The sequence below is a fragment of the Ciconia boyciana genome, chromosome 3 (genome assembly GCF_034638445.1).
Source record: "Ciconia boyciana chromosome 3, ASM3463844v1, whole genome shotgun sequence".
NCBI classification, from domain to species: Eukaryota; Metazoa; Chordata; class Aves; order Ciconiiformes; family Ciconiidae; genus Ciconia; species Ciconia boyciana.
The window spans coordinates 54323047-54467225 of NC_132936.1; the positions used below are offsets into that span (position 1 = coordinate 54323047).

Genomic DNA, 144179 nt, shown 5'->3' on the forward strand with positions numbered 1-144179 from the left:
CATTTGATTAATAATGAATACACGAGATGTTTATTTTACATATATTTTCAATAGAGATCTGAAAGGGTTGCAAAACATAAGGAGGAGTAGCGGTGTGTATAAAATATGTCACAGTCTCTCTGCCACAGCATACACTGTGACTGCAGTATTTCTCTCACAACTGGAATCGCAGTATTGTATATGCTTCATCCCAGTGACGGCCAATAAGCCTTCACAAACTGTTTAAATTATTGGCTGTATGAGAGAGTCCTTCAGACCATTCAAGCTGTGGCATACAGTTTAGGATTTCTGCTTTGGAGAAACCTGTCTTGGTTTCCCAGAGTTGAAGACTTGCTGCACCATGAAAATTGAGACAAATGATCAAGCCTTATGCGCCTGAGCCAATTCAGCATCAACTCACTCCTTTTCTGGCTTCAGATAATAGCAGAAGTGACAACGTAAGGCTGCATGCATGACTCTGGAACTGGAGAGGGGTTTGTATTACAGTGGCTTCATTTGATTTTGCTTTAGCTTAGGCAAAAGGAGTCATGTTTCCAGTTAAAACATGCATTACCTTCTTGTTGATGTTGTTTTCTCTCTTAACCACAGATGACTCATTAAAGGTAAGTAATGTTTCACAAATCAAGCTTTAATTATTTACTTGACACAAGAGGAGTACCATTCATTGTTGCCCAGCCGACATAAAGAAAGTTCAACTACATTAGCCTTTCCTTTAGAGTGGATGGGGCTTCATCAGAATTCAGTTTATTTAGGGCATGCAAAGAAACAATTCCAAAAGCTAAGGAAGAAAGATTTATGACAAAGTACCTAGTAAGAATGCTTTATAAAAATAAATTTTGTATGGACCTAGATTTTTAACATCACTATATCTCGTGGGTCATTAGGAGAGATTAAGCCCTTGAACTTCCTCAAAGGTCTTCTGTCATCTGGAGGGAGACCACAGTGGGATTCATTTAATCTTAGCTGTCAAACAGGTAGGTGCCTTGGTTGAGCTAGCCATCCAGAGACCCTCCTCACTAGCCTGTGACAAGAGACAGGCTCCTCAAAAGGGCTTGTCGTCAGCTCCCTCTGTCTCAGATACCCATTTTAGGATGGTATGAGCTGCCTTCTGGAGGGGCTCGCCCCCTTCCCTGGCTACACACAGGCTCTGCAGTTTAGACAGGACAACTCACATTGTCAGCTGAGTCAAATGTGATGGATGCCATCCTGTTTTCTGGGATCCATTTCATCCTGTATATGGATCAGCTACCAGAAAGCACAGAACTTATTTAATTGCTATTAAGGAATGTCCATAACACTAAACAGATTATCTATATGAATCATTGTCTTTATCCACCTGTCCACCACAGTATTTATACAGGTACCAGAGTACCTCATCTGCCCTGTGGCACTTGCTCTCACCAGACTTTTTTGGTAGGGAAGGACATCTACTTACATTTTGAAAGCAGCAGACATTAAGGAACAGAGAGATTGAGATTCAAGTCTACAAAATGTGCTTGAGCACTGCAACAGCTCCATGGCACAGCACCTCACTTTTAGGTGCCTGGCTCTTGTGCAAAATCTACATCTTCAGGTCTGAATGTGCTTTGCCTACAATCACACAGGGAGTTTCTGGTGGAAGACAGAATTGAGGTCTTCCAAATCTTAGCCTCTAAAAACATCCCAATACCTAAATTCTCAGTGTCTTCTTTCTCAAAGTGGGCGTGCTAGTATGCAGTGGTACTGAGTGACTTCATCCCTAAATTCATCCCTTAGCTATGTGCAGACAAATGGCTAAGTCCTGCCACCCCAGAACAAGTCCATCCATACACAAAGTAGCTATACATCATTTGGCAGTTCTTTTCTTCATCACAGCTGGAGCTCTTATTCTAGTAATCTTTCCTTTCTCACCTTTAACCATAGCCCATCCACAATTTAAACTTCTTCCATCAGTGATAAAAAAATGCAGATTGACCCATCTTCTCACTAGCAATGTAGAAATACAAATAAAGCTGTAATGCACCATAACGGAAATGTCAGATGTGCAGTCACCTTCAGCAGTCACTACAGAAACAGCAATTTCTGTGTAATGATGAAAGAAAATATGTGAACGTCACTAACATTTTTCTCAAGTTCAGTGTTGCTAACTCCCATGTCCTGGCCAAATGCCAGCCTGGGTAATTATATTCTGAATTACTTAAAATCATTCCCTCCATACTTCGAACTAGATAAGTTATTCTAATGAGGTAAGCAAAGAAAATTATGTACAGTAGCTAGGGCTGCTGTCAGAGAACAACTTTCATGCAGAAGACTCCCAATGCATTTTGTCAACCACAAGATCAGTTCTGTTCTGGGTAATGCCAGCCCTTACAGGCACAGCAGAAGATGCGATATGTAACAGACAAGTCTGCGGTAGTCTGTGGTGGAACAAGTACCTCTGAAACCCCTTCTCTGCTGGGAAGCCACAATGAGTTAAGGTACGTCAAGAGTCGATTAAGGAGGAGAGGTGCTTAATGGAGTCATTCAAGAAGCAAAATTCCTCTTCAGTCCTGACTAGTCCTGACACCAGGCATCTCCGCAACTGGTGAGAAGACTTCATCAGTGTCTGAAAGACTTCCATGAAGTCTAATTGTCATTATGAGCACAGAGGGTACAGTCATTACAGCAGTAGAAAATGTAGCCAGAGGACAGACAATATATTCAAGAAAATCGAAGCTAGGTTAAGAAAAGCATTTTCTTTTTATTTAATGTCAGCACTAGGACCAAGAAAGTTTTCTTTGATGGAAAGTATCCCAGATGTTTCAGCAGATTTTGGATGAGACCCTATAGGTTCTTCTCCTACACAAGTCTTGAGTTATGTAGAAAAAACAGAAGTTCTCTATTGCTTATAACTCATACTTGTTTAATGCTACAGAAAACTGACATCTAGAGCTAAATTAGCAAGACATTTTTTTACTTTTATGTTTGTGAGCTGCATTATGATACAGAGAAAAGGTTCATGAAATTCCTCTGGAGAATGGCCTGTAGATGGCTAAAGTGACTCACATACTGTTTCTAATGCAAGTGTGAAAGTTGATTATAAAAGTTGATTAAGAAAAACACCTTCATATATGCATGGAACTATCCATGTTTGTGAAATTTCTAAAGAGCCGTATCTTCCACAGAAAATGTTTACAGCTTCACAGACTGACAAAGGTCAAAAAACACTGGTTAAATAATACATAGACCTAATTGTACATCTTCCTTCAATGGAAGCCATCATGTGGCTAAATTCCCATCCACCTCTTTGAAGAGTTGTCCAGAGATGAAAAGGCTCTCTCTTTTGTTATCAGACTGGTCTCCAGTAATTCATGCAAAAAAGGAAAACTTCAGAAAAACAAACAGCCTCTTAGAAATATTTTACAACACTAAATAGTCTTGTTTCTAAAGATGCTGCTCCGCAGACATAGTTACAGACATTACCTCTGGGCAGCTGTCTGATGCCCACTCTAGCATTGTACTGCTGGGAAAATGAGGCAGCTCTTTTCTGAGCAATTAGGTGGGATGAAGAGCTTTGGTAGGACAGTAGGGAAGCAACAGAAATATCAGATCTTTGCAGAGCAAATCAGCACTCCATGTCTTAATAGAGGTATACTCTATCATCCTTTTATAACAATTTGCACCTATGTGGGATCATTCAGAGGAAGAGATCAAAATCATTTATATATACACACAAAGAAATGGATAAACAGAAAAAAAAAAAAAGAAACCCTGGGAAACTCTGTGACTTGTACTAATTTACTCAGTGAACTTAAGGCAATAAAAAAAGAAAAACCTGAATACTTGTCTCTGAACACACATCCTAATTACTGCACTAGTTAAAACAATCTGACTAGGAGCAGTTTTGAACTAATATACTGGAAAAAAAAGTCTCTCCAAGAACATATTTTACGTGCAAATGAGTCAACAAACAAAACATAAATTACAACAAAGAGTCATGCCTTAAGTGTTTATGTTGGAAGAATAGCCTAAAAACTGACTGAGACCAAAGTACAGTGTGTTTGCAGGCAAAGCAAATACTTGGTGACAATACAGGCAACCAAAACAAATCATGGGGTAGGAATAAAAACTTGCTTATTTTCCTAGGAGAGAGGAAGGACAGCAGATACAAAAATTATATAAGTTAAATGGTGCTCCCTTACAACATAAAGAAGTAACATAAATTTTTTTCCTCCTTTGTTACAATCTCTGTGTGACTTAAAGCGAGCTTTTAGAATACTATAGACTTTAAACATCTAAGAGCACATCTGAGGATATGAATGCAACCAAATAATCAGGTGCCTTTTCACATCACACTGTTAGAACAATATAATCAGTGTCAGTTAACATCTGCTTTGAATTACTCTTCCTCTGGTTAGTACCCAGTAAACTCATTAGACTCAGGTGCTGTGTATGTCCCCACAATCATACAGTACTAGACTGGAGAGTAAGAAAGCTTTATTTGCTACTGGAAGACAGATAATGATGGTTCGTCCTGTTTTCTTATCTCATATATATATATATATATATATATATATATATATATATATATATACACATATACATATATACATGTATATATGTATGTTGCAGCAATGTCCAGGCTGGTGGAAGATATTGATGAGACAAACTCAGAAAAAAATATTTTTAATAAATAAGGCCCATTTTTGGGAGGGAGCAGCCATTGATTTCAGTGCTATTTCAATGCTGACAATGGGATGGGGGAAAATGATTAATCGCTATAGCTACCATAACTGCTCACTATTATGTACTCTTTTACAAAGTTATATCTGTGAGCATTTTTGTTTATTTGTCCTAGGCACTTGCCTTCTTTCTTTTAATACAGTGTGGCCAGATCTTGAGATTTTGTCACAAACCTCACAATAATTTGAAAACTGGGTGCTAGAACTATGTGAATATATAAGCATTTTACATTTTCTTCTTCTTCTTAATTGTCTATTTTTTGAGTTTAACATACATCAAGAGTAATGAAAAGGAGAGTCAAAATCCAACTAAAAAATAAGGTTTTTAATTTCACAATCTGTAAATTTAGCATTATTGTTTCAGATGGCCTAACTCATAACTTTGCTGAACTTTTGTGTGGGCCATGTAGTGATAGCTTCCTGCTACTCTAGAAACCTTCACATCTTTGGGATTTTGGAGCCAACCTGTGCTGGGCAGGTATTAATACTGGAGTGTTACATGCTTTGGCACAAAGCAAGGAACCACAAGAGTGCCAGGCAACCTGGATGCCTGTAATGACAGACCCCTTCCAAGACCACTGATCTATTCCTGCCTAATGTCACAATGAAGTGCCTTATTTGTATGCTAAGGTAAGAGTAAGTATCTAAGTCAGGGGTTCTGTTTTGAGATAATGAAATTACTGGCTCTTGATATGGGATAGTTCTTTCTTAGAGCACTGATCCATTCCAGAAGGCTGATGACTGAAACCAGAAATAAAAATCTTACAGTCCACTCCAAGTTTACCCTCTCTCCAAAGAGTGAAGCTGTGTCTGCACTGGTAGTACACGACACAGCACAACAGGAGCAGACCTGCAAAGCCAACGAGTTGGCACTGGAGAACTGATGTCCATGGCATGCAGTTGTTGCTGGTTTTGTTTGGTGGGAGGATTTCAGACTAGGTCTAGTCCACTTATGTGGGCTGACTGTCCTTCCATGGTTGCAGTGCATTAGAATTGTAGCTATCACTTAATTTCATCTAAACTGAATACGGCTTGGGCATGGACACTTCTCTGTAATGCAAATCAAAGCATAGTAAATGGCGCCAAGGCAAATGAAATCCTGGTCCAAACTACTGTGTTAACTGTGGGCACATCCTGAGCTGTAAGAGGTGAAGGATGCAGCTTCCTGGCAACGTAAACCAATCTAAGCCAGAGCTGTTGTAGTCCTACCCCACAATGATTTTCCCCATTACCCAATTTTATTTCTCCTCCATTATGTTGGGAAGGTGCTTGCCTGGCAAAGCACCGTGGTTTCAGGGTATTCAAAAAGATAAAAAAAACCCCAAACACCCTGTTTTTCTGTTCACTTCAGTGCTTTTCCCCTTTTCCTCCCAAACCCAGCACAACATGGAGTCAGATGTCGAGGTGGGAACACTCAGCTGGTGATAGAGTTGGAGATCAGCTGAAAGAGTTCGAGGACAGGACCATGGCAGACCTGACTGGCCTACTTTCAACACAGAGGACTGTATCTTTAGATTGGAAACCAAATTCACTGAAGAAGCAGCAACAGGATGCACTCTGAAAACATCTGTGCTTGGTACCTCTGTGGTGCGACACAGCAATAGAAATATCAGTCCAGGCCCAAAAGCAGACTTTATAACTGAGGTGCTCACTAGCGTCACCTTCTCTGCGATCTCTCCACCGCATGATTTAACTGAATCCTCAGTTTCTCCTTCTGTACTCAAGTTTTCTCCTTCCTGGGTTATTGCCCTAAACTCCATCCTGTGGCCTGGCAAAAAGGTTTCTATGAGAAAGTCAGCAGCTTTCACCATCACCTGACAGCATGACTTTTAATTCCTCCCCCCCTCCAAAGTAATGGGGCAGTGAAACAAATTCCTCCTTAGTTTACACTTGTATATAATAATACTCTTATGCATTCCCCATTCTGTAACCACACAAAGACTCTGAAGATTGCAAGAGTCCCCCTAGGTGGTACTTTCGCTCTTGCTAAGGTTTTCCTATGTCTCACTGATGGACTTTTATAAATTTCACACTGAATCATACAAAAATAATGGTAAGAGCTTTGCAAATAAATAACAGAAATAGCAGAATGTTATGTCTGTTTCTGTCAGAGATGTGTTAAAGATCAATGGTAATTCGTGGTACCAAGTATAACAGGTCTGTATAGAATATGTGCAAATATGATGGCACCTGCCTTTTATCCCAAAAATAAGATTCCAGTCCACTACTTTTACAGTTCATCAGACAGGACATCAGCATTTCAGTGAAGAGATTTAAATCCTTCAATAAGAAGCTGAATAACTATTGCAATAAGTCTGATGGGTATTTTATCAGTGGTGTTAAATATTTTGTTCCTTCTTCTTTTTTTATTAGTTTTGTGAGATGTAGTTTCCTCTGCCCGCACATTGCCTACTATGCAAGATTTCCCAGTGTGCTTTATATTAATGACAATTTAACATATGGTAGGAAAACCTTGCTAACTCTTTCTTCACTAATCCACAAAGTCCAATTGCTCACACCAAAAATAACTCCAAAGTTTTCAAATAATCCAGTATGTGACTCCGGATCACAGTTATAAAATATACCAACTTTCAGGCCAAATCTTGTCCAGAATTATTTGCATCAGCAATATTCTACACTTGAAGAATTTTAATTTTTTTATTAAACAGTGGATTGTCCTTACAATTATTTGAACACACAACGTCTCTCTACATAAACAACATAGTCATTTTGGCTTCTATAGCTCGTTATGAGTGTTCCCAAGAAAGAAGATGTGTTTTGAAATTATGGTGATTCTCACTCTTAAATTGCATTGCCCTCATTAAATGTTTAATGGGGGAGTGGTTTGCTTGTTTACTTCTCAGTATGACTCTTTCTCAAATCAGTATGAACCTTCACTCATTTGTGTGAATGAGCAAAACCAAGATTTTAACTCTTGTGATTCTTCTCCTGAATGTCACGAGTTGTTTACAAATGTCAGCGGCTGAAGACAAATGAGATTTCTGAAGAATGTCAGGTGGCCGGGAGGGTGTGGGAGTCCTTGTGGTCGGCTGCTGCTTTCCCTCTTGCGGTCCTGTTCAGAGCCCAGATAGATTCAAACAGCAGTGTAGTGGTATTCCCTCTTCTGCTGTCCCCACTTTCCCAATTACCTTGTAATGTTCAATTCAGCTTTTTGACCAGGACCAGGTCTTGAGCTGATTTTCTTATGAAGTTTCCTGTTTTAGCCCTAAGATTTAATTTTTTAATAACAGTCAGCTCAGAGCCCATCACTTTGCAACAGAACAGGGTTTTTTTCCCATGAGCATTCCTTTACATTTAGGTGCATTGAATATAATCTGCTATTGTCAATCAATAGTCAATCAATACCAGGACGTGCTTGTGAAATATTCTGAAGTTAAATTTTGGTTTTATTGTCCTGAATAACTCAGTATCATCAGAGAACTTTGCCTCTTCACCAGTCACCCACCCCCTTTTTCTAATCATTTATTGCTTTCTTGAACAACACAGGCCCAAGCAGATATCTGTGTGGGACTTCAGTGGTGATCTCATTCCACTTAAAGCTGACCATATATTTCTGCTCTCAGTTTCCTTTGTTTTAACCAGTTTTATCCATATCAAAAACTTCCCTATTTTCCTATTACCAGTTTTTTAAGGGACTTTGGTGAGCAACTTTTTAGAAATTCATCTAAACTGACATGTAACTCGTTTACAAGGCAATTTTAGATTTTCTTCACCCTAATTCAAGATACAGACACACTTGGAAATGCTATAATTCTCATAGGATTTGGGGGAATTTTGATCAGCTCTTGTTTCTTTCTCCTGTTTCCTATAATTTATGGCACCCATCACTGGAAAGATGGTGATCTGGATAACACAGTGTCATTTACTGTTACAGTCTCCTTCCTTTAGACAAGTCAAAATATGTAAGACACCCAGCAATAAGCCAGATGATTGATTACACTGTTTGTTAATTGCAGTACATTAATAGCCTTGTAGAACAAACTTACGTTATCTTGGTGTGCTAAGACTGCTTGAAGGTATATTCAGAAAGCTAAATAAATAGTCAAACTCACAGTAGTCAATCTAATTTCAGGATTCCATTTGAAAATGGGGACGAAGAAGGAACGGAGATGAACTATGTTCATTCATCTTTATTATATATTACATCTGCTGCTTGTAAAGATACATTAAAGATCATGTATGCCTCCTTTAATAGTGTTCAGTTTACATACCTATTGGTAGAGTAAATTCAGATAAGTGCACTTTACTTGAAGTTACAGATTTAGCCTTGCCCTTCATCTCCCAGCTCTTCTCAAATTGTTGGCTTTTCATAGGTGGACGGGATTAAAGCTCAGTGAAAACACCAAGAAGAATTCCGCATATGAAAAAAAAAGGCAACAGTCCTTATGCTCATTTCTCTATGTTCTCCCCTGAAATCTCAGTTAAATGGTTTTGCAGCTGGACTTTCTAAGTGACAAGTCCTTTTCAGAAAATATTTGCAAAACTGCTCCTGAAGATGGTCTTAAAAGATAAGGCTGAAAATTTTTAGTGCTTACTGAACAAATGGAGAGGATACCACCAGAGAGATAAGAGGAAGAATAGGCATTCAGAATGACCAGAGCTAAGGTAAACAACCAGCCTACCCACCCCCCGGGCTTAAAAGAACCAAAAGCAGGGGTGGAAAAAAAAATTTTAAAAAATGCAATAGCCCCTTTATACAGTATAACAATGTCAAAAAGAAAATCAATCTTCCTGCTGAAGATCTCCCTAAACACTGGCTGCAAAAAAACATCAATAGTTGCTCAGACCATGATTTGTTTTAAACATGTCAATTCTGTCTACATTGATATTAACCAAGCATAAGTAATAACCAATTCACTGAGGCTTCACAAACATTCAAGCGCAGTATTAGAGCATGTCAAGCCATCTGAGACTGATTTGAGGTCTGCAGGGTGTAGGACTTGGAAGACTTAAACTTTATATCATTGGACCGGAAAAACTTCTGACAGTGTTATGGCTCCATGTGTTTATTACAATGTGCATAAAAATATATACATACTAAAGATGGAAAAGCTGTAACGTTGAGATTTCAGTGTTAGGTGAAGTGGTAGAATAAAACATGATGATAGACTTTTTTTTTTCCAGCACAGGTCTTGTGGAAAGTTGTTAGGGTTGGGTTTTTTTAACTTTTTGCAAAGTAAATCTATAATTTGGGGCAACTTGGAGAAATTTGTAGAATTATACAGAGGAACGCTGCAAGAAGACATTTTTCTTGAAGTAGTCTCTCATTATCACTTCTATAGGAGTTGATACTCTGAGTCAGGTAAGGACATGTTCCTAGAGCACATCTGGTAATTAAGAGAGTGATTCTCACTGTATGACTCCACCTAAGATACACTCTGAAAATTAACATCGCAAGCCTATGGGTTGGCTTAAATCCTGAAACTGTTCCTCAGGTGGAAGGAAAGAACAGGCCCACCCTTTTCAAGGATGACAGACAACTAGGCTGGAAAAGTCCAGTAATATAGGGGACTGCCTCAGAGACAGTCTGTAGGATGCCGTGTGGTGGCTCTTTCAATCACCAACAGCATGGCACCTTGAGAAGTTGTATTCTGCAAGTCTTGCATCTTGAGATACAACCTTGGTCAGGGAAGCAGGAAATGAGGATCTTGAACTCTTATCTTCCTTCCCATCTCCTGCACTGAGTTACAAGATCCACTGAGGGGTGAGAAAAAATACTAGAATATCCTATGTCAGATACTCCAGAGTTGAAAACATGTCCCAGGCCATCAGCACAAGAGGTAAATGTGCCATACAGGATTGCACTTGTGCTGGCTCCTGCAACTGGATGCTGAAAACGTCCTTTTAGGCTACCTTATAAACTCCCAGATATATGCTTTACTCTGTAAAGTAATGTATATTATGTTTAAGAGAGAACAATGGAATTAAGAGTTTGTGCATATGTTGCTGATTAAAACCGCAAATTGCCATGTTCAAGGAAAAAGCTGTTAATGCTAAAGATGACTAGGTTAATTTAACATATTGCTAGCCGTAGCATATTGCTAGCTAACCACCTTTTGTAGAGGATTAAATTAAGAGTGCAAATGGATATGGCCCACTCTGTGGCTGCTCAATTGCTCTGTCTGATGGCAGGAAAGCAGCAGGAACATATAGCCCGAGAAGGATAGAGCAAGTCTCCCCTGGAAGGGGCTGTCTGCATTTAGGCTGAACTAAGTGTACCCTACCTCACTTTATCCATTTGCCAGCTCACCTTTGGGCTATGCCTTGGCCTGGGGACAACAATCAGTTACCATCCTGAACAGACACTGCTTTTCTGTACAGCCTTTGAGTGTCCCATAGCAGTTTTAGTTTAACTCACAAACGAGGCAGGCTAAAATTCATACAGAGAGGTAGATATCATGAACTTGAAGCCCAACTGCTCACTTTCGGAGCTAAGTGCTAACCAATCAGGAACAACTCCATGGGCACTGTGTAAAATCTGGGTGTGGAAAGAGCAATTGTAGATTTAATGCAAGTTAGCAGTTATAAAATTATAGAATAATTTAGTTTGTAAGGGACAGCTGGAGATCAAAAAGTCCAACCCCTTTTTCAAAGCAGGGCCAACTTCAAAGTGAGATCATGTTGCTCTGTGCCTTGTCCAGCTGAGTTTTGAGTCTCTCCAATGACATTCAAAGAGACTCAAAGTCACTACTGTGAATGGCTCTGTTTACATCAAGAAGTTACAATGCTAGTTAATACTTGTTTGCTAATACATGATTAAGGGAAGATTGTTGTTGTTGTTACCAACATGGACTTACTCTAAAGGATTATGAATTCCAGAGTTTAAAAGAGGCAAATCTTACCCTCTTTAAATTCCAGCATGATTTCAGATTTCCCTTCATTCACTTATGAACATTTATCTTAATCTTAAAGAGTTGACTCAGTTCTGCGAGTTCTGGTGTGAGATAGGAATGGACTTCAGCATATATTAACATTAAAGAGAAATTTAAGACTATTTGAATGTGTGTTTTTCTTTCCTTCAAAATGAAATTTAAAAAAACAGTATTCAGCACCCTATGTCCTGGAAGTGAGGTACCTCTATGGGAGGTTGGAGCTTGATCTCATTAGCTAAAAGAAGAAATTCAACTCACACTAGAATAAGGATGCTAACTGCTGAGCACTAGGCAAACAAGGCCACCGCCATGATCACTCCTCCTGCAATCTCGGTCTGAAGGGAAAAGGCCACCATTCCTGCATTGTGCTCTGCAGGAAAAGCCCATTTGCCACATCAGGCATAGCAGAACCCGATGAGCTTGGGCTGAGGAAGACAGTGAGCTGAAAAATTTGACTTTACAAACCTAAAGTGTTTCTCGGCATTCTACAGAGCAAAATTTTAACTTTTCAAGGAGCTACTGTAGAAAAAAATACCAGTGTTACTGGATGTTTCTACCATTCAGTAGCAGCTGAGGTGGACAGTGGAAGATCTAAAATGTTATGCATTTATATACCCACTTAGCATATTTTAATGCTTTTTTAATGCATTTTCTACTTTTTTTTTACATGTTTTTAATCTTAACAATCATGCTAGCCAAAATTCTGCCAGATGCATATATTTAGCACTGTGTACACTCATTTTCAGATAGGCTTACATGAGATGGTGATAGAAAGGTCAAATTATGTTTGCACAATGTTTTAACCAAGGTAAAATACAGGAGGCTTAACAAGGTAGGGAAAAAAAAAAAGGCAGCTGGACAGGACTTGATTAAATGAATGTTTACATACTTCCATCTTTGTTTTCACTGCAGGATTGGAACAATAGGGAGGTTCCTTAAGCATTACACTGGGAGGGCTGGATTAAAGAAAATAGGTGGCAACAATGCACTCCTTGAATGTAATTTAAAGTTGTAAATTATTTATTATGGTCTACATTCAAAGTCAAAGCAAAATTGCTCTGAATTTCAAATGTCAGATCCAGAATAAGATTCTAATTCTTCAAAAGATTAAAGGGTTAGTTCAAAGCTGTTAAAGCGGGTTATTGTTTCAGTGGGCAAAACTGAAATGAGGTTAAGGTATGAACTGGATATGGTATCTGTGCATTTATAGTGTATTACAAACAGCAGTTTTCTTATGTCTAAAATGCATTTTTCCTATCTCATCATATCCCTGATACAGTTCCAGCAATGAACTGAAATTTGATCATAGTAACATTACAGAAAGATTTTAAACTGTGTTCTGAACTTGTTTTTGTTTGTGGATTTTTATGGCTACAGTTAGTATGGACTTCCGGTCTACATTTTTTCAGATATTCTAATGCCCACATATCTGAGAACTGATTCCAAAAATTTGGGGGCAATTCTCACTATTTATCAGTGAGAACAATTCACTCAGTATAACTCCTTCACAGTTAAAAATTTTCTTCAAATAAGAATAGTGATATGAAATGTGTGACGTTCATGACCTTAGATTTCAAAATAGTTCATAGCAGATGCATTTTTATGATGGAGAAACAGGCACATAAATGTGTTGTAATGTAATGAAGATCACTAAGCAAGTCCAGGACAGAATTTGAAACTGGGGAATAAGATTCTTCATTCCTAGAACAGTTTATGAATGGATGATGCTGATTGTCTACCGTAATGTCATTATTACTTATAAGAGTATTTCATCTGTTCAAGAGGAAGAGGCCATATTATTTTTACTTTTGTGGATTACAATGAATTAAAGAGCCCAAATGTTCTAAGATATAGCTTGGATTTGAAGCAAGACGAATCAAAGCAGTACAATTCATTTATACATTTTAAAGGCTTCTTCAATTACTTTGATGTTACAGGAGGAAAACTTCAATTATGACTTATTTTTTTCTAAAAAGCCTGACTGACAGCTCATGGAAACTATGTGCTCCATTAATCAACAGAATAAACATAGCAAGGATCTTGTCATTTCTGCCAACACAGTTAAGAGCAGTAATTGATAATAGCTTAATTGGTGGCTTTAATTATTTATATATTTGTCCACCGTAAATACAATTGGAACTTAAAATTTATTATGGAGAAAAAAAGCACTAACAAGATCTCCCCCAGTTGTTAGTAATCCAGAGCAGCTCTGAAACATGATTTGAGAACAGCAATCTCCCTGTCTCATTGACAGGCACCAGGGACATCCTGAAAAAGTTTTAAGTTATGCAAAACTGAAAATGGATGACTGTCCAAAATAGTATCTCATAATTTGGTTTGTAAACTGAAATAAGAAAAATATCTGAGAAAGCACTTTTCTGGTACTGAAACATCAAGGATGGTAGATCTAAACATAGCCCGAGATGGCAGATACTTAGGAACTGTGATATAATCATATAAAATGCAACTGTTTGAATTAAGATTTTTGTTGAACCCTATAACCAAGACTATGTGTTCAGTCATTGATCTTGTCTAGTCCCCTTCTGGAAAAGTTCAGCTCAAGGAGTAGTAGACTGGATTAAATTAGAAAGTAATGAGGTCCTGATAGAGGAATCAAAGAGTAGGCTGGCCAGGGCATGAGGGAGTCAATAGGACAGCTGAGTAAGCAAGGAGATTTGCTCTCTCTCTTGTAGCATTGCTAGGAATATTTTAATTTAGGTTTGGTCCCTGAAAGAGTTTTGTTATTGAAAGTGGTCTTGAAAAGGCACTGAGTCAATTTATCCCCATTGCAAGGCCCTTTTCACTGGCAGTCCCTCATTGTTGCCGAGATAAGGAGAACAAAGGAAATATTTTACAGGTACCTCCAAATTAATTGTGGGTGGAATAGAAGTTAGATTAGAGACTTCTCCAATTAGAGATGATTACTGCTGCAGAGAAACAGTCTTTTCTAGGGCAGAAGTCCTCATACCTCTGACTTTCTCCTATTTCCCTTCTGAAAAAAGTTTTCATTTCACTGTTCCTTCCTTCCTAGGTCTAACAGTTGCCCACCTCTGCAGACTCTGCCCCAGAATCACCCTTTGCGTACTCTTCATCTCTTCAAAATGTCCCCTCATTTTCCCAAACTCATTCCTGCTTAATCCTTCCCTCCCACCTCAGTAACTCCCTCCCTCCCTCCCTCTCTTTCACCCCAGAGCTGGACTTATTCATGGAAGCTAATTAAAATTAAAAGTGATCACAATCTCTTTATATTAAAGGAAAGACCTAACATCCTCGAAAGCACACTGCTATGAGTAATGTGCTCTCACTTAACTGGTAGATAAATACCTATCTAATCCAGATCCTCCCAGTTCACCCAGTCCTCTCTCTTACTACTGCTCCACAGCCAAAAACTCCCCAGGACAGACTCCTCTTGCAGATCCCCTCTCCCCTCCAAACAGCACCCAGTATTGAGCTTGGAGCTGTCTGAATTATCTGTGCAAGCTGACAGCCCCTCAGTCCCAGCGGCCACCAGCACCCCCTGCCCTTCTTTCCCAGACTGCTGTTGCTAAGTCAGCCTGCCCACCTGCCTGCCTCCTCCTGCAGAAGCCAAGCTTCAGCTTCTGCGTCTGGCTGGGCCCCTGGCACCCCAGGCACATTCAATAACAATCTATCCAAACAGGGCTCTGACAGCAGAAACAAGAGAGCATGTTAAAAAAAAAAAAAAGAAAGAGAAAAAGAAAAAGAAAAGGTATTGTAATCCTATATCCTCAGCTTGCCACTCTTTATCCAACACCAAATAAGCTTATTACAACAGGACTATGCATCTTGTGCTCTCCTGGCAACACTGAATTAAATCCAGACAATTCAAGGAGACCATTCAGGAGAGAATTTAAAAGGGGGTTTGCATTAGCTGAGTGGAGAACTGAGTAAGGTATAAACAAGTATTTCATCAAAGACAGGGTCAGGGTGAGGGCAAACTCTGGCAAGGGTCCAACCGTAGTGATAAACCAGAGGGAGATGCTGGTGGAAGAAAAAGTTCAGGGTCAGCAATGACAATGAGATTTCTCGCCTGGGGAGAAAAGTAAAGGTCTAGAGACACGAGAAAACTTTAGCCTAATTAACGGCTCTCCTTGTGGAAAAATTGGTACCAAAATAACACATCTTAATTATTATCTCCATCATTACAGGAAAACCATGTATCTTTAACTTCCTATCTAGTTAGTAACACGGCACAGCCCCGCAGCGTTTCCATTGGACTGCCTCCCTTCATCCAGGCTGCACAGCAAAGCACTTCGTGGTGCACAGCCCAGGCAGTGGCTCCCCTCTCCTCTGGAAAAGGCAGTGGTGTGGGTAGGACGCAGTCCTTTGCCTCTGAGATGCTGTCTGGACATCACTGAACCAAGTCATGAAACGCTAAAGTGAACACGTGGGGCAGGTTTGTTTGTTTAAGGTCATGCTTGAAATGCTGTAAAACAATGCATTTTCAGCTTGTTTTCAGCTCCCTGCATGCTGTGTGACAGATTCATAGTGTCTCTGTACTTCATAATTCCTTTTAGAGAGGGAAAAGCAGTGAATAACAAAATGTCTTGAGCCTAAAGGGCTCTGCATTCAAATAGGGAGTTAAGTCAAGTAGGGCCTGATTTCACTGCCTTTACCTAACTGTTAAATGAGCATTTGCAACTCAAAAGAGAAATATGTCATGATTGCTGGATTCCAGTTAGGTTACCCAAGGAGTAGGTACCACTCACTTTCAGTAAAAATATGGAAATCTGACCCAAAGACTGCTTTAGTAGAGATTGGGTTATGGAGGAGTGCAGCTCAAAAAGTAGAGGAGTGCAGGCATACAGTGTAATTTATTGAAAATGTGTGCCCTCCCCTCCTTTCTCCCATGACATTTTAATTTTTCAGCATTTTGGCAGTATTGATATGGACTGCTACTGTACCTTTAACTCCCATTAAAGGAGACTAAGGAGAATGAAAACCAGAAAGTTTTGGGTAATAGTTCTTCTGGTGGAACCAAGACCTGAATCCGGCCACATATAACAGCCTGGTGATGTCTGATACAACCCATTAAAAGTACCCCGTGTAGTCTATAAATTACAGCTGTGAAAATGGAACCAAATCCTTTTAATGTGCTTTTCTCAAGAACATATTTTTATGTACATCTGGGTGTTTGACTAAGCCCATATGTTATTACTTAACCTCTGAATCTATCAGGTATATGGACAATAAAATCTACAAAAGTTAAAGCCTAATTTAGTAAAGATTGGTCTGGTTTCCCTGAATTTCCTGTACTTTTTAAAGCAAGCATTAGCTTTGTTACCTGGAGCGCCTGCAATTGCTAGCATTCCCAAGCAGCTTACAGTGTAGGAAATAAAAGGTGTTATTGAGTTTGAGTATAAAAATTCATTTCAGATGAAGATCTATTTTTTGTTATTTATTTATGTTCTGTGTGAGACAACAAAGTGTGCAGATCAATGGCAATCAGGTACGCAGCACAGTACATTTACTACCTTACTCTGTTAGCCTTGTTACTCTTGGACAGAACACGGTCAGCTGAGACGGGTCTGGAGAGGCCAGGCCCTGTGTAGGGGTGCTGAGCAAGGGGTGGCAGAGGGGGATTGTGGATTATCATAAAAAATCTTCTTGCATTTCTTGAAATTTAAGAAATGTCTTGCATTTCTTCATTAATCTTCATTAACAAATGTGAAAAAAGGAATGCTTGGACAAACTTCCCTAATGGTATGTTAAATTCTGCAATTCTTAGCGCTGCTTAATATATAGTGTACTTTAAAGGTTGAATATTTTACCTTTAAAACCATCAGTGGCACAGCGAGTGCCCAGAAAATTATTATAGCTACTGATGGAGAAAGTTGCAGGGAACTGAAAAGAGAATAGGATGAACATCAACTCTTCTTTTCTTATAATGAAGACTTTTAAAATTATTTTTGAAAACAAATTACTGCTGTACACAGTATTGCCTGATGTTTTAAGCAGATGAAATAATGGGAGAAATATCTGATGGTATAATTGTTTTAATTGTGCATATTCAAGTAGGGTGTTTAGCTGGCAATTTTAACAAGTAAAAAAAGTGAAATGACTACCATAACCATTTCTCCTCATTCAGGGAGCTTCAATGAGGGTTGGAATTTTTAGAAGTGAAAAGAAGAAAACAGGACTTCCTCCTTATATTTGTTTTGTTTTCAATCTTTTTGCTGCATTATAGCTTTCAATATTGCTGAAAAATTGCATGAGGTCAAATTCAGAAGTGAAGCAAAGTTTTATATAAGGTGCCTGACACCAAAACTTCATCTAGCTGTCATAGAAGTCATTAGGAACTACATAAGCTTCTTAAACTCCCAGAAAGGACTGATATTTTCATACACATGCATAGGAACAATCTGCTGCTGGCACACAGCCAGCATATTTAAAGATGATTTAAGATTTACATTCTAAGAAGCCAAAGAGGAGATATAAAGTCTGAACTCTTGTCACTTCTCAAATGCAGACCTACCCATGACTTACGTAGCTAGAAGGTAATATTAGGGAATTTATTTGTGCCTAAGAAAAAATCAGTTTACAGAATACCACCTTACATAGTATTAAAGTAAGGCATTGCTCGCACAATAATTTCCCAAAATTTTGGCTCACTAGTGCCTATCTCTAATTTCTTACCTATCTTTGGGAAATAGGCAGGTAAGAGTAACTTAGGAGTTACCTGCTTAGGTATGTAATGAATGGCAGATGCTACCACCATTGTATATCCAAGGAGGGTTTTATTTAACTCTTGTAAATAGAGTTCATCTGGAGAAGAAAGTTCAAGGACAGTCTAAAAGCCAGCACAAGCTCTAATAACTGCTTGTTTTTCAAGTTTTATTCATTTCACCCACCGTAACACTCATTTCCATCACTGTCTGTTGTTCCAACACGATTGCTTTTTATTAGATTATTTTAGATTTTTTTATTAGATTCAAACTCTTTCAGAAACATTTTTCTCTCTTTTCTCTGCCATGACCAATGTCGAAGAAGAATGGGATAACTTCCTTCATATCAGTAATTTAAAAATACATTGTGAGAAGTACGTGGAAGAATAATCTGCAAAAACCGTTCCTTGGAAGTGGACTAAAAAACAGTTCTGCAGGTAAATGGGGAAAATCAGAGCTATAGGTTCTATGCATTTTGTTCCTATGTAAATAAGGTTGAAATCTCCTTACTGTAAATTGAGGAAGTTCTGTCATTATAAACAAGATCAAGAAAATTGCCTCTTAGAGTGATCAAATTTTAAACTACACAGTCAAGTATGTAAGTACCACATTAGTTTGGTTATTTAGGATGTAAAATTATACAAAATTTCCCAGGAAAAGTTGACCTTTTATTAAAGTACCCAGCATCAACATTTGCCACCTGGGAGGCAGAACTTTTCAGATTCTGGATGTTCCTGTCAGTTAGCCCCTGTCTCAGGAGAACTCACTCCCTTTTTGATATTTCCATTTTCAACTCTGAAAAACAAGGAATCTCTTAAAAGTCTAGGATGTTGCATGGTATGGAGAGCATCAGTAAGAAATGAGAAATAACCCTTTACTTGATTATTTATTGCCAAAATTGCATATATTTTTTAAAAGATGGCCAAAAGTGTTTTAGATGTATAATACAATAAACAAAGCTGCATTGGCAATAGGATACATGATATGACCTAAAAAGTTTCCTTTTTCTAATTCCTGTGATTTACAGAGATATTTATATGCAACCTGCAATTTACACTTTAATTATCATCTAGAGAACTTATTTATTCCAAAGTGACTACCATGACTGAATGGGTACATGGGTAGAGGATACATTGTTTAAGTTCTCAATGGCTTTATAAGATCACGTTCATCCTCAGTTTAAGGATACATTAGAACTCCTCTTCTAATTAAAGCATTCACGTCAACCCAAGTTGCTGTGCTCTGCGAACAGCTTTATAATAGACCAGCCACAAACTATAGAACTGTTATAAAATCCTTTAAAAATTTCTTATGTCTTTTACTCCTATTGCAGGCCCATGCCAGGAAGGGGGACCAGAATTGTTCCACTCAGTGTTGGTCCTGCACCATCAGGAGGTATGCCCTTTTGTGCATAACAACTGTATGAGAAAAATACTGCACATCAAAAATTACCAGGGGATAACAGGAAGCAATCAGTATAATATAAACTTGTGCCTTTATATTTCTGTGTTGTGTCAATACATAAAATCCTTAAAATGCTAGTCTAAAATAGTTTAAAAGTACCTTATAAAATTAACAGTGCTACCAAGTGTTTATGACATCAAACCCCAGATTTAATAACACTGTGGTTAAAGGAGTCTGTATACTTAGGATATTTACAGAAAGAAAAGACCAGTTCTATTTTTATGAGAAAGGTGTTTTTCTTGTTCAGGACAGCAGCTGATTATCTTCCCACAAGTTTTGGGTTGTGTCAGACAATGAAAGAGGCCTGATGCTAGACTTTGTAAAGCCCTGATATCATTTGCATTTGTTTTGTAACTACATTTCTATGCAAATGTACAGCATTGGGCTTAACATCAGCAGTTTTAAATCCACTAAGTAGACACACTTTCTGAGACTTTGTCAGAGGGAAAGGATTAGAAGACTTAAGCCTGACTGAAACGCTGGTGGAGTATAACTCATCTGAAGAAGTTTCAGGAGTTTAAAAAGTCACCATTTTTTTCCTGAACTTTTCCTTCTACTCAAAATAAAAAACTATTTTCTGTACCTTGTGAGCTGTAGAAATGTTTTCATTCTTTTTTCCATTAATACTTTCTAGGTAATTACTTCTTTTTACATTATAATAGTTTATCATTAGTCTGTGCACACCTATAACCCAGTCATCTAAATTCTCTTCCCAAACTTGCTTGCTCCATAGCACTGCTCAAATTCACTGTTCACCTTTTTATAAGACACATTTGTGCTTTCAGGAAATCTTTGGCCATTGATGGCTTGCTTAGCCCAGGGCAGGGTGAGCAAACACACAGGTACAATCCAACACAATTTTCTGGTAACCAAAAGTACAATAAGAACTTCCCATACTCCCTGGCCACCAGCCACCAATTCCCATCTTTATCCATTTTATGAGGATCTTTAATCCAGATCATTTCACGTGAACAAAATCAGCACAACTAAACAGACAGTAAACTGGTGCACAGATTTGGGAACGTGTGATGACAGGAGAGCAGTCCAGGAAAGCCAGCTTGGCTGTAGGAGGAGGAACATACACACATACATATACATACTGAATGGTCTCTGTGTGTAAGTACAGGGAGTGGACACCATTTCGTGCTCTCCCCTTCTTACTAGAAAATTTTCAAGTCAATCCCAATAGCCACAAAAAATATAGCAGGTGCAGATCTTCCTTAGCCTGGGACAGCACTAACTCATAGTTATGGAAACCATAAGGGACAGGAGTCATCACAGTCATAGGTGACACGGGCCACAGAATGTCATCTTGCAATTCTTGCATTAAGTATTTGTTTGAGCTGTAAATTTTGAACTCTAAGTGACAAAGAATCCATAACATTACTGGAAAATCTCTGCAAGTGTTTAATAACTTTCACTACTAAAACGTGAGCTTTATTTTTAGGTTTAATTAATCTAATTTTGTCCTGTTGCTTTAAATTATTTCACCAGAGAACAGCAACATCACCTTCAGAACTGCCCAGATACCAATGCCAAATCCACTGTGACTTCTTCCACAGCAGCAAAGAGTTAGTCCAGGGGTGTGAAAAGCAGAGGTTCACTCCCAGGCAGACAGTGCAAGGTATTACTAGCAACACCACTGTGCTTCCATCTCTCCTGTCCCCACCTTCTGTGTGTGTCGGCCTTCTTTCCTTCCCTCTTTCCCCCACTCCGTGTCGTCTGTGCCACCTGGTATTCATATAGTTCCAAGAAGAACGTCATTGACTTCTTGGCCTATATCTATCTGCTGTCGTGCCTTGAAACCTGTGATTCATCCATGCAAGTGACTGGACAAGCCTCTGCCAAAGCCCAGAGCTTACTTCCCTCCATAGCCCACATGTGAAACAAATGCTCAGTGCAGCTCCCTTTTCCTTGTGTCATAGCTCATAATCCAGATCAGCAACAAACAGGGAAGCCAAAGTGCCACTTCATTAGCTCTATAATAGACAAATTAGAATAGAATAGAATAGAATAGAATAGAATAGAATAGAATAGAATAGAATAGAACAGAACAGAATAGAATAGAATAGAATAGGAACATGAAGTGTTAGAAAGTCCAGTTGCTCCTAAAAGGGAAGCCAAATTTGAGAAATTAAGATAATATAAATCATTCTTCTGTGTCCTAGCCATTTTTATATGTTGTTGGCAGCTAAAACCTCTTGTAAGCGGTGTGGGTTGCCAACAAAGATATAGTTGGACCTATTTAAATTTTCTCTTAGAATTATTAGCTTTGTAGGTTTCATGAGAGCTATCAAGTCACAGTACAGGTTTTGCAGGTGCAGTGATATGACTGTCTACAGAGTTATGATCAGATAGAGCTCAGTAAATGAGGATGGGTTTATCAAATGCCTTTGGCAGTTTCATAAAGAACTAGACTGTGCACCTTAAGCCTGTATTTCATTTTGCCCTTAGTGGGAAGATGCATTGTGCTTGTAGTCTTTTGATTAAGACACACCTATGATCTGCAAAAGTGGCATCATCCCAGGATTTACTCCTCAGAGAAGAGAGGATGCGAGGCTGGTTTTTTTCTTCAGAACTGATGCCATAGCTCAAGAGATCAGAATGTTAGCACAAGACACAAGGTAATAGATCTTCTTTTCAGCATTTGCACTGCCCTTTCATTTAGCCGTTCTGGGCATTTATTTTAAGTTGGGCACTGTTTAAGGTGAATCAAGACATTGCCTTGCAGTAGTGAATACTGCAGCACTGCATTGTAGTTAGAAACCAGGGAATGCAGCAAAAAAAGGAGAAACATTCCAGCTGTATTTTACTTTGAAAGTTGGAACATAGATTTATTCCTCTCTCACTTGACAATGGAAAATATGTTTTGATCTCTCGGGACATGAAGAAAAATTACTTGTCTGCAAGACAAACAGAAGCACAGGTTCTGATCATAATGCAATAGGACTGGATTGAGTTGCTCTGCCTCATCCATGAGAGCATTTCCCACTCCCATACTTTTCCTTTCGGAATCAAAAGTGCTTGTGTGAACCTGCTTGTGTGAATCCTTAAGTGAAACAGTTTCATATTCCTTCTAAGCCAGCTCAACAGTAAGGAGTAGACACAGCCCCTCGTTTCATCCCCTGTGTGTTTTCACTACATGGCCACAGAATAAATTTCATCAGAGACCTAAAGGCTAACATATCAAAAAGGTGGTTTTATTTTTCCATTAGCTGAATCCTTTTCCTCACATCCGGCCCTCACAAGTACTAGTTGCAGCAGAAGGGATGTGTCATGAACATAAGTCCAGGGCCTTGGGAAACCAAGGAGAAAGAAAGGATGAGAGAAAAACCAGCCCTTTTAACTACAGTCTGTACTTGTGCCTGCTTAAAATCACAACCTCATACACACAGGTTCTTCTCCCTGCTTGGGGTGTTATTCTCTTGGGTCCCATATACTTGCTCTGCACATTCATGTCTTGTCTTCAAGAATTTTTGGCAGCTATGAGCTGTGGTTTATATTGGGTAATTGCTGGAGTGGAATTATCTAAATGTCCATAAGGAGATGAAAGGGAGGGTGGAGATTTCCTCACCTAATCCAGTTCCACTTTCTGAGAGGGAGAAGAGTTTAACTCACAGGTGTTACAATTAAAACTGGTCTCCATGTTATTGTGATGACTGGAGCAGGATCTCCAGTGCAAGCACTGTGTTGCCCTGTAGGAGCAACATCCAGCTGGTGCAACTGTTTGGTTATGAGAGATGCTTCAAAGCAGTTTGAGATCCACTTATGAGATGATGAAAACACTTAGGGGACAATCAAGGATGTTTGATTTCAAGAAATTATCTCCACACAGGTAAAATGACCTGTGCTTGTTAGTAGAGTGAATAATGTCATCTGTGTGATTTAATTAAATTGCTATTTCCCCACACACTTGCATGACATTATATAGGAGGAATATGTATTGATGGATTGCCTCACTCACCAAGGGCAGAGCATGTTCCTGGAGCGCAGGTGGCTGGCCCTGAACTGTCCCTGGGAACCCACCAAGCCAGAAAGTCCCCTGCAGCACTTCACCAAAGAGATCCCTCCTAGCAGCATCTGCATCAGTGAACTGCAAGATGAACTTTGGATGACTGAAGAGCAAAACATGTTGGTTTTTTAATCCAGCTGTGAGAGTTGGATTGCTGCCTTTTGCCCAACCATACAACTTTCAACCCCATCCCTATTCAGCTCAGTTCCTAGCCTGGATGCATTTAAAGTGTGTAAGTGGTTTGCTCTCCATAATGCCACTGTAAGCACGCTGCTGTTTACTAGGCCTTAGCTGTGTTTTCTCCAGGCTTTGAACTTTAATGACTCATGTTGATACATGTGTCATGATGAGTGCTTTCTATATTTAATTATGAAAAAGGTTTTTCTGATACTCTGGTTGCAATTTTAGTTTTGGCGGTTGATAATCCTCCCAGGGTAGTCCAAGTGCTTTTGGAAGTGAAAGGGAAAAGGAAGTACATTCGTACCTTAAACTAATTACTGGAAAGCAGTAAAAAAAGTTACATCCCAAAAGAGGCTCTCCCATCAAAATTCAGCCAGTAAGCATGCTGTAAGCAGTGCTACCCCTCTACGGAAGGCCAAATATCTCAGATATAAGTTTGCTGAAAAAGCAGAGAGATGTGGTTTGTCTCTTAGGCTGCAGGAGAGGCAGTGAAAGACCCAAGGGACCATAAACAGCCCTGTGTGGAAGCAATTGCAAGAACAGTGTTCTCGCCACCACCTCAGACAGCAAACCTAAATCAGCCTAGAAGCATTTCAAAATATGATAGAGCTACTGCTCTCACGCTTGTTTCCTCAAAGCTTTTGAACAAAACCCCTGTAGAGTGTGACTCATACTAACCTTACTTGCCATCTCCATCAGAATTCATGTCATAAGTTAAAACCACAGTCAGGATCTTCATCTGAAAGGTTATGCATTTTTGTTAGAAATCTAATGTTAGGAACTTAATCTATGTTTTAAATTTGTTTATCATCAAGTCATCTGACATTTTTGGATATCATGAAAACTATGGTCCTACTTAATTCAACAGCATTGCAACTTTCCATCTACTTTTCATTCAGTCACGTGTTGTGTACTCTTTCAGGTGTGTCCTCTGCAGACAACATTTAGCTATGATTGCTGAATTAATCATTTACAGCTCTCCAAGGTAGGCTTTGAAGAAAGAGTTGCTTGTATCTCAAAGGTCAACATGAGACAAGGTTACAAATCCAAGGCTAAAGTTCTAACGCTGTTAATACCCCACCCAGTATGTCTAAAACAGATTATTCTCCCAATAATTAGGTATTTGTAGACTTGAATTAACTTTTGTTTTACTGGGTGAGCTAATTCTTGAAACAGTAATCAGAAAATTTTGTCTGAGCTTGGTAGAAAAATGAGGATCTAATGACGAGGCTGTTCTGTCCAAGGCCACCAGTCTGTAGGACGAAGCTGAGAGCCAGGCAGAGCACAGCACTGGAAGGTGGCTTCTTAAAAACACAAATGGAAAATCAGACCCAGGCCGCTTACTGAGAAGGATGATCCATACCTTTCTGTTGTCACAACTTTCTAGTCAGAAAGACTAGATCAATGAGGAAAGACATTGCTTGTAACAGTGAAATAAAACTAATCATCACAGCCCAGTAACACAGCAGCTCTGTATCACCGCTATTCATCTTAGAGAATATCTGATCAGTGACTGGCATTATTCAAACAAATGAATCGCAATGAATTTTGCAAACACAGGAAATAGATTTCATATCTGCAAGTGCTGATTGATTAAGCTCTTTCAAACTGATATGGCCCATTTAGCACAGTATCACTGGGCAAAATAAGAATCCCTCTGAAACCTCCGGGAAAGAGCTGGGGGAGAAGAACAAGAGGTCTGCAGCTCTACACAGGTCTGCAGGACCATGGAGGCTGTCTGCCACCTCTTCCCTAAACCAGAAGTCTGATCTCAGTCAGGCCCAGGACACCCCCAAGGGTTTCAGGCTTCCCAAAACGCCTGCTCCTCTCTCCTACAGCCATGCAGCAGTCCATATCCATCTCCAGTTCAGGAAAAACACCACCAATAAAAACCAGTCCCAGTCACACTGTGTTGTCTTGTGCCACTTCATCTGACAATGACAACTGGGAAATGGCACATGCAACATTAGCCTGTACTTACAATCTGCCATTGCTGTTCAGACAGACAAAGTATGCAGGGAGGAATTTTGTGCTGTCCCTCAGGTGAATTTTGGCTAAACAAAGTGACTAAATGGAAAACCCACCCAACACCTCGTGCAGCGTGTTTCCTTTGTCTGTTAGCACTTGGGATGCACAGACAGCTTTCAGCAACTATTCTCTCTTCATAGACATTTCCCAAAAAGTCTTGAAGGGTTCAACACCTTCTAATATAAATTGAGTTTTTAACATCATTTTAGCATTCTACTGCTATCTTTCTTCAAGGAGTTTACGATGTTGTCTGTTACACGCCACTAGAAATCAGTATTGTTTGACTATGGCAAGCTGCACACGTGCAAACAATTTTTCATCATCCTTGGAAATGAGTAACTTTGATAAGGTCTTTAGCAAACATTCAAATGTGACTTATTTTTGGCTCACATAACATTCTGCTCATAGCTTGATTTTATCTTTACACAACTAATGCACTACTAACTGTAGGCCTTGAAACTGTTCATTCAAGCCCATCTGAAAAGATAGCCATTATCGATCTTTTCTTTTAAGCTCTACAGATTTTCATAACCATTCTTATGAACTGATCACATTTCAGCAAAGTAGCATTTTCTTTTTCTTGAAAAAATGTCCTATAAGAAGCAGACAACTCCATTATATGACCTACATACTATGTTAGAGATACACGTAGATTGAAGCCACCATTCAAACAAATGTGAAACATGTATTTTCAGCTGTGAATGATAAATGAATTATTATCTTGGATGTGAAGACTAATACAAATGATGGCTGGCTACCTTCTGACTAATTCAAAGACGTATTCCACAAAGCATACAAATCAAAACCTATTTCCATTTGTATAGAAGCTTTCCCATTTTTTAAACAGCTTTTACATTTTAAAATATACTTCCAGCTGCTATAAGTTTTGATATAGGCTCTACCATTGGCAGAACACATGGAAATTTCAAGAAGTTTATTCCAAATCTGAGCAAAATGAACACTGCCATCATGATACATTTAGCACCACCACCTCCTTCTTCTTTACCTTTCTGCACAAACATGCATGTACCTGCACACACAAATGGATGAAGAGAAATAAGGTTCCTCACCCAAATTTGAGAGGAAGGCATTTATGGCTCTCACAGCCATTGTGTTTCTTTCTTCTGTCGGTTTGCTTCTCTTCTAATCCATGCAGCATCAATGAAGAGGGCAGCTTGGTCGAAACTCACTTATTTTGTTCCAAGCCAACTCCCAAAGCCTATCTCCAGAGGCCACTGTCTAGCCTTTGTTTCTCTCAGATGAATTTCATTCTGTTTCCAGAAGCTCTGTTCCAATACTCACAAAATTTGTCATTTTACTTTTAATATTCAAGTATTTGTTCTGGAATCGCTTTAAACTGTCATTCAGGGAGCACCAAAGTGCAACAGTGCATGAATTTAATTTACTGAATCATAGCTAACCACTATAGCTTGAAGGAGGAATAACCAACTCTTTGTAACCAATCCACTGAATCCAATTCAAGTTAGCAGATAGTTGTAAATACCCTATATACCCTATATATATATGAGGTCATCATCATGCAAAACACAAACTAACAAAAAACGAACAAAAAGAAAGGGATGAAATTTAATGTCTTCACCTCCTTAGAAACTAATCACCTTTATCTATACTCACTGCCATAGGCTTCCTTGATAGCAAATTTAAAAAATTCCATATGCAAATGGCCATCATCATCATGTTGCTTAGACGCTCACTCTGGGATGAGATGGCAACAGTGAGAGGAATAGCTTATACAATTTTATATAGGTTATACAATCTTTTAGGCTTTTAACTTAGCTGAGATGGATTCTACCTTTATTTAGCACACTGTATATGAAGAAGAGGGAGCCAGACCCTTCTCAGTGGTGGCCAGTGACAGGATAAGAGGCAATGGGCACAAATTGAAACATATTAAATTCTATCTGAATGTAAGCAAACACTTTTTTACTGTGAGGTGGTCAAACGCTGGAACAGGCTGCCAAAGAGACATTGCGAAATCTCCATTCTTGGACATACACAAAACCAGACTGCACACAGTCCTGGGCAACCTATTCTAGCTGACCTTTCTTGAGCAGGGGGAGTGGGCTAGATGATCTAGAAAGGTTCCTTCCACCATCAACAATTCTATGATTCTGTGATACATTGCAAAGTTTTACTAAATAATGGTTGCATTTCACTTTGAAATCAGTTTTGTGTTACGAGCTTGATATATAGCATAATTAAGACTATGCGAGAATGAGTTTTCTGCTAGATGTGTTTCTAAAAAAGAGAAACCCCAAAAGAAATCTGTCTCAGCAAATGTAAATAGTAGTTTGATAGCTAACAATTACTGAGTAAGACAATATGTAAAGAGGAGCCAAGCTCTTTCAATATCCACATGAAGTGTTATTGTATAGAGGGCTTGAAAGTAGACTAGAAGCAGTAGTTAACTCCTCCCACATTTGGAAATAAAGCTATCAAAATCTAACACAATGGTAAAGTACAGTGATACTGCTGTCAACTTGATATAGTCTTCTTTCTTTTCCTTTTTATAAAGAAGAAGAAATAAATTATGTAAGAGGCAAACTGATAAAATTACAATTTCTGACATTTTTTACATCCTTATAATATTAAGAAAGGACAAAACCCAATGAGAATGAATGAAGAACTACTTCCCTTCATTCTTCTGACACTGAGTTATTCATTGTAGTCACAAGTAACCTCTTTTTGCACTATATCACCATACCTGAAAAGTTCTTGGATGAAACTTGACAACATTCTTAACTTTCCTCTGTCCAGTGTTTTTTTGTGACTAGGTTTCCCAATTTACTTCTTCTACCTAATGAAAGGCTTGAGTCATGGGAGGAATATTGGAATGAATTAATTCATGATTTCAGGTATAATAGCTTTGCTAATCACTGTAGCCAATCCAGTCACTAATTTCAGGTACTCTGAGCTTCAGCCTGTCCACTTTGACATCATCTCAAACTTTAAAATACACTCTATTGCAAGTGGACTGAATAATTAAAAATCTTTGATGCCACCGTGGATTTTGTCTATAGATTACCCATATGTATACTTTAGCCTTTAGGAACCTTTTAGCTGTTGCCCTGCAAACATCTACTAATGAATTTAGTCTAGTAATTGCAAGAACACTCATAGGGCAATATTCATATTTATCTGAGGCAAAGATTCCCACAGTCAAAGCAAGGGGGGATAAAATCAGTACAGAATCGATTAAGGAAAAAAAAAAAACACCAAACAAAAAAACCCCCTAACATAGCCAATAATGACAAAAGGGGAAAAGAGGTGGAATCAGTTAACCAGCTAAAGGAGTATAGCAAATAACCCTGTAAAAAGTGGTATCAAAGCCTCTGTTGTTGCCCATACCACAGACTGATTATCCCAGGAACAACATGGGCCATTTGGAGCCAGTGGAGTTGACTATGGGATTTCTTGAAGACTTTTCTTGTCCTGTGGTTCTGTATTTTAAACCTAAACAAAAAATTAAGCAGCAGGCAACATTGAACAGGCCTGAAGTCCTCCTCTGTTAGCACAAGATGCTAAGCAAGGAATGGCAGGAGAGTAGCTTTATGGGTAACGTCATTCCTAGGTAATCACGATGTGGCTCACAATTCCCTTTCCTCCAATCTGCAGTGCTGCAACATGTTTTAACAAACACAAAATCTTTATTCAAGCTTTGTTCAACTTTCCATGACAAGGTTCATAACAGGCAGTATCTCTCTGGAAGTAGATGTGGCTTCTGATTAATACTAAGTCTGATTCTTCTGATGATTAAATATGAGAATTTTTAATGGGCAAATCCTTTGAGAAGCAAAAGCATAATCAGAGTGAAAACATCTGCCTTGCCTGCTAACCAGCTGGAGATAGGAAAATCTTACCAAACACAATGTAGGACAATTTGCTGTTACGAATTATTTATTTATTAATTATGCTTTACACCAACAGGGAGACATTTTCCATAGTATTAAGACCCAGTCTTATGCTTGGATATGTATTAAAGAATGATGGACCCAAGTTTAAGAACGTTAAATACCTGCTCTCCACTCCTTTCTCAGAGGTGGTTTTGGCTGTCTATTCTCAGCCTTTCAAATTTACTAGTGATGCATTTTATCTGTCCCTCTATGTGAAGCTGGGCAATTCTTTTTGAACATTTTGTAACTCTAATGCATCCTTCTTTGCTTTTTGTTTTCCATATTCCTGAAAAAATTAAGTATTTCATTTCAAGTTGAATAGAATATCCCATGCAACACAAAGTGACATTTTTGGGTGTTTTGCTTTGTCAAGTAAAAATTATTTTTTTTATTCCCTTTGATCTGTACTAGTTTTATTTTTATTTATAAATTCTACTGCTGAACCAATAAAATCAATTACTCGTGTTGGCCTAGTTTCATCTGCAAAGATTTTGCTGCCTCCTTCTACCAAAGAAGGGGTTCCCAAAGCACTGGAGCGCTATCACTGTTAGCAACATCTCAGAGATCATCACAATTCAATCTTGTAGTTGGCACTACTGTAAAAGCGATACGATTTTATAGTCAGCTACAGTTTCACGAGGGGCACGGTTTGGGAAGAACCACTTCGAAGGCAGATAGAACTGTTTCTGAACACGGTTCCCAAAGCAGATGACATACCTACCCACTATTTTAGGAGGAAAAACAGGTGCTTTGTGGCTATTGAATATTCTGGGCCTGATTCAAACACAGGGTAAATGAGAACAGTTTCATTTTATATAAAGTAGAGGGCTTTTTGGGTCATTCTAGCCCTAATATAAATGAGTAAAGTTATGCTGAAGAATTGTAAAAGGCTTGAAATGACCTTTAATCTTTATGGGATAATCCAAATCTGGTTTTAATTTAGGAATGCTCTATCTCCATATTTTACAGATGAGAGATTCAAGCCTACTTAGCCTGGAGATGTATTATATAGAAGCACCTATCTCTGGTTGATGGCTTATACCACCACAGACGAAGTGTAATAAAACAGGTATTTTAGCCATCAAAATTTACTCACACACTGCTAATCTTACAAGAGGATACACAATGTATTTTGCAACCCAACATCCACCAAATGGTCACACGTCTGGGAGAAATCACTGGAAAGAGTCAGGTCAAAAAAGGACAGGTCCAATTGCATGGCAGGATAGAGTTGCACCGACAGACAAAAGCCCTAGGTGCAGAGGGTATTTGAGGCTCCTTTCTCTAATCTAATGGACAACAGATGTGCCTTAGTGAGGACAGGACTAATCCTCAAATATCCCATACCCCCTGCTATAAGAAACAATGGGAGTTGTTCATACAAGAAGAATGCCCCAAGCTGAATTTTCCAGGAATGGGATGGGATGAGATTCTTCCTCTGGCTGAGTGCAGAAGAGGGCATTGTAACTGCGTTTGAAGTGATGAATGGTGCATCTAACCAGCTGGAGAAGGCCACCTGCATGCCATGCGCTGGCAGACGTGGAAGTACTTGTGGAGTAGTCAATAACTCCTTGGATTGACAGGGGCAGATTGTGCAGCCTTTTGGCAAATGGTGGCTTCAAACAGTAGATTTACACTTACCCTCAAACCAGGACAAGAGCAACTCCAACTTATGCGTGAGTGTTTGTGTGTGTGTGCATAGACGTCGCATTTTATAAACCCCCTTGTTGACTCATTCCAGAAGTGAGGCAGGAGATTTTTCATTGTGCAGCTTGCACCATGTGCCAGCAGGACAGGATGAATTGAAGACAGTATTCCAAGTAGCCTAATATATTCTTGCTGTTGTAGTTAACTTTCAGTACAAAGCAGGAGGAAAACAAAGGGCTAAAGAAAGAAAAATTCAGAAAGATCTATACAGTCCAGGGAACCTGAAAGGGATTAACTTGGTCTCCCAGGCATGATTCGTTATGCTGATCTGAGAATAAGACAACATGGGACTGTGGTAGCTGCCGACCTGCTAAGCCCCTTGGAAGTCTCAATTGGCAAATATCGCATCCCTTCCTGAATGACTTGCTCCATCTGTGTTTGCTAGGGTCCACATTGACAGCTGCCTGCCATCTTGGCAAGAAAGTCGATGCAATTTGAGAATCTGCAGTGGATGTCTAGCGCATGCATACAAAAATCCCACAGCTTTTAGGCTAACAAAGCCTGTTAGCTAGCCACTCCAGTAAATAAAGAAGTCCATGCATCCCAGTGTATAAACTAATTCCAAAATCATTAGGAGTGCTTGAATCCATTAACACAGTGGTGGCTGAACATGCATTTACTCACACAAGGTAGTGTCAAGAACTGAAGACTTCTGTATGCATTAACTCCCACTTAGTGGATTCAAATCTGGAAGGTATATAATGTTTCTTCAAAAAAAAGGGAGCTACATCAATCTATCTCATTCATGATCTACAGACAGCTGATATTCAAGAGGGTTAATAATTAGCTTTCATTTTAGTAACTTTATCAAAACACAGAGGATATAAATTTCTTGCTATGAATGCATATCATTGAATACATAATGAGAGCATCATAATCATAAGAGGAGGTAAAGAACAAATCAGTGAACAAGGAAAGAACAAAGAATTGAGAATTCCACCCATTGCTACTCATCCATTTGAGTAAGAGATGAGCTGCCAAGGAGGAGTACAACTGCTGGTTACACTGCTATATTCTTATAGGTCCTCCAGAAAGACAGAAAAATATTAACACTTATCATTTATAACATGCTGCTTAGTGGAATGAAAATACAAATCCCTGCCTATTTGTGATTAGTCCAACCACCCTTTATTCAGAAATAAAGATATCATCAATGGTTTTATACGGAAATTATTTACTGTTTACTGGGTATTTACTATATATTTTCTTTTGTGTTACTTTAGTTTTGCATGGTTACAGATTCATACATTAGGCCAGAGTTTTCTGATAGCATTTTAAAGAGGAGAAAATACCTCATAAAACAACAAAAAACATCATGGTTTCATTTTGCCTTCAGGTTCATGCATTGAAACCAACTGAAGCCTCAGGGTAGAGAAATTTAGGTCACATTCGTGCAAAACAGTTCTGCTGCCACAGTACTAGTTACTCCTGCTTGCATAACTGATATTTTCAAGAAAGCAAAGTAGTCCATTTCTTAAAGAATATTTGTTCAAGAGATTCAACAAAAAAAAAATTTAAAACCAAAAGTTGAGCTCTAACAAGCAGATTGTCCCAAGAGGCTACATTATAAACCAGTAAAGATGTTCAGGCAAGATGCCTGCAGCATTATTCACTGGCCCTCTCACCCTTAACCACTCTGCGGGATGAAGCATTGACCTCACTCTGTCCTGTGTGACTGAACCACAACCAGGTGACTTCTCCTGGAGGACCTGAGTACCCTGGAAGCAGGAGAGAGAGAGCAAATCTTGGGTGTCTGTAGCAAAACGTTTGCAACTATGCTTAGCTTTAGGATGGGCTACAGAGACTTAGGGAAGTTGCTCACTCCCTCCCGTTCTGGACTACAGCTCGGGACAGTGTCAGTTCCAGCTCTTGGGGAACAAAAAACCCACACAAACTGCGCAAGTTCATCTGCAACACAAAGGCTAGCTTCAAAATATGATCTCTAGTGAGGGAGGCTTCTGTAAAACCCACCAGTGAGCAGACTTCACCCTCCGGCATCTTCTGAGCCCCTTCTCCATTGCAGGGAATATGTGGTTTTGGCACAGCTGGAAAAAAAGAATAAGATGCTGGTTTGAGAAGGAGCATAGCTGAGGCTGGGAGGGTCAGTGCTGAGTCATCAGAAACATCAGTTTCTGACAGCCTTTTGTGCAGCTTTCTGTGCCAGGAGAGAGTGAATTTGGCCCATTACAAATACTGCATGGTAGGTTAGGATAATACAGCTGCGGTAGTCCAGTTTTATGTGCTGCCTATTAATAAATGATATTGCTCCAGTGGTTTTCTAACAGTTCAACAGGAGTTCACCGACTTTCATCTCTGTTATTAGAACATTCCGCTATATTTATTTATTTGTTTGTTTGGGGGCTTGCATAATCCACCCCCCACACTCCCTCTACTCACCAAAAACTTTCAGTCAATTTGCATAGTTAATTGACAAAATGTCGGCTTAGATAGTGTCTCATCCTTGAGCACTGCTTTGTTTAATATGTTTCCAATTCCTACGATTACCTCCCTTAGGCACAAAGCTGAGTAAATAGACTGGCCTTTCACCGTACCTTGAAGGTCAACTAATTCAGGGTCTGTCAAGCTACTGGGTGATGTGGATGTTAAAGCCAAGGATCCTGCACCAGTACAGCTTTGCTTTCTGCCCCCAGACATTCTTTATGTCTCCATAAAAAGCCAACTCTCAGGAGCTAGGCATAGGGAGGTTAATCCTTATTACTAGTGTCACTGGAAAAAGCTTATGACAGATGCACAGTGGGTCCCCCTTTGGAAGATTGTGCATAACTGAGAGCATGGGAAGGATGTTTTGCACAGAACTGCCAGGAGGCTTAGAAACTGTATTAGAAAAAGGATGGTTTTTTCACTGCATAGCTCATTTAATGAACCTCTGTGCCTCAGGGTAAGGGAATGTACAGTATTTGAGCAGATAATCTATGTGATGTAACAAATTAACTTCTGAAAAGAAGCTCAATAGTTATGCAAAGCTGTATCTTGCTTTCTTTTGAATAACTAAACCCCACATCCAAGTTCTTGCTGTAAGATAGATGGCTTGTGCTCTGCTATTACACTTGGTAGCAAAAATAGTAATAGGAAGAATGAAAAATAATGTTTCCAGCTTAGTGGGACACCATTGCATAAGCAGCATGAATAAATGGGAAGGGTACCTCTTCAACCATCCTGCTTCCAAAAGGAAAGTTTTAATGGAAAAAAAAAATCCCCTTTTAGCATAGATTGGTGTTATTGGAAGGGAGGGGATAAAACCATACAGTAGCTGGATCGCATAGAATCCTAATTAGCAAGAGTCACTAAGTTGCAGGTTTGTGCTATGATCTAACTAAAGCACTTGCAGAGGTTTTTCACTGTCCCACTGGGGCTGGACTGATGTCCTGAAGGTTAGATGGGGCTGCATAATTCCCTAGTGCCTGCCTGGGCTGATGGTGGGCACTGATTCTTTCCTCAGCAGCTGCTTACAAGGTGTCTGTTACAGACTCCTTTCAGGCTTCTTGTCCCCTGGACCATTCCTCTTTGCTCCATGGAGAGGTCCTCTGTTTCACCCACCGCATATCCCTGCACGACAGAGAGCACAGGACGCTCCCTGCATTAAAGCCACTGTGATCACACCATAACCAATCTAACAAAAGCACAATTTGTCTTTGCTCTAAATGAATTCCTGCCTTCCAAAAAGCCAAAATAGTTTAAAAGTTAAAATAGGGTGCCCAAAATTTCGTAAACAACCAGGCCTCACGATTTCTAACAAAAGTGAATGCAAAATGAACTGGAGCTGGTTCATTACACATGAAGGCTTGCAGGGAAGCAGTTAACATTGTTTACCAGCTGCATTAAGACTTTCTTACAACCTAGGTAAGTGGTTTCATGGAGGCAGTTTTCTGAGTAGTAAGAAAAATCTCACTACAGCTTTTGGCTCAGGGCAGCCAAGCCAAAAATAGGCAAGAAACGAAAATAATGCTATCTGAGTGAAAGTTTAGTGTAAAATACAGAGCTGTTCTCACTCAGCCCCCTTCTGTACTATTCAGAGTTTCCAAAGAGAAAAGTTTTATGCTTAGTGAAGAGCTCTCATTTTGGTGTAACTGAGTTTAAGGTATTCTATTTATTTCCAGGGACATGAGAGTCTTTGGAAATTTCTTTTGGTTTGATATATCAAAAAAGTTGACCTTGTAATGGGTTTGTTTACCTTTTGAAAGTATTTCTGTGTTAATTTCCTGATGAGGGCACAAAATAAAATGGCCATTTTGTACCAAGCTAAATCAAGTAATGCAAGAGAAGGAAATAAAGACAAACCAATTACACTCTGCATCTTTCTCAACATGTTGAACGGGAGATCCTGCACTTGGTTGCTGCAAAATATGAGCTTCAGAGCAATATACATTCTAGGGGACAATACAGTGCTTATATTAGGAATTAAAACCTCCCCAAATGCAGCATATTTTAGATCTTTGCTTCAGGGTATTATCTTATCATCATTAATTCCAAAGCTAAGGAGCGGTCTGAATAGCAGGAGGTCTAAACCAAATAACAAAAATATGAAATGACTTAACGTGAGGTCGGAAAGAGACATAGGGTTCAGTAATCAACCACTTAGCTTCAAGTTTTAGGCATATACTTGTCTTTAGCACATGAGTAACCCTATAGAATGCAAGTCTTTGAAGGGCAGGTTATTAAAAGTCACACAGCAGTAGTAAATAACAGCTGTGGGGGAGCTGAGGAGTGGGAGAGGAGTTGGACTTTAATCTTGTCACTCCTTCAAGAATGATTGTTCCCTGTCCTGACCTTGAACTAGTGTGATTTTCTGAAGGGAGAAATTCCAAGTTTGTGGAGAAAAAGGAAACATTCCTCTGGCAGATTATTTTGTTAATAGCAGATGTCTGAAACTGCTGGGATACTTGGAATGTCCCAGTAAGTCCCAACAGAGAAGGTTTAAAGGGCAGAGGACAGGTGAGGTGGTTAGATATGTGTATCAATGCCATTTCTGATGTGGCTGTCTTCTTCAGGCATTTGCATATTTGCTCTCTCTGATCTCTAATTAGACCTGGAACCAGAACTCCAAATGCAAACATGCCTCTGCTGAGGGCTGGAGTCTGTATTTGGCCAGAAGAAAATGTTGCCTCTCAGTCTCACCTCGAGTATAAACATACACATGCAAGTGCAATTACAATGTAGAACAAATCTCATTGGAGGCAGAATTTCTTAATTTGTGCTGCAGCCTAAACAATCACTGAGTGAACAGACTAAGGTCTTTTCAGCTTAGCTGGAATCAACTTAGACGGCAAGTAATGAATCTAATTGTTACGCTAGTTTCCATGTCAAAATAACAGATGTACAGTATAACGGAGGAGGGGAAACTTGGTTTTTGTTTGTCGAGCAGGTGTTACATTAACTATCACATGGAAGTTTCTCAAGTGCATTTGGAGCCAGTTGGAAGGGAGCCAAGAGCACAGCTTCCATTTCATCCTCTGGACATCCAGCTGTGTAGCTGCATAAGCCCCCAGAAGCAGCTGAGGCACTGAAGACAGTGACACCTTGTCACTTTTCCCTCAACCATTTCTAATGTCCCACCCCAAATATCAAATAAATAACACACCCAGGGACTGTCCTCCCCCAGCTACATATACCATGACCCAGCTGCCAGATATGCCTACCAGAGCATGCTAGGCAGACCGGGGGGACAGCAAGTTACCCCCAGCCTCCAGCGATTACTGTGCTCAGCACATCAGGGAATGGAAATAAGTCTGCACATGTGCGAAAAGGACTTTTGGGAAGGATCAGTGGGGCTGTAGAGGCGACACAATGATAAGCTCTGTTGTAAAGAAATGAGTTGACATGCCAGGCAACTACAGTCCCACTGGAAACCAGCATCTGTTTAATAGCAGCACATAGAAAACTTAGCCTGCAATTAGGCTGAAGCTGTCATCAACAGGCCAAGAGAAGCTTAACGCTGTTACAGGAGCTGAGGTGGCTATCAAGTGCAGTCTATCTTCTCGGAACAATTCTTCCATGGCCAAAAGACTTGGAAACTCATGCTTATACTTTGCACAAAGCTCTTCACCTAAACAGTGCTTAAGCTGTGGACAAAGGGGAAGTCCCAAGGATGGGATGGCACCATAATGCAGATTCCCAGTGTTCAAATAAGGTAGGACTGCAAAATAACCTGGAACCAGAGTGCTGGCCTCAGAAATGTGAAAGGTTACAGCGTGGTTTTTAAGCTACAGAGGAAGGGAAAGCTAATAGGTACACGAGACAGCACTATTCACAAGCAAGCTCCTTGCAGGAGTTAACTTATTTGTAACAGCTGAAAAAAGGCCAGGGGAGTGTTTTTAAATAAATGCAAAAATAAGTAAACTCAAACATCTGTTTTGATGTAATAGGCGTTCAGAAACTCAGTGAAAGCAAGACAACCTGTGTGACACTGATAATAAGGATAACACTGTACACAAATGACAAAGTACTGTGCAGTTGTGCAGAGAGTGCTATGTTTTAAGGGATGAAAGTAAATAAATCTAAGTTATTGGCAAGAACAAGGAATACCTATACACCTACACATTAAAGTACTATATTGACATTGGAATATATGCATTAGAGCTGCGCCTGTGACTGAGCAGGATGGGAGATAACAGGGGTAGACTTCAGATGTTACAACAGGGTGTGATGCAGAAATAAAATTTTTGGATACTATAACCAACTACTTATTGAAGCAACTAATTGATGAAGTCACAAGAGAAGAAAATGCCCTTATTTTAGTAGTGAATGGTGCCCAGGCTCTGTTTTGCTCTGCATGACTGTATTCAGTATGCTCAGATTCAGCATTCTTGCTAGAGCAAAAAAAAAACCAAACCCACCAAACCTCCCAACCCTGTAACTGTAGTAGCTTACTTCAGGAAGAAAAAGGAATCACTAAAATTAGGAAGCTTGTTAAATTAAAAGGTGCGGCTAAAAGGATAAAAATGCTTACAGCTGCCATGGAGACATTTTATAAAATAAAAATGAGATGTTCAGAGGAAATGTACACTGCAATCAAAAGACTGTAAAAACCTTAAGAAAAGTTAGCATAATTAAAAGGGAGAGTACAAGAAACTATTAAAAGCATCATGACATCTTTCAAAAATAGAAGTTTGTGAAAGAAACAGAAAGCTGAGAAGAGTAAAAAGGCTGGTAAATGTATAATAAGGTGTCAAAAGAGATTCTGAGAAAGGGCTTGCTAGTCACATAAAAGCTGTATTTTCCCAAAAACACAAAACAGGGAGCAAGTGAGTCTTCAGAGCTCAGGAGTGACTGAAGTACGAGGGCACTCTAAGAAGCCATAAAACAAAAGACAAATGATCAGTTAAAATTGGTATTTGCTACAGAGATGTTTGCAAGGTTTCTGTTAGAGGGAAGTTTGAGAAAGCTTTTAAAATTAAAATATCAACAGCTTTAGGGGAAAAAAAAAATCTCTAATAACATTCTCCCAGCTGTCCTAAAACCATCTCAGCTATGAATATCCTGGCTATTAACTGTGGTGCGTAGCTTTGTCACTCAACCTTGAGAGGTTTTGTTTTAAGAGTTTTGTTTTAAGAGTTTTGCTTTAAGACTTTACAGGAGGCTCTAGAGAAAAAAAGCCTGACAAATGAGACTGATTTCTGTACCAGGTAAATTGGTCAATTACAGTAAGAATAACATCTGTAGATAATTAAATAATACAGTAAGAGCAGTCAATCTAGCCTTTCTAAGAGGAAGTTACACTGGACAAAGGTATGTGAAGTGACAAGTGCTGTTGTCAGGGCACAGCGGGGCCCGGGGCTCCCCTGGGCCGGGACCAGCGGGGCCCCCAGGACAGGGCCTGGCAGGCAGGGCCTGTCCCACCCGCGGCCAGGAGCAGGGCAGCCGGGGACACTGGGGCAGCCCCAGCCCCGGGCATGCGGCACCTCCCTGGGGACAGGGACAGGCCGAGGTCAGGCCGGGACATGGGCCTGTGGTGGGCCTGGCTTGGAGGGGCCCATGGCCGGGCCAGGCAGGGCTGGGGGTAGCTGGGGACTGGCCCTGCTGCGGCATCACCAGGGCCGGGGCTGACGGCCCCGGGGCCTGACATGGGGTCCTGGGCCTTGGGGGGGCCGGGCAGGGACAGCCAGGCATGGGGGTGCCCTCAGGGCCCAGGTGACTTTGCTAGAGGTTCCCCTTGACAGATTTCTTCTTTGACAGATTTCTTGAACTTTGCTAAAGGTTCCCCTTGACAGATTTCTTCACCGCAGGTTTAAAAAAAAGTTTTCATAAGATAGTAACTCGCTAAGAAAGGAAAGTAGGCATAGTAAATGGTGAGGGTTTTCATAGCAGATGGAGTCTGCCAGGGACGCGGATTGCACACAGGGACCGTGCTGGAAACTGTGTTCATATATGTTCATGTTGTTCATAAACTACATGGAAATGGTGCAAACAGATGTGGAAAAGCTCATTAATGATAGTTATCCATGATATTAAAAAATAAAACTGTGCATGTTTGTTCCTGTACCTCAACACTGCACGGCTGTGACAGAAAACTATACTGTGTGACCGGGCAACAAAATGGCAATCAAAATTCAGTGTTTGTAAATGCACAGTGACTGTCAGGGGACAAAAGCACACTGCCTGGACACAGTGCCCAGGTCCACACTTGCTGTCGCTGCTTGGGGATGAAATCCAAAAGGCCCCGTTGAAAGCTCTTCACAACGTGTTAGATGCTGAGCAGGAGTCAGAACAGCAACCAGTACAAAACCCAGATAACAGAGGCGTCACGTGGCTCCTGTCTGAGGAAAAGTTACACAAGCCAAAAGCCTTAATCTCTGCAAAGAAATGATTGAGGGGAGAACTGTGAGAGCTTCATAAAAATACGAATAGTCTAGAGAAAATTAATTTGCAATGATTACTCACAATTTTTCATAAAACCAGAACAAGAAGAAACCCAATGAAATTGGGCAGCAGGTTTGTACAAGCAAAACCCCCTTATTTTCATGTATTAGAAGATTACATTACAGAACCCATTGCCACAGGGTGTTTAGATGTCAGTAGTCTAAGACAAGCATTGGATGCTATTAAACAAATTCATGGAAAAGTAGTTTATTAAACTTGAAGATACAATGCCATTTACTTCTCAGGGAGCCCAAAACACAGATTAGAGGAAGACAGGAGAATGTAATGAGGTATGATGTGCAATAACTAATAAATATATGTATATATATATAAAATTCTATACTGCTAGACTATTTATCTGAGATTGCATTAAAGGCAACTGTGAGGGTATGGGACGAGATGGATCTTTAGCACGATTTGCAACAATGTTAATATTATTTTTCCTAAGTTGATACAGTGCTATTGACAATGATTCTACCTATTGCATCTTCCCATTCATTACTGCTGAAATTAGTTTCTTCCTTCCTCAGACCCTAATGTATTTCATCTCACATAAAGAGGTTCCACCCCTATGCTGGAAACACTCCCAACATATTTTTTAGTTAAACTGTTGCTAGTATCACTTTGCATACCTGGAATTTAATAAATGCCTAGCAGTGAAAGGGAAAAAGCAATTGTCCTTACTGTGAAATTGCATATTCCTGAATCCAATAAGGTGAGAGGTGTCGATTCGTAGCTCCTGAGGCTGTAGCTTCAAAAACATTTCCTTTTTTTTTAAACAGATGAATTCTTGCTGGGGTCAGTTCCTTGACCCAGTTCATGGCCCAGCCACATGGTCATTAGCATTGCTGTAAGGATGTTTGTAGAAATGCATGGACGGCCAGGTCTAGAAGAAGGGGAAGACAGGACATCATTTAAGCAGCAGCCTCCACTTGTATTGGTTGAAAAAGCTTTGAGAGGAAAACAGAAAAATACAAGCAGAATGATTTTTTTCTACACCAAGCAGTAGGGGAACCTGCATCTTTCTAATCGTGTCATCATACAGAGGTATTAAATAGGCGGACATAAAAGGCAACACGTCCTGCTGCAGGAATGAAGAGGGAAACAGCTGCTCTTTGGAAGGCAGAATGTCATCTTCCTGCAGGATACAATGCTACGAGATAACACACAGCATCACATGCATTCTCCGAAGAGTGTAGCCAGATGAAGTCAGACAAGTACTGGCTCGTATGGTTAGACTTTACTGCCCCAGCTAGCCGTAACCCATGCTTCTCCTAATGCACTTTAGTTGACACCACACTTGACGTTTTGCCACTCAAATTATTCAAACAAGCACCTTTTAATCCAGTGCTTAAAAAGTTTGAATGAACAGCAATGAAAAACTGTTAGCTAGTGGAAGAGGCTAGTTTGTCCCACACAGTGTTAATTAAGCATTCCTAAAGATCCAGTTCCAGCTTTTATTATGCCATGCCAACATTTAATGCTTTGGAATATGCTGAGGAAAATTCTCTTCTTTCAAAACCCCTGCTGAAGCAGGGAGGGAAATTACCTTACTGCCATCTACTCTTACAATCTGCCAAGTAGAGCTATAAAATAATAAATATAATGTAAAAAGATGTAAGCATCAGACCTTTGATCTCATGTATACACATCAATAAAGTAACTGCAAAGCAAAGCAGGTGGGCAGCTGTACTTTCAGTTCTGAAATACAGTAATTACCTCCCCTTGACACACTGATGTACCTATCTGCCAAGCTGCTAGACATCCATCACTGAGCAATATGCAACTGTTGCCTGTGTGGCAGATTGGACTTTGCCTGTCAAGTTGGAGCTTTGCCTCTGATGGCATGCTCAGTCTGTATCACAGTGCCCTGCAAGGACTATTCTTCTAGAATTGTATGGCAGCAGCATAGACAGGCTTTCTGCTGTGGCCAGCAGTAATATCCTTTCAACATCAGTGTATGAAAGTGCCTGTATTTACACTGCACACTCTAAGTGGGGCTATCAAAGCTGCAATAACTTCTGTCATCATCTTGGCTCTGTTTTGTGTCCTTCCTCACAGCCTTAAAGCAGGTCCACATACTATTCTGAACCTTATCAATAAAGAATGCATGCCTACATTCCTCACACTGAGGTAGCCAGTAGGGTTTACCTTGACATCTGTTTCTACACCAGTCAAAGATGTAATTTTCCCCATTTCTCTTCACATCACAGACCAGGGGTGTGTCTCTTGATGCAAAAGTGGTTGACAAACAACCCCCCAGCTTTGCATATTCATCTCACAGAAGGTTGCACTTACTGAGCCCTTCTCCCAGTTCAGACCCTGAGACAGGATGTGTCTCAGAGACCAAGCCTTAAGATGAATCCTTCTATTTACAGGACACAGCATTCCCTGAACTCTCACTACCCAAAAAAGATTAAGAACCCAGAATAATGGAAAAGAGCGTGAGTCACTGTTTTTCCCCAGCCTAACTTTTATGCCATGATACCTAAGCAGTAGGCAACTGGCCCAGTAAGGAGATTGAGTGTGCCTCAGTCTTGGTACATTGGCCCCTTAGAGTCACTGGAAAGAGAAGGAAGTGCCCCAGGGACTGACTGAGGAGGACTAAAACCCCTTGCTTTGAAGAAAGTCTACACATGGTTACTGCAGATCACCCTACTGAGCTAGAAGGCAGGCTAGCTCCTCAGGCATTGGAGGTCTAGCTCGCTTCAGTCTAAACACACTCCTGAGGAAAATGCCAGTTTTATTTATGCTGTAAACAGCGGCTGAAGTAATTCCTAAAAACTTAGCCATATGTCTGTTGCCATAATGGGACCCCCTTCCTCACTCATGTACTCCAGTATCCCTTCCACAAACGAGATGAACGATCAACATTTAGACTCATTATAGTACAGGCTGTCATACATTAAAATTCATACGCACGTTTCAGTCTGCGATGGTGAAGAGCGGCACACCCCAGTCACTTGAGGAAACTACAAACACAGTGCAGAAGCTCACTGAAGATTTGGACTGATTAAATCTGGAGGATGCATTCACCCTCCTTTCAAAAGCATCAGGGGATAACATGATCAAAGGAAAAATGCTCCTTAAGCTGTTTATCTTTGCAAAGAATGACCTGATGACATTTAATGGGATGATTAGGCATAGCTATGGTTTAACGCATATTTAAAAGATTATTTCCATGATTAACTGGTTGTCAGAAAGCAAGTATCTAATGACAATGGAAAAGGAATTTCATCAGTGCCTTCCAAAAGATGATTTGCACTCATGGTCTTGATATGCAGCTCTTTAATTGGGTCATCTCTTAGTGGTGTGTCAGAAGCAGAATTGTAGGTTACTTTAAAATTGGATTTTTAAAATTACATTGAAAGGGGTCTCTTCTCAGGTAGGCTAACAGAATCAGCAGTCAAAGTGTCTGAATCTAGATAACAGAGGTGCTATTGTTTCTCACATCAATTTACATATGCCTTTTTGGGACAGAAGAGAAAAGGGAAGGATGTAGAGGGGAAAAATATGCTTCTGTTGAAGTTAAATACAGACATATGGAGCCTTCATATTTTAGGCCATGGCTTCAATGCTTGAATCCAGACCACTGAAATTATAAGCTGCTACAATTTAGCTTATTAAAAGTCAGAGGATCCAAAGGACTGACTGACATGTGTTGAGTATTACGCAAAAGAGCACACAACACATGATGAAGCCTTCAAATACACGTACAGCTAGAGGCTGAAATTAAGTAACTGCTCCAGCACAAGGTACAAGCTTTGCAGGAACATGTAAATAAGTCTGATTAACCAGGCACCATACTTCTAAAACTTTCTCCTTTTTTTTCCCCCTCTTCTGTCTGAAGTATTGAGGTATCTTTGATCAAGTGGAAGAACACTGAAGGGGTCAGCTTCCATCTCAGATCAAACCCGCAGACTTTGCCATTATTCAGGATTTACGTAACATAAATGACCAGACCCATTGTATAGGGGAAACCTAGCTGTGTAGCTGTAACGAAGCCACTTTCTTGGGTTTCAGGAAATAGAGAACTTAAGAGGGGTGTCTCCATGGCTCCTTTAATAGTTCTCAAGTATTGCTTAGTCGGAGATATTGAATTCTCTGACATATTGAAGGGAAAGCAGGGGAATTGTGCCCTCCCCAGCAAAACATCTTCTCTGTCCCTCTGTGCAGGTTTTCTCACAAGACAAGGAAAACTAGCCCATAATTTGGCTTATGTTTTCCTATTTGCACAGGGGAACTCAAATAAATGAGCTCATAATGAACAATCTGCCAGCAAGCACTGCAAACATATTATTTACACAGAACCACACACCAGAATACCTGCATAATCAAAAGTACACCTGCAGCTTTAATTATATGAAAATCATGTCAACAAAGAGCAATAGAAGCACCATGTTTCCAGCTTTTTATTTTAAACCCCATGTTTCATTTCAGTCTTACAGAGGCTTTCAGATCCAGAAGTTAATTCTAAGGTTGACTGTAGAGGTTGGACTGATTCTAGGCTCTAGGCTGACTGAGGAAGCCAAAAAATAATATTTTTTCCCAGCTGATGGCCTCCCATACTAGAAGACAAATGTCTACAAAAGCGTTCCTGACTTTTTACTTCTCTGTGATTTTTGGCTGACCCTTATTTTAGGTGTTTAGCCCAAATATTGTGTTAAGTGTCAAAAGTGATACCCACTGTTGCCTCAAAGGCTAAAGATGTTTCAAAATTCACCTTGCTATACAACAAAGCTAAAAGAACAGGGTCAGAGTGACTTTCTCTCAGTACCATTACAGAACTTCTTTAAAACTGAAAACCATTTTATTATTAAAACTGTATTTTCTCTGTGTTTTTAGCTTCCAGTTTCCATAGCCCTAATCCAGTCTTTTTGCCCTTTTGGTGTTTATATATAGCTTATAGGAGCTTATACAACCACTTCCCTAGAAAACAAATCTTCAGTAGTAATTAAGTTCTAATAACATACTACAGATACAGACAAATTAGCAGCTTCGGCACTCAGAGGGAGGTATAACACAGCTATTGCATTTATTCATGTAGCACATTTGTGTTATCAGTCATAAAAGGTAAAGAATTTTCTACCTCTTTTCACTTCATCTTCCTATGCAGCTAACATTCTTAGCTAGGTTTGCTGAGGAAACATTATTTTCCTGCAAAAGTTGGTAAGATTTCCAAGAATAAATTCTAAATTGGAACCAAAAAGTCAAAACAAACTTCAAAAATTGGTATTCTCTAAAAATATCAAAACAAACACTTGTTAAAAATTAACTTACTACCTTGAATTGACTTCTAATCAAAAGTCTTCATGAACTGAGAAAATTAAAACCATGGCTTTTGCTAATGCCAACTTTCTGGCAATTTTATACTTTTGCAGAGAGCAAAATAGTTTGAGAAAAAAGTTCAAAGAGATATCTAGAAAAATACATCAGTGTGTCTCAGCTTGGAAAGAACTGAAGGGACAAACCATCTCATTTGTGCTTGCCTTTAGTGGCCTCCAAACCAGCAACAGCCCAGGGCTTGAGTGAATGCAGTCCATGAGTCAGTACTCAAATCACTTTTCACAGTGTCCTCACTGGCTATAAAGAGCTGACAGTGGTATGGAGCTGCAGCGACTGTGTGGATGGAGAGTATGGGGAGGCTGGTGAACCATGCGCTGACCCGCTGTATGGGAGCACACTTATACATTGAGCTGTACTACTGAGAAAGAAAGGAGCCATTTTAGTTCCCTGTTATATCCACATTTTCCTTGCCTAGAATTTGGACTTGAGTTGCCCCTACTCAGTCTTGTAATGTTTCCGTTTTCTCTACCAATAGTCAGTTTTGCAAAATACAATATGAAGATGATTTGAAGTGACCATTAACAGTTTAAAAACTCATACTAAGGATGATTTTGAAATCTTCTGAAATATAAATGAAAACATTTTTACAAGGTTTTCCCCAGACTGCTATAAATACTGACGTTTTCAGGCTATGAGACACATCATAAAGTCCTCTCCTTTGCTTTTTTTCTCTGCAAGGATGATACTTGAAAGCCAAAGAACAAATGGGTGAAGGCACATGTCTACCACAACCAAAGCAGATCACTGTTTGATAAAATTTTCCTCATTACTCATGTTTAAAGAAAATCTTTGGAGGGTTGGAGAATTTTTCTTTCTCTTTTTGTCTTTGTTTCTCTTTCCTTCTCTTTCCCTCTTTCACTCTTTCTCTGTCTCTCCCTCTTTCTCTCTTTTTCTTTCTCTCTTTCTCCCTTTTTCTGTTTCTCCTTCCTTCCTTCCTTTCATTATTTCTTTTTCTTTCTGTTTTTCTTCCTTTCTTTCCTTTCATTCTTTATTTTTTATTTCCTTTTTCTTTCTCTCTTTCCCACTTTCTCGCTCTTTCTTTCTTTCTCTCTCTCTTTCTTTCTCTTTCTCTTTTTCTCTTTCTGTCTTTCCCTTTCTTTCGTTTTCTCTCCTCTTGTCTCCTTCTCTCTTTCTCTCCTTCTTTCCACTGTTCCTTCCCTCGACCCCAAGAAACCAGCAAAATAGATTAATTTTGGAGATTTCCTTTCTTCCTCTTCTTTACTCTTGTGGTAACCACTTCTCTAGAGTCAGTGCACCCACTCCCTGTGTTTGGCAGAGGACACAGGTCAGTATAAGGGTGGGAAGAGAGGGTTATTATCTTACCTACACACTTCTGCACATGCTGTCAGGGTCAGGCCTAGATTTCATGTCAGTTCACATAGGCACAAGCTGGTGCTCCCAGAGCTGTGGCACTTGGTACCAGGTTATGCCTCCACAAGGCAGCTCTCAAAATGGACATACTGCTGGCCTTGCCTTTCTTATGGCTCCATCCTCCTGGACAGACTTACTAACTGGCCACAGAGGTTTTCAGGATCACTTTTATTGGGAAGGGACTAGAATGAGAGTTTGGGGAGCTGGAAGTACTTTTAATGTCCTCCTAATACCAATCACTTTGTCAAGGTGGGAGAGTCAGTACTTAATATTGTCTGTGTTGGTTCTTTTAGTTTACATGAGACTTTTGCTTCACATGGCACTCAGGTTCAGAAGCTGTGAACAAACAAAGAAAGTCTTCTGCCCTTCTAAAATTATCTGCCACTTTTTTCTGCGTCCTCTTCCTCAGACACAACCATGGTGTCTTTATTTGGGCAAAATTCCTGCTATTGTTGTCAGCAAGGGAGCAAGAGACCAGGAGCAAGCCTTCTGCTAAGATGGTGGCTTCCCCTATGAATGGTAATTATTGCATGTCTAAGGCTATTCTTTTTCAACTAGAGCTTCTGACAGACTTGCGGTGACATTTTAAAATTGGGTGTCTCAGCTATTCACTCCCTGAGCTGCCCACCCCACCCCCGGGGGGACACTGCTAGCCTCAGGACAGCATAATCTAAGCTGCTCACAACTCAGCTTCTGTTTTCAGCTGGTCATGTAAGGTAAACCAGCTCTGATTTCAGTTTATCTTAGTGTGTTGCACAAATCAGTGTGGTAATTCAAATGCTCCTTTATAGGAGATCTCTAACTCATGGGCGACGCCATCCAGAAGACAGGCAGGGCAGACAGCTAGAGGCTGTCTTCAGACATCTGATTTTAATTTACTGCAGTGAGTCGGGCAGAGTTCTTATTTCCATGTACTTCCATTTGGGAGTAGGTTGGATTTCCAAAAACACTAAGTGGTTCAGGAGCATAACTACTGTAAAAAATTAATCAGACTAGTGAGCCTAAGTCACTTTGGGACAGCTAAGAATTTCACTGATCACAGTTAGAGCTTTTTTAATATCCTCCTCCGTTTGCCTTCTAGCATAAGGACGCTCTGGTTTATTTATGCTTCATTTATTATGAAAAAACACCCAATATTTCATGTCAACAAGATAGTCAGTGCTTGTATCTAGTGGGAAGCAGCATGATGAAATCACTATTAGGACAAAGTTTTCGTCTCTTCTAGAGGGGAAAGGCAGGATATCCCAAATAAGCGACACGCATTTATTCAGACTCTTCCTCATGATGAAAACCATCAGCTAACTTTCACACAGAGGCAAACCCAGCCTTCGTATAACCTCAGCAAAATCAGTGACAGTATTACCAGGGTTGAAATCGGTTCTGTATATCTTAATGCAAACATATTTACAGCATATGCGCACACTGTATAGCCACGGACCTACACTTTTGGTCTGTGACAAATAAGGTCAGCATATTAAAAAAAAAAAAAAGAAGACAACAAAGAAGCTGCATAAAAACACATCCTGTATTGACTGAAAGTCCTGAAATCCGTTACACTGCCAGCTAGGAAAAATGGAAAGCAACCCACTTAGAAAGGTCACCTAATGAACTGATTTATCCCACCTCTGAACAAAGAGCACTTGGAGAAAGACAACAAAATTGTCAAAACACAGACACCAGCAAAGAATAATTTTCTTTTCCACTAATGTGCATTAGTTCTAAGCTCAAAGTCTTGCTGTGCTCCACAGCAATGCAGAACTCTTCTAAATACCCCAGCAACTGCCTTTTAATCTTAGAGCAGAGTGGAGAGGAAAAGACACTGTACATGGACCTTAGCATTAATGCTTGAACCCTTCCCTCTATCTTTCCACTGCTTGCCTTGTTTCAAGTGTGTGGTCCATGACACAAATTCACTTCATTTTTAGATCAAAGAAGGCATTTTAGCTTACACCCCACAGGCATGTAGTTCACAGACAAATTATTCCCAGTTTCCACTTCTATACTTCAAATGTGTTAAGAATACAGCATGAAAGCTAAAAATAGTTCAGTGTGTATGCTGTATAAATACAAATAATGAGGGCTCCCTTCATTTAGTCCTCTCCAAATCTCAAGCTTTTAATAGCAGAGATAAATGGCTTGGTCTTCTCATGAAGTTTATCAGCCTTGACGGGACTGAAGAGAAATTCATTCTGATTTAATGTCTGTAAGGAATCCTTGGTAAAGTGAATCCAGTGGCGTCCCACTCATTTCCTACTGAACTGTAGCTGACCTCTTTCTACCCCTTTGCAATGTGCAAAATTGGCAACCTCCAAAAAAACCAGTTCCTCTAAGTCAAAGCAGAGATTTGTCAAACAAACAGCCTGATCTACAGAAGGGATTTTAGTGTCAGGTCCTCTAACATTCTCACAGGGAGAATGAACATGTAGAGTGGAATTCCTCACCTTGCACAGAAAGCAGGAGAAAGGTCCTCCCATTCAAACACAAGTCTTTTAATTCAGTTGTCACTGTGACCTTTGGAGGAGACATCTGAAAGCTACATTGATTTTAAAAGGGGACATAACCCTTATGATTCCCAAACTCTGCAGAATAACTCAAACATTTTGAGTCACATTAATGTAATCTAGAAGAGGTTTTCAGTGTTGCCATCTGCACCTAAGTGAGTCACCTTTGGCTCCCTTCACAGTCAATGCAGAGAACATAGTATTTCTAGTTTCATATTTGTCTCATGCTAACACAGAGGTATGAATTAAGTCATGTGGATCATGACCTAAAAGTGACTTTTCTTCTTTACACAGCTATAAAAGCAGCAAAGGGTGATGACTTAGGATGTAGACATCTACCTGTAAATGTCCAAACTTAATTTTTTTAGCCCAAAACTGTAACTGGATTTCATTCTGTTTAAGAGGGCCAGCAGTAGACTTCATACCTATGTTCTTTATTACCAAAGTACATGTGCCAGTAATGAATGGAAACATGCCAGCTCTTAGGTGAAAAGATCACCCCAGGGGGTAAGGGGATTTTGCAATTCTATTTCCAAGGCCTGTCCATGAGGGCTCCGTGGTGTTGGGTTTACGTTACCACACCTACCAGTGCCACCATTTCTTATAGACAACTGACAGTATAATAAACATCATCCCTAGAGAGGTGATCATTTTCAGTTATTATCAATCTGTTAGGGATTTATGATGCACTGTTTTGTTGCATCATTTTTCAGATCACTCCCAGGCAAAGACACAGCCTGGAAGGCTGGATAGACAGCTACTCAAAAGCCTACACAGACAATGCAGGGTCATATTAGCAAAGTCATAACATTTCCTTCTTCTTTTGTATCTTCCATGTAATTTATTCAAGGAAATATTGACCACAAAACAGACAGGGTGTGCTCAGCCCCTTCTTGGCTTTGAGAGTTTTGCTTTATATTGTATATGATGTAGTTTGCAGCCAACTCTCAGCACAGATAAAGTACGATCCCTCAGAATTTCTTCTTGCGAACAGATCTTAAAAACTGAGTTTGGACCACCAAAGTCAATAGGAATATTTCAGGAATAGGACTATAAAATCACTGCAAAGACAGTAAGCAAGCTCCCCCATTGTATGCCAGCTTATTTGTTGTGCCTTGCCAGTCAGTCAAGAGGGATTTATGCATTGCTGATGAAGAGCAGCCTTAGCTAGTAAATTTGGCATAATATGAATAAGCATCTGTTTATAGCTAGAAAGAAAAGCCAAAATGTTTCATAATAACAACCCGTTTAAAAACATTCCCATTTCATTTTAAACCAGACAGAACCATAAATGTCTTTTTTATACCTAAAACTCTACTTCTAGATGATAGTTGTCCTAATGGCTTCCATTAGTTGGTACAACTTAAGCATTACAGTTATGTGATTTCTTGAATGTTTACTAAAATATTGCTTTATATTTTTAGGACCACAAAGCAATCTAGCTCTCAAGCCTCGCCTGCAGCAAGATAGATGAAATGACAGTTACAGTTACATGCTTTCACTTCTGCTTGTGTCTACCTTCCACAAAATCATTATGTAAAAGAAAATGTACTACAAAAATCCACATACAAATTCATTGACAGGAGTATCTGCAAGTCCTTCTCCTGATTGCAGCAACATATTACTTTTCACATAGTTGTCCTTGCACAGTGCACCTTTATCCATACTTTACAGATGAGAAAGCAAGGCATAGCAAAGTGAAGCAAAATGATCTGCCCAAGGTCAAACAGGAAATGTGCAACAAAGCCAGGAACTGATCTGTTGATTCCTGAGTCCCAAGCTAACACCTATCTTCAAGTCTAGCTCTGGTTTCTTACAGTGCTGCCAGTACAATATTTAAGCCTTGATCCTTTAATCCCTAGAGGGTGAAAAGCAATACATACCGTTATTTCTATTTTTAAAATGCAAGACCAGAAGAGGAAACCCTGTGCAGAAGGTAAATATTTCAAAGGTCTTACCATCACACCTCTCTATCACTGAAGAAATGATGAGGCTGGCACTCAGCGTGATCTGTACTTCTAACAACGAAGGAAAAAAAACACTGCAAGAGGGACAGTAATTTGGAGTCCAGTGATATCTATTCGTGACGCACATCTATCTTGCTCGTGTCACTCAGCTCACTGACAAACATAAACAGTGATCATCTGCTAACAGTTAGCTCTGTCTAGACACAGTGTGCTCTTCATTACCTAACTGTTCACACCTCTCCCCATAGGCTGCAAGACAGCAAAAGAAATAGAGGCAGAATGTGTATCCGTGCAGCACAACTGCCTGAGTAAATGAACAGCAGGCTTTTTGCACTGCACTGTTAACCTGCCAGTTAACTCAGCAGTTGGGTAGCCTCCATCGGGACCTCGGAAAGTCATCAGTTCAAAGCCTTACACAAGTGTCTGCATCACTCACTTTATGTACGTGGAATTTGCTGGGCTTGGACACCTTAGGAGTCCTTCCTGGTGCAGAACTTGTCTGCTTGTGGGGGTAAAGGAGGGGAAAAGAGCAAAAAAACTGTGAAGACACTGTAGGACTCAATAGCTCAAGCTACGTGTGATATGAAAGTGTCGCCACAGTTTTGTAATTATCAAAATTCTGGATGTATATCATAATCCAATATGAATGATTTTTTTCTGGAAAATAAAGAAATATTGTATAAATCTAGCTCCTCTGAAACATTACAGATTCAGGAACACGATCTGCAAAATTACTCCTCTTTATACAGGAGTTTAGTTGTATTGAATGGATTATGACTGGAGTTAGTCAGAAATGTCTCCATGGAACGATTCATTTTGTTAGAACAAAAGCATTTCATGGGAACATACCTGAGTGAAACAAGGAACTTGAATTTAAATCTCCTAGAGCCTAAAAGGTACTGCTTACCCTGGAGGAGGATTTTCTTACAGTTACCTGGTAATTGTAAGAACTTCTGTTTATATAAGAAACAAAAGCATTTTGTTTATATAATTAAGTGAGGGGAGAGCTCATTACCCATCAGTCATAAGGCTGATGACCCTGGCTTGCAGCCTCTATTGGGTTTAACTGGCGAGCGTGGAGGGGACAGGTCCTGCCGCCCATCTCACTGCTGGCCATGCCGGCTTTCTGTCCGTCTCGCAGGAGCAGTAAGTGCAATATATGCTGGCTGCTCAGCCACCCTCATTTGCAGCCGCATATACCCACAACCAACCATCAATTTCTTTACATTAGCCACTTTGAGAGTTAACACCAAGCCATAGAATGAGACAACACCCATCCTGCTGCTTCTGCTACGCAGGTCTGGTGGCAGCATGGGGTGGGCAGCTGAAGGCAGCAGTTTGTTGTTAAAAACTCGGAATGGCCATAGGGGCTGATGTATGGAAGATGGACAGAAAGTGACTTCAATGTGTATTATTTCACATAGTCTGTCTGCATTGTCACTAGAGTTGTTTCCTGTCTGATATGAACATTTTTTAAACTCAGCATTTCACATGAGAGAAATTTTCTGTCTCCAGGTTCTAGCTGTGTTTGGTCAGCATTAGTGCCACCGAAACCTGAAGCAGGCCCAAAGTTTATATTCCCCTGAAATAATAAGGAAAAGGCTCAATAATACTGCATGAACTTTATAATGTTAACAGGGAGGTAGGGAGTTTCATTTTCATTGGTTGTGTGAAGTTTTGGTAGGTACAGGCCGCTTTGAAAGGAAAACAACAGCAGCAACTATGACTGGAAAAATGCATTAGGGAAATAGACTAAGACTCTTCACCCACCCATGGAAAGCCACAGAAAATTAGGACCAGACACCATTTGGCTGGCTCACACAGCCACTGTCCCAGCAACTAACTGGCTGACTCCTGGCATTTCTGCACCAATCTGATTTACCAGCCAGTGCAATCCTAAAGCATGCCTCACACCATATTTTTCATCGTAAATGCCTCAGAAATGTCTGTTTCAACACCCATGCTTTTCATGAAACTGCCATTTTACAGTGCACAGTTAACTGATCCTCAGTCAGGTCTGAAAGCCACTTCAAAGCTCTGTACAAATGCTTGTGTCTTCGCTGTTTCTGCATTCACCGTGTGTGTGTCTTGAAACACAACCTCCCCAAAAAATGCAGCAAATGCATGGTTTTTTATAAAAAGTAAAATACTGCATGAGTTTTAGGCCTTGCCTAGAATAAACTATACATGCCATAACTATCTTGCCCCTAGCCTTCTGCTTTTCCATCTAGCTTGCCCCTTTGCCCATCTATGGCTGTTGCACCTTCTGCTTGTTGAGATTAACATACCGTATTTGTGTACATATGTGTATACACAGCATACTGCATATGCATTGCATGCACACAATACACATTGTGTGTGCATGTGGTTTAGATAGATACGGGGAAATGTGCATTACTCCTGATCAGGAAAACACCACATAGCAAGGTTATCTATCTACTTTAACGTATCTATAATTAAGCCAAATGATTCATTGTATGAGAGCCAAGAAACTTAAATCGTATATTATTTTTGGCTCTTTGATGTGAGCGTGAATTTTACTGGCTTAAATATTTTAAAGGTTATGCTCATTTTATCATAATTTCCATTTCATTTGATCTTTCTTTTAGGGTGTTTTCACCTAAAAAAGAAAGGAAATATAAGAAAAATAAAGAGGAAAACCAAATATTTTTAAAAGTGCAAAGCAATGAGGCTTAAATAATACATCAGCATTTAAAGAAAATAAAACTTTATTTGATTTAAGCAGAACTACGCATGTTGTCTATTCAGTACAATGGGAAACTGCTTTTGCCCTTCACACAGAGGTATATGAGCAAGCAGGTATTTTATTATAGAGAAGGTAACTCCATTACATGTAATCTTACAGAGTCAACATAAAAACTTTTTATAGATTCTGCTTTGCTCCAGCCAAGCTGTGCACAAAGGAAATTCTTCCTATGAAACTTTATTGAAGAGACTGTGGTCACGGTTCTTCACAATATATGGTTTGCTACTGCCCTAAAATACCTGGTAATAGAAAGAATTATTAAAATAGTTAGATGTAATAGAACACACCTGGAATACTGTTCCAACCTGCAGAGTTCAAACTGACTTCAGGAAACCCTATAATCAAGAAAGATAGGACTATCCAAAAAGTCACAAGGTTATTTTTGTCTAGGTGCTGCAATCATTCCTCTCTAGCTATTGGCTGAAGGAGGGTAGCCTTTGCTTAAACACCACTTTCCTTCCAGAGCAGAAGTAAAACATTTCAAATACAGACCCTCTCTATATGGGCAATCTCTTGAACATACAAGGAACGTCGCCCAATAAGGACCTTGTTCTTCATTATTTGACTACTTCTAAATCATCACCTGAAACTTGAAGCCAACTACTGAAATATGTAATCACAACTCCATATACTTCTGTCCTGATTTAGTTTGGCTCTGATAAAGAACAGCCTCTATCCTTCATTATACTAATTCTTAATTTCAGAGGAGAAGCCAAATACCAGGATAAACATAACATGTTTTATTCATACAAATCCCCATTTTGACAGCTGGGTAACTAGGTGCATTTGATTTTTAATAAATTTAACAAAGATAAGCACAAAATTAATATTGTTGGTAGGGCTGGCCTAAAACTGGCTAATTCAAGTGCCTGAACTGAAACAACAAATAGGGAACTTTAGATTCATGGCTGACAGCCTGTAGCTTACACTGAAGTCAAACCTGATCCTTGCTCTTATGAGGAAATATTTCCCAGAAATACATGCATCGTCCCTGGAGGTTCCAAGAATTGCAGATCATTCCCTTGAGATGCAGTCAGCACCCCTCTCCTATCTTTTCCATATCTTGTACTTTTTAAAGCTGAGAAGGCTAGTTCATACAAGGGAGATTTAAGACCCAAACCTCCTGCCCTGTAATTCAAAGATTCAATAAGAATCACCCATTATTGGACAAGTGCATCTTTTGCACTGGCAAGTTTTACCTTTTTTTCAGTCCATAAACTTCTGTGTAAAATGCCTTAGATTTCATTGAATATTTCTCTTCATAGGGTAAATTCTCCCTGCTGTATGTGCCATTCTATGGCAAATTAATACTACAAATCCTTTATAATTAGGATTTGGTTTTAAGCCTAATTGCAAAAGAATGTATTTACTTTATCTTGAGAGATTACACCATGCAGCTCATGTTTTGCCGATAATAATAGAGGAACATACCTTGTATTCTGACAATTGGTTAAACAGCATCCTACAGCTTGTTTATACACTGAGGTTTTTTAGCAGATTTAATGACTGCGCTATAGAACCTGGTTCACTTAAATCAGTGTAAATCATTCAAATATGCCTACATTCTTAATTAAAACAAAAGTGGTCTGACCAGCTTATCATATGTTCATAAACTGTCATAAAATTAAATCAGTGTACAAACAATATGTGGACTAGTCTGAAATAGGAGAAAACAAAAAGATATCTTAAACCCCTTCCCTGTAAAGGTATCAATTTTATCTGGACTGAAGCTCAGCTTCCCATTCTGTGAACACAATTTGTATATTCCAAACTCCACGCTCAGCAAATTATGTACTCAGTTTGCCAAGTACCTGCAATCATCATGTTTTGGAATGTGCTTTTCTGTTTATCAGTGGTATTTAAAAAACAATCCCAGGCCTCAGCACCTTCCCACTGAAGCCATTGACAAATTTGCTCTTATTTCAGTAAAGTGTCCACGTTCTTATTTTTACTGCTGTATATGCAGTTTCTAGAACTGCTGAATTATAAAATGTATGGTATGGAAAATTATATTTATGTTCAATAAATTAGTTCCATATTACTCTAAGCTGCCTTTATGCATTGTCATTTTTATTGCATCCTCCACTTTTTATAGCACTGCACTAACTGTTTTGCTATGTGAGACCAAGTCCTGGGAAATGCTTGACTCAGGAATAAGACAGAACTTGTACCAGAACTCAAAGTACATATGGCACACAACCTCGACATCCCGAAAGCTTGCTATGCTAAGAAATTACAAGGGTCTTTCCCGTAGTTCTTGTTAACAAGACTTTTCTTTACATTGACAGGCAATTTTAAGCAGCAAACATATTTGTGGGAGCTTGTCTGTTAAAGGATGGGAAAAAAGGGTTACGTTTGACAAATTCCTCATTTCAAATCATGCAAATAATTGGCTCCATGGGGTGCTTATTCTGGAGAGATTTTTCACAGCCTGAAAGAGGGAACTGATAGACTTAAACTGTGAGGTAAAACAGTGAGAAGGAATGAGAAAGCAAGTCCCATAGAAAATTGGAGAAATATTAGGTTTGCATGTTTTGCAGTAAGCACTATTGAACTTGCAATCAAACTGAAGAAAACATTCAAAGGTTTGTTTTTTCTCATGACTTTGTAACACGTGATGCTCCCTTAGGCAAAAATCTTCTTAGAGCTGCCATACTGCAAACCTTTCCAGTTTACTGCTGTCTCACTGAGGTGACTCGTAAAAGGGGCAAATCAAGCTGGCTGAGCAATTATTAAACAAATCCATGATTTCACAAAAAATATGCTGGGACATACTCACTTGCTGCTTTGTGCTGCTGGAATAATGCAAAGCAGTCGAATGAGCAGCTGAATGTAGCAGAATTTGAGATGCTAATCTGAATTAAAGACCAATTCATTGACAGTTTAATCCATGTTAGATGTTTTAGCCAAAATTCACTTGGATTAAGGATGTACTGGTTTGGGTTTCAGTCATATCTTGAGAACTCTATTCCCCATAGAGAAAGTCTCCATCTTTTGCTGACTTTCTAGAAGTGAGTACATGATCACTCCAGTGACTCCTGTTGCAGCATTATACCAAGCTCTGTGCAAACAGAGAGGAGTTTGGATGGAATCCTGCCCCTCTCAAAGATACAAAACTTTTGTTCTTTGTTCACTATTGATAGGAAGCAGAGAAGGAGGGGGAGATGCAGGAAAGGAAGGGGAGAGTAAAATCTGGTCTTCCCAACCGAGCCTAGATAATCTCTTCTTTAAATAAAGAGTAAGAAAAGAGCCCAGATCCCTGTGTTTGGAAAGAGGTATGGCGAAAACAAAGTGCCTTCAGTGTACCCGCAGGTACTGCAGAGAGGAGACCATGTGTTGGAAGGGAGTTGCACACTTCCCCCTGAGGCTACCTCCCCTTTCAAGAAGAGGTGAGCAGAGGTCTCCTGAGTGTTGCTGGACTGATGTGTAATAGCGTCAGCACTTACGCTTTCCATTTTTTTCTTCAAAAGTAAACCAGGACAACAGTGCGTATTGATTCTTTGGGAAACTGATGTGCCCATAAGAAAAACAGAACCACATTGACAGAGGGCATCCTGGAGTGAAGGCACAGACAACAGATATACCTTCCTGCTCAAGGTCTGCAATTTTAATACAGTTAAACATCAAAATTTTGCCAAACCCTTAAAGTTCTTTGGGAAGAAACTTCCCCAAAGGAAAGATAGCCTCCTAATTGTCTTCTGAGGCTCACTGAGTCTACTACAGCTCAAAGCCGTAGGCCATAGGTCATCTTGCCTGATTCACAGCCTGGCCTCTTTTCACAGAAAGTAGGCAGATTTCTATCTAATGTGTGTAAAAATTTCAATATAGCTAAGGCAAGCTGAAGTTTTAAAAAATCGTAACTGATCAATATTTTTCCATTGTTTTTTATTTCACTAGGTCTGTCCATATTAAAACCAATCCATTTTATTTGCACTAGGACTGTGAACATGTAGGGGTTCAAAAACATTACATCATTATCTTTTTTTTTTTCCCTAATGTGGACATGGTACAAACATGAAATGTTCCCTTTTGGTCTTTATGATAAATCACTTTCCCTAGATAAAGTGCATGAATACTGTGACCATAACCCTGTCCAATTAGTTACCTCCCTAAACTCTGATCAGGTTCTAGGGATCAGTGGTCAGATGGGCTTAACTGATCAGCAAGAGTCACCGATTTATTTAGCTCTTTTATAAGAATACTTCACCATGTCTTCTTTTCAAATCAATTAGAAATCATCAATAGTCACTGTATAGCTCAGCCACTGTTCCCTGCACTGTTCGATGGATGCCTTTAAACTACAACCATACCTTGAGGTTCCACAAGTACTGAATACTCTGGGACAAGAGAGTGCAGAAAGGTCCAGAAAATACCAAGATAAAGCTGGGACATAGAATCATCCTCTCAGACTCACTCATGGATTTCTCATCTAGCCATTGGTTGTATTTTCTAAATTTAAAAACTGCAGGGGCTTGCTTGCACACAGTCCTTCACACTCAAGGATGTAAGAGATGTGATGATGATAATTCATCTCCTGATCTAGTTGAAGATGACCCTGCTCATTGCAGGGTCGGTTGGACTAGATGACCTTTAAAGGTCCCTTCCAACCCAAACTATTCTGTGATTCTGTGATTCTATGATTCTATGATTCTATGATTCTATGTTTAGATAAAAAAGGCATTACGCTCACCCAGTCTGAGTCACGTCCCAGGACCCCCAAAAGGACTTTATGAACTGGACTGATCAGACACCTTAGGCAGCCCATGGTAAACATGTTTGGCCCTTTTGACTAGGTTACCATCCCGGGAAACTGCCAGGCAATCCATGCAGAATTCCTATTTTACTTGCCCGATGTTCATTCTTGCGAGGACTTTTCCTATGACCATACAGGTTCTCTAAGAGTATGGCATACTCTAGTGCCCAAATTATTTCCACCTTGCAAGAGACATGAGACATACCTGAGATATAACCAAAGACCAGTACAGGTTATCTTCCTAATACAGGTAAAGCCAAAAAAAGTACTTATCTTACCTAAGATGCATCTGCAAAGACAAATACTGAATGCTGGTAATAATTTACCACTACTGCAACTTAACAAAATGGGTAGATCAAGCCTCCTGAATGTCAGCATCTTGAGGATTAATATAAATGTTCACATCAATAAGTGGTATTTATTTTCTCCTTCCACAAAGAGAAAAGATGAAAGAAAGAAATTGAATATACTGAAAAGCCTAGATTTAAAATGAAGGAAAGCTAAAGGATTGTTCTTTAAAGTAACCCGCTAATTCTTAAAGGATATTCCACTCTTCATACGTAGAGGAATTTCAAAGCAAAAAAAAATAATCTTTTTTTATCATTTTCAGAAGTATAAAATGTAGTATCTGAACACATTCACAAGAGTTACATTCTTTTCTATTTTATGTTTCCATTATTGTGCATTATTCCTCTAAGAATCAAATTTAGCAGCACTGATGGTTTAAATTCAGCATAAAAATAAAATTCAGCAAATGTCATGGCAGCATGCCAAACATTTAATGTCAGGTTCCCTTATGTTCAGCACTTTGCTAAAGCTTCCCATCCATCAATTAGACAATTTTGGAATATTTTACTTTGTAATTAAAAAATAAATCTTTTGTGCTTGGTATTGTTTTGTGGGAAGAATTGCTCCTTCTTATGTCGACCTCAGTATGTGTACTTGTATATGTACGTCTGTGTGCATTTTTTCATTTTTCTGGTATTACTCACTATCATAATAATTAAGCAATTTCTTTCTATGAAGACTTTGCACTTAATACATAGTTCTGCAAGTGGACCCATGCAGAGGGCCAATCTATTTCCCAGCAAGTCTACAAAACTCTCTAGAGTCAGCCTGCAAAGACTCTAATCACAGGAGTGAAACCTTAAATAAGTGTGAGGAGGCCACACCAATTAAGACAGGAAACAGAGTGTTTAACGTTACCCAGGGGCTCAGGAGGAAAAGTGGGATGACATGAAAAACAGAAGGAATAGGAATGTACGGGTAGAGTGAGCCAAGGAAGATGTCGCTGCCGTTACAGGCTATGAGAACAGCAAGGAAGAAAAAACTCGAGCCCCACGATGGCCTTTAATTCTGAGCTCAGTGTAAGAGGCCTTGCCTGCACTGAAACCTCTCACCAGCACATCGGGAATCAGCCAACGTTATGTGGGTGACTCTCGTGACAGACATACTGAAATCAGTATGGCTGTGATTTTGAACTGTGCTCACAAAATCTATCAAAACATAGCTTCGTACAGGCACATAAACGCAGCTGTACAGCTGCAAATATCTATTAGAGGTATTGCATGTTTATCTTCAGCTCAGTGTAATTGAATGTACAGTATCTATACAGTGACAACTGGCATCCAGGGCAAAGAGTTACACACTGCTTTCATTAGACTAGCCCTTTGTTAACATAAGCTGGCAAGCGTTACCTTCATTAAAATATTAGCTCTTAAACATCACACTTTTAACTGTCATATTCTTCAGAGTTTGTTTGCTGTTGTGACAATTTCATTTGAATAGGAATTCATTCATGGTTAAGCAGCAGCAAAAACGTTTTAACTATTTGGGTCAAGAAAACACACAGCCACAATAATTTTTTTCCATATCTATTTGTTTATTTTAAGCCTTTAAGACAAAAGTTTTCCATAAAGTCTGATTGCTTCATCAAAACAGCATGCTTTTGAGCTATCTGCCATCCTACACATTGTTGAAATTGCAGAATAATGAACGATATCACCACAGACTAAGGCAAGTGTAATCTGTAAAACACTCTTTTTGGCCAAATATATTTATGACTCGTTAATGTTTACTGCCATACACTGTATACTTCAAAGCACAGAGCTGGCCCTGGAAAGTTTTACAGCATGAGGTGTGAAATCTGAAATACCACAAGGACAAACAGCTCAGCCTAGAGTTGTCTGAACTCACACAACTCACTGACTGTAAACACAAAGGACTGTCCGTATGAAACTAAATAACAGCAAAAAAGATGGTCATGTCTTATTGCTTTTGTTTAAACTATTTTTCAGTGAATGGGATCTTTAATAATTTAGTATGCAGACAGCTCTCTTTTTTTGCCATTTCATTCCATCCTGCCTTACTTAGGGTGCTCTGGTCTGTGTGTAAACAAACACAGGCTTTTTTCTAAAATCATAAGGCAAGGGTGGATTAAGCAGGGGGCTAGGAAGCTGGTATTAACACAGCCCAGTGCTTTGCAGCTCTCTGTGAGAAAGTCTCTGGTGCTGTTCAGTTTTTCCAGTGTACATCAGGAGTGTAAGTCATTGCATCAGTGGGGCATGGATGATATGAAATCATATTGTGGCTGGATCAGGGCCACTGCACTCCATAATTTGTAGAATCACATTTGCAGCAGGTATAATTCTGGACTGCTAAAGCCATTTGAATATAGTGACCGCTTCTGCTTACAAACTCATTTTTCATGCCCTCTTTACTTTAAAACTATATCACAGTTTCACTGGACTTCTTAACTGCTTGAGCTATAACATTTAGGTGAGGATTTATCTTCTTCAGCTTCAGCATTTTTTGCTAATAACATTAATGCCTGGCAATCTCTTCCAGCCAGTGCAATGAAAACTGTCTGGATGTACAGCATACAAAGTATTCTTGTACAGAAACATCCTCCCAGTGCTCATCAGGCCAAAAGCTATTTCCTTTCTGTTTACTCACACTCCGTAGAAATGAATGAACACTGCATTGAAAGGAAAGACTTCTTCTTAAAGGGCAGCCTGTCATTAAATTTTATTTTATGCTTTTTTTTTCTCTCCCAGTCCTCCATCCTAGTTCTAAAATAAAATTCCCTAAACACACATAATTTCAGGAATATCCACATGTATACTCTAACTATAAAGAAATGCTATTGTCTGAAGCGCTTTGGTAGGGTTGTAATATGTGTGAACTGAAAACTAAATCATGCACCTAGCATGTGCTGCTCATACTGTTAATAAATAAGTGTGAATGTATACATGATACTCTGCATTTATAATGTCTGAGACTGAAAATGCCAAACAATTAGGCAAAATCAGTTTATTTTAAGAAGGGACTCCAGTTTCTGTATCAATTTCCTGTTCGGATCCATGCAGAGCATGTTGTTTGTTCCAAAATCAAAACTTACGGTAATATTCTGCTTCTGTCGTGTTTCTCTCTTTTTAAGGCTGGTTGTTGAAATACAAGCAGCATCCTGATTCCTTCTTCATCTGAAAGGTATATGAAGAAGTGGTACCCATAGAGGAATTTCTCAGCTTCTACAGTTAAAGTCAGATGCTTAAGGCTATTTAACACAATTAGAGCCAGCTGCTCTCAATCACGTACAAAATTCCTTTGATATCCATGAAGAGCAAAAAAGAACCTTGTTTTCTTTTTATAAGGAATTTCAAAAGGTCTGATTTCTAAGGCTGACTTCTAACTTTGTAAGGAGTCTCACAAATAAAAATACATTTTCCTTCAGAGTGTCCATTAACATTTAGCATTTGTCTCCTTTTTTTTGGGAAACAGTGTAGAGCACAAATTAGAAAGGACAAATAAACAAGACTTTTCAACTTCTTTATGCAGTCACAGGGAATACACTAATATGGCAATATTTTGCAACACTGTCATGGAAAGTATAGTTTCAGATAGAAAAGGCCACTGATGTAGGACGCTGCTATTCGAGTTGTTATAATGAGAATTTTGTCTTACTTAATAAAAGAACTCCTCCCATTAAAACTACTAAGATAAAATGGAAGTGGAAGCCACACAGGTTCCAAGCTTTTTGCTTTTACTTCCATAAGTCCAGAATAACATGAACTCAGTAGAATCACATCAGTGCAACTTTATGTAAGAGAAGACTCGAGTCTAATGTGCCTGCTGGGAAATAAGGGAGTAATAATTAACAGAAAAGAAAAATTGATACAGAGATATAAAGCAGCTTCAGGTAAGTAAGGGGGCAAACTCTGGAAAATCTATAGATTTCAAGTGGTTATCACCTGCCCAGCAGTTTTTACTTTGTTCCAGTGTCCAGGGCCACTTCTCCCAGACAATAAAAATGGACCCTGTGCCCATGTCTCAGCCATTTCGATGAAAGTTTGGCCTACATTCAATGGATGATGAAGGCAGGTTTATCTAAACTGTGAGTTTGGCAGTGGTGTGGCAGGGGCTCCCAGCTGCTGGTTCCCCAGTGGAGAAACAGGATCCAGCACAGGGGCCAAGCAAACAGCTTGGGGCAAAAATGTCTGAAACTGCCATAGGGAGACCAGGCAAGATTATCTGCCAGAGTCCTGTAAAACAGAGATGCATATGAATATGCAAAAACCTCTGTCAAATTATGGTTTGCTTAGAGATGGGCTTAAGCTGCTGTGGCTCACAACCCGCCCATATTTAAAGCACAATTTATGTAACTCCAGACATAATTCCTCTGTAGATGCTAGCTAGAATCAGTTATATTCAGTACTGAAGCAGCAATTACATTATAGCCAATGCTATAAAACCATTTTAAATTCACAATATATATTTAATTAAGAATATTATTTATACCTAAACAGGTTCATGCTGGTCTTGCAGGGTTTTTTGGTGGGGTGGGTTCTGAATGATGTCTAATGTTATCTCCAAATATTAATTGGAACTATTGCTCATCCATACTGAAAACTAAAGTAATATTAATTTACTAAATCTAGAGGCCATTGGTATGGTAGGGCAATCATAATATTTATTCTTTTTAACCTGTAGCTCAGCGATTGAAGAATTTTTTTGGGAAAAAAGGTACATTTAAAATCCCACAGGGTGTTTTGAAATAGCCAGCTTATTAAACACTTGTAGTGGAATAACGTAAGTGATAGAAAACTCCTTAGAATGGTAAAACATCAGACGGAAATATCTATGTCTATCAGCTCAAATCGTATCATTGTAGAAGAGTTACAACTACGTCTTCAGTGAGATTCTATAACTACAGCTAATTCAATGACATAATCTGATTGCTTATATGAGTTGGAGTTTACCAAGTCACTAAAATCTTTTAATGTTTTAAAACATTTAACAGGGTCAGAAGCAAAAAGCATTTGAGAAAAAAACATTTCCGAATTTTTACAGAAATATCACTTAAAACGGGGATGTATTATTGCCCTGTTTTGAGCTTCCCACTTGATTTTCATTTTAGAATTTCATCCTGAATTCCCCTGTTTTATTTCTAGCTGTTCTGTGGGAAATCCCAATTCAGCCCTGCCACACACCAGCCCTGTCTATGTCCTACCCTGGATGTGCTTCCACTGCAGGAGGGCCCATTGCTTCAGACTGATTTACAGAAGTCATAATGTGACCTGCTGCAGGATCACTGTTTATTTGACTTGAGGCTTCAAATAGATGCCTTCTGTCTTTGACAGGGGGAAAAACATAGCACAGTGGACACAAGTCCCCATAACAGCAGACATATGCCAGCATTAGGTGCACTGTCATTTCTGGGTAAAGTCATTACCTCAGAAAAATCTCTCTCCCTCCTCTTACAAGATTAAGAAATACTTTAGTGAAGCAGTAGTTTAGAAAAGGAAATGTTCTTATGTTACTGCTGGGAGAGGAGGCACAAAATCTTGCACTCTCTCTTCTACAGCCGCACACCATGTCAACAGAAGGAACAAATGATGCCATGAAATTGCCTGAAAGCTGCAGTCTCCCATGAAACAATTCAAGATGGGTTCACTTCTAATTTTTTTTCTGTAAAGAAATAAGAAAAATGACTACTGTTTCCTCAGTAGAGAAACACAAATGACCATTTCCACCTTTTTTTTTAATAGAGAAATAAGAAATCTCACTTCTTTTGTGCTCAGCTGAGAAATGATTGGGAAATTCTGTGGTTTAAACACCCAGCACCTACAGAGGGAGGAAGGAAGGTCTCACAAGAAACTGGAGTCAACTCAGCCTACTTTGCCAACTGGAGAGAAGAATATTTGCATCAAGATCCAGGAGCTGGCATTTGCATGTCTCCAAGTAATACTTGACAGGAAAGAGCAATTTGTCATGTAAGGTGATTGCTCACCACAGCTCCCAGAAAGATAAAAGGTTGCCCGTTACTTCCACACACCTTCACTCTACTACTGCCACCTTGAAAAGGCTCAGTAGGCCAGTTGTCTTAGACACCAAAGTGTGGGAAGTGGTTTCAGGCAGGGAATCCATTTTCACAGAGATATCTGTATTAGCACTGAGTTAAACTTCTGAGGGACAGACCTTCAGAGGCACAGCCGTCTCCAGCATTTCCTCCACTCAGTGTCCTGGCTGTTGCAAATCCTCTTCACAAAGCACAAACTCTCCCACATTCAAAGCACAGGGAATTCAGCAAGGTAAACTGCATCTTTGGAGCCAGGCACCCAACTTTTGAGCTCAACCATCGTCACTTTGCTGAAGTCCCGTTCTGGATCTGGCCCATTATACTCATCTATATGCAAAAGCATTTAATAACATTTCTCCATCAGAACAGTAATGTACTCTTTCCCTTTAAAATGTAGGCAACAGAAGTTTTTAATATTTCAAGAATGAGAACAACACACATAACTGCTTGAAAGAAATGGAATAATATTCTTGACATAACCCTCTGAGCCACCCAAGGCATTCACTATGTCTAATTTGGAGTCAGGGTTAGTGCTTTACGAAGTTTATTTTGCACTTGAATATGTGTTATTTCATCAGCATTCTCTTCTACACTCCTTTTTTCTCCCTTTGCCCAAATGTCAGTGACTACATACAGTGGAAGCCGTGAAGAATCAAAGCCCTTTATCCTGCAGAAGCATTTGTAGCAAATGAGACTAAAATGTGTGGAAAGGTCCAGGGGAGCTTAAGGATTTCTTGACATGAGGGTCTAACAACCAGTTTCGTTTTGTTTGGTTTTTTTTTTTTATTTTGTGTAACTGAATTGCAGCCCAACATATTGTAATTTGAACCTTTCAGGGGAGGAGGCTGACCCTTTCCTGGGAATGACATTGAAACAATTCATGTCTTGAGACTTTTTAAGACACTTAAACAAGAATTGCATGTATCAAAGGTCACCCTTCTTGTGGAATCGCCTATCAGAGAGCTTGCACATAACCACCTCTGCTTCAGAAGGACAGTGTACATCTATTCAGTGGTACCAGCCCACAAGGTTGAACTTATGTCAACATAAATCCTACTCAGTCAAGAGGACTCCACATCCTCACCCACAGCTCAGGGGGAACGAGTCTCAAATATTCGAATCAGGTTCCCATGAAAATATAGCAATAAACCACATCTTCATGAACGCGCTACTAGGTCTGCGGTATTTATGTAGCTTGTATGTCATTTTGTTTGTATAGAAATGGGGATCTTTTTTAAAATAGGTGATAATAACTCATAAAAACAGTGTTAGGGCACTGGAGATGCAGTTCTGGAAACATTTTGTGTTTGCAGCTTACTCGGTTCAGTCTCTATTAAATGTTAAGCTCTTTTTAAATCCTTTTGACTTCATGTCTCCATGCAGTTCTCACAGGCTGCATATCTCTGGGGCTGAATCAACACATTTTGCTCAGAGAACTTTCCTGTAAGATTTTGACACAGATGAGAGAGAAGCAATTGCGTCCTGTAGTTTATGTAGACACTCTTAAATTTGCCAGGCACAGTAGTCAGCAGTGGGCAAGGGAAAGATCCCACGTTGTCTAAACTTGGAGGAAATGTATGTCTATTCAACATCCAAATCCACATCTGAGCTCTACTGAATGTGTCTCAGGTGGACAAATAAGGACTGTTTTCTTGTTACTTGGGTTTTTAAAAAACAGTAAAAACGTTGCAGAAGATGTGTTCTTTATCAGACTACAAAGGGCAATATGAATATTTTAATCTCCAATAACCCAATAGTTCTTCAAGCTCCTCCTGGCCTACTGGCTAAAATTATGATTTAAGAGAAGTTACACGCAAAATGAATTTGTTTCAGTGTATCTTGTAGAATAAAACTCAGCTTGCTATGTGTAGTTTAAGTAACATAGGTCCAGATTTCACTTTGGGATTTACACTGGTGGACACTGATACAGTCCTGACAAAATTCCTAGAAACAGTCATTAAGAGATAGAAGTTGCAGTGGTATTCAAAGACCTTTGTTTCCTTCTCACCTGCAAATGCAGAGCTGAATAACACAGACCCAAACACTGACCTTAACAGGTTAAGAAAGGAGCATCTGACCTGGCCCATCTTCCTGGTGATGACTGCTGCCAGTGTCTGTAAAGCCACAAGGAGAGAATAAAGATGTTGTGATACTGCTGCAGTCCCTGTTAACCAACCCTCAGGTATAGCAACCTGCATCAAAAGCCATGAGTTCATCCTAGCAGCAGCAAAGGCTCTGGATAGCACCATGTTTTGGTTTTTTTGGCATATTTTGAATTGGAACTGTTAAAACTCTCCCCGTTCTCCTAAGTAGCAAAGTATTAGAGACGCAGGATATCCTTGTGATGCACATAAAAAGTGACACAGCTAAGAAAAGCACTGTTAAAATGAGAATAATAGGTATCCTGGAATGTAATGGTGAGATGCCCTAACTCAGTGACCATATACCCACTGCAATGAGAGAAATACCCTCAGCTGGCAAGCACGCCCATGCTGATCACCACGGCTGCAGTCTTATAAGGAGAATGCAAAATACCAACATTCAGTTGTGCTGCTGGGGCATTTTTACTCTCTGTAACGGTATGACTGGGGCAATTAATTTGTTTAAAATATTGAAAAGTAGTATAAAAATTACCAGGCTTTTCTTACTTTAAAGAGGGATTTTTGTTGCTCTGGCTTGCAGCACTGAATTAGCAGAGAATACGAATAAAAGTTACGTAGGAATATATGCAGTATATTTTGGCCCTGGAAAAGGCAACAGAAAATCATAAAAAATTCTATCCATAACTGAGAGGGTTTTGCTCTGTTTCTTGTGGAAACTATTTTGCAGCTGCTGACCATTTGTCTGAATTAACAACAGACCTTTATTTCTTCTTGGTCTGACAGATTGTGTATGCTGGACTGCTCCATAGGATTTTTCCTATGCATCGTGGCAGTGCATGTGCACATTAAATTTTTTGAGGGGGAGGGGAAAAACCAGTCAGATATCATTTGTTGATTACTGTATTTGGGGACTTTCGAAGATTTCCAGTGTTACAGAACATTTGTAAAGCAGCTCCACTGACTGCAAATTTTATTTTGCATTTAACTGCTCCATGAACATCCCAAGGAAACAACTGGCAGCCTGTGGAGTGTCAGATTAAATGACTGGTATTTAAGCTTTAAAAATGGTCATTAGACTTTCCCATTAGCCTTTTCTATTAGTTCAGCTGCACCAGGCCTAGCAGCATAGGGAATCCTGGGGTAGGCATGTTGCCATAGTACCATATTTAGCAACATACTAATTAAATCTGCTGAAAGTAAGAGATTCCAATAATTCATACAGTGCCGAGAGTGAAAGGTGGAGCAGGCCTCCCAGTATTGGTAAACGTTGTTCAGAAGAAGTGGACATTTTTACGTGTATGTGGTGTAGATAAAGAATTTGTCACACCACCACCCTGAGTCATCCCCAGGATATATTAGTGGCAGGCTCTTTATCTGTACTGGACAAAACAAAAAACTGTATTCAGTATTGAATCTATGTGCTGAAGTAAAACAACCAGTCCATTTCACGCATCTCACAATGGCACAGATAACTACAGTGCACAAGTGCAGTCATAATCCACCAAAGCTCTAACTTCTATAAAATAGCACAAACAATTCTTCACAGCCTTTGCTCAGATCTACATTGCGGTGTTTCTTCACTTGCAGAGACTTCTTGTCTCCTTGATCTTCCTACCCTCCCCGTTCTTTTACACGCATCCTTTGGCAGAGCTGTTAGAAACCGTTGTTAGCAAACAAAGTTGTACACTGCATGTTTTACTGTGCCTTTTTGAATAGCCCAGCCTGGATCCCAGACTGTGTCCCACACCATTCTGTCCAGCACAAAAAAATGTCAAGGCAGTGGAGATTTGACCTTAGTCTTCTGGCCCTGAATGAGGAGTAGGACATTAAACCATCACTCATGACAAATTACTTGGTTCACTTCTGTTGTCAGAGGATGACTTCTGCTTATGCTTGTTCAGAGCTGGAAAAAAGCATCTACGTCTTCTCCAAATGATACACACTAGGTTTTGGCTGGGTTAAAAAGCAGTGCCTCACCCGGCCAGAGGATGAGGAATGCAGAACAAGTTCACATCCACTTGCAGAAGGCCTCATGGCTACTGCCTCAGTCTGGTTTACATTTACTGACTTCATTTTTCTCTTTCTTTCATCCCCTCCTCATTTATGCTGGTCTCTAGTATCCTTTTCTCATGCTGATCCTTTCCCATTTCACATATATTGTAGCTGGTCAAGATACCAAAAGTCCTATTAGTGACAATTTATTTAGTACATTAAACAGTTGTCTTGTGCTTTTTGCCGTAAAACTAAGTGACCTTGTAAAACATCTAAGGGTTCTCACTCACATGTGGTAGGGGATTAAAGTCAGATGGTTGAAAGATGCATGATGCTCTGTCATCTGTCTCATCCTTTCTTGGAAGGGTGCTGCCCTCACAGGGATAGTTGAGCAGCTCTTGGAGCAGACCTGGAGCTGCTGTAGTGTTTACAGGCAGTTTACTAAAGCAAGCTAATTTCAAGACCTGATTAATGAGTCATTCAGAGAACTCTGCTATGGGGAGCAACCTCCAACATACAAGCTGGGCAGATGAGGTCCCTGCTTCAGCCATCCCATTTATAGTCCACCATGATGTGTAAGCTAAAATCCTCAGTTCAGTACTATGGAAAAGATGTAGCTAAAATCCTTGGTTAAATACTATGGAAAAGATGTAACCCAGCATTTAGCCACAGGTGCAGGTAAAAAGCAGCAAAATAACAGCTCTATGAGTGTTTTATGATACTGCATGGGTAGTACCAACAATGTCATGAGGAGAGCATACACATTGCAAATTAAGGGGGTGATGGTATTTCCAGGTTGTAAATCACATGTCTTACATAAAAGCATGCAAGAACGCTATGTCGGTGTGGAAGATTTAATTACACAAACAAATAACTAGAAGGAGACAGGACATAGAGAGCCACATCCTGCCCATATGGGAAAGCATGCTGGAGCCCAGAAGAGAGGTGTGGTTGCCTCATGCCAGTTTCATGAACTGTTCTGCTGGGGTAGCAAAATGTTTCAAAGCAGGAAATTCAGAGCCAATCTCAGAGGTTTCAGCAGGCAACTGCAGAGCATGCTCCACGGAGCTATTTCCCTCTTCTTCTTTGATGAAAAGTGAGCAGCATGTGCCCCCGGCTGAGACATATTGCTGGCAGTAGCATATGCATTTGATAACAGCAGCTTTACCATTCAAGTAGGGAGAAAGGGTTTCTTCCAATCCAGAAAAATCATCACAATTTTTGTTTCCCTGTTGGGATGAACACAGAACTTTTCTAGATCTTTAGAGGGGTGGGGAAGGATGAGAAGGAAAGAAAAAGAAATCTTCTCCTCTCCTGAAATAGGCAAAAGTTAATAGTTAGGACACTCACCTGGAATCCTACCTTAGTTGTCAAGGCCCCCAGTACATATGGCACTTAAATCCTAGGTGAGAGTTAGCCTATCAATCAATCAATATAAGGAAAGCAGGTATCCTGTGGGACCTGTTGCATTGTGTACACCCCATAAGAGACAGGTCAAAAGACTTAGCTTGGTGATCAAAGCACAGGCCAGGGGGGATGTGAGAGAAGCAAGATTTTATGTGTAAAGGTCTCAAAAAGAGACATATAAAAAAAGTAGAAAAGCATGGCAGCATGGTCCTTTCTAGCTCCCTCCCATTACGTTTTGTCTCCTTCCCCCAGGACAGAGTCTGGCACAGTGACTCTGACCGTCTGACAGTATGTTCTGCAGGAATACAGCTAATTACTTAGACATGAGAAGCCTCATTTTTGAGGCTGAGCAGGGAACACTTCTGGGTCCACGTGCATTAATATTGCTGCACGTATTTCTGCAAGACAGGAAGCTGAGGTGGCTGAGCTCGTCACATTCCTGAGTACCAAAAATTTCTGAGCAGAATCCCAGCAGGCCTGCAAGGCCATCTCCTTCTTTTAGACTGAAAGAGTTGTCAAAGCAAACCAGTCCCTGTGCTACCAGTGACTCCAACAACCTATCAGTAAACTAAATGACAAAACCAAGACATGACTTTAAGGCTGCAAACACTGCTTCAGAAGCCTGTGCCAGGGAGCCAGATGTTGCAGGAAAAACATCTGGGATTTTTGATCGCCTTTAAGAATGAGTAGGAGGAGAATTGTGATGTGGTATGAAAAATAGCCTGCTGCATAGTTTTTGGATTAATGACAAAATTATCTCCTTTAAAATACTGCAAAATGTAAGAATTTAAACTCATATAGGATGGCTTAGCAGTAAAAAAAAATATACATTGTACAGAAGTATGGAAAACCCTGAAAAGTTTCCAAATATGACATACCTCAAACATAGAACCTGAAAAAGTTTCATAAGGATATTTAAAGAAGAAAATTTTCCTTTCTATCCATAAGCAAAGAACATGCTTTCATAGGGAGGAATGGGGGGAGGGAGTAAGGGAAAATGGGGACAATTCAAATGAAGCAGCCCATTGCAGTTAGAAGCAAACTTTAATGTGTACACTGGGTCTCCCCTTGCTGCTGGTCCTGAAGGTGTAAATCAGGAGTAGGCCTGGCCAGGGGGCATTTCTGCTGCTCTAAAATATTTTTTTTAGATCCCCAAAACGCCCTATTATATGTACAGCAGGACAAAACAGAGACCTCTGAAGAGAAGGGCAATAAAAATTTCCTCTCCGTCCTTCCATGAAAGCATGTGTACTGCAGGGAAAGGCAGCAAAAACCGAACCGACATTTTCTGTGGTCCTCCCACCACCCTGGGCTGTTCTGGGGGAAGGGCTTTGCCCCAGTGACAGCTAGAAACCCCAGCCTGTCCAAAACAAGTACCAGGGATCAGATTTAGAAGAATGCCGTGCCTTGTGATTTAAGTTAGGGGGAGCTGCACTTTGAACATGGAAAGTTTTGTATAGTGTAAGGTACCGTCAAAAATGAGTTCCTCAGGAACTCCATTTGGACACCAAAAATCAATGGATACTTTTAGGTTAATTTTTCTGTGCTTTAGAAAAAATAAACCATCCAATGCCACAAGCCTGTGCTGAAAAAACAGTCTCACAGAGCAGTGAGGGAAGCCCAGATGGAAATCAGTAATTCTGCCTTTAAAGGAGGGTTACAAAGCATGCAGCCACACACAGAACAGCGAGCCGAAAACAAGCCACGGGCTGCCTGCCTGCGCCGTGAGCGCTGCCCATCCTGCTCCAGGAGTGCCAAAGAAGCCCTTCGGAAAAAAACAGAGCATTTAAGCCATTAATTACTCTGCAATAATGTTTGCATGTAAGGGAACTGGCTCCAGTAACAAAGCAGTCACAGTGGTAGCACGACCTGGCTTTTAAATTTTAATAATATTCTTTCAGCGTGGCCTGTTTTGTCATCCACATGTTCTGTACGCTAACTTCAAAGAATTACACGGAGTAGAAAATAGTAGCTCCAAGTAACCTTTTCAACTGTGGGAAAAACTTCTTCCTTCAAGAAATGAAGTATAGCACATTCTGCCTTTCTAAACAGTTTTTACTTCTTCTACCTACTTGGTGCAGTTAATGTTCAGTAAAGTATGTGTTATCCACCACACTCAAACGGGAAACATCTTTTTAATAATAAGAATCACATTTCTTTAGCAATGAGTATCTACTGTATTTTTCTAGTATTCTGGGATTCTGGGAGCAGGTCTCCTTGCCATAGCCAAATTCCTTTCTCGTCTACAAAACTTTTTCACAGAAATTTAAATAAATACTTTTTCTCACTTAATCGTGTTGTCCAGTCTTCGGTTACAGTATCTGCCCCAGGTATTGCTCTGTCTAGCATTTGTCTGATGGGAACACACTCCCTTTCAAGATTTTGAAACACATTTTGGTATCTAAAGATGCAGACAGGAATCCAGGCAGATTTGATATGTCCTACTACATTTGTACATACTATTTCCACTCATAACAATTATGTGTCATCTTCAGGCAAGACAGAAAGTGCTTTATAACTATACATCAGAACTTTGCTGCTTTTTTCACACCAGCAATACCTTAATTAATTTTGGAAACCCTGCAATGTACTTCTCTTCATCTTGGACATCTAAATACTTAAGTCTGACTCCAAGTGACTCTTCTGACTGTGTAAGATTGAGGCTGATCTTGCTCAATATTTTCACTTAGCATGGAAAATAGAAGGATGATGATGAAATTTGATAGTAACACACAAAGTTAGGGACAACCTCAAAACAGAATAGGATTAAGAGATCAAGCAGAAATAACTAGATGATTTTGAGAACTACAGTAATAAAACAGGGCACATATAAAAGGCACTAAGTGCAAGACCATGGATTTAGGAGCAAGTAACAGAACTGTGCTGTAAATTGGGAGATTAACTTCTGAAAATGTTAAAAGAGGGGGAGAACCTGGAAATACTCACTAAACACAAGGCTCCCCAAGAACTGCCAGTGGCCCAGCTATGAACAAGACAATTATGAATCCCATTACATATACCTGAAGTCAGAAAAATACTCATGCCAGTGTATAGGTGGTCTACTGGCATGTTATGCACAGCTCAGGTCATATTTGCTCAAGGGAAGGGCATGATGGTGAGAACTGGTTGCAGAGAAGACTTCCAGGACAGTCAGAAGACTAGGAAGCCCATATTCTGAGATAAGCCCAGAAAGGTTTGGCTTGCTTAGTCCAGTGAAGGAAGGCTGAAAGTGATGATGGCTGATCTCTATAAATATAGCCAAGGGAAAAGATAAATTATTATGCAATTTAAACACCCGTGTTGTCACAAAAGCAAGTGGATAAGCAGTGTCCAACAACAAATTTGAACAGAAAGTTAGGTTCTAACCACAAGCAGTCAGAGCTGCTTAAATAGCCTTCCAAATAGGGTATCAGATGCAAAAATCCTAACAATTTTTAAATTGAATTTGAATGGTTTCTGGAAAGAATCATATGGTGTACTTTGTGATTCCTTGCAACTGCAGAAGACCACACTCGCTAGGTGGACCTTTGGTGAAGCTTCTTTCATGATATATTTCAGTTGCTGAAAAAATAAACAAAAGCCAGACCCTTACCTGTGATCAGTGTAATTCTGTTAATTCCACTAAATCTGTGCCAGTTTATGACCGCTGAGCATCTAGCCTTTTCTGTGGATTGTCTCCATCTGTATTTTAACAGCAGATATACTGGTAAAAGAAACAATTGCTGTTAGTTAAAATAATTTTGTAAAACCTGCCTGTTACAATATAGTTGGGTTAAACTCATTTTAGTAGCTTAAAGCAGAGCAAGCTTTAGCAGACCATTTAGAATACTGTTTTATTCCATCCAGAAAGATGGGGTTAGCTGGTGTGTTAACACAAAGCAACTACATCCTACCTGAAAGAAAAGAAAAAGAAAAAAAAAGATGCTACATTTAGTTGCTTACATAGTGCAGACAGGACCTAACTGTCTCCTCAGATAGTGTCTGTGCTCAAAGAGTAGAAATCTAGACGACAAACTCCTAGTTAATAAAATTCAATGTCACAAAAATTTATTCCTCGAGCAGCCGCTGTCCAGCCCTCACTGGAACACGGATGCTGGCAGCATCGTGCCTTCCCAGCGGGTCTGATGCAGCATTGCGTGCACCTCCACCTGCTCACATTGTATGAATCGGCTGTTAGTCAGCTGTCCAGCTTGCAACAAGTGAGGTGTGAGAGCTCCTTCTGAGCTCATTAGTATTTACTTGTGGAAATACAGATGTAGCGACAGTAGAAGACATGAAGCAAACCCAAAGTAAACTCTCCTGTTTACCATGGGTACAGCTTGAGCAGCTGCTAGATAAGGATTACTCCTCCCTTTATACCTAACTGGAAGAAGTGTATTTGTATTTTCACATACAGTTGCATTGCACAGGGTGAGCAGACATCATCACTCATCAACAGCTGAAAAAGGGAGGGTATGTCCCAACCTTACAGCCAGGCACAGACTCCTGTCCCTTTCCTTGTGCTGGCTTTGGTGCCCACTGGTCCTTTCTGGGAGTTGACCTAATTGTGCTGAAAACTAACCTATCAAAAATATATAGTTTGATATGGCAGGAACTAAGAAAGGCAGAAAGAAAAATGATGAGGGTAGGAGGAAGAGTAAGAAGCATGACTCACATTTCAGCAGGAGTGAGCAAAATGCTACAGACCTTGGCTGAAGGTAGAACCGTGGCCTTCAAAAGACTGCCTGCACCTTGGCTCATGAGCAGGTGTCAAAGGTCCTAGTGAGTTTTGCCATTCTGACAACGGTTATTTAGGAAAGTCCCAAAACAGTTAGTCACAAAAAAAAGCCACTTGATAATAACATGCTTGGTGACCAATCATTTGCAGCAGCTTAGATCCAAAACAGATCTGTTAAAAAAATGGTCTGTCTAGATTCAGGTCACCATTTTCAAAGGTTTTGACACTAATACTACGCCTTTGATCCAAGGGTCTAGCTATTTGTAGGTGTTTCCAGGTGGGAAGACAAACTGTTGATGAACTGGGGTTTTCTTTGATGCAACCTTGTTTAGAAGAAATTCACAATGCTTCGTTTCCCTCAGCATGGAAAATCTGCCAGATCAGAACATGATGGCACTGTATCCCCACGCTTTTAGCCAGAGCCTTACCCAAAGTGCTCATATTTGCCCCGCTCCCCCTCACCTTAGCTGTCTCCCATGCCTTGCTGCCTCTTGCTTCTCCAGACGAGCTGTTATTCCCACAGACACACCCCAGCAAAGACTCCCCAGAGCCTCCCCCAGTCATTTGAACTTCTAAGCAGCTTTTCATCTCCCTTCATTTGGAACAGAAAATATGGGCTTAACTGACTCTTGGAGCTCCTTTAAGGGAACAACAAGGATTAAATCTCCTGATACTTCAGGACAGATTTCTGAAAACAGCAGTGTGATCTCGGATAAAAATGTTCTTTTGCCATTTGCGGGCAGGGGAAGTGATGACTGGTTTTTAAATATTTGTGAAAGTGGAGGCAAGCCTGTTGACATCCTGAGACTTCCTGGTTCATATCCAGTAGCATGGCTAAGGCAACGTGCTCCTGTAACGCTTTGGACACCTGGGTGCTCATTAAAGGGAAAGCATTTAAGAGACTCAAATGGCTGTTGTGCTCTCAAAAAACAGAACTAAAGTAAATCTGTTATTTATTAATGTCTATGCCAGCACTGAAATAAGTACTGAAGGTCTTGACATTTCCAGTTTAAAGTCTTTACTATTTTCCCACATCATTATTTCTATTAACACTAAACAGCTGGAAAACTCTCCGTAACCAAACCTTAGAAATTAATTCCATTTTCCAGACTAATTATAACTCTTCTGCCAATCCTGTTTACCCTACAAACTCAGCTCAAATTGTGTTATAGTTTCTATCCTGCCCTCTCCTGCCAAAACCTTGTACTCCTCCATACATTTAATAACTCCATCCCTCTGACTTGGCATCCTGATCTATCAAATTATGCTGATGTTAATAACATCTCTAAAATAGTCATAATTGGACTTCTTCTGCAACAGTAAGCTTCACAGAAACCTTTGGCCATGAAGAAAAGGCTCATGAGAAGATTTGGGAGGAAGTAGGACACAAGGTCATAGGAAAGTCCCTGCACCTCCTCTCTGCATTTAGGATGCAAAGGATCCTAAGCAGTAGGATGTTAACCGGAAAATTATTTTTTGCCCCTGCAATAACATTTTTATTGTTTCTTGGGAAGTCACACAATCAGCATTCATTTCCCTGTTTACACTCAAGCAAAGCATAGCGGCATGTGCTCTCAATGAGATCATCTCACATCAGTCCTGAGGGCTGGTCCCCCCAAGGGATGAGACACATTGACCCTCACCAGAGCGATACCTCATGTCAGTTCCTAAGACAATTAGGCTCTGAACACAGGACTGGTAAAGTTAGTTTAGGAGAAAGTCAACTGCCTCATAAGAAGATTCAGGTTCACTCGTTAGCAGAGCAAGAAACTGCCAAATCTAGTCAACAGGAACTCACAAGGGATGGACTTGTCTCAAATCCTACCCTTCCGAGGGTTTTATAGACTCTTAGCCCTGAGCATCATCCAAGGCCCATGGAAGACTGGTATTAACAACGCTGCACTCTCTCCTTTTTAAATATGATGTGCAGTAAAATGGGGTTTACTGTCTATCTTAGCCCAGGGGAGGGAGGAATGGAGAAGAAACTTATGTCTCTTTTTATAGGAGAAGATCCCTAAACATGGGGCTGCAGCTATTTAGGGGCTGAGCAGAGGAAAGAGGGGAGTGTTTCTAATCCATATTTAAACTGGACCCCTCTGCAAAAAAAAAAGGGCAGATAAATCAGGATAGAGAGAAGGCAGGGAAAAAAGTGAGACCTTCTGTGCAAGTGATTAGGGCACTTATGTGAGGTGTGTGGCATCAGATCATTTCTACTCCAAAAAGTGTTAAACAGTGGGTGGATAAAATGCGTAAGTAGCTCACCGAACCCACAGTATGTCTAAAACCCTTTGCAGTATAGAAACCTGTGAGCAAAACTCTGAACACTCTTTTTCACTGTTGAGCAATTAGCTTTCGTTTGCTACAGGCAAGATGCACGGCCACCTGGATCCATTGGTGTCTCATTACCCCATGGTAACATCTTTGCGTAACTTGGCCTTCAGTCATTCACAGAGTTTTGAAAACAGCTCTCCTAACAGCACATACAAAAATCAGTCTTTATCTAGGGCCAGATTCTGTGCCTGGTTATAGCAGTAGTCCTCTTACATAGGTTCACTAGTAGTGTTCATACACACAGTATCAGCCCATAAGAAAAGTGTTAGTACCTAAGCACTGAAATGCTGTCATTGCAACAGCCTTACATAGTTATCTAAAGGAAAACAAAAAAGAATATTGCTTACAGCAAAGGGGAGAATGTGCTTGCGACAGTTATACTTGTGTGCTGTGAATATGAGAAGTCTGAATAACACATTTGATGAATAAGAACTATATTTAAAAAACAGTGTACTCCAGTTTACTAATCTGTGTAAGAGTGAAATTGTGGGAAGAAAAATATTATGCTAATATGAAACCACTTCAAGAAAGAAATCAGAAAATATGTGTAGTTAATCTTCCACCCAGGAAAATGAAAGCATGAGAACAAACACTAACTTTTCGCAGAGACAGCTGATGTTGGTGTAAATCACTCACACATTAGTATGTTATTTTCATTTAGAATTATGTACTGAGCTGTTTATATACCCTATGATTCCTGTTCAAATCTATTTAACAGTAATAGCCATGAGCTTTGCTACTCTTCAGAAATACAGTACAATGGAATTATTCTAGTGCTGCAAAATGGCTCATTCTTGCTTATAAATGACTTCTATATGCACTAAATCAAGCTGCATTAAAAAGAGCTGATGAAAAGAACAACATCTCTTCCTCTTCTTCTCTGTGTCTGCCCCAAAAGGAAGGGTAGGAGATGCAGAGTAAATCTGTGGCTTTCAAGACTTGCACCTGCAATTCAGGACATATATTCTACCCACCTGACCTTAGGCAGGCGTAATTATACCTGTTTGATTATGAAAAAAGAAGTCAGAACTTTTTAAGGGGACTTTAAGTGTTCTAGAATTTATTCCATTACTTTGATGGACTCCAATAAAGTTCCCATCGGTTTAGGAAGCAGATTCTGGACTAGCAGAAAGAGTTTTGGTCTTGAAATTTGTACAATTTGGTTGAGATAACAAACTTTACCCAGATTTACAGCAGTGATAATTACATCAATCTGGGTCAAAATGCTACAAATAAAGATATTTTCCATTTTTACATGAATTTGTAAGTTGCTGTTAAATTTAACAAGGTACTGCAGATATCAGACAGAGGAGATGGAGAGCAGACAAGGAAAAGGGGTTTTTTTAAATCTTCTTTATCTAGTTTATTAATCTTCATTGAAATAGTTTTCAGGTGAAGGGGTTACCTCTGGAAGGAAAACGGGGATTAAAACTCCCACCATACTGTCCTATCCCTTGAAGCCAGAAAAGATGTCTCCAGAAGTTCCCACGGTGCTGGAGGGCAGGGAAGAGACCAGGCAGACAGAGCAGAGGAGCACACACCTGTCGAGTCGCTGGCCCCACTACAGGCTCCCTTCCTCCCTTCAGCATCTGGACCAAACTGAGCTGTGCTCTCTCTCCCAGCTGTGCCCAGTGCATGATATCATGAAGAGGAAAAGAGATTGCATGGCTCAAAAAACCCCCATTAAAGCTGCATCCCAGAATGGCAGCCCTTGTCCTCCACATGCCCTGCACGCAGTAGCCTCCCTGATTGTGTGACCCAGTCTGTCACTGTCACTCAGACCAGAGAGGCGGCTGCTTCAGAGGTGGAAATGGGCAGGGTTGATGGGTGATTTAGGTGTAGACACACTGATCTCGGCTTCTGTGACTACTTCTGGGAAGAAAATACAAGCCAAGTGTTGTCGTCTTCTTTGTTGGTGCTATGATGTACAAAGCGGGGTTAAGCAGAGTGATTTGATGGTGATCAGGGGACTCGGCTGCTGTACACAGCAGCCTGACAGCTCCTAGCTTGTGGAGGGTAGCACAAAGCAGCACAAAGGTTTTCCTAAGTTTTACCATGGACTAAGCCAGATGCATAGGGAAGGTACATGAAGGATTCAGAGCTATGAGTTAGGTATTTCTGGGATGTAATCCATGTAACTTGTCTTAAATATCTACCACAGGATGGGAAAAGCTGTACTCAAAACCAGCCTATTTTTCTCAATTGATAACTAATACCAGAAAAGGATCACTTAACATTAAGCCCGGCCACAAAATGTCATTCTAAATAAATTTCTGGATCTGGGAAGTGCAAGTAACTAAGATGAGATTTTCAAAGCCTCAGAAGCAATTTTTTAACCCTACTTCATATCCACTCCCTTTGGTAATGTGATCTCTTTGGTCCATTTGGAAACATCAGTGTCTCAGCATTCCCTTTTGTCTCCCTGAGCAGACGGTGTGACATGAAGGAGGTGCTGAGGGCATGCACCAGCCTGGAGGAAACCCTAAGTGACCATGGCAAGGGGCAACGGGAACCAGGGTGCTCCTCCATTCTGGGGAATTCCAGGAGGCCTGACATGGATCTAGAGGATTCCCCAGAAAAGGAGGAATAAAGCATGAGGGTTATTACCACAGAGGAATGATCCACAGGGGCCATGCTGAGGAAAATTGTCCCATAATTGATCATCTGAAGACCAGACATATCCTCTCTTACAGGAGCAGACCACAAAGAAAGACCATGGAGCAAAATAGGCAGTGAGAAATTTATTCAAGGACCATGTTCAATGAAGAAAAAAACGATAAAGTTTCTCGTTTCAGGCTCCAAGACAAAAAAAAATGATATCTATATATATGTATATGCATATGTGTATATATGTATCGATGTGTTTATATATATATTGAAGCAGGCAAGGTAATGTCAGGTACTTACAACTCCTTGTGTAAGTTGTAAGGAAATTTGTCAAGAGCAGCAAGCAAGTAGATAACAAGAAAGGCAAGGGCCTGCCCTTGAACAAGTAAGGCAAATGGGGCTGCATATGCACTCTATACTTCCCCCCCTCCCCACAAAAGAACTCGTATCTTTGCTATCCCCATTTACCATGCTGGGGAAACTGTCAGTCAGAACGTTTGCTACTGTGTAATCAAACTTCTCCAGGGAAACTTGCTAGGTACTTTGTAGAAGAAAGTGGCAGTTTATTACTAAAACTGATTTGACTGCCTGCCTTTAAGTTTAGTCTAATTAAGGTATAATTTTCTAGCATATAAATAAGTTTTTCTTGCACAATATGTCTACCTTGAAAAGAAAAAGGGTTGACGAACTACTGATTACTAAGGTTCTAACCTATTTCTGATCATTTACATCAGGTTGTCATTCCACATTACTGCTTGTCAACTAGCAAAAGTGTTTCCTGCTGTCCTTCAGTTCTCACTTTCCTCCCAAACTCACTTCTATCCCCAAACAACATTTTCTGTCCCTTCATCTGTGGCATGTTCCAGGGCTATACTGACAGAATGGCCTGTGAAATAATCTCAGTTAGATTTTTTGGTTTTTAAGCATCCACAGAGGTTGGTTTTGTTGCCATGGTGGTTCTGTTCTGTTCCTTTGTTAATCAAATTGTTTCATTAAGAGATTCCCACTTTCTCCTGTCCTTCAACAAAGCAGTAGTTTGTTTGCTGCTTTATAAATGGGATCGTTTCACTAACGTGGTTTATTGCACAGCCCTATGAACAGAACAGTAACAGCAATAAAGTGCAGATTGAGAATAGGAATAAGCACTTAGGACTGGGAAATTCTTTTATCTGGCAATTTCTTGTATTTGCTCTATTGCCTGAGAGAATGTTGCATGGAACAACTTCCTTGCTTTTGTACATTCTTTGCAGCTGAGATGATCATGAAGGTAAACCTCAGCTCTGGATGTGTCTGAACTTTGTGAAAAGTTGGCTCAAATCAGTATTTCCCACAAGTTTAACTGGAATGGTGCTTCAAGTGCTAGGAGTCTAGCTCTGTTAGGAGTTTCAAGATATTCCCTTAGCATATGTTCCATTTAGATCACTGGAGGTTGAAATTTCAAAAACGAATTGCAAATATGACTTACACTTTGGACTGAAATTCCATAAACACTCTGAAGTTGGAATAAGTGGTCACGGTCACTGAAACAACATTTTTACAGCCTAGTTGAGCTGATCCAATTGCTGTGCTTGAGCAGTGGACATGCGTGTATCGCTCCTCCGCTGCCCAGCTTGGAGATGTAGTCCTGCTCCTTCACGTGCACCAGCTCTGGCATACATCTGACCCTACAGTAAGCCCACACTTTAGGGACTGAAGCAGAGAGTAACCTGTTTGCTCTCCCACACAGGGCAGCTTTCTGTACATTTAGGTTTCTAAACTGACTCACTGTAGAGTCACATGAGCGATGCCAAAGCCAATGTGAGTCCTCCAGAAAGGCCTCCAGGCTTGACTGGGAGACATCACAAAGCAGAAATCCACCTTCTCTTTGACTATCTCTTCTGTTGGTCAATGGCCCTACCTGAAGAATTGTGTCATATTTCCAGTTTCCCCTATCCGGCCTACCTCATAGCTGTTGATTTGCACTGTGATGATGTCAGAAAGTACTCTGAATAAAGCTATCCAACCTTTTGTCAAAAGAAGGACTGTGAATAAGACTAGGGAAATGGGTTTTACCTCTGTGTTCAGCATTCATGAGAACCATAGTTTATTCAAGGTTCATAGACAATCTTAAAATTGGAGAAGATACTGAAAATAACCACAAAATTTGTTTGAGGGCTGGATAAAGTGTTTTTCAGTGAGAAACTTCAGAAATCAAATCTATTTAGTTTATCAAAGATTGAGAGGTACAGTGAGTAAGTTTCTTCATGAGGAGATAATACTAAGATCTTTAATCTAGTGGAGGGAAGTGTACCAAGAATCAGTGGCTGAAAGCTGAAGCCAAACAAATTCAACCTGGGAAGAAAAGCCCTTTTTTTTATCACTGTGAGAGTAATTAATTAATGGGGTGGGGAGAAACTGCCAAGGGAGCAGTGGATTTTCTTTTCTTGATGTCTCCAAATCGAGACTGAATAACTTTCTGAGGAAGTGCTTTTGCCAAACACCAGTTAATGAGCACAGTACAAGGGTAACTGGGTGAAATGTACTGGTCTGAAATGTATAGGAGGTCAGAGTAGATGATCTAATCATCCCTTCTGGCCTTAACATCCATGAATCTATGAATTATCCTAGATTTGTTGGCATGCAGTAGGATTGAAAAAGCAAGCTTTTGAGGAAAAAACTGTTTGTGATTTGCCTCAGGAAAGTAATCTTCTGGTTCATGCAAAGGAAACCAGATTGATCTGTATTAATGGTGTCTGGCAGAACATTTTCTTAGTTGCTTGCCAAAGTTTTGGTGAGGGTTTTATTGCCAACTGTAGGAAGCAATATGAATTGATATAAAATATACAAACAACTTGGTAACCTTCTCATAGGAGTGAAGTATATATGATGAACACAATTTCTTTATTTTTGTTCCCTTCAGAGAATTAAGGAATTTGGCTCTTCCCAAAGTGTAGCAATCATGCCTAAGCATTTTATAGACTTCTAGTGAGAAACTGCCAAGCCTTAGAGGCTTGTCAAGGGCAGAGGTTGAACATTAATCTTCACCACTGTCATTTCAACTGCATCTGAGCTCCCTCTTCTGACGTTCAGATTTCTTTTTAACCCCTTAGAGGGACTGTAAAATAATCCCACCAGGTATACTCCCTGGAGCAGGTACTGCAAGTAAGTCTTATCAGAGTGCTGTGGAGAGTACCACCTGAATAGCAACTCCCTTGGCTGCAGGTCCATATCCTATAATTCCAAGCAGGGATGACTGTGATCCTTTCTCAAGAATGTAAATACTTCCTTTTTTTTTAACTACATCTTTCTGCCACTATCTTTTGTGCAAACCCTTTCAGGGTAACTTTTTCAAATACAATTATACTAGGAATAAAAGTCCCCAGACATTTCAGCCACTTCTCCCTGATTTACTGTATCTGGATAGCTTCCTAGGATGCTGTCCAGAACAGACACTGATTTTAAAGCTTGCACAATGTTTAAGGGAATCAGTTCTTTATTATCCTCAGAGGTATGCACTCTTCTTTAATCACACCACAACTCCTATTGTAGTTTATGTCTAAGCTGTCATCCTCAGAGGGCAACATTTTTTTCATTTTTAAATACATAGATCTATATATGAATAAAAATTTCCTGTCTTTTTGGCTGCCAGGGGCTTGAGAGCATTCTTGCACTTCTATTATTTTTTTTTTTAAGTTTGTGGTAATATTTATCTCTTTGACTGCAATTTTTTTTAACATGTAAAGATTGTCTGCATGGTCACACATCCCCTCAGACATCTCCACCCACAGCCATATTTCAGCATCCCCTCCCAGTCTGTTCAGTGTATCTGAAGTTTCATCTTCGCCAGACTTTTTTTGGCCAGAAAAGAACTCCACAGTGGCTGCTAGTTCAGCTTTAGCAAGAGAACAAATAAGGTAAGACTACAGTCAGTTATCAGCATTTTCAGTTGACTTTGTTCCTGTTCCTACTTTATACTTAGCAGTTTTAGTCAAACTCTTTTTGGTCCAGGTAAATGGTTTTCTAGCATGGTAAAAATTCACCGCCCAGAAAGTATTCATTTTACTCATTAGATCTTGGGCATTCTATTGCACTCCAAAGTATGCTTGCCCCTTAGGGAAGAAGAAGGGAGAAGAAATCCCACACAGTAGTTGATTGTTGTCTTTTAGGATGCATCTTATAAAAGATACGATGATAATGGGCTGGGCTGTGTGGAACTGGTTTCATTTCTGCTAGTACAATCAGATATTAAAATCCCACTTGATCCCTAGGCTAGCAGTGAAGAACTGATGAAAAAGCAGGAAGTTATTTATCAATTTCCTCAAGGCTTTTCCTACCAGACTACAGTCCTCTGGCCACCTCATCTTCTCTAAGCAGACCTGCTTGATAATACTTGCTTCCTAACATGGGTACCAGCAAAAGATATGAACTAGTGACAGCAACAGTAAAAAAATTGTGAGAAAATGTTAAGAAAACAGATGAAGAACAGCATATCGAGGAACAGCCTATACAATGGAAAGGATAGTTTTAGAAGGTTATTGGTGCACATTGAATTGAGTTTGACAAATGCTGACCATTCACAGAGCACTAATAATAGCTAACAGGCAATTTTGTGCATATTTTCAGTAAAAACTGAGCATTGAATTATTGTTGCTATTCAGACTGATACAAGTTTTACCATCTGATAAACTTTTTTATATTTCAATTATTTGTCTTTTTCTACCTATAAATACAAATTAATTATAGAGTGGGATATATACAAAAGGAAAGACTGAGAGAAAGAAGGCGGCTCCCCACAATAGCTTGGCATGCTGAAATCTAATCTTCCAGCACTGAGATAAGTACCTAAGTTATGATGCTGCAGGCTACAGAGGGTGAGGTTCTCCTCTGACAAAAATGTCTTTGTTGGTACCACAGAGTCATCCCAAACACTATGAATTTCCATCCTCATCCTCTTTCTCTCACTTTCATTCTGACCATAAATTTCATCCTGAACTGGAAAGTTTCCCCATCTGAAGTCAAAACCAATATGTTCATGGGAAAAATTTTGGTTTCAAACTTTCATTTTCAAATAAAAAATAATTACTGCCAAAGTCTGCAATCATCTCTATTCAAGTGTAGTAGCTGCTAATGAGAGCTATGCTGCAGGATTATACACCATATATCCATAAGGACTGGTGCTTTGTATTTCTTGTTTGTCTTGGATGTATCAGTCTTGTCTTCCTCAGGACTCTTCATAGCTGTATTGCAGCTCCACTAGGCACAAAGAGGTAGAAGATGAAGTTCAGACAAGGCTTATACAGGCTCGGCATTCTACCACTGTGGTTTCTAACCCCAAGGTTAGCAGGGTTAGACAGTCAGTGCTGAAAACAATGGCCTAATTGAAAACAATTCCCTAATCTGTAAAGCAGCTTCTGTGAATGCTGTCACAACTAGAGACTCAAAACTCTGAGTGTAGACACTGACTCTCCCCAGCTCATTTGCTTTGCAGCTGGTATATTCAAGCACTGGTGTGACCTCTTTATGCCTTTCCCTCTACACGTTTTTATTCTTGAGTGTAGAGATATAAATGTATTATTATGTATTCCTTTCTGTGGTAACAATACTGATTACGCTTGAGTGTACTACACCATTCATAATGGCAGAAAAGGTTGTGAATAGCTGCTATTTGAAGGTAGCTACTGTTCTGAGAGAAGATAGTTGTGATTAGATGCTGTCATTTCTATGCATGATTCTGTGACCCTGAAAAGAAACTAATACCAAAGCCTTTCTCCTCTGATGATGGAACCAAATATCTGAGAACCTACCACGTTTATTCTCTTGCCAGGGATCACACAGACCAATGATAAGAGAAAAAAAATCAAAATAGTATAACATGGTGGATAGTGCTTTATGGAACAGAGAAATGTGACTGAGAATTTGGTAGGCTCTTTAGAGACTAATAAACTAGGTGAAAAGAAACATTAAAAAGTTATAACATCGAGAAGATTTAAGCACTAAGCAGAAGAATATTAAATTAGTGTACAAACATTCTCCTCCAATTATAGAAAAAAAAAAAGAAAGAACAAGAGAAGACTTTTTTGATGGAGTATCTTAGAAAAAAATCCTGGATATGAGAATCAAATACACCATTCAGATGGGAGTCTCAAGTTCTTCTAGGTTATGTTGACTGTTTATATACAGGCATATGTTTAAAAACACTCATTGTGAAAAACAGCAACTATCCTTGTGTAAACTAGCTATAAGAGAGTATTCGTTATGTTGAACACTCAAGTCTAGCATTACACAAACAAAGCCTCTGTTGTGACACCATCCAACAGGACACAACACGATCCTGCAGTGATAAGGCAGATGGAGTTTGCAGTGTTTAGCGTGATGGGCTGCTCTTTACCATGTGGCAATAAACGCAATGTATACTTGTCTACATGGTCATTGAGCAATTGACGATTGAAGTTGAGACCTACAGACAATTCTCAAAGTATTAGTAAGGAAATACAAATAACTGGCCTATTTAATGTCCATACAAGATCCTGTCCTTTTTCCAGATCATCAGAGACTTCTGCTGGTATCTAAGCCTGCAGTGCCCAAATGAGTATCAGCTGCAGGCTCTCTTACAGATCTATCAGTTGTAAACTAGGTATAAGAATAGATGTAGAAGGGATGTGAATTTCTTTCAGGTTAATGGACGCATTACTAACCACCTAGACTCCATCTGGGGTTCTGAGCCCTGACTTGGGAAATGCAAATCTAAGCCTTGAAATGTGCTGATTGAGGCCTCAGGAAAACTGCATGCATAAGCAGCGGGACCAGTATGCAGTGATTTGCTTTGTTCTTGAGGCAAGGAGGGGGGGACGGGCAGGAGGCAAACTGAATAGCTCTTCTATGACACAGTATGAGAGGAAAAGGCAATAATAAACAAGATCTCAAGAGCATATAACAATCAGTACATTCCAATACAGAGAATGCATCTTAAAATGCTTTATTGGGTTGAATGGCAAGGTAAATCAATGGGAGAGGCTTGAAATTTCTTCCAAATGAGCTGTGAGAGGATCCCAACCTTTACATCAGTCCCTTGATCCATGGGCTCCCAAGGACAATTGCTAGAGCCACAGAGAGAGTATGTCATGCTGATGTCTAGGGCAGTGCTCAGGAGAAAGGGGTGACAGGGGTGTCATTGGGAGCAATCATGTCCACTTCTCATCAGATCCATTGCCCAGAGTGAAGAGTTTAAGAAGCTGCTTCTTGCAATCTCCCCTTTCCAATACTCATTCCTTCAGCGTCAAGTGTGCATCCTCCAGCTCCTCACATGAACAGCTTCCCAAGGCTACTCATATGGCCAAATAGTCCTGAGGTTGGTGAACAAATGAAATTGTTCCTTCAATTTCACTGTTCTCAGCCTCCCTACCCCTGCAGCAGGCCCATGCCTTTCCTCGTAATTCTATTGAAAAGGCTCCCAACAATCTCTCCAAGCAAGACCCAGCAGGAGAGCAGGAGCCACACATCTCTCTCTCTCAGAGAGCAATATAAACACAGACTCTGCAGTAGACTTCAGATTCATAAAAATGCAATTCAGAAAAGGTGATTTAAGGGATTTAGGAATATAGATTGAAACTTACAAAGCTTTTGCTCTACAGCTGAACCCAGCCTCAGTCTTCCTGGGGACCCCAAGATAAGGTATTTCACCAGTCATCTGCCTAAATTCTGCCATCCCAAGATGGGGATAAAACTTTTCTTCCTCACTATGATTTTGTGAGGATAAAATCCACTGATGATCATGAGGTGCTCAGATACAGTGATACAGACCCTAAAAACAGAATATAAAATATAGTCCCAGACTACACTTCTGCCAATATTTTCATTTCAGATGTGAATTCCATGCCATTTGCAGTGCTGCTGTGTAAAAGCTTAGCTTCGATTAAGGTGCTTTGTATGAGCCGTTGTGAGCCAGTATGTCCTGTCTTCACTAATCTTTTTTCCTCTTTCCTTACCTTCTCTTCTGCCTGTACCAGAGCTGCAGGGATTTTAAACTTGAAGTACAGCTCTGAGCTCATGAAAAGGAAGTTTTGTTCTCCCCTTTCTGCTGACATTTTGTGTGACCTCAGGGAAATCATTTAACCCGTTTGTTTCCCATGCACAAAAAGAGAGTGAGGATGTTTTCATTGTCACATCCACCACGACGATACAGCAAGCTCTCCCAGCTGCCTCCAACTATGTTTGCAGACAGTGAACCTTGTCTGCGTCTTGTCTGAGGCCGTAGAACACCACCATGGCCATAATACAGAAGAGGAGCAGTTAACAGATGGTGGCAGTAATGCCAGGCCCCGAGCCATTCAGAGGAGATCCCCTGGCTTTGAGGTTATGAGGAGAAAGGTGGTGCTTTCCACCCACCTTAATCCTACTTCCATATGGCTTTGGGGAAGGACTGCAAAGAAAGAGGAAGGCAGCTGCCAGCTAACAGGAATAACAGCAGCCAAACCGGGAAGTGCTGGACATTTGCACCTTTAGAGATTTTCTTGAAGTCTTTTTTCGCTCTGTGCCAATTGGAGGCTTGCTCTGGTCCTGGCTGATCTTCTCCCCAGCTTCACAGTGCACCTTGTCCTCTCCCTGCCTCCTCCCAGCCTGCCCCCCAACACTCTTCCATTCCCCTGGGGTGTCCTCCTCCCTGACAAGCTGCCCCTTTCCCACCCCCTGAAAAGGGGAACGCTTTTGTGGCTGTTTCTGCTTGTGCTGCCGTGCTCTCTTCCCCATTCCTGTGTTTGTCTTGTCTAACTGTAAACCCTGGGCTTCGGGGGAGCTACCTACTACTCAGCATTTGACTGTCACCCTGAAAAGCCTTACTTTGATGGCCCTGCTACGCTAATAAACATTATTATTATTATTGTTGTTGTTGTTGTTGTTGTTGTTATTTGCAAAAAGGTAAGAAGACTAACACAGAGGGATGGTGTTAGTCTTCAGGGTCCACAGGGCTGTTGGACCTGGTTATAAAACAGTTCTCAGAAAAGCAAATTTCTACAATTTCCATGTATTCTTTGTTATCAATTATCATTAAAATTAGTCAGAAAACAAAGCACTTTAGATACTAACCCTGTGAAAGCTGCTTGAAAGAGAACAATATGTATCTTCCTAACATCATTAATAGAACTAATAAAAGCAGAGTGCAATGGCAAGTGCAGCCATCAATGAGGTTTTCAATAACGTCTTTGGAAACAAGAGCTGGCTTGATTTTCTGTTCAGAAATATGCAAATATAGTGGTGATTTGAGTAGTGCAAGACTACCTTTCACATTTTCTCCTGATCCTATACATCTGCTGCTTCAGTGGGTAAGATCTAGTAAATACCAAACCATGTCTTCATTTAATGAAGTGCAAGAGTAACTTAAAATGTGTATTGATTTTACCAAGGACACCTTTCAGAAATCTCATCTACAGTTGACATATCTAAACACACATGCCGAGTAAAGCAGAATTAAAACCAGAACTAGAGTTGCTCTTATCTCTGTTTAACTGCAGCAAGTTTGTGATATTTGTAAAGGGTTGTGTATGATGAATGGATTAGTGAGTCAATGCACAGCAGATATATTTGTGTGTAGATGTACTTGTAGATACACAGATTTGGGTTTTGAAGTACAAAATTTAAGGTGAAAAACATTGTGTTTGGAAGCATTCCTCCGCATCTAATTGAACCAGCAATCTATCATCAGTTACTAAAAATAAAATTAAGAAATACCGGGTCTGAATGCTTGTATTAGTTTATATTCTGTTACATTTTCTGAAGACTGACAACTGCTCAAGTACAACTGTGAGAGTATAACATTTGTACAGCATTTCTGCAGAGCTGGAGACGAATTCCACCCAAGGAAAAAAATGACATTGCAAAGTATTTTTATATAAAGAGATTTCCAAGTAACTCAAACCAAACAGAAAATAAATGCAGATATAAAAATAAAACCACTGCATTTTTTCATTCCCTTGTCAAACTTGTTGATATCTCTGTGGGGCCACCAATTAAGGTTTGAGGAAGAGAAAGAAGCAGGGTGATTTGCCCTGGACTTCGTTTTGAGGCATCGGAAGGGAAGCAACTCACTACATTATGATACATTTTGATACATCCAAAGATGCAGCTTGTGAGAAGCCCACTTTTTGCTCTGAGCCTCGGGGACCTTGTGCTCTGCTAATAATTTACTTGCCAGCCCCTGCTCTCCCACCCATGGGCACAGGGCCGCCCACTGGGGCAGCGAGCTGGAGTCCCTCCCACCAGAGTTTCCAAACAGTGCCGCTAGAAACACCTCGGGGGGCACCTAACGCACCCCGAGATGTGCAGTTCCTACAGAGTGAGTGAAATGTCCTGTCCCCAGCACTTCTCTGATCGTAGCAATGAGCTGGAGACCACAGCCTTGTACCACCGGTCTGTATCAACACCCAGGCAAACTTAAATTGTGTTTCCTGCCTTGTCTCAGCAGAAAAAGATAAAGGGAACCCACAGCTTGGAGAAAGGTGTGGTCAGCCTTCCTCCTCTTTTTACCCTTTTGTTGGCTGGGCAGCTGGACGCAGTTTGTATCTCTGAGGAGAAACAGCCAGATAATACAATCATTTCCCAGTCTCAGGTGCTGTGGTGCCAAAACCTGCCCTCTGAAACCTTTCAGACAGCCTGGCTTCTTCTAATCATATGCAATGCCTTTTTGAGATACAATTATCTGCTCTGAAGCACAACCTGATGGTACAGAACAAAGAAAGCTTCCTTTCCTGGGACGACGAGCAGCACAGTGAGGGGCAGGATAGCTGTGCTTGCTGACAACGGTACTAAAGGACAGTGGCGTTACAACTTGGTGACACTACTGCAGAGCTGAGTGTCTGGGACAACAGTGTCCTTCCCCTCTGCTCCACTGGCCAGGTCCAGCCAAACCCACCTCAGCTTCTGGCTCCTTCTTCACCCGTCAGCCATGTTCCTCTTTCTCCTCAAGCAAGTGCCAAAGCAGCATAGAGCTTCTGCATGTGTAGGGTCACTTGTGGACCTGGAGGTCCTGAGAAGGGGGCGGCGGAGAGTAGGAGAAGAGGAAGGGTTTGTGCTGGAAACAGGGTCCTGCACCCTGAGGGGAGGAGGGCAGGAGTCCCCCTGTGCCCTACCCTCTATAAAGAGGTTTTATACGAGGTGTGAAGTACGAGAGGTGAGATATGAAAGCCTTCCAAGGACTGGTCTCTGCTCTATCTGGGGAGTGATGAGCTCGTAGAGAAGAAAGAAGCTGTCCTTATCCAAATCTCCCAAGAAACCCACTGACCCCGTGCTCAAAAAGTTTGATAGCACTATAATATGTGTTTATACCTTGAGACATTGTTAGTATCAATATCAGTGAAGACTCAAATTGTGTTTTCCATAAAGAACAAACTTCACAGAGTGGATGCTCTCAATTTGCCTGCTTAAGCCAATTTGCAGCTCGATTTTGAATCTGCCTGAACCTGAGTTTCTGTTTGTCACCACCAGAGAAGTTGCAGCCTGTAGAAGAACTGAATTTCACTTTGTTGCAAATGTGCAAAGCCTGGAAGGGGATTTCAAAAAGCATGATGTTACCTGTTTTCTTTGGGCACTGAAAATCCAACTGCACATCCAGTGATAATTGTGGCTTTTCCATCATCTTTGGCTTGAATTTTTCCTGCCCTTACTCATGTGGAGGTGCTTCATGCTTGCTGCTCACAGTCTTCCAGACCACCCATGACTGCATCTCAAATGTTCTTGTATGTACAGACTTCACAATGCTTAAGAATACAAAAAGTTCCCATGATTATGTTTCATAAAATTCATATTTAAAGAAAAACATTTCAGTATTTTTCAGTAATGTGAATGCAATATTAGGCTTATAAGCATTTAAATGAGTCAGATGCTCTATTAGTCCATTTCAGAAATTTTTCTTTGTACATGAATGAAAAATTTAAATGGAAATGGTTCTGCAAGAAATAGTGCTGAACATAGCCATATGAAAAGCAATCTAAAAATCCTGACAGAGGTAAAGAAAAAGAAATTAAAGTGCCCATGATGTATGGGGGTCTAAGAATGAAAGATAAATTGTTCCTTGCATGTGCTGTGTCAAACCAGTTGTTGCTCCAAAGCTCTTTACAGGCTTTATGCCCACACACCGAGTGAGCTGCACATCCTCCCTAGCAATGTGAGCAAGATGCAGAAAGGGGAACTCTGCTCAGGGACTGCTAAGATTAAAGCACCTCAGAGGCTTAAATTTGCACTTTTTCTGTCCTTGTGCTAACTGATAAAGCACTGTCAGCCCACAAAGATAGGCTTGATCCCACAGAGATTTCAGACTCCAAATAACTACCAATAAATCCAAGGACAAAAACTGAAATCAATGGAGTAACCAGTCATTGCTCTGCACTGGTAGGTGTAATAGCAAAGGGGGGTTTTAAGGAAGCATACGAAGGAAGATAATAATACATTTTGCAGAGCTCCTCATAAGCACGAGAGGCAGTATGGCAAAAAGGACATAATTGCCACTTTGAAGATTAAAAACTGGATAATAGAGGCCAGCATCATGACATAATTTGAGGAAGACACAAGATTTCACTGCTTGAATGTATGTGTTTTGTGTAGTGTGGTATGCCCAGGAGATGAAAAGGGACTGACTTAAATAAAAATGAGGAAGTGGGAATGAGAAGTTTTAAGAAAAGAGAACTATAAATTCTGTAAGAATAGCTGCTATAAAAAGGACATTTACATGCTAAGGAAGAAATAAAGGATACAGCTGAAGATTGTCAAAATAGCTCTAAGCCAAATGTGAAATAGTTTCCAGTAATTCAGACCCCTCATGGGCAGGCAGGTCCTGGGCTCTCCCGTGCAAGGGGAGCGCGCTGAGGCTGGCGTGGTATGACGGCGTGTCCGCCAGTATGATCTCCGTGTTTCACATGCCAGTCAGTGAAAAGGAAACGGATTGCAGGGGAAATCGCCATCTGCTTTTGTCAATAAAAGACCGCGTGCGTGGCTAGAGCCTAAACATCTGAAGCCAGCCTTTTATGGCTGCATGGGGGGAAATGGGAGACCTTACTAAAGTGTGAGAAAGTATTATTTAAAAGGAATAAACAAAAATTACTATGACACAGCTTCATCTGCTCTGTATAGACTCTAACATAGTATCATAGAAGGCATGGGAACTTATAAAGGCAGGAGTTCACATTAAACCTATGATTTTCTCAGCTTCCTAGGACCTAGTTTCAAGAACATTATTACAGATATTGTTTTCTCACACTTTAATGTAACTTGTACTGTACAGGGAAAAAAAGATTGTAAAGTTTCTCTTTCCTATAAATGTGTACAGAAGGCATTTGTATGCCCCATTTACTGAAAGCACATCACAATCTTTGGTGTATTTATTCTTCCAAGGCACATAAGAGGGTGTATTAATATCCATGTTTCATAAACCATTTAACTGAGGCACAAGGTCAGAGAAGTGCAACATCTTGAAACTGAAGTGAGTATAGGCATAGCTGAGGCAGCACTATAGACAAAATCACACACCACATCACACAGAATCACAGCATGACTGATGTGGGAAGGCCCCTCTGAGGATTGTCTGGTCCAACCCCCCTGCTCAAGCCGGGTCACCTACAGCCAGTTGCCCAGGACTGCATCCAGGTGACTTTTGAAGATCTCCAGGGATGGAGACTCCACAGTCTCTCTTTGGCAACTGAGGAGACTCTGGCTGGCCTATAGTTCCCCAGATCCTTCTTCTTGCCCTTCTTGGTGATAGGAGTGATAGGAGATACTTGCTTCCTTCCAGTACTCAGGATTCTGCCCCAATCACCACAACCTTTCAAAGATAACCAAGAGTATCCTTGCAGTGACATCAGGATGCTCCCTCAACTCTTGTGGGTAAATCCCATCAGATCCCATGGGCTTGTATACATTGAGTTTGTTTAAATGTTCCTTTCAATGGGGTCCTCCTCCACCAAGGATAAGTCTTCCTTGCTCCAGACTTTCCCTTTGATCTCAGAGGCCTGGTGTTCCTGAAGGCTGGTCTTACCAGCAAAGACTGAGGTGAAGAAGGCATTCAGTAGCTTGGCCTCTTCTGTATCCTTTGTCACCAGGGTTCCTGCCCCATTAAGTAGCAGGCCCACATTTTCTCTAGTCTTCCTTTTGCTGCTGATGTACATGTAGAAACCCTTCTCGTCCCTGTCCTGGTTTCAGCTGGGATAGAGTTAATTTTCTTCCTAGTAGCTGGTATAGTGCTGTGTTTTGGATTTAGTATAATAATGATGATAACACACTGATATTTTAGTTGTTGCTAAGTAGTGCTTATAATGGTCAAGGACTTTTCATCTTCCCGTGCTCTACCAGGTGCACAAGAAGCTGGAAGGGAGCACAGCCAGGACAGCTGATCCAAACTGGCCAAAGGGCTATTCCACACCATATGAGTCATGTTCAGTATATAAACTGGGGGACTTGGCTGGGAAACAGCAGTCGCTGCTTGGGGATGGGATGGGTGTCAGTTGGTGGGTGGTCAGCAAATGCATTGTGATCACTTGTTTTGTACATTCTATTATTATTATTATTATTATTATTATTATTATTATTATTATTTCCTCTTCCTCTGCTGTCCTATTAGACTGTCTTTATCTCAACCCACGGGTTTGGTTTTTTTTTGTTCCCCCAATTCTCTACCGCATCCTACTGGGGGCGGGGAGGGTGAGCGAGCGGCTGTGTGGTGCTTAGCTGCCAACGGGGGTTAAATCATGACAGTCCCTCACCAGACTCAAGTCCACATGGGCTTTGGCTTTCCTAACCCCATCCCTGCACACTGTCTCTATATTCCTCCTGGGTCACCTGCTTCTTCCTCTTGAGTGCTTTCTTGTTATGTTTGAGTTTAGTCAGGAGCTTCTTGTTTATCCATGCAGCCCTCCTGCTGCCTTTGCTTGACAGTGGCTGGATAGCAGCTTGGGTACAAGGTGTGTTTGGCAACACAGACAAAGAGCGTCCAAGGCAGAAAAATTTTCTTCACCAAGATGTGGAGTCAGTTCACCTAGGCTTATCTCCATGTCTGCTTCCAATATCCACAAGATGTACTACAGCTAGTGCCCCAACCCAGCACCCTGATCTGCAGGGCAGATACACCTACAGAGACTTACCCCAATCACATAGGCAGTCTTCCACAGTGCAGGAATATGGGCACAAATGCCCCCGTCTTAAACTAGTTTTTGTACCAATAACCCCTCCTGTCTCTTGCATTATGCATATGTGCCATTATAAATCAAACAGATTAATTTGTAATTGTTAACCCATTTGTTTTAAAACCCCTTAATTTACTGGCCTGCAGCCTTTGAGCCTCATAGTTGTGGTTTCTTGCAATATTGGCTACAGAAATGACCTCTCAGTTGTCCCAGTTGGTACGTATTCAAAAATCGGTATGTGGCTACAGGAACATTTATACAGCAAAATTCTAGTGACACTGTTAAAAAAAAAAAGACCTTCATTACTCATTTCTTACATTAAGAGGTTGGATCAATCCCCTCAATGTGCAGACAGTAAGTTCTGTCACCTATTAAATTTAAATTGGTGGCTTTCATCCTACAGATCCATACTCCTAATGACAACTGGACTCGCTGTATAAGTAAGGTGGACTTTTCTAGGCGTTTGCAGAATTGGGTATGAACTTAATCCTCTTGCGTCAGTTGACTATGAAAAGCAAGGTGCTAAAAGACAAAATACACATAGAATAAATAATTTCTAATATGAAAATGTTTAGACATAATGTAAACCAAAATAAAATTGTGGTGGGTATATAATACTGGAATGATACTCTGAATAGTATGATTCATTCTTTCACTGTGCCAATGGAAAAGAAAAAAAAAAAGATGGAAAGTCTGACGTGTCTAATATGAAGCGTCAATGAACCTGTCTGTCTGTTGAGGCGTTAAAAACTGCATCTAGATCTACAAAAGGACATATGTGCATTTTGGTCATCCAAACCCAAACTGAGAATTTAAAACCATCACTCAGTTGCTGAATTCATCAGACTGGACCCAGTAGTCCTAGCTTGAAGGTATGATCTGTCACAGTTTTTCAAAATGCCAACAGAGAGAAAGAAAGAGGCTAGAGGTACTACCAGAGGTGCCCAGCCAACAGACTGTGTCCCACCTCATTTGTCCTCTTCCTTCAGAGCGCTCCAGAAGCAGGTGCCCAAGGGCCTTCCCTGGAGAGACACAGAGGAGGTCTCTGTGCATGTGATGTCCTTGGGCATTGACCTACCCTGGGTGTGAAGGAGGTCCTGTCACGTGGTAATGAAGGGACCATGGCCCGCAATTCTCTCTTACTCCTAGTGTAAGCTGCGCAGCTGACCTGCCTAGCTGGAAGCATGGTAGCGCCACAGTGTACCAGCTCTCTCTGCTCAGTTTGTTCCGCTTTGCAAAAAATTATTATTTGGAGGCTGAAGAATGAGATAAAAAAGGATCGCGACTGTATATTGTAGTCATTGGGTCAGACTGCTAACACTAGGCTCTGGGAGCCAGCCCTTGCTTGCTCCAAGAGCTAGAAACTAGGGAACAGGAGCATTTCCAGTGGAGCAAGGACCAGGGGCAAGCTGTCTCCCGCTCCCAGGCAAGCATGCTAAACAATTAGACTGCAGAATCATGCTCATTTTTTGGAGCAATTACTATGTAATTCTCCATGCCAAGGAGCTACTCTTAATTCATTTGCCGAACAGCTTCAGCAAGAGAAAATGGAAACATTTGTGCTCACAATCCCTCACCCTAGAACTTCATGGGAAAAGCAGGGGGAGGTCAATGAAGGGATTCAAATTTTCTTAGGTGGGAATTAAACCCGTGTTTCCTGAGCCCCACCATTGAGCTGCTGGATGAAAGGGGACTGCCTCTTAAGCTTTCAAAGAGGCTAAAGCACCTCACGGCAGGAAAGAGGTCAGAGTGCCGGCTCCCGAGCGAAGGGATATGCTTCCCTGCAACCAAATAAGGAATCCAAGTCTCTGAGACAGGCACAAATGCTTCCTATTTCCTATTTTAGATGGCTTTCTGTGTAGCTGGGGTTTATATGACCACTGATATCAAATCTGTGCCCTACTAGGACACCAGACAGTACAGGTCACACACATTTCTGCCAAGTTGACTGGGATGCACTACATAGTGTTTATTCCAGTTACCTGAAGCATCAGTCTTCCTGAGTTGAGTGCAATAATAATAGTAATAATAATAATAACAACAACAACAACTTGTACTGGCTTAGCCTTTTGCACCTTGTGGCTACAATGTATTTGTTCAGGCAGCCAGAATCATAAAACCAGACCAGGGTACCAGCCTCTACCTGCCAGCTGGGTAAATTACAGGCTTTGGCACTTGGATTTCTCCCTGCAGCGGGAGCCCTATGGAGAGCCTAGACACTTGACATGGAGGTTAAGTCCACAACCCTGAGCCCTTGCTTGATTTACCCCTAAATCAGTTTCAATTCACGGCAACTAAATACCAGGAATCCAAGTCTCTGAGACAAGCACAAATGCTTCCTATTTCCTATTTTAGATGGCTTTCTGTTTAGCTGGGGCCATCAGTTTCATTTCACACCTTGTGACACTTTTCAGCCTAACTGTGCATGGTTCCACTCTTATTTAAGTTTTCCACACACACACCAGTCTAGCTGAAAATCATAAAAGCTGGGTTGGCTTGTCCATCAAAAATGCTGTAGCTACATGACACAAAGCACTCATCATCAAAGCACACGTGGCCTTTCCAAAAAACTTGATGAGGCATCACCTGTCAATGCCATTCTAACGAATACCTGGTTATCGGCATTTTTTACTCAGATAATTCCTCCCAGCACAATTGACGGAGGAGTGTGAAAATGGAAACGAGCAGAAGTTGCAAGAGAAGGGAGATTGTGTGAGGCAGTGGTGCTGTTGAAGCCAATGTCATTGGAACTGCAGCTTAACTTCATGCCGAATCAGGTTATCACCTGCTTGTCATCGCTGCTACTTGTTTGGCCACACCAAGAGTTACAGAAGCTAAACCAGCAGGAAACTACCCTTCCCCCCTCAAAAAGGGGAGGGGGAAAAAAAGGAGAGAGAATAGTTTTCTGCTGGTTTAACTCTCTAAAATGGCTTATCAGAAGGCCAGAGGAAAGCCAGGGCACGCACAACGGAGGGAGTAGAGCTGTAGGGCCAGAGCACAGGAACGAAGGGAGCAAAGGACTGCCACAGCGTTGACTTAGCCTGGGTAAAACTGTTGGGGAACTACAGTCGGAGCAGTATTTATCCTTAGAACTGATCGATGTTAAATGTTTACAACTCCCTACTACAGGGCTACTATCTCCATTTTTTTGTTCACACACTGCTTAATGTAATGGAGCCCCAATGCCCTTTCTTTGCTGCTGAAATGCAGTTCTTTAAAGCAGAATCAGCATATAGCAGGGATCAGTCATTTAGTGGTATATTCGCACCTTCCCTGTTAGTTGTTGTTTCTTGCTGTGATTGCTCTTAAGGGAGGAGCTTGAGCTTTATTGGAATGTTTTTGCTTTTGTATGATCTGAGGAATTTTTGTTTGTTTTGGGTTGGGTTTGTTGTCGGGTTTTCTTATTCTTGATTTTAGTTTGTGGGTCTTTGTTTTTTTTCCCCAGCAGTAACCAGCCTCATTACTGGAGGCTGGTTGTCTAGTTGGTTGACAGATTTTTTTTATTAGATATGTGAAAGACAAACTGTGTGATACTTTTAAGATATATAAGCTCTGTTAAGTTTTCAGTTTCCCAGCACACTGGACATTCAAACAGTCTGGATCCTATTTAACAAACATTGTTGAATGTATTCAGTTAATAAAAGCTTGGCAAATATTAGTAAAGGGCTTGTAATGGTTGTGAGTGACATAAAGGTTAAAAGCTTTTGATAGCACTGCACCAAACTGGAGTAAAGCTTGAAGAAACTGAAGTGATGCGTCAGTAAGAAATCTCAGCACTGATTAGGACATCATGAAATACTCATTTCTCTGAAAAAGAAAAAGATGCAACTATTCCACAAATCTTAATTTAGTTTTAGAACTTGAAACTTTTAACATTATTCAGATCATGTTGTCCTGTTCTCTCATTATCAGAAAGTACATACAAATTAAAAGAAGCATGAAATTCCCTCACTGTCCCAGCCTGACTGTTCCTGGGAAAGCAAGATGTTTTCTTTCCTATGCATACATTACACTGTTTCTCCATAATGACCAGGACAAGAGAAGAAAGGGCTTTGGGGTAGTCTGGCCTATAGGGAACATTATCTCTCAGTGTAAAGTTTGATTATCAATTTTGTTTTGCTTGCTGCCCTCCCTGCACAGAGGAAAGGTCTCCGTGCACCCCAGGACACAAGGAGGCTTCCCAGCACCTCCTCAGAGCTTGGATAGCCCAGGGGAGAGGCACAACCGGAACACCAGAAAGCACACGCTGATTTGGGATTTCTGTAAACACTGGATTCCAGCTCTCAAAACCACTCTTAGATTCACTTTCTTTAAAGGCTTGTCTGGACGAGGATAAAGGTGTATTAAAAAAAAAATTGTCAGTGAAAACTTTTAATTAACATGTTTTCAAATTTTCAGTGTTGATGGGGTGTGTTGCATTTTAGTGCATTTGCCAGCAAACGTGTTAAAATACATTTGTGTCCCGTCTACACGTGGCAAGTTAGGACATGTTTTTAAAAGTTTCAAAATTTAACAGGAGTTAAAACATGTTCATGATTGTGCTTTTACCTTAGCTGAGGGTGAGTGTCGCTGATGGGTTTTCCTGGGACTCCAGAGAGCAGCTGCCATATCGGTAGGGAGCTGTTATTTAGCCGTTCTCCTTTTCCTGAGCTGTCAAATGAAAGTAACATTTCATTTACCTGCCTTGCAGGAATGGATGAAAATGAATGTTTATACAGTATTTGGAAAAAAAAATTAAAACCTGGGTATTAGTGAGATGGGAGGTTGGGCAGTCGTTACAGGAGTCGGAAGCCATGCTTTCATAGGGTGGCAAATTGCAGTTTTGGAGGACCTGATGCAAGGTCAGGATTTCTGTAGCCACATAACCCAGAGCGTGGCATGGCATTCAGCTGTTGTTCCAAATGCAGCCAAACACTTCGCAAGGGCAACTTTGCCTCAGCTGCTCTTGGGCCGAAAGCTAACCTCCCCACAGAAGGTCAGCGTAAAGTTGACATAAGCACCACATACCATGCCTATACCTGGCTAGCTTGACAGAAAGGTTTGTGTTTATGCCCAATCAAAGTCGTAGCTGCAAGGCACAGATTCAGTATTAATGATCATGAAGTCACAGCCGAGCATCAGTAACCGTGAGGCAGCTGCGATGCTGATTTGCTGGGCAGCACTGTGCAAACCACTTCATCAGTCCACACCTCAGTCTTCCCCCTTCCCAAATGGAGAGGACGAAAATAATCTCAGGTGAAATGTCCCGAGAGAAGCCACGTTTTGGAAGTACTGCAAAAAGACAACTTCATCTGGGGGGTGCAGCACACAATTAGAAGTGAGGACATTGGCTGCAGCGGGGCCCTTAACCTTTGGTGAAGCTAGGGGAGGAGAATCCTGCTGCCTCCCTGGGAGCAGCTCCCCAGCCCTGTTTCTTCTTGTTCATTTTTGGGCTCCTCAGAGCTGTCTCTCAGTCATGGCTGTCATCTTCTTAGAAATATCATCACCCATGTCACATGGGGGATATGATTTTGTGGTAAAATTGCTGTTGTGGTAAAAGCCCTAACGCAAATACACTTACAATGGTACCATTTTTTTCAGGCACTAAATCTCCAATAGGCTATACACAAGCACCTTTACACTGGTCCATCCTTGTTCCTGCCAGAAAAATGCTGCAACATCTCTTCGTGTGGAAGGCACTGTAGAAAATCTGTGTTTTCACATTCATATCTGATTAGTCCTGCTGCAATACACCAATCAGGGATTGTTTTGTTTGGGGCGTTTTTTTTGTTTTTCCTTTCTTTCTTTTTTCCCCCTTGGAAGGAGATGAAAAGATCAGGAACCTGAGTAAAGTGCAAGTTTAAGAATGAGGAATCTCCCCTCCAGCGTATCTGTTTGCTTGGAGCTTAAAGGTGTGGTGCAACAAGGAGCAGCCTGGTAACTGGTGGGCTCAAGAGGTCAGTCAAGGGGTTAAATCTTGTATTTGCACCTCACGCTCAAGGGTTTGGGTTAGAAAGCAGCGATAGCTGTCCAGGTTGTAGTGCACTGGGGCTGACAGAGGGAGTGTACATATATTCCAGATTTCCTGCTTGTCCAGAGACTCTACAGAAGAACTTGTGGAACTAAGCATCTAGAATAGCATCAGTCAGGGCTTTTTCTTTTTTCTTTTCTCTTTTAAAGTTGTAAAACATTGAAACGGTTGAAAAACATATCAAAAGCGTAATGCAAAGCATACGCCATCAAAACTCCCACAGTCACTCTGTGAAATTTTTCAGTGTCACTACTCTGAAATTCAGATGTAGCTGCGGTGGAAAGTAAAACTGCATATGCCCATGCAGGTGAAATTGCATATACCCGTGCAAGGTGGACAGATGACTTTTGATTCTGATTGCAAAGTCCTGTCATGGTCTTCCAGCAGGTCTTCTCAGGTGATCTCTTATATCAACCAGTGTGAAAAACCACCAAAACCAGCAACAACAAAATCACGATCTGCTTAACATCCAGATTAGAAGGAGCAGAGAAAACACTACGCGTGGAGTCCCCTTGGGAAGCGGAGGAGGATCACGACGAAAGAAGCTGTCCGGCTGTCCGTGCCCCACGGTCGCGTTGCCGCCACGCCACAAGGTGAGCCCTCTGCAGCCCTCTCCATCCCCTTCGGCCGCCGGTGCCCTCTGCCGTGCACCGCTCCCCCACGCACGCCCCCCACGGGGGGCACGGCAGGCGAGGGACCCCCGGACAGCGGCTCCCGCCGCCGCGGCGCCCCCGGCCCCGGCCCCGGCCCCGGCCCCGCCGAGCCCAGCCCAGCCCAGCCCCGCAGCGGCGGGGCCGGCGGCCACAGGTGACGCCGGGGCGGGCAGGGCTGCCCCCGCCCCCGCGAAGGAGCCCCCGCCGCCCCCCGGCCGTCGCCAGGGAAACGGCCCGGCGGCGCGGCCCCGCCGAGGGAGCCTCGGGGCGCGGCGGCACCCCCGGCACCCCCGCCCCACGGCGGGGACAGCGGCCGCCCCCGGGGGTGCGGATGTTGCCGGCGCGGGGTGCGCGGCCGCGGCGGGGGGGGCAGCCCCGCGGGGAGCGGGAGGCCGCTGCGCCAGGCTCGGCGGGGCGGGCGGCGGCGGCCGAGACAAAGGGAGCGGCGGGCAGCGGCGGCTCTCGGCGGCGGGGGAGCTGTGCGTGAAATGCGGCGGGGGGGAGGGAGAGGCTCCGTCCCCCCAAAAAAGCAAACAAATGCCCCTTTTGCCCCCCAGAAACGAAATGTTCCCTTGACCGGTTGAAAATAACCGGCTGCCCTCGCCGGGGTTACCGAAAGGCGCACAAAGCCCACCGGCCCCGCCAGCCCCGGGTAATCCGCGGGGAGAGGAGGGTGGGCGGCTGGGCCGAGCTTCCCCGCTCCGCAGCCCTTCGTTATCGGAATAATTTTAACATCCTTGTTTATAAACAAGAGGCGTTTGGAGGAGATTACCCGAGTTTGGGAAGCGATCCTTCTGACGCTCGTTTCTGCTCCTTAAAAGGGGGTGGCGGTGTCGGGGGGGGGGGGGGGATCTGGGCCAGCCTTTCCCCGCATCGCACGGCGGAGGGAGCCGGCCGGTTCCCCGCACACGCCGCCGCCTCCCCCGAGAAAGGGCATCAATCCGATCCGTGATATTTCACCCACCCCATCGCTGCTAAGCGCTCGAGATCACCGTTAATTCGCATGCATTAGTTTCGGGTTACATCTTATTCGAGGGTTTAAATTCAACGTAAATACACATTCGGGGCTGGGGTTTGGGAAAGCGCGAACGTTTCCCTGATAACGTCGCTTCGCCCACTACTTGAGTGCATGGAAATGTAATCTTGAAATGGGTCACCGCCTCAGAAAATACTTTAAAAACACAAATCAGGAATAATCAGACAGCAGAACTTAATTAGAGCCGTAGGCTAATCACAAAATATTTTATTCCAAGCCAATATCCCTATGGGGGAGGGGTCCGTTTCTGCTTCGGCAGCGGCTCCTGCCGCCGCTGCTTTAGCGTTTGCAACATCTGGCCTACAGACCTACTAATTTCGACTCGTGATCTCGTTTGGCGAAACCCGATCTACGTGGTTCAAATACCTTCCAAATTGGGGGGCGATTTAACAATCGCGACCAATTAAACCCAGGGAAGAAAAGAAAAAAAGCAAACGGGAAAAAAAAAAAAAAAAAAAAGAGGCAGCAAATCCCCTCCTTCCCTCTCCCCCCGCCCCGGGCTCGCACACGCTATCTGTTGCTCTCTCACGGCGGCAGCGGGCGGGGGCGGGCGGCGGGGCCGGGACGGACTCGGACTCGGACTCGCACTCGGGCTCGCTCAGCTCGCACCCACCCGCACCCGCGCCCACCCGCACGCCCCTGGCACCACTGTCCCTGCCCGCCCGCCCCGCTTTACTGGGGCGTTTTGTCCGCTGCCCAGCGCGGAGCTCGGCGCGCCCGCCCGCGCCGCGCCGGAGCGGCACATTCATTATCGGCCGGGGGCTGATTTCAAACCGCTGCCATCGCGGCTCCATTGTTCGCCGGGCGGCCAGGCCCCGCCCCCCTTTGTGTGGCGCGGCGGCGATTGGCCGGCGCCGGGCGGAGGGCTGCCGTCACCGCTCGGGAAGCCCATTCATCTGTGCACTTGGGCGTTGGACTCCGCATCTTATTAGCAACCAGGGAGATTTCTCCATTTTCTCCTTGTCTACAGTACGGCTACAAATCTGGGAATTTTTATTACTTCTTTTTACTAAACTTGGGCTCCTTTTTTTTTTTTTTGCTCGACTTTTTCCTCCCTTTTTTTCCCCTCCCTCCTGTGCTGCTGCTTTTTGATCTCTTCAACTTTAAATTTTTTAAAAGGAGTGCATTATAATCGGTTCTGTTCTCTCTTCTCTTTTTTTTTCCCCTCTGGTGTGTGTGTGTGTTGCTGCTGCTGCTGGTCGCCCAGTATTTATACCAACCCAACGCTCTTTGTTTCCCCTCCTTTTGGATCTGTTGAGTTTCTTTGTTGAATAAGACAGCATGGGTGCCCAGTTCTCCAAGACCGCTGCAAAGGGCGAAGCCTCCGCCGAGAAACCTGGGGAAGCAGTGGCTGCATCTCCATCCAAGGCGAATGGACAGGTAACAAAAAAAAATTAAAAAAAATATTAAACCTACTCCTTTTTTTTAAGCCAACTTCGACGGACTCTCTTTCGCATCCTGTTTAATTCTTCTTCCTTTGATGCCCCAGTGGCACATTCAATGGAGAATACGGTCGATCCTTTTATCTTTGCAACTCGAGGCAAAGGAATATTTTATTTTTTTTAAACGGGCTCGGCTTTGAATGATTTGTTCCTTTATCTTTCCTGCGTGGGGGGGAGGGGGCACATCTTTTTTCCTTTTTTTTTTTTTTTTCTCCTTTTTTAAATCCCTCGTGTATTATGGTGAAGTGTCCCAATGGCTCTTAAACGGAAGGATCTTACACCGCTTGGCTTTTCTGCCCGCTTAACCTCCTTCTCCCGAAGACGCTCGGTGCCTAGCGCGAAACGCCTCTCGTGGTGGCAGGATGGCTGTGTAGTAGCGGCGGCCGGAGCCGCCCGGGCTGGGGGCTCGGGGCTCGGCGGGAGCGCGGCGGCGGGGGGCAGCCCCCCTCGGGCGGGAGCGGGGGGCAGCCCCCCTCGGGCGGGAGCGGGGGGCAGGGGCTGCGCCGCTCGCCCCGTCCGCGGCAGCTCCGCCGGCGGCTCGGCAGCCGCGGGGCACGGCTTTCTGTCACTCCCCACCCCCCCCACGCGTGAGCCGGCTGCCGGGCTGGCCGTGCCCCCGCTGCCCCGCGCAGCAGCGGCGGCGTTGCGGGCGGGACACCCCCCGCCGCCCCCGCAGCTGCCTCCCGGGGCAGCCAGCCGCGCTCCGGGCGCCTGAAAGATGCAAATGGGGGGGGGGGGGGGAGGGGGGGGAGGAGGGGCGGGGGCGCCTCGCCGCACCGCCCGGGGGGAGAGGGGCAGCGGCGGGGGGGCGGGGGACCAGCGCCGGGCGAGCTTTGTTAGCCTTCCCCGCCCCGCGCCGCCGCCGCGGCTGGACGGGGCGCGCCGGGGGCGGGGGTGCGCGGCGCCGCTGCGTGGAGCCGCGGCGCCGCCCGGCGGCCGCCGCCCGTCCCGCCCGCCGCTGGGGGCGCCCGGCGCGGCCCGGCCCGGCCCGGGCGGCGAGGGGCGGCGGAGCGCCCGGGGGTTTAAACCGCGGAAGGAGAAAGCGGGCGAGGAAAGGCCGCTGGGCGGGGACGGCGGCGCCCCGTGTCCCCCCACCCTCTCGGCACCGCCGGTAACGCCCGTCGCTGTCTTGCAGGAGAACGGCCACGTGAAGGTGAACGGCGACGCCTCCCCCGCGGCGGCGGAGGCGGGCAAGGAGGAGGTGCAGGCCAACGGCAGCGCGCCCGCCGAGGAGACGGGCAAGGAGGAGGCGGCCTCGTCGGAGCCCGCCTCCGAGAAGGAGGCGGCCGAGGCGGAGAGCACCGAGCCGGCCTCCCCGGCGGAGGGCGAGTCCTCCCCCAAGACTGAGGAGGGCGCGACCCCCTCGTCCAGCAGCGAGACCCCGAAAAAAAAAAAGAAGCGCTTTTCCTTCAAGAAGTCCTTTAAGCTCAGCGGCTTCTCCTTCAAGAAGAACAAGAAGGAGGCCGGCGAGGGGGCCGAGAGCGAGGGCGGCGCCGCCGCCGCGGCGGAGGGCGGGAAGGAGGAGGCGGCGGCCCCCGAGGCGGCGGGCAGCGAGGAGGGCAAGGCCGCCGCCGAGGAGGCCTGCGCGGCCGCCGCCGGCAGCGCCGAGGCGGCGAAGGAGGAGGCGGGGGACTCGCAGGAGGCCAAATCGGACGAGGCCGCCCCCGAGAAGGCGGCGGGAGAAGAGGCCGCGGCGGCGGCGGCGGAGGAGCAGCAGCCGCCGCCGCAGCAGCAGCCGGCGGCGGAGGGGAAGGGGAAGGCGGCGGAGGAGGCGGCGGGCGCCGGCGCCGCCACGAGCGAGGCGGGCAGCGGCGATCAGGAGGCGGCCCCCGCGGAGGAGCCGGCGCCGGCGCGGCAGGAGCCGCCCTCCGAGAGCAGTGCGGAGGGACCCGCCGCCGAGTCGGCGGAGTAAGCGCCGCCGCCGCCCCTCGCCGACGGACTTTTCTTCCCCCCTGTTTGTTTGTTGGAGTGGTGCCAGGTACTGGTCTCGGAGAACTTGTCTACAACCAGGGATTGATTTAAAAGATGTCTCGTTTCTTTTTTTTCTCTCCCCCCGCAGCTCCCATCTCAAATCGTTGTGTGTTGCCGCCATTCCAACGGGCGGAGGGGGGCCCCCCTCCGCCCTCCTCTCCCACCCTCTATATTTTGGGGTTGGTTTTTTTTGGTTGTTTTTTTTTTTTTTTCCATCAGTATTAATGTTTTGTTTTGGTTGGTTCGGGTTTTTTGGTTGTTTTTGTTTTTGTTTTTTTTTTTCATACTTTGCAACTCTCTTCATATTATAAAACTTTTCCCGATCGGTCTATGGACATGCCCATATATGAAGGAGATGGGTGGGTCAATAAGGGATATCAAATGAAGTGACAGGGGCCGCAGTGGGGAACCCGGGGCGCGCAGCCTTTGCCGGGAGCGTGCCCCGCCAGAAATGATGTAAGGGGTTAGTCTTTTTTTTAAAAGAAAGTTATTACGATGTATTTTGTGAGGCAGATGTTCTATAAGGTTTACAACACTACAAGTCTTGATTAAGAAGGAAAGGAAAAAGGAAAAAAAAAATAAAATCAATACCCAGATAAAGAGATCATAGTCTTAGGAATTCATTTAAACCATAGGAACTTTTCACTTATCTCATGTTAGCTGTATCAGTCAGTGATTAAGTAGAAATACAAGTTGTATAGGCTTTATTGTTTATTGCTGGTTTATGACCTTAATAAAGTGTAATTATGTATTACCAGCAGGGTGTTTTTAACTGTGACTATTGTAAAAAACAAAACAAAACAAAACAAAAAAAAAAAAAAACAAAAAAACAAATCTTGATATCCAGAAGCACATGAAGTTTGCAACTCTTTCCACCCTGCCCATTTTTGTAAAACTGCAGTCATCTTGGACCTTTTAAACACAAATTTTAAACTCAACCAAGCTGTGATAAGTGGAATGGTTACTGTTTATACTGTGGTATGTTTTTGATTACAGCAGACAATGCTTTCTTTTCCAGTTGTCTTTGAAAATAAAGGAAAACTCTTCAGATGCAATGGTTTTTTTGTGTAGCATCTTGTCTATCATGTTTTTGTAAATACTGGAGAAGCTTTGACCAATTTGACTTAGAGATGGAATGTAACTTTGCTTACAAAAATTGCTATTAAACTCCTGCTTAAGGTGTTCTAATTTTCTGTGAGCACACTAAAAGCGAAAAATAAATGTGAATAAAATGTATAATTTGGTTGTCTTTCTTTTATGGATACTCTGGTAGCTTAAAGGGACTAGCCAGTGTTGCCTAAATTTGTATAGAGAAAGTAGTGTGCTGTTAGCACTAGCTTTGAAAACTACCTTCCTAGATCCTGGACTCTGTCGTACTGTGCATCTTTTAGAGAAATTGGGCAGTGCACCAGCTAATGTGTAGGTTTTTCTGGCTCTAAAAAGAGGGCTGGAAGGCAGTCTTGAGCACATACAGTGTATGATTCTCCTGTCCAGGCTCCATCTTGCTTTTAAGACCAGAGGTATCCAGCATATGAGAGTCTTGCCTCTTGAGGAAAATAAGATTTAATTGTAATTGCTTAGGGTGGGGCACTGAAATTTTTATGCCAAGTTGCTTAAAAATGAAGCTCTTAAACGGACGTCCCGCTTAACGTCTTGGTGTACTGGTCCGACTTAGGTACCTAGACGATTAGCTTGAAAACTTTAGCCTGGAGGGAGACAGGGGGAATTAACACTGCCATTCTGCTCAAAGTAATTAAAAGCAATATTTTCTTTTTTTCCTCAAGTGCTACTCCCAAGTACAGGTGAGTTACAAAACAGATTTCAAAATTTGTCTATAAAAATAATCACTTGGTGCTTGCCTTTAATTGTTAGGCTTTTTGGCTAATTTCCAGCATATTGCTCAGGGCATATTATGCCTTAATAAAACAGTGGGTTCATGCAAGAAAAGCAGCAGTGGTATTTGGAGGGTGGAAATTGATTCAAGAAAGTGTTGCTTCTAAGTTTATAGGAGAAAGTTTAGTGTTACACTTATTTGCTTCCACCTAAATTTTCAGCAGAAACTCTTTGGAAGCAATTATGATTCATTTTATGAGAAAATGGCACGTTAGCACCTTGTTCCCTAAAGAACAAAGCCTAAACTGAATGAAGTATAGTAGATTTCCTGCTGAATGCATACTTTTTTTTCTTTTTTTCTTTTTTTTAATTCAGCTGTCTACCATTTTAACTTTGGCTTGTATGTACTCTAGTTGCCCTGATATTTCTCTATAGCTTTAGAAATGTATTGAAACTATGCTATAATTGCTGAGGGACAAAAATAAATGGATGTAAAACAAGATCCTCCACACCAGTGTCATTCTTGGAGTACATGTGTTTGAAGTCTAGTGCATAACTGCTTTGCTAAGGGGTTTTTATAACATGGCTGTAAAAACCTGTTCTGAGACGCATGATGTCTTGGCCATAGAGTCAATGTCTCTTTTTAATAAATATATATATATTTAAATCCAAGGATTCTTAAAGAGAAGTCTGAATTTCTTCTTTCTTTTTTTTCTTTGTCAAACTGTATGTGTACATATGAAGAAAATAATTGCTAGTAAAGTTCTTTTTCAGATTTTTCCCAACCTGCTCACTTCAAACTTTCATGTTCTTGCCTCGATCAGCTGGTGGCATTTTCTGAAGCACTTAGAGTTCCCAGAGGTGCAGAATCGCTCCTGCCCCAGCAGCCGGGCTCCTGGCCTGGGGCTTCGTCATTCCATGGCTTGGCTTGATTTGAAATTTCTTTCCAAGTCTTAACACTAGTAGAGTTCAAAAATATGTCTGAAGAAGACCAGTTGTGTGGTCTACTCTTCTGGTCCAAACAGTTGGGTGAGATTTGATGATACCAGTTTTCCACTGTGCAGTTTAAGAAGGCAGAGATCAGAAGGGGTTTGGAATGGAGGAGTGGAAATGGAGGAGTTTTGTGCTGCTTCCTTCTGCCAAAGAATTGTGCAAGAGCATCCTTCCTCCCCCAGTCCCCGAGGGACTGAGTGGTCACTCACATGCAATTACAGAATATCCTTATTTACGTACAAGGAAAACGAAGGGGCTAGGTGTTAGGGACTGGTGAGATGGTTAATTTTCTTACCGAGAAAGCTTTATGCCTTTATTTATTGTGTTGGTTGCTGTTATGCCTCAGTGAAAATACTAATCATAATAAGTATTGTAGTTTCAACAAATTCTCTCAGAATTCGAATGCATGTGACTTTAAAATGTGTGATTTCAAGCTGATTTTCCTATCTTGTGGGTTGCTGTGGTTCTTTTCAAGCAGAATGTTATTATTGCTGTGAACAAGGTAACTTCTGTTGTGCTGAAACAATGTCATATTTTTAGGTAAAACTTACACTGGAATCTAATTTTGCCTGACTAGGGGCTCTAGAGATTTACTTCTTTTATGTTTATTTACTTAGACCAAGGCAACAGTCTTCCTTGTTCAAGGTCAAAACTTGGTTGTACAAAAGTCCTTTCAAATTTCATGCCTATCTTGGTAATATGTAAACTTAATTTCAGACTCTCCAAATCACAATGTCTGACCTCAAGTACTCGAGTTCTGTATCTGGTCGTGATAGTCATTAATGTGAAATTGTAGAGACTTTGCCTTCAGGCAAGGAAGCAAGACAAGAAAAGGGAAAGGCACGCTGGGTGAGGGAAATGGAGCCCAGGCTTTGGCTTCTGCTCGAGTGCATTCACTTTCCCGCTTGTATACACATCCACTGTATACAAATCAAGTGTCCATGTATCAACTTCTGACATACCTGTTGGTTGTATTTGATGCAAACGTTGCGTATACGAGTATTTTACTCCTTTATTATGAGGGAGGATGTTGTCTGTGTTTTAAGAATGTTTTTTGTTATCTAATACTGTTTGAAACAGCTAACTCTTGAACTTCACTTGCAGATGATTAGATAAAGGTCAAAGGTTTTAATCTGCTTTGATAGTTTGGGTTTTTCTGAGTTGTGAGTCCTTTTATATTGCTTTTTTTTGAAAATCTAGAATAATACATGTTCTAGTCTGAAGCTATAATACCAGTTCATGGTTTCCTGCAAAATCAGTCCCATGAATTCAGTCTTCATACCATTTGTATGGTAAAAGAGTAGTAAAAGGTCATCGTTCTTGATACCCAACTTATTTCAGTGTTCGTTTGTTAGGTTTTAAGAGACTGAAGTAAAATGTGTTTTCTGTAATGATGTAGCTTAGTTGAAAGCATCCTGTTTCTAGGTTATGGCCAATTTTTCTACCCTGCTTAGGTCACTGGTGTAGAATAAAGCAGGTACTTTCCTTCCTGAAGTGTGCAGCAAGTGAAAATAGTATATTGTGTTTATAACATACTGTAGACAGTGAGGTTAATTTGTCCTCTTTACAATTCCATGGACCTCAGCTAATTGACAATGAATGGGAACTATTGCGATTGCAACCGAGTCCAGCAGGGCAGAGGCAAGCAGGCCAGGCAGCCTCGTGTTGCTTGAATAAAGGAATGTAAGAGGTGGTGCTACGGTGAAGTACAAGGTTACTGAAAGTCTGTGTATTAGCTTGCCCTGGGGAGAGCCAGTGTGGTGGTGAGCTTTTAAGGCCTGTTGCTTGCTTGAGGATTTAGAAAAGGGAAGCTGTAGCAGTGTGTTTCATGATGGTTTACTGAGACAAATGTTGAGATTGCTCTGAAGCGGGAATATTGCCTATTGGGAAGATCCAAGGAGGGTCAGCAATGGGATCAAAATGATGATTACAGCTAATCAGATGAGTGACCAACGTGTTGCCCCGTGAATAAAGTAGAGAGTTAGGAATACGTAAATTTGGGCTGTATTCTTGAGTACACTTTCTATACAAAAGCAAAAGACTTGGCTTCAGAATGCCCCTATTTTAGGATATGGATAATGTTATCTGGTAGAGGTGACATAAACCTTCAGTTAATGCTTTCAGAACATTTTGAAATCTTGAGAAGGGTTACAAGTATTATTTATACATCTTTGCCCTCAGTCTTTGCTATAGGATGACATGTTTGGTCAGAACAGGACTACCAAGATACTAGATGAAACAGGACATTAATACTTGCAGTTAGAAAGACACAAACAAGATACATGGAATATTAGTTCTCAAAGCTATGATGAATTTAGGTAAAGTGGCAAAGACATTGTTCAGCTAAAAGGTTTTTTTTTCTTTTTTTCCCTTTTTTTTTTTTTTTGGTGCCTAACACAATTCTGATTTCAGAACAGCAATATGGGAAAGTATTGCTGGTGGTGTACGCATTGTTACCACCAAGTAGGTAAATGTTCCGGGACTTGGGATTCTTAGGTTAATTCTTGTGGCCATGTACGTGATAACCTGTGCTAGAAGAGCACTGGAGAGGAATTGTTTTGAGCCAGGCAACGCTACCTTCTGAGGTCCTTTCCAGCACCACAGCTGATACTGTTGGTAATAACTTATTTGATAGTTGCTCTTAGCGGAGACCACGGTGACTAGAGATTTATTTTTAGGTACAGTCCAAACTAGACTCTATCCCCTGAAATTCACAGCTTAGCTTCTAAAAAAGAGAGAAAATAAAATACCTGTGAATCTATTGATTAGGGAAATTGCACTTGCTGAGTAGCTATAATAGCTGCAAGTGACTTGCTAGCCTATACTGGAGTAGTTATCTCTCTGAAACTTGGTATGTAGACCCACCTGAATATTTTAAATTAATTTGATAACACAAAAACCATGCTTAGAAGGGTGGCCTGCTGTTCAAAGGAAACAAAACCCATTGTGGAACTGTTGCTAATAGGCTCCTCACTGGAAAAGAACTGTTCTGGACCAGTAAGTGGAGACATGCGTAGGCAGGGCCTTTACAAAAGAAGAGCGAGAGGAAAAAAAAACCACCAAACTTTAGGAACTAAAGGAAGAAACTGCTTTTTTTCTAGCCCTCTGGAGCAAGGCTGTTACAGGTGTAAAGTACCCCACCTTCTGTCTTTAAAAAATATAATTTAATTACACAAGACATTTCTCCACTGAGTGCAAAGCCAAGCCGCTTTTGAAAGCCACCAAGGAAACCAAATCCAAAGTTGATGAAGCTAACGTTTTTCAGGAATGAATCATTAGGCTGGTCACAAGCCTTACATTGCACTTCAGGAGCCTGTTAAAGCAAGTTTACTAGACATGGTACCTCTGAAGAGACTGGGCAGCAAATATTTTCCATCTCAGTAATCAAACAAAACGGCAGAAATCATGGGCTGATACTCAGAATACATGAAGGAACATGAGTTTTTTTCCCCAGTTCTATTTTTGCATATCTTAAGTATGTCTTTGGTTTCTAAGAAATATCCAGGAAGAAAACTTAAGCCAGTGGAGAGAGAATAATTCCAAAATTTCTCTGAATCCATTTCCCTGGATGTTTTTACATAGATTTGAATTCTGTTTTAACATTTTATTTTGGTGTTTAACACCTAACTTTAAGAGTTAGTGCTCACATGGAGAAACAATGTCATATGTATACTAAATTACATAAGGAATTTTGCAAAGGACTTATTTTGGCCTTGTTCTTCTGTCACTGAGATCTGTGAGAGGGAAGTTAACCAATACAAAGCACTTCTAAAATTCCCCCATAAGTGTTGCTAATGATAAGAGAAATACATTTTATTCTTCCAGGCAGCATCCACCTGCTTTCCACCTGAAATGGAGTGTGTGCAGTAAAAGAGCAAGAAAGTGACTGTGTTAAGGGACTGAAGACACACAGGACCACACTGGCAAAATAGACAGGAGTACTTTCACGTGTTGCTGTCACAAATGACAAAAATGAGATGTTTCTGGAAACTTATCCTCATTATTATATATGCAAGAGTTTACAGCCTGGAGGTTCATCAGTCCTAGCTTTTCCCCTGCCACCACCACATGGAGTCTGTCTAATATTTGACAAGCCTATACATTGAAGTGATGATGCAGAAATATATTTAAAAGCTCATGTGGATAAAGCATCAAAAAGTTTGCTATTTTCAATGTAAAACTGATAATTTTTGGTCATCACTGATATCCACTGAATACTGTGTTATCTGGTATATTTTTTGTCTTTGTGTTGCCTACACGGAAAGTTGTCATTTCAAGATCATGGAGCTTCTGATGTTGTTATAAATTGGGCCAAAGGGGAGAAAGAAGGGGAACATACCTTTCCAGTGACGTTAGAATAGGGCCATCAACTTTAATAAACAGAGAAGGGAGATTCAAAGCCAACTGTTCTCTATTTAAATCCCAGTGCAAATCTAATCTAATCTAATCTAAAGAGGCTTTAGGGCTTTGACTTGCATCTTGTTGTTATTGCATACATGTTATGATAGTCATTAGTTTAATAATCTGTGGATACACAGAACTAGAAACAAAATAGGACTTCTGAAGTTTCTCTCCTCCTAAATGCTTCGTGGTAGACATAGCAGGTGTAACTGCGAGAAGCAATCACTGGAAACATTCTGCCTGGCTCTGTCATGTAGAGATGCAGAAGATGGAAGTGCTAAGTTGTTCCTGAGGATTTTAGGAGAAATAATAGACTCTTTATCTTTTGTGACAAAGATAAAATGAGGAACACGCGTAGCGTAACTCTTCAGGAAAGCTGCACAAATTCAAATGACACTGTAAAAGGGAGCTGAACACAAGATGTTCCCAGTAGCATTTGAGTGAAGCAACAAATATGTAAGACAGGCAGCATTTGCAAGTGAAACTGGACATTTTGAAATTTTCCATGATCTGACTGCAGGCTCCCTTCACATGAATCTGCTGCATTAAAGGCAATCGAATAGCAGATGACAGTGACGTGGCCAGCTGGGAAGGAATCCCGAAGGAGGAGCACGGCCGGGGACCGCTTCTGAACAGCAGCACAAACAAGGGTTTGTTCCCATAAGAACTACTATTAGGAAATATTTATATTGTGATACGGGCTCAAAAGGCTCAGATTAAATATGTGCCTTGCTTGTGCCGGGCACTATGTAAACATATGTGAGAGACAGTCTCTGCTCTGAAAAAACTTCCAGGCTAAATGCAGAAAGGTTACGCTGTTTCACTTCCTACCATTGTTAAAATCACATTTCTATTTGTCTTGGTCAAGATTATGAAGGGGGAGGGAATTAATTACCAACTTCCTTCTTTTTTTTTTTTTAAGATCTATGTTATTTGCAAGTTTTTTTTCTCACTTCATGCTCTTTGCCTTCATAAAACCTGAACTCTGATACCGAAAGACTTGCCCTCCATGTACAAGTGCCCGGGGCATTTTCATCGCCGTACATAGTGATGGGCATTTTAAGCAATAAGAAGGATTAAATTAGAAGTGGCTCTTGAGTGAAAAGACCACGGAGCCCCAAAACCTTAAAATGTAGCTAGAACCAGATTATCGGTAGCTCTCTAGTGACGCTTTGAGGCTATTTTCATGTACTGAAACTAAAATAAGTTTCAGTCCTTCGGGTGGCTGTTTTGTGCACTGGCAGCAATTCCCACCCTGGGAGTAGTGTGGCTTTTTGGGAAGGAGGGAAGGGAGATGCCTAGTTTAGGGAGAATATTTGCATGTAGATATATGATTTTTCTTTTGGGGCGGTTCATTCTTTATCAAAATATATCTTCACCTTTATTAAATATTAGCATATTAAAGTACAGAAATGAAGATTCTGCGTGGATTTTCTTTTCTATTAAGAAAGTGCCTTAACACCCTGAATTTTCCAGTTATTATTTGTGATTCCTAAGAGTATTAATAAGAAGTTTGCACAGTCCAAGCTGTGTTTTAAAACTACAGATATCAGAAGAAAACGTATGTATTCCAGGTGACTTACTGTAGAAAAACAAGAGAATGGAACTACTGGGAAATTGATTCAGACCCATCATCTGAAATGCCGTGAGTCGTCATGAACCAGCAGCCCAATGAGATGCATGTGTATATTGTGCATTAAATAGAAGAAAGAGCAGAGCACATCTATTAGAGATTTTTTGTATTTATTTTCACATGGCATTAAAAGAAAATGGCCTCACTGGTTTGTTAAATTAATTGTATTCACTATCATTTCTAGCATACTGTGCCAAATTTATCAGAGGCATTTACCCGCAAATCGCAAGTTTAAAAACTTCTCCAACTTTTCTTCTAATGTAGACAGGAATGGTAGGCAGGCATTGCCTGATGACATTTTCACCATCATGTTGCATAAATCAGCTAAAGTGGTAAAAATGCTTGTGGTTTGGCTATATTTATAGTCTCTGTATTGCTAGCAGCATGGGAGAGCTATGGGAGGGAATTTCCCTAAAATTGTTACAGCCAATGTAACCACTGAGACATCTAGCACTTGTTGCTACCAAGAGTGTTAAACTTGGAAAACTCTATCTACAACATGCCAAGAGGAGGAAAGAATAAGTTAATAATTAAAAAAAGTAGTAGTCAAAGGATTTCACACAACATTAGGAAATTAGCCGAACAATTTCTGAGCCATTAGTGAGAGCTTTTGATGACAAAAAGAAACGGGATAGTCTGGAGAACTGGAGAAAGGCAAATCCAATACTGATATTAGATATGGTTTCACAAAAGAGCTGGGGAAAAAGAGGAGTGAGAAGTGGTTGGCGAGCAAAAAAAAAGAAGAAAAGGGAGGCACTGGCAGAAGGACAAAGAGACATGCGTGTTTTGTAGAACCACAACACTATGAAGCAAGGACTAGGAAATTACAGACAAAGCAGCCAACTAAGATAACTGAAAATACACTAGAGCAAATGCATTTATAGGGGAATAAAATAGTAAGAAATAGTCAAGATCAGCTTCACAAGAATAAAATGTGTCAAGTCAATATAATTTTCTCTTCTGACAGTATATCCAGGCTAGTAGTTCAGTAGGATTCAGGAGCTGTGATGGATCTTGACTTTGCTAATATTTTCAATGCTGTCCTGTGCAACATTCTCATAAGCATGGCCAGGGAAATAAGAACTAGGAAAACAGGTGCTAAGCAAAGTCAGCTGAAAAAAATAACATCAAGGTATAACAGTCAATGGTTTGCTGCTATACTGGGAGGACTGCAAGTGCACATAAAAGGGAACTCAGAATATTATTGGAGTTTAACATGGTAATAAACTGGAGACATGATCCAAAAATCAAGCAGAAGTTCAGCAAAGGGCTACGCTTCAGGAAAGAGAAGAAATCCAATTCAGAAAGAGAAAATGGGGACTACCCAGGCAACAGGAAAGGAGCCCGGGGTCGAGGTGGCTCACAGGCAGTTTCAGTCAAGCATTAGTCCTCTTCCGAGTGCAGAGGCAAGGGCTCAACAGGGTCGTTTTGAGCATCTTTTGAGAAAGATGCACTTTAAGAACAATCTTAGGCAATATGGAAATTGCACAAGAAGGTAACACACAGGCTTTACAAAGAAAAAAAAAGGGCTTGTGTACTCCAGGTAAGGAGAGGTTTAGAGGGCTAGGAGTTTAGTTTGGTTTTTCAACATGTGAAAGGTTATAATAAAGATAAATCAGTTGTTCTCTGTGTCAGCTGGAGGTGGGACCAAAAATAATTAGTATAGTTTGTAAGAAAGAGGATATTGCTTCAGTTTTAGGAAAGGATTTCTAACTACAAGCATAATTCAATGGTCTAACAGATTATACAACAGGAAAGTTGTGGAAAACCTTCTTTCCTGTGGAGGTTTGAGGTCAGAACAGATAATCTGAAAGGGACAGTCTGTCTTTATCCTACCTTAATGACAGTGGTGGTCGAAAGCATAGCTCAAGATCCCTTCCCTACTTAGATATCTTTGCTTTAGAATTTTAATTCAATGTAGTGATTTCCAAAAGGTCTTGAGAGACCAGGGAAAACTTTGTCTTGTGTTTCAGTAAAAGTTAAGCTGGTGTACAGGAAAGGGAGGGTACCATAACAGTTGTCCAGAATTTACCTCATGAGATACATATGTATAAACATCCAACTAAATAAAAATACACATGCAGTAACAGAGCGACATATTATTCTTAATGCGGTTATCAGTAAGGTCTTTAAGCAGAAACAGATTTTGGAAATAAATCAATTGTTTTTAACATTTATTTTATAAAATAATAATATAACATTCCATTACATGTTAACTCTTCAGTCTAAAGGGTGGACTCTATTGAGTCTAGGTATTATACACTCACAGCAAAAAATGAGATCCCCATTAAAATCTATAGCCTGTGTAGAAAAAGAATTGCAAACAAACCAGCACTGAAGTATTGCCATTCTGGTTTCATGAAGAGGAACTGGTTTACCAGTAAGAGTGTCCCAATCCTTCAGCATTTGGCATTAAACCACTTGAATTAAGTGTCTGCAGTGACCAAAGGTACAAAGACCATCTGCTAAATGTAGCAATTTACATATCTACAAGTATAGCTATATTTTATAATCTATGATAGACCTGCAGCAAATGTGTTCTATACCTAAATAGTATTGTAGAGTACAACTGTATACAATGGCAAACACCTCTGTAACATGCTGACCAGCAGCAGAGATTAATCAGAATAGAAAATTTTTTGGCAAAGAGAGAGATGCTCATCATTCTTCACTGAGTTCTCCCTTCTACACTGATCTTCAGCTGCTAAAGCCAGATCCACCTTTTCATAGTCTATAACCTCTTATATATATATACACACACACTATAATGTAGTGTGTGTGTGTGTACATATATGTACATATATAAAGAGTCTACAAACAATAGCAGTGATGATCTTCTTTACCTCACTGTACTGACCACATTTGAATAGGTTGTGGGTTTCAGGAAATGTTGTATTAGGTGCTCCATCACAATTTCAGTCATTACATATCATGTCTACCCAGGACACACACTACACCATTTGATGTTTTCTCCTAGTGTATACATTTTAAATCTCTTCTATGAATGTAACTGGTCTTATTTCAAGGGAAATTCAGCCACCTGCTTCTGTGCATGTCATCTCATTAACCACCCAAGTGCCAACAGGGAGTGTGGTGGATTTCCCTCACTCCATGAGCAGTAATTGCCACGGTCTGATCAAGGTGGAGACTGAGATTCCCTGATCTGAGACTCCTGTCAGTCTGAGCACTTCAGAACAAACATTTTTTCCCCCTTCTTTCTTTTTAAAGTATCAAAATTTATCATTTATCCACTAAAACAACATGCAGGAAAGTGACTTTCAGGTATCTGTTATGAGCCTAGTTTCCTCTTAAAACAAGGAAATGCAAACAATGTACAAAGCCAAGGTTGAGAAACTGTCAAAAATAAAGTTATGCATGAAAACTTGGATTCTTTTAACAAACACAGTTTTCATGGAAGCTTTAATAATGTCATCCTAAACATGAAGGATTTTTTGTAATGTGCCTGCCTCAGCCAGCACATGGGTTTCAGTAGTACCTACCCCTCATATGTCTGTAACCATCTGAGATGTGGTTATTTATGCAATAGATCAGCAAATAAAACAGTAATGCAGTGTTCCTCAAAACAGAACAGAATGAGGTTGACGTCTCTTACATCTTACATCCCTAAAATTCAGGTAGCAAATTAGGAATGAAGAAGAGAAAGGACTGTCGTGTGCTCAAAGCACTGAACTGGAGTCCCAGGGAAATGTGCTCTGCCACTGGTATGCCATAAAACCTTGGGCAAATGATTAGTCCAATATTTTAGAAGTATTTTGTGTGTTTTTTTTTCAGATTGTCTGAATATTTACCAGTCTAGCCTAACAAAATGGGAACAGTCCGTCCTTTGGTATTTAAGGTTTTCTACATGAGAATGAGGAATGCAGAAGTAGTGGACCATTAGAAATTTTGTTTTTAATCACTCTGCACTGTAGTTCTCCCTGTATAAGGGGGAATAATATAACTCCTTGACTTCACACATGGATTTGATGTCTAGGCTCCCTTTATAATATCTGGAGAAAGTTAGCTACCTGGGAAAGACATTTCCAATGCCCTGCTCCCAGCTGCCCTGTTTAGCCAGTGGGAAACACAGCAAAGAGGGGAAAGGAAGGATGTGGGGGACTTTCTACATATGTTTTTATATATTTATTTTTACAATAGCTGAGAGTTAGAGTGCTCTTGGGAACTGCTGGCAAGCTTACATGCCTGGCTGAAAAGATTTGAACACCCATCTCACAGAAAAGTCCTCTCTCGCCCTCCCCAATGTATTCACTCTTGCAGGAGAAAAGGAGTAGGAAAGGGAGAGTTTGGTATCTCTCTCGTTGAGGCCATCCCATTGGGCTCCAAATTATTAGATACTTAGTGGACCAGAGAATGAGCTACCTTAAAAAGTCTTACTTTTTCCTGGATTTAAGTACTTGAGTTTAAAGGCTTATTCTTTTTCTAAACACAGGCTTTTGTCAAAGCGGGTTGTAAGCTTTATAAGAATATAAAGAGGATGTGAAGTCTTAGCACTGTTGCAGCAGCCTCAGCCTTTGTGATTTTCTGCCTTTTAGGTGGGTATTTGTCAACTTTTCTATTTAACCTAGTTTTTATATGTTATTTCTCCGTTTTAGGTAAAAAAGGGAAGAAACAGTCTGACTGTACACATGCAAAATTATGTCATGGTACTGACTTAAGGTCATCAGGTCTGACAGACTGGTATGAACTGTGAAAGAGAGCTGACAGTACACTCTAAACCTTTTCATCCCTCATATACTGAAGCAATGGCATCCACTCTGGCTTTTTCAAGTCAATCGGCCTTAACAGCTGGGGTTCTTGACAAATGTATCCATAACTGAGATGTCACTAAAGATATTCTTAGTAAATGAATCCTTGGCAAACTCGTTTTAAACAAGGGTTTAAAACTAAATTAAGAAAAAGGGAGAGGGGAAAAATGAAAGATGTCTACATAGTATGCAGAAAAATGACAAGTTGATTTAAAACTACTTAACCAATTTTCTTCAACCCGAGAGTGTTTTCTTGAAGAGGCTATATAGTAAGCCAACATAAAGATTTCTGGCTTGCCATTTTTGACTTAAACAGATGCAGAAGATTTTGATAACAACATATGGAAGATATATTTTTTTTCACATTCATTTAGCTGAAACTATTTTGTTCAAACTTTTCTGACATAATCCAAGAGTAAAACCAAATATGGAAATCCTCAGTCCCAGAAGAATGTAAGAAATTAATGAGAGGTGCTAAGTTGAAGCTAAAATGAAAGTTGGCACTGAACTCTACCTAAACAGTCATTAGGATGGATTTTTAATAGAGCTGCAGCCATCTTGGGTACTTTGTTAAGAAAGAAAAAAAAAGACCCACAAAAATCCTCCCTGGTCACTCATGAATCTTTTAAAGGGCAGCCTTGCCAAGCTCGTTACTAGAATTTGAGATGTTCCACCAGGCCTTTAAAGAAATACCACTTTTACAGTATATATAAGTAAAACCCCATATGTCTTGCAGGAGATGAGTATTGGCATAGAGCACAAATGAACATCAGCTGCAACTTTGAAAACCAATATTAAGCATGGCTGCAAATGTTTTGGTGAACAATGGAAATGGTAATTGTAAATGGTAACTGTAGAACAGAAATTGGTAAAGGCATCCACACCACCCCCCCATTTAAGTCATGGCCTTATATAATACTACAATATCTTCATCATTTGTACACAATAAAGGTTTTATTTATAAATTTGCTCTGTATACTGTATCGCTGGGTTGCCAGTTTTACCAAATGAGTTACACAATCCACGGTGAGAGCACAGCTATACCTGTGAAGCAAATTTTTGCAGTGTAACTCTCCTCTTTATGGAAGAATGTGAGACGGGGATGCACTCTTTCATCCGTCCAAATGCTCTCCGGCAGGGGCGAACGTGGAAGCAAGCGCCTGGAGTCTTGCACCCTAAGCAGGCCAGTGCCGCTCACTGGTGGTGTAACCGCGAGGACAACGCTGTAGACAGCGCCTGCGTCAACTGTTCCTCAGCCCATGGGGACGATGGCGAGCAGATGGGCATGGATGTGGTGGCACCCACACCGACACAGACATGTCCTGCAGGAGCAGCATTGGTGGCTGGAAGCGGCGAGGCTCCAGCTGCCCTGGCCAGGTCTTCTCCTGGCCACTGCCCCAGCCATGAGTTGCAGTGCGAGCTTTCCCCAGCTGCAGACCAGACCGTGCAGCCCTGGGTGGTGGCTGCACTTGGACTCTGCTCAGAAAAACCTCCTCAGGGATGCTGAGTGCTGCCAGCAGTGTAATGCAGCCTAGCTCCTTGCAGTTGGGGAGCAAAGTTAGCTGGCTTTTGGCCACCTCTTTCACAGGAGCCCAGCAGGGGACTAAGGGTTCCCTCTGCAGAAACATAATTCTCCGTGGCTTGCTTGTAATTTGATCTATAGCTGTCAAGAGTGAATGCTGCCTGTACTTACCAAGATGCATAAAATAGCGTGTATAAGGACGTCCCTTGTTAAGGAACACCCATTGTTTAACCGTATTAAAGAATGGAACGAATCATGATCTTTATGCAGAGAGCATTGCGCTAAATCCCTAGCATAAAAATATTTTGTGTGCAGGCCTCAACTGCTAATTGATTTTATCTTGCTGTGTTTTATTCAGCTTTTGCTATGACGGCCTGAAATAAACAGCAAGACTTCAGTTTTGTCCCCTGTTGAAAACTGAATTCTGCATGTTTGCTTCATGGGAACCATCTAACTGACTTCAGTGCCAGTGTATGGAGCCCTGCATACAACAGGAGCAAGAGCTAATTCTCATGTACAGCACTGTGATGTGTGGTAAATGCTGACTTAAATATGACTAATGATATAATTAATGGCCAGACTGGTTGCTTTTCGTTATCTTGTTCAGCTAAGCAAACGCATTTCAAAGCTCCAGAGGAGTCAGTCAGTGTCCAGAAAAGTTGATTTATCAGTAACAGGCAGCCAAAGCTGTTCTGTATCCCTTTCAAACAAATAATCCTTTCCAAAACTAAATAAGTATATGAACTACTTCCTGAAAGAAATGTGTCTGTGCAATGAAAAACACGAGTCGTAAGACAGTTTCTACTGCTTTTTCTCCTTTACCCCTTCAGGTTTTCTATGTTGCTAGAAATTTTAAATCTTAAAAAAACATCAGATTATAAATGATCCAGAAAACTTCATTAAAGCTTCTAATTTTTACCAAACTGACCATGCAAATTATCTAGCATGGAAGTGAAACAGCTACAATGGCAATGTCACGTCATTGTATTGTACAAATTAGGAAGCATCATCAGAAACTGATTTTAGTTCCCTTTTAACTAAAATACTCATTTCTTCTCCAAAATTTACATTCTCCTGTTTAAAAACTCAGTGAAGCACCTTTTGCAATTAGTTACATGTATTCAAACCAAAAGGGAAACGCATCTGTAAGAATAGCTTTACCCTAGTATGGTATGTCAGCCCTTTATATGGGAAAAGCTGGCTCTGTCTCCTTGAGATGTTTCCATTTTGCTTTTCAAGAACCACCGAACATCATCAGTTTGAACAATAAGGCACTTCTGACATATTTCAAGTAGGGAAACCATTAAAATAAAACTCTTAAAATCACAGGTCATTTTTTGAAGTGTAGATCATTAAGTTTAATTGTCCCTTACAAGAACTAGGCAAATCAAGCTCTTAAGATTTTTGAAAAAGATCCAGCTGCTAAGCTTAAGGAAGACATAACTATTCACATTATTTATTTTTTTATTGCACAGTAGTAAAATATACTGTGTAGTATTTTAGACAACTGTATTAAATATAACCCCCTCTGACCATTTTTGAAATAGAGATGCTGTCATTTTCTTAGCATTACAAAATAATTTAGGCAATGTAGATCTGAGTTATTAGAAAACTTTTCTGGATCATAAGACCTGTAATAATTATCCTTCTCAGGAACAGTATTTTATTTTATAAGGGTTTTAGAACTGATGCGCGCAGCACAACAAAAGGTGTCTGTGTGAGGTTCTGAGGACGCTGTGAGCAAGAGAAGAGTTACGGTTAGCAAACTATCAGGTTAGCAATCCCATGAGCGTAATGCTAGCCTCCCTCTCACGGCGGGGTCTGCCCAGCTGCTCTGCGCATTGCTATGCCAGCAAGGGTGTCACATCTCAGTGAAGGAGCTTTTCTCACAAATTCGTAGGGCACCTTAGACTGCCACAAGCAAGGCCATACTGCACAGAATTTGGGTCACCCCAGGCAAAACATCTGTCTCCCAGCTCATTATGGCACCCTTTAGGAAGGCTCTGCCCCTTTGCATTTGCTGTATGCTCTCAGTCCTATGCACAACCCCATGACTTACTTTCCAACCTATCCTGATTTTTTTAGCATCCACAGTTATCTCATAAGGCTAGAAAGAAAGAATAAGGATTCAAACGCTTCCCTGATGGCCACGGAGAGGGAGAGGAAAAACTTTTTCAATGCTTAGCAGCTGACCCCTCTCAGTGTTACACTAGACTGATGAAACACCCTTTGCTGTACTAAGAACAGGGCAGAGCTCCTGGAGCACGCTGCCATCCAGTCTCCTGGGCACTCAGGGTTAGCGCTGCTCCTGGGACCACACTGCCCTCCAGACAAGAGGTGATCAACCTGAGACTGACAATTTCAGAAAGTAAAAGGCCTCTGCATGGCCCAGCGCCAAAGTGAGCTCCAGCCCTGCAGAACAGATCACTCTTTTCTGACCCAGCAGGGCTGCATGGCGTGCTCAAATGCCTCCCTGATCACCACGGGCCATCCCCATGCTGCGATGCACATTAATCATATGCTTATGTCCCACACCAGTGTGTTTCAAAGAGACACATTGGCTAAACTAAAAACACTTGCCCTCTGCTTGCCTTTTTATTGAAAATCTCTAGCAGGGAGGGGAGTAGAAGAGACAGACATATGCTGCAGGGGGACATGTCATCTTCCCATCCCACCACTCAAAAAACCAGGTTCCCAAGCATCATTTAGCAGGATAGGTGGAACATGTAGCTGTACTCCGAGTTGGCCTTCATATCCCCTTGGAAGTTCCCCTATGCCCTTCCTCCCCCATAAGTGATCAGCCTTCTTCCTTTGGCCCCTTGGCGTGGGCGGCAGAGGCTGGGTGGGAAAAAGAGTTAACAAGAGGGGATTACACTGGATGATCTGCCCCTAGCCCCGCAGGAAGAACAGCTAGCTGCCCCACACTCCGACCACATCTCAATGCCTCTTCAAAGAACACCCTTTACCTATGAGTTATTTGACTTCAGAGCCAAGTTCCACTTCCCCAGCTTTTATCCCTTCTTTGACCCCTCCTAGGTCTGTGCTTGGAAGCAACTCCTCTCCAGCCAGTCTGTAGGCTCACCCCAGCATTTATAGCAGTCACCATCTTCTAGAGACAGGGCATGAAAGAGTGGTGTCTTCATCCTACATGGACTAAAGGGGAGGGATAGACCTAAGGGCCTTCCCAAACAGCAGTTAGTCCCGAGGAGACACACTGTGAAGCGCAAAAATACTCTATTGTTGTCAAGTGCAAACAAATTTTATTGGCCTCACACAGAGAGGCTGTTGGCAAGGAGTAAGCTCTGAAAGCCAGTCTGTGCTTGATAGTCTTCCAGGGACTCTCTGCCCCGCTGGGACACTAAAAGAAGAGAAAATATGTACGCACAAGCCAGGCTTTCTGACTAGGCTCAGCCTACATTGCAATGTTCACAACCAGAAAATATGTTCAGATAGGCCACCCTTGTTTATTGGGGCCATTTGGATACTCTCAGAGTCCATTCAGATTAAATGTACGTAGAGGTCCTTCTCAGGCAGTGGCATGAGTTGGGTTATCCTGAGAAAACCAAACATAACACAAACAGGCTATGGTCTGGCCTGGCCCATAAAAACACCTGAAAGACAGAAAGGCCCCCATCCTTCTAAGGACCACACATCCTTAGAAACAGAGTAAACAAAAGCAAGTGCCAATAGCCCTTCCCACCATGCAGTTCTGAGGCACAAACCCAGACAATAGGCTGTCTGTCCGTGCGCTCCTTAAAAAGCATCTGTTTTACAGGCTATGAAAACATAGACACTCTGGGGCACTCTGGCCCTAGAGATGAAAGCAGCCAAAGCCAAGAAGCCCAGGAAAAGAACTTTACATCCCGCAGTGGCCCTATAACACCCTTCTTCTGACCTCCATACCCATGATCTCCTTTGTTCCCTACAGCTACCGGTTCATCTGCCTCTGGGCAGGGACGCACACTGCCAGCATTCAGGAAGCTGCAGCCTCTCCCACCTGCACCTGCAGAGCTACGGGCAGCCCCACCACTGCAGCTGCCTTCCAGCTGCAGCGGGGACATGCTAGGAGGCTCCAGCGGGACCATCCCTCCTCGTAGCAAAGCTATGGTGCTCTACCCTCAAAATACGCCTGCTACCACCCCCCTCCTTGCTCCCTGTGGTCACTAGAGACCAAGGTCACACTCTTCCCACTTAGCCTGTCCTTCCAAGTGGCCTGGAGAAAGTGGTTGCAGACCCATGTAACATCTACAAGAGCTTGGATTTTCTGAAGGCAACATGTGAAGTGCTCTGCGGGAAAGAAAGCGGACAAGGCAAGGTCTGTGCTGCTCCTGCCCTTGCTCTGTTCATTCAACAGAAATGGGATTAGCTAGAAAGGACAGCGGAAATATATTTTTGAGGGACAGCGTAAAGACAGCTTGTCCGTCTCTTCGTATTGTGTGCCCTAGAAAGGAAAAAGAAGTGAATCCTTTCTTTGGCTGTTGCAATTATACAGCTTGGAGCAGTCAAACTGTCTACCTTCCTACAGAAGATTTGACAGCTCCCAGCACCAGAAAGCCGCATTCCTCTACTTTGAAGAGAAGACTTATAATTCATGAGCAGCAAAATCTAAAGGGAGCTATAAAGGCTTTCTCAAATAATAAAAAAAAGAAACAACAGCTACAGCCTCAATTATACATGGAGGCTTTGGATCTGTTTTTAGTATTTTCACATGATAAAAGGCATTGGCTGAAACAGAAAAAGATGACATAGGCCAGATGTTAGGGTGCATTACAGAAGATTTCTGCCACTGCCCAGCGCCAAGCTGTCTTGGCCATCAGCAGACCCATCCTCGGGTCAGGGAGTATTCCTCTTGCTCCTTCCACACCACACCCTCACGCAGGCAGCATGGCGAAGGCGGGCGGGAGATGCAGCCAGCCACTTCAAGGCAGCCAGCATCACTCAGAACTTGGCTCCGGTGACACAAAACAAGGGAGAGCCCAAAGACATCCGGTTTACCTTTCTTCCTTAACGGCTCCATTTTGTACAAGTCACATTAGTGGGTCTCTTCCAGTTCAACTTACAGGAAAAAAAATCTCTAATGATTTTCAACAGAAGACTCCAACAGTTGTCAACACTCAAAGTTTTTCTCCATACAAATAATGGAGTTGCAGATTTATCTTTTTTTTTCCAAAACAGTGTAGAAAATTCATCAGGCAGTCACAAAATCCTCTCTTAGGCTGTTTTCCTCAGAAGGCCAAATTACCTTTAAAAAGGGGGGCTGAAGTGTAACAACTGGAAACATTTTGGTTCGAACTAGTATCTTGTTAGTAGTGTACATGCACAGCTTGAGTGACACACAGAGTCCTTTCCTTCTTCCCAAAGCTCTCTCCTTTTAACATTTAGCCTATCTGTTACATTAATGACATGACAGGCTTTAAGCTTGACCTCTTCTTAATGACCATGCAAGAGCTCTATAATCTTTATTTTCATAACGAAAAAACACGCTTGTAGGGAAGTTCTTCCTGCCTCACCATATGCATCACATACAGTCCCCACTGCTCTTTGCCCTCCTCCACAGTCCCATGCAATCAAGCTCCTCTTTGGTCCCTGAAGATTTATCTTCCCTGCCCCCCCTTCTCCCCAGAACTATCAAGGACTTGCATGGGGAGGATGGATGGAGAGAAGGGACCAGTCCTCCCAATTGCTTGGCTCCCTCCTGTTCCTTCCTCAAAGCACATAAAATAACAAAAGATGCCAATAGCATCGCCATCTGCCCGGGCTGCTGACAGCCAGGAAGGAGAATTAGAGTAACCCAGGCACATACTCCCTGTCACGTAGGCAGCCCTGGATTTTTAGCCAGAATTTTGCATACAAACCCACACATAATTCCTCCGCATAACACAAACACAGGGACTTCAGTCTACAGAGACACCCCACACACATTGCCTGCCTGAATCCTGCATGTCAGGAACACTGCTCTTCATAGCTGTGATTTGTCCAGGAAAACTGGACTCAAATATCCATAAATCCCAAATAGTAAACTAGATATCTTAAATTCTACCTAAACAAACTTTCCCATTTTTCTGGAAATACTGTAGTTCCACTACAGATTCCAAACCAGGAGCTCAGTGAAAAGCAGAAAAAGGACCATATATTCCTATTTTCTGATTTCCCAGCTTGTTAGTAATTGTCTCTGTATTAGTTTACACAATTTTACTGGACCTGAAGACTCCTCAAAGCAGCATGCTATCATAGGACTACCTCCACTGCAGCTGTTTCTTAAGTAGCCATTTGGTCAGAGGCGGGGAAAGGTAATTAAGTCTTTAAGTATTTCTTCCCAGCTGTTGACAGGATCCTATCTTTGTGCTCCAAAGTGAAGGGAAACAGCCACAAATTAAATCTGCTTTTCCAGGAGGAAGAAGACTGGACTTTTATGACAACTGCTCAAAGTCTTCATAAGAAATAAGAAGACCTAAAAAATAAGGTACCATATGGGTGTTCATCTGTAATATAAGAACTGGCAGGTCTGTAGTACAGTTAGTACAAAGTGCCTGTGGTCCCTGGGAAAGCCTTCTCACATGGAGGTGTGTCTGAGAGAGATTTTAAAGACCAGATATAATATCCTACAATATGTATGGCTAAAGAAGAAAAGACAGATTTAACTTTCTTATAGCAATTTTCTAGGCTTAAGGGGATCTGGAACTGTTTTTTGGGCATTTCTGCAGAGCCTACCGTCACACACGGGTGTGATACAACCTCTCTGTTGCCTGCTCCCTCCCTGGAAGCTGGAAGGGGTCTCCTTTCCTCATGGTGGAGCATTTGCTGGGTTGGTTTCCTGCTGGTAGCTTTGTGAATGCAGCACGTTGGCTGGGGTGAGTGTCTGCCTGCAGTGATGGCTTGAGGTTGTCCTTCGTGTGTGTCCCCTGCAGCTGTTACACCGATAGCTTTAACACAACGCTGAAGAAAGGAGAGGATAGCCCTCCACAGCATTTGCTGTGCAGTGCTAGCAAGATGGAAATTATGTTCTCATTGGCTTCCACTGCCTGACTAACACTCCAAGACAGGACAGATCCTGCCTTTGTGGTTGTCCTGTGCACAAGGAAAGCCTGCGTCTGTGTAAGCCGCTATGGGCGGTCCACCCTTCCTCACTCCACTGAGGCTGGGTAACCTGATTTTCTGTCTTTTGTTACAGTTTACTTCGTAGATGTGGCTGTCCCTCCGGAGGCAGTGTTAAGGAACACCTTAACTCCCTTGATTTCAGTGACTGTGCCTCACCTCTGAGGTGAGCCCTGCGCAGGGCCAAAATAATGATGGTATTCAATGCCAATATGAGATGCAAATACAAGCAAAAGTATAATAGAGACTCTCACATATTTAGGCAATGTTACCTGCTCATAATCCCTTCTCTTCCCTCCAGATATTATTTTCATTCTTGCACACACTTCTGTTGTGAGTTTGTTTCTGCTGAAATAGATCTTTTCAAATTTGGGAGCTGAAGGGAATGAATTTGGAGCTGAAGGGAATGGGCTAAATTTGCTGATATTCATGGAACTCATGAGCATGATCCAGGCTGAAACTGTTGCTGCGCTGGCTCTATGCTGCCAAACCACTGCATTCCCGCCCAGCAGCCAAAAGAGCTCCAAGCCTGCGTCCCAGAGAAGATTACTGCCTTCTCATTGGGAACGTAATATTATTTGGTATGTAGCCGTAAAGGAGAACCTGAGCCCTAAGAGCATGAGAGACTGAAAGATTCCCCTCATACTTAACCTTAGCTGTGTTTTCTAATTACCATTTCACTCACATAATGATATTTATTAGACTGGGGATGAATAGATGCAACCAAGATCAAAATTTGGTTCTTATTAAATTTCTGCAGCCAAAGGAGACAGAGTTTGTGGTCCCAGAGGATTGAGAAGGGATGGTCACGGAAACAAAAGAGTAAAGGCTGGGTCATAAAATAGCCCAAAGGATTTTTGTAGTTTTTCTTGAGTCATTCAAGGACAGGAGGTTGATGTACATAAAGAAGAATGGATTGAGACCTAGCTGAAAGAAGGAGGGCATTTAGTCCATCCCGCATCTTGAACCCATTATCCTGGGAACTGTCTTCATTGGAAAGGTATCTAATCTAAGTCTCTATATTTTTGATGAAAATGTTTATGCAACTTGCTATGACAAAATCCATTGCTGTGTAACTCTACAGATGAAGAATTCTCCATTTAGGCTAATTTTTCTCTGCTGCTGCTTTAACCTCATTTCTGTTCTGTTGTCATTAACTAATGATAGGAATTTTATGTAGCCTGTTCTTTCAGTATCTCTTAAAAAAAAAATCAACAAACATGTTCAATCCTGCTTCCCCTGTCAAAATAAACCTTCATAAGAGGCAATTAAGGTTGCTCAAGCAATATGCCACCATAACAACAATTAAAAGGATGGAGCTTTCCAGGTCACCCTGTCCCCATTGGTTTTGGCTTGTCTTCTCTGGAACACCTCACCTGCATCCACTGCTCAGACCTCGCAGGCTTTCTGCAAGACCTTTCAAACTTTGCATAATGACTCTGAGAATGTCATTTTTGAACTGGCTGTGATGACAAACTGGTGAAGTTTTGAATACGACTCGTATTCAAAACTCGTATAGCTTTGAGTTTCACTGAACAGCTATTGCTAAAGCCTGTCATACTAGCACCAGAAGACTGACATTGTTAATGGGCCTGAGTAGCTATGTTGGTTAGTACTAGTAAAATTCCATGAGATTAAGCTGATTAGAGGAACAGCTCTTTGTATGACAGGTTCTTGCATTCTGGTGGAGATCAACGTAGCACTCATATCACTTTAGGCTGGATGAGGAATGGGCCTGCTACTTTCAATTCTGAGGTGGCCAAAGCCTTCCTTAAGCAAAAGCTTATTAGAACATTTGTACACTTAAAAATTTACCTTGTCTCTGGCTGTTTATCAAATTCAGTCGTGGAAACTAGAAATCTGTGAAAAAGAGAATTTTACAGGAAAAAAACCCATAATTAATAGTACGGGCTTTATATTTTAATGTATTTTATATATTTAATAGATCTAGTCCTTCCTTTGTGAGCATGTGGTGCCTACAGCAAGAGCTGTAATTCTCAAATTATCTACCCAGCCCTAACTTATCCAAGTAACTAATTTTTTTGGGCAATAGAGTCCCTCAGGGAGCCTATGTTTTTGCTGTTGGGCACGTGAATGATATCTTGACCTCAGCTTTAGACTAAGGTGCCTAAAGAAGGACCTCCCACAGATCAGAAGTGTTAAAGTCCTGTTCTGGATCTGTTCCTGAAAAGGACCAAGCTTAAGGCATAACTCCCTCTTTCCCATTTCCAATCGGCTTACAGGTCTGCAACCCAGTCTGCAGATTGGCTTTTGTGGGTCTGATTCTCTGAGCTCCCAGGAACCATATTCAGACATCCTAAATTCCACTGAAGTCCATGTTTCCTCAGGGTAGTGCTAAGCTCTGAGGCCTCTTGCTGAAGAGAAACTGCGGGCTCAGGACAAGGCTGGAATTGAGGCCACCTGAATATGGCTCTGATCGTTCTCTGTATGAGGCTCTTACTACCTTAAGAGAAGGGTGTGCTAAGAAGTTAGGCACTGCAATGCCATTCCTACATCACCCTTGTCAATGTATTACCTCCTTTCTTGCCAGATGTCTAATAAAATAGTTTGTGGAATAATATCCTCATAGAGCAGTTTTAAAATAAAATAAAAATCTCATGTTCTAAAGAGGAAAAATCCCGAGCTATTAGCTAGTGTTACAGAAAATAAAAACCACACATTGTATAACAATGCTAGGGAGTATGTATAAGACTTTGTATCAGAAGAATTCTGGATTCAGCAAAAAAACAAAAATAGATATTGCTGGAGACACTGTATTTAGCACTTTTATTGTTCCCTAAGAGAAATACTTCAATAATTATCCTTTATCTGAATCTTGTCATTCAGAGAAGGATAATTTTCAAGGTAGGGTAAAAATAACAATCTGCATAAGCTGTTTCTGAATCCTTCTTGTCTCCAGGGAAGCACAGGTAATGCACAATTACATGTACTCTTCCCTGCAGAAACTTCAGTGGTAGATTACTGATGGAGAAAGGGAAACAAACCCAGGCTTTAGAGAGAATCATGTGGTGAAACTCAAGCTGACTGAAATACTTGCACTCTTTACACACATTTTCCTTCTGGGAGCACTATTGTTGCAAGCAGTATATTTTCATTTACCTAAATGCAGATTATTTGCTTTTCCCTTTCAAAATTACATTCAGACTTTGTTTCTTCCATGTGCAATTCCTTGTTGCATACTTTGCTGCGTTCTTTGTTAGTTGGTACTTCATTGCCTAGCCTAAAAGACTAAAAATTATCAACCACGAGATAAAATTATGTTAGTATTGATCAGATTGCCCTGTATATTTAAAACAGCGCAAATGTGCTGTAAGGGACGTCTCAGCCACTCGGATAATCAGAAGCTTCTGTAAACAAAATTCTTTTCGTTATAACTATCAAAACATTAATTCAGGAAAGCTGGAACTGAATAAGTGGAGTTAACCTGTATTTGCCCTTCTCTTTACACATACATATATTTACAGAAAGTTTCTGTCTCTTCTGCTTGTGAAGATAACCTTTCAAGTATAAACTGAGGGGAATGCTGGCTTGAGTCTGGAGCCAAACACATGGAAACAATAACACTAGACATAAGCTGCCTTCATTCATCTCAGTGGGATGCTAGCAATGAAGTCTGCTTATGACAATGTAAAAGCCAGACTTGTTAACTATTTCACTGCTACATTTTGGAAAGAGAAAATCTAATGCAGCTGATCTATCCATCATAGCCTGACAGTCTTTTCCTTTGAAAGGATATGCCATGTAATATGACTATGTATTTGAAATATGTACATAACCCATCTTTATTTTTGTCTTGACCAGACTACACTTTATTTGACTGTTTTAATAACTGATGTCTGCATGTCAGAGTCTGTTCTGTACTAACTGCAGAATAAAATCCTTTCTTGAATAACTTTTGTTTTTCAAGGAACCTCTTTTCCCAAGGTTTTCTTCTTTTAATTTTTTTTTAAAAGGACAGTTGTGGGTGAGCAATCCAAGGACTAAACTTAATCATCTTAAAGACATAGGGACAGATACATCCATCCAAATGTCTGTCTGTCCTGTGTTTTTTCCAGAGAGCAGTGTGTCAGTTCATACAGAGAGGGAATGAACACGGTGCGCTGTCAGCAAACCGGGGCTTGGTCAAAGGAATTCTTCGTTCGTTCCTTATAGGATTCACTAACAGGATCTGTAGGATCTGAAATCAGCCTGCCTTAAACCTCTGTTGACTGGGGTCTTTGAAGCTGGTAAGAGTGAAGTATGACAAACTTCATAGCCGAGCAGGAAGGTCCTATGTCAGAAAAGAAACGTTAGGGTAATGTGCTTTGTAAAATAAAATAACTTCTGTTTACAATGAAGTGCATCATAAGAAGAAGCAACTGTCAGTTGTCCTGTCTCTGCTGTACCCAGGGAGGCATCCACTCTTTCCCTCTGTCTGCCTCAACTGGAAGCAAGGGCCCTGGCTGGAGACAGGAGCAGTGGTTCTTCTTATCGCCTCTCTCCAGTTTGTATTGGGATTGACAGGAAACAAATATATTTACTAATATAATCCTTTTATGTTATTTACTGTCTGTTGCTATCTCTGTCCTCTTTCCTCTGTCCCTTGCAAGGGAAATGAAGCTAAAAGGCAACGTGATAGCATCACTCCAAGGACTGGGCTGGGTAATAACATCAGAGGGATACAAGAACCTGGAGCAGTTAATGTTAGCAGGTTAAAAAAAATGCATCCTGGATTTCTAAAAGATGCTGAGTCTTCTTAATGATGAAGAGTCAATCCTGTATGGTGTGTTGCAATTTGTTCCTAAGAAATCCTCAATAATCCTTTGCTTCGTTCTTGGCCATTGTTTCCAGTTGCATAAAATGTTCCATCCAACTCAGTCCCACTGGAAAATGAGGAGAGGTTTTCTTGATTTCAGTGTATTTGTGATCAAGCTTGTAATGGAGATACTAATGGTTGTGTAGAAGTCTGTCTGTGCAAAAATGCTGGTTTTTGCTGAACCCCATGAAGCTGAACAAGTCATAGCAATAGTAAGAAACATTTGAAATTACTTAGTCTTATCAGAGACATCTGGTACACTGGGTCTTGTTTCCAAAAGTTGCAAGTTCTTTCTTTAGAAATTTTTCTTCAGGAAAACTGCATTTTCTCCCCATCAAACTGTTTAACATAATTCTTAATGATTACACATAAATGTTGTGGCATTCTCTTTCTCCAGCTGCAAGCTGCTGTATTTCAGAAAGTGTTTAGGTCTGTAGCAAGCATTTATAGAAGAAGTTTACTTTCTTAGAAGTATCACTTATCTAATTGTTTTTTCAAGCACAAAACATAATTATGATCATTGTTTAGTTCTGGGTTTGTGTTTTTGTGAAGGCTGCTGTTGGTGGGCCTGGAGGAGGTTCTTCGGGTTGGATGGGAGGTTTAGGAGATTCCCTGTTCTCTTCTTTTGGCTTTTGGTCTTTATATGTTACCCTCTGAAGATACACCCCCTGAATCCAGTTTAGCATATTGCTTTACACCCATTAAAAAGTGAAAGCCTGGATGACTGGGGAAGATCAGGGAGGTAGGAATGGGGTAGGATGCCTTCTACACTCAGGCTAGTTAGATCCTACCCTCCAGAAAACCACTCAGAACTCTTAGTTAAGTGAGGGCTCTTCAGTAGCTTATGTGAAGTATGTGGGATGTGCTCAGCCTAACTCCCAGGGGAAATATGTCTGAGAAACACATGCTCCTTTTCATTCCCTCCCTCAACACAGATGGGCAACTTGCTAGGACAGGGGGCTGTAAGATTTTACTTCCAGCTGTGATCTCTGTACGGGGATTTGATGGGTGGGTGATCCTGTTCTCGAGCTGCCTAGGGGCTGGTTGCTCCCATGCAAACCCATGGAGAGGGGTAGCAGCTTTATGAAATAAGCTGAACCAGCTCAAAATAGCTGGTGTTGAGCACAGCCTGTTCAAAGCAGAACACAGGTATACTGATGGCACAATATGGATTTATATCTATCATTTTCTTTTAAATACCTCCTAGTGCTCTAGGTGGAGAACAGAAACTGTCATTTCATAAACATTAAAACCACATTGTTCATTTAAGTGGGTAAATGAAAGCACAAATATCAATCCTAGTAGCACAGACTTACTAGCCTCACACCATGTATAAATACAGTTTCACACCATTTGCAAGAAATATTGTATTCCCTGAGTTCCAGCTTCACTGTTATGATTACTGTTATATACCTGGATAAAATGCCAGTGCTGACAACGTTGGGAAGGTTCATACCTGTTAAACTGTCAACCAGTAAGTGATTTTCTTGTCAATCTGGGTGCTGCTGAAAAGAGCCAGATCGACAGGCTTATTCTGTTTCAGCTTTCTTTTTTCTGTTTTGTACTTTCTCTCTCAGTTCTTTTACTGGGCTTGTAGGAAATTAAACTGTAAAGTTGTCCACCTAAAAGGCTTTCTTATAACAATGCAGTCCTGGCTGAAATAACCATTTCCAATTTGATTGTGTTGGGAGAGTAGTATGTGTGTGCACACGTCCACACACATATATGGATGACTAAAATCTCACCCGTAATACTGTGTTTTTTATATTGCTGTGATGGGAATAGTAAAACCCTTCAAATTCCCTCTAGACCATTAAATAAGGTAAATGTAGCAATGTGGTGTTTTCCTTCAGTCTCCCACCCTTGCCTGCAAATGTGGTTTGTCCTCAGCAGTGAAACACCTACCACTTTCTCTCAGCGTGGAAGGAATTTAAAGCTCTGGAAGTTTCGGAGCTGTTTTTCTCAGGAAGATGAACATCATCAGAGGGAAGCAACTTGCCTTCCAACATGACTAGGTTTGGCTAAATTAATTTATTCTGCCTCTGTCCTCCTTAGCTGCTTGGGTTTCCGTCCCTTCTCCAGCACTGACATGGACATTTTTACCCTGAAACCCAAGCTCTTGTGATTGAATGATCATTACTTTTACTTTTATGTTTGTACGTACATTAATTTGTGATTCTCTTGAGAGTTTCCTGATGATCATAATTTAGGTCTCTGTCACTATGGGGCTGTCAACTTACACATTGCAAAGAAACTGTATTACCTCAGACTAAAAGAATGTTTCTAGGGTTTACAAGTCCACCAGGTCACTAAATGCTCCCATAGCAAAACTGAATGGAGCAATATTGTATTTCATGGGGTTAATGTTTGTTAGCTCAAGTTCTTGTCACTACACAGTATAGGGACTGTCATTTATTCTAATAGCTGTGGGTACATGAAAGAATTTCATTAACTGAACCACTTTGGAAAATGATGCATTTGCAGGATCCACCATAGTGACCGTGTGTCCATAGAAGGTTTTCTTCACTGGAGTATCCATGCACTGGTGCTGCCCACCTGGTGAACTTGATGATTATCTCAAATCAAAACTAGCCTGAAGTTGCGAACAGCACAGAGCAGTTCCTGGGGCCACTGGGCATACATATGGTGATGCACAAGCAGCAGCTTTGGGCAACCGCACAGAGTGCTCTGATGCAGGACATGGTGATAGTGCACCGTCCTCTGAGCAAAGGCTCCTGTAACGGCCCTGGGGACACTTGGGTCCCATCACGAGAATGCTGTGAGCTCGCAAGGCTGGTTGCAATCTTTGGGGGTTTTTCTCCTGTAGATACAGCACTAGAGGAAACTGGGAGAACACAAGAGTTATAAAGGGGCAGGTTGTTTGCTTTTAACCCATTTAGGATTAGCTTCTCCATACTGCTCTGCTAAACTGAGCCAGAAGCTACCAGTGTGGTCAAACCACACCAAAACACTCCTGTAAAAGTCAAAAGCTCTGCTGCATGCTTTAAAAACTGACCTCCCTACACCAGCACTCAGGTTATAGCATCACCGCAGCTAAGGGCGAGAGCGTAAGCAGCACTGAGCCCAGCGTGCTCTGAGACCTCCCAACCACCTGGTTGCCTTGTTGACAGCCTAAAATCTGCCTTCGACTGTGCTGTCCGGGTGTGTCTGAGAGCACCCGGAGGCACCTAGCAGGGTGTGGGAAGGTCCTGGCACATGGGGTCCCACCTGCACCAGGGGATGGCTTCGGCTGTGCGTGAGGCCAGGCTTACCCACAGCAGAGCTCTTGGGGTGAAATGAAAATGTACTCGCTGTTGTGGTTTTGGCTGGGATAGAGTTAATTTTCTTCCTAGTAGCTGGTACAGTGCTGTGCTTTGGATTTTAGTATGAGAATAATATTGATAACACACTGATGTTTTGGCTGTTGCCAAGCGGTGTTTACACTGGTCAAGGACTTTTTTCAGCTCCCCATGCTCTGCCAGGTGCCCAAGAAATGGGAGGGGGCACAGCCAGGACAGTTGATCCAAACTGACCAAAGGGCTATTCCATACCATATGATGTCATGCCCAGTATATAAACTGGGGGAGTTGGCCAGGGGGTAGCGATCACTGCTCGGGGACTGGCTGGGTGTCGGTCGGCGGGTGGTGAGCGGTTGTATAATTTTTAAATTTTTTTTTTCTTTTATCCCTTTCTTGGGTTTTGTTCCTCTCTCTCTCTTGTTGTTTTCCTTCTCATTACAATTCATTATTATTATTACTATTATTTTGTTCCAGTTATTAAACTGTTCTTATCTCAACCCACGAGTTTTCTTACTTTTGCTCTTCCGATTCTCTCCCCCATCCCACTGGGGGGGAGTGAGTGAGCGGCTGCATGGTGCTTAGCTGCCGGCTGGGGCTAAACCACGACACTCACTCAGGATTTTTGTTTCAGTAAGAAGAGCACTTTAGAAAGCTGACACTGATTTAGTCGCCTTCAGTTCTCCCTTTGAGCTCCTGGCACTCTGCTGGGGAGAAATCCAGCTCAACAACTGGACGTTGCTTTGCAGAAGGGGTTGCTGCCTGGCAGGGGCACGCTGGGGGACATCTGGGGGACAAGAGTGGCACCAGGACCTTCTGCAGATGTTATTGCCACGGGTTATAGCCACCCTGTCATGAAATTAAAAGCAGGAAGATGTAAAAATAGGCTGCAATGTACGTAACTGCAGTTTTTCATAGCAAGTAGGCATTTTCCAAGCCTCTTGTGCTAATGGTGATTCTTGAACAAGGGAGTATCTTCAATTTATAGGGCAGGCTTTGGCTGCAGTGTGGGTATGGCTGGGATTAAAGGAAAAAGCCTTGGCACTTTGGAGGCTGGTCAACTGCAATATTCAGTTCGCAGGGCTCAAAAGCAACAGGGCTTTGATCCAGAAGGGCATATTTTAGGGTAACATGACCTTCCTCTATTTCCACATGAAAAACAGAATGAGGACTCTTTAATGGAGGAAACTGTAGCCTGCCTCAGACTTCTTCATTTTCAGCTAAATCAGGGGCACACACAGTTTGAAAGGCCAAAGTAAGTAAAACTTCATAGTTATTGAAATCTTTGAAATCTTCCTGTCATGTCTCTGTGGAGATAGGGAACATTTCCTGTCACCTACGTGTAGACAGTAGGGGGGAAAAAAAAAAAGAAACAAGCAATAAAAATAAATCCTCTGTTGGGATCTGCCTACAACAGAGTTTGTGCCTACAGTTTGTTTCTGTTTACTTAAGTAAAAGGAGAACTGTGACAAGCTCTTTAAAGTGTGAATATTGTACACTCCTGGGATGTTGTAAAGACCTATTGAAGCTGTAAGATTTTTCTCCAAGCTGTGTTATTCCATAGACTGAGGATGGCATTCTGGTCCCCGGGGGTGGGAACTGTGGTAATCTATTATATTTTATGCTTTTGAAAAGAAAATAATGAATCAATTCCATCACACCTTTGGGTCAGTTTGACAGCCAGTCAATGGTAATGGTTCAGTTTCCTTGCAGTTATGTGCCCTGGCAGATTATAATGTCAAATAATAGTCACTGGATTTTGAAGCTGTTTTTCTAGATTTTAATCAGTATAAGATATGAATTGGGCTTATTAATTTTAATACCGATTTATCGGTAACTCCCCATTCAGTGTCATACGTATACTCTTATGCTTAAAGATCTCTATAGATAATTTGATCGCTGCTTTAGCAATTATGAGGTGTGAAAGCCTTCTTTTAAATTCAACACATGTAGACATTAAATGACCAGCCTTCTTATCGCATGTGTCTAACCATGACAGTCCCTGTTTAGCAGATGAGACAGTAGCAATCCATGTGGCCAGATGCATCGGTGAACTTCAGTAGCTCAGAAAGAGCCTGGTGGTTACTGAACTCACAGGGGCAACTTGGATTTCAGCCTTATTCCAAAAACTACTTAGTACTCTGTGTTTAGTAGACTAGTGTCAAAAGGAGAAAATAAATACACTCCAGTTCTAACTTCAATCTCCACCATGCCCAATTTAAAGGTTTGAAATATCTAAATATTGGCAGGATAAATGCAAAATGCCACTCATTTCTCACTCCTTTGTGTGGGAATAGCTTTACTCTGAGCATCCCTAGAAACTAGAAGCCACATAGGGTAATGCCTTATCTAAGGTATAGGTTTACAGTTATCATTAAGCTACTCATCACTGCTGAATCCTGGGCAATTTTGTCTCAGCAGAAATGGGGCAGCTAGGATGTTTTCTGGAAGAAATTTAGGAATTAAAAGACTTAAACCAACTGTTTATGTATAAAGAAGCAGAATGGTCATTTTTGCAAATGCTCATCTCAGCTTCCTGTCTTGCAGAAATACGTGCAGCAATATTAATGCACGTGGACCCAGAAATGTTCCCTGCTCAGCCTCAAAAATGAGGCTCCTCATGTCTAAGTAATTAGCTGTATTCCTGCAGAACATACTGTCAGATGGTCAGAGTCACTGTGTCAGACCATCCTGGGGGAAGGAGACAAAACGTAATGGGAGGGAGCTAGAAAGGGCCATGCTGCCATGCTTTTCTACTTTTTTATATATCTCTTTTTGAGACCTTTACACAGAAAATCTTGCTTCTCTCACATCGCCCCTAATCCACATCAGAATGCAAATGAATGGCCATGAGGTAGGCTGGATAGGGGAAACTGGAAATATGACACAATTCTTCAGGTAGGGCCATTGACCAACAGAAGAGATAGTCAAAGAGAAGGTGGATTTCTGCTTTGTGATGTCTCCCAGTCAAGCCTGGAGGCCTTTCTGGAGGACTCACATTGGCTTTGGCATCGCTCATGTGACTCTACAGTGAGTCAGTTTAGAAACCTAAATGTACAGAAAGCTGCCCTGTGTGGGAGAGCAAACAGGTTACTCTCTGCTTCAGTCCCTAAAGTGTGGGCTTACTGTAGGGTCAGATGTATGCCAGAGCTGGTGCACGTGAAGGAGCAGGACTACATCTCCAAGCTGGGCAGCGGAGGAGCGATACACGCATGACCACTGCTCAAGCACAGCAATTGGATCCCAACTTTTCACAAAGTTCAGACACATCCAGAGCTGAGGTTTACCTTCATGATCATCTCAGCTGCAAAGAATGTACAAAAGCAAGGAAGTTGTTCCATGCAACATTCTCTCAGGCAATAGAGCAAATACAAGAAATTGCCAGATAAAAGAACTTCCCAGTCCTAAGTGCTTATTCCTATTCTCAATCTGCACTTTATTGCTGTTACTGTTCTGTTCATAGGGCTGTGCAATAAACCACGTTAGTGAAACGATCCCATTTATAAAGCAGCAAACAAACTACTGCTTTGTTGAAGGACAGGAGAAAGTGGGAATCTCTTAATGAAACAATTTGATTAACAAAGGAACAGAACAGAACCACCATGGCAACAAAACCAACCTCTATGGATGCTTAAAAACCAAAAAATCTAACTGAGATTACTTCACAGGCCATTCTGTCAGTATAGCCCTGGAACATGCCACAGATGAAGGGACAGAAAATGTTGTTTGGGGATAGAAGTGAGTTTGGGAGGAAAGTGAGAACTGAAGGACAGCAGGAAACACTTTTGCTAGTTGACAAGCAGTAATGTGGAATGACAACCTGATGTAAATGATCAGAAATAGGTTAGAAACTTAGTAATCAGTAAAGTCCTGATTAAATCACTCCTTTCGGACTCTAACATTATGGCACAGATTCATACGTGAGCTTAGGAGTGCTTGTCTCACAAGTTCTAATCCAAGCGATGATCAGGTAGACAAAGGTATCTCTGCAGTAGATTTGACCCAGTGAAAGAAACAGAGGAAATAAATGCATTCAGCATTTTACCAAAATTCTGCACATGGTTAGTATAAGTCTCCTTTTGCAGGGATCAGTCAGGTTGAAAATAATGATGTTTTGTAAGAAATTCAATTTTTACTCTTCAGATTTTACCCACGAGTTGTTTGTAAAGGTATATCAGACTGTTATTTGATTTTTATTAGTTTATTGTTTTCTGGAGTTTGGGGTATTTTTTAATTAATGAGGAACATGTCCCTGTGGTTTTCCTATGTGTTCTCTCACATCAGTGTGTGAGAGAGAACTTATGTACAACTTTATTATTTCAAGTGACAGAAGCAGATCAAGTTCAAAAAGTTACTGCTTTTTCAAATAACAGTATGCCAGCAACTGGGACATAACACACATATGGCTTTTCCAAGAATAAAGTTGCTGATCTATCTGCATGTCCAAGGGAAGACAGTGATATAATCAGCATACTTAGGATGGATCTACACCAGGAAGGAGAGAACAAAACATTGATCAGATAGGAAATCACAGACCCAGCCACTGCACTTACTGGCATCCACAGGAGTCAGCTTGAAACTGAAAGATCCAGAACTACTTTCATCACACCTGATCTCACAAAAGCAGGTGCTTACCAGCACCACAATGCTGGTTGGCACCATATTGCAACAACATCAAGCCTCGTATCTGCCTCTGGACCTGCTGCAGCAGCATGAAACTTATTGGGACTCAGTGAAGAGATGTGTGGTTTGCTGGTGAAGGTCATCTCCAGTACCCTGACCTTCACAGCACAGCCCATGAAGACGACTGTGGCCATCATGGATGCCTGAATTGACAGTGCTGCACCACTACACATTCAGGGGTTAAATCTTCAGAACAGATTGCTAGAGCACATTTTTCATTTGGTCTTCATTATGCAGGAAGGCCACTATAATCATAGTCCTTATTTACACATCTCCTGGCATCTGCTCAAATATATCTTTCTCGATACTTCCTAGAAGCAGTTAAAGTATTTTCATTTCTTGGTAGGGTGGTGCTCTGTTGGTATTTTCAATAAGAATGGGTGTTCAGATTGCTGCCTGTACTATTTTGGATACTTGTATTACTGAAGCATCCCTTACTGTAAGTATCATTTACCCTCCCATCCCAAAAAGTTAGCATACTTCCAGAAGTACAACTTTACTATTACACTCCTTTGAAAAGCATAATAATGAAGAAAATATTTCTTCTGTATTCACTGTTTTCCAGACATGCTTTTTAATGTTCAAGAGGAGGACCAGATTTACATTCAGCCTCTTCCCCTTTCCTTTGCTAGAAAAGCAATATGAACTATTTCAGCATTATAAAACCCAAAGTCCCATTACACTTAGAAATATTAAATCCATCCAATAAATTATCATTAGGATAAATTGAACACACTTTAAGCAGATCTCAGAAGATTATTCAGGATTCTCCCACGGAACTAATTTCAAATGAGTTTTGCCCTTCCCCTGAGATTCATATCTTTTTCTTCAAGGTGGCTAATTACAAATGTAACTGTAAAAGTATGTACCTATCCATAAAAACATTCCTTTCCCTCTTTAAGGAAAGATCTTATTACAGATACTGGCACAGATTTTCAGCTGTCAAATCAACAGATTACATAGTACATAGAAACCATGTAATATTTATTCATGTCTCTGCCTTCCTCGCGAGAGGCAGGCCAGCTCAACAACATCTGGAGGTCTAGTATATTTGTATGCAGTTAATAAAGACAGCAGCCTGGAACCCAGGTGCAGCTGTGTAGATATTCCCATATACTCACTACCTGGATACTAACATCTTGCATATAATATGGCATTATATTTACTCTTCCATAGATCCCCATACACCTAATATGTTCAAATCTTGACTAAGAGAACAGGATCAGGAGTTACCCCAGTGCTGCAGGGAAAGGGGAGACAAGTCTATAGCCTCCAGCACCAGAACTGGCAGCAGAGCTGTGCTGAAGATTACTGGGTTTGCTTTTTCATTCGCTAATCAAAGTGAATATTTGCTGGTGTGAGTTTTCTTTGGGTTTTGTTTTTTGGGCTTTTTTTTGCCCAGCTTAAAAGACATCCAAAGAAAACTGCTTTTTTTGACAATAGGAAATTATAAAGGCAATACACACCACTAATTCATGTTTACTTCTAGATTCAAAATTTACTTAAAGGTAGTTAGCTTGCTAGAAAGAAGATTTAAAAAAAAAAAAAGGAAATATTTTTAAATGAAATATTTTACTATTCTGCATAGTTTCAGCTTTTGGAAGTGCTCAGAATGGTTTCAGTTGATTCTAAGTGACATATTTTGGGAATAAGATCTGAAAAACTTAATCCTAGGCTAACTCTGAATGACCTACTTTACAGCTAGAACCAGGATTAAAAAAAATAAAAAAAAATCTGGAAACAGTTGACAAGTCTAAGAGCTTAAGTGAGGACTGTGAGACGGGAAAAGTCTAGCAGGTCATGGTATCCGCAATTAGAAAAAGGGAACAGCTTTGCTGTATACAGGGGTCTGAAATCTGTAACTTGTTGCATGTCTAACCGGTTCACTTGAAATAGCAAGCAGAAGGTTTGCTGAGATTGTGGAAAGCCTGAAAAGAATTGGCTCCAAAGCAGGAAGGAACTGCAAAACATTTTTGATTTTTCAAAGAAAAATGAAAGAGAACAGAAAACTTTTCATAACACAGAATTCTGGACTCTGCTGCTTAAGTGAAGATTATAAACACAGATACTGGAAAGCTGCAATTGCAGCATGTGATATGCTCTGCAAATAAATCAAATATCAAGGAGAAAGCATCACATAAAGAACACACACAAGTCACATGTTTTAATATGTCAAACAGTTTCACAGCACTAATGCTTTTCCTTTCAAGAA

The 144179-nt window shown here is 41.3% G+C and overlaps 1 protein-coding gene and 1 long non-coding RNA gene across 3 annotated transcripts; one reads left to right on the forward strand and one right to left on the reverse strand.

Annotated features, from left to right (window-relative positions):
- Nucleotides 1-33552: 33552 nt before the first annotated feature.
- On the reverse strand, nucleotides 33553-101107 carry LOC140650015 (uncharacterized). The gene is made up of 7 exons (XR_012041823.1): nucleotides 100559-101107; nucleotides 100366-100467; nucleotides 92219-92403; nucleotides 74615-74725; nucleotides 67571-67635; nucleotides 41143-41344; nucleotides 33553-33626 (listed from the first exon to the last, which is right to left on the reverse strand). It is a non-coding gene; the product is annotated as an uncharacterized lncRNA (long non-coding RNA).
- Nucleotides 101108-104054: 2947 nt separating this feature from the next.
- MARCKS (myristoylated alanine rich protein kinase C substrate) lies at nucleotides 104055-108168 on the forward strand. Of its 2 annotated transcripts, none has more exons than XM_072855718.1 (3): nucleotides 104055-104485; nucleotides 104776-104896; nucleotides 106094-108168. In XM_072855718.1, exons 2-3 carry the CDS (start codon nucleotides 104798-104800, stop codon nucleotides 106868-106870), a joined length of 876 nt encoding a protein of 291 aa, XP_072711819.1. In that variant the 5' UTR covers nucleotides 104055-104485; nucleotides 104776-104797; the 3' UTR covers nucleotides 106871-108168. The 2 variants fall into 2 exon arrangements, with proteins under 2 accessions (XP_072711819.1, XP_072711818.1); XM_072855717.1 differs by having other exon boundaries at nucleotides 104057-104485; nucleotides 104724-104896.
- Nucleotides 108169-144179: the final 36011 nt, after the last annotated feature.

Bases quoted from the DNA above. Each gene is read 5' to 3' on its own strand.
- MARCKS (XM_072855718.1), top strand. From the start codon at position 104,798: ATGGGTGCCCAGTTCTCCAAGACCGCTGCAAAGGGCGAAGCCTCCGCC. The intron at 104,897-106,093 runs GTAACAAAAAAA...GCTGTCTTGCAG, and splicing joins CATCCAAGGCGAATGGACAG to GAGAACGGCCACGTGAAGGT.